This window comes from Theobroma cacao, chromosome 6 (genome assembly GCF_053813885.1).
Source record: "Theobroma cacao isolate CCN51 chromosome 6, ASM5381388v1, whole genome shotgun sequence".
Classification (NCBI taxonomy): Eukaryota; Viridiplantae; Streptophyta; class Magnoliopsida; order Malvales; family Malvaceae; genus Theobroma; species Theobroma cacao.
This window is the reverse complement of record NC_142644.1, coordinates 23889806-24031666: the sequence shown is the minus strand read 5'-3', so window position 1 is coordinate 24031666 and position 141861 is coordinate 23889806. Positions and strand designations below refer to the sequence as shown.

The following is a 141861-nucleotide window of genomic DNA, read 5'->3' as shown; positions in this document are numbered from 1 at the left end:
GTTATTGCCACATAACACTGCACAATAGAAACAAAAAAGCAAATCAAAGTCCTTTGCTGCTGCTGATTTGCTAGATGGTGCATCAGTTTCAACTTAAAAAAGCATTAGAAAAGTCTGATGATGCTGTGTGGTTGATATTTTGATTGATTTGCCATATTGGTTGTTGTTATTATTTGGATTGTTGCATCAATTATTTTTGAAACTAAATGGATATTATAATTCTTTTTGTAACCAAAGTTTATATTTTTGTAAGTAAACGTGATCTTTTTTGTAACTAAAGTGGATATTTTTGTAATTGGTTTGTAAATTTAACCAAATTGTTATATTTTCTTGGTTCCCAAAGTAAATGGGAAGTTAATACAATGATATCATTTCATGATATATTTCTTCTTAGATTGCATAAATAGATCAATAAAACAAAAGATAACCGGATTTCATATTACAAGTAAAATTGCATTTAACTACAATATTTCATATTATAAGCAAAACTTACATTCAACTATACTATTTCAAGATTTCATACACTTCTTACACTATTCTAGCCTATAGGGTAGGCTAACATACCCATATGGAACATGATACGAAAAAGGATAAAAATACCGATGAAGTTGCTAAACTATAGAGTTTTATTCAGTATTTTGTTCAATTTAGTTTTTGTACTATTTTGTTTAATTTAATTCTTTTAATGTGACACAAAAATACTAACATACCAAAAAAAATTATAACACGTTAGTGTTACATCAGCATCATTTGACATGTCAATGTCACGTCAACACCATTAACAGTCAATTTTATTGGAGTTAAGTAAAAGGACTCAATTGCACAACATTTCCAAATGTAAGACTAAATTAACCAATTTTGGGATAGGAGGACTAAATAGATAAAAATTCTAAAAGAAATTGTGAAAAATGTTCAACCTCATATGGTTATTTCAAAAATAGCCTTTTTATATAAAGTTAATTATTTTTACCCAAGTTTTGTCATACCTTGACAAAAATGCCCTTAAATTCATTTTAAATAAATTAAACTATTTATCATAATTTTTCCTCTCACTTTCTCTCTCCAACATCTATCTATTGTGCTCCCAATTTCTCTCTCGCCACCTAGCTCTCTCTAATATTATCGATTTCTCTCTTCCGTATCCGTCTACTATACTCTTGATTTCTCTTTCCTGCCATTTAGCTCTCTCTAAGTTTACCATCATCGTCATCTCTCTCTATCTATTTCTCGTTATATCGTCGTTGATCTACAAACTAAATAGTAGAGATGATATCAATATATGTTTTGGATTTATAGGTGTACATTCATAGAATTCCAAAGTTAATGGGTTGAAGTTAAATAAGTGAAATCTATAAATTAGAATACTGTCCAAAGTTGTCACACGTTATGCCTACATGTAACAACTCTAATGCACTTAGCATGTAGTAAATCTATTGAATATGTCATGGTTTAAACATAGAATGTAGCTTTATCTCTATCTTTGTATTTCATTAGGACAGAAACTCATGAAGTTAAACATCTTAAACATTGCGTGTAACAATATGACATGTAACTTGATTTCTATCTTTATATTTCACTAAGACATAAACACTTAGAGTTAAATACCTTAAACATGACGTATAACAATTTTTTTTTTTAAAAAGGCGTATAATAACTTTTTTTTTTAAATGGCATGTCATAACAATATTTTTTAAATATAACGGGTAACTTGGTCTCTATCTTTGTATTTCACTAGAATATAAACTCTTATAATAAAACACCTTAAACATGACGTGTAACAATTTTTTGTTCAACATAGCGTGTAACTTAGTCTCTATTTTTGTTTTTTCATTAAAACATAAAATCTTAGAATTAAACACGTTAAATATGGTGTCTAACAACATTTTTAATTTTGTTTTTTATTGGAACATAAACTTTTAGAATTAAACACATTAAATTTAGTGCGTAACAATATATTTTTAAATATGACATGTAACAATAATATTTTTTAAATAAAACATGTAACTTGATTTTTATCCTTATATTCACTAGGATATAAACTTTTGGAGTTAAACACCTCAAACATTATGTGCAACAATCTTTCTTTCAACATAACGTGTAATAATATTTTTTTCAATACGTGCTTTTGAATATAAAGAGATTTCATTAAAGATAATTTTATTCAAAAATATTTTTTCTTGATTAAAAATAGTTAAAATTAAAAATAAAGTTATTTTGAAAACATTTTTATCTTTGAATACTAAAAACAATTGTCCCAAAATTCTATGTAATATTTCACTTTAATGCAATTTTATAGCGCACAATGCAAGAAAATGTTAAAAAATCTCTCGTACCAGACGCCCAACAGAGTTCTAGGTTGAGCTTCAATTTGATTTTTGGATCTTGCTCAGGCCCATTTTAGTTGTAGGCCTAGTAAAGGTGGCAGCCCGCTTCTTTTCCCTTGGGCTTCTTGTACGCCGTCATTCCTATTCATCCAGCGTTTTCAACTTGGCGCAGGCTCCATTCAAGCGGCCTCCTCACTCCAACGTCGTATTCCACCAAACTGTTAACCGTTAGATCAGTCAGTCAGGCATTCTTACCTTTCGTGTATATTCTTTTATTTTCTTTACAAGGTTGCTTGACATTGTATCTTCTTAGAATGGTTGGAACATATTAGAATTGGAACTGAAATTATAATTTTTTTGGGTGGGTAGTCGGTGGACGGTTTAGTAGGGGACGTGGACGAGGAAGGGGATATGGAGGAGGTGGCTTTTCTGGGTATTTTAAGCCTGAGCCAGTTGTGCTTTTCCCTCTAAGTATCCTCAACTTGTTGTTTTCTGGGCATGGGCTTAGAGCTCTCTGTAAACTATACATAATGAATGAAGATGAACTTTGGGCGATTCGCAGGATGTTGAATTACCTGATGTAAAAGGTGTGCCAGAAGAGAAGACCTTAGTCATTTGGAATTCAAGGTTGCAAAACTATTGGAAAGCCTCTCCTACTATCTTGAAGAAAATGCTTCCAAGAGTGAGTATTTGAAACTCTCTAAAATCTTTCTAGATTTCAGAATTTAGCTTTTGATTAGTTAGAGTTGGTAGCAAATTTCATAGTTGTAAACACATTGAATATGCTTCAAGTGAATGATCTTGTTGCGTCAAAAGAACTCAACAAAGTTTATCATAAAATTTCAACCTATATATTCTTGTCCAGGCTTAGGAAATTAAGAATATTTGAAAATGTGAGAGGACTACTGTTCAAGGATGCTTCTTAAGATAACAAAGAAGCAGCTTCTTTCAGTTGTGTTCAAGTTAGGAGAACTGTGCTCATTGACTTTCCTTTAGATATCGCTTAATTAAACCCGGGTAGCAGTTTAACTATATGGACACAGTAAACACTTTGCAACCTCTTATTGCCTGTACATTCTATGCCAAATGTCTAGCTGTGTCATTATTATACTATTTCTGCAATGATTTCAGTGCAGTGATTGTCCTGTTTCTCAAACTGCTTGCAGAAATATTGAAAATTGAATGTATATTCAATATTTTGAGGGCAGCCTCAGAAAAACTTTCACATCCCAATGTTTCTAGAGATATTCCCTGAATTTCCACATTTTATATCCCAAAACAACATGAACATCATGTTTTGCCTTTATTATAAATATTAGTTTCACACCATTGCATTCCTCATTATTATGCTTGATTGACGACTTTGAAATCTGATGTTATTTTGTGCCACATATGCCAAATTTGTCAAAGTTGCCAATTTTCTTTGATTTGCAATCTGATATTTTTAGTTCTTGACTTTCCCCATTTTGCCAGCTGCATCAGTTGGCTCTCGGATTCTTGCTTGTATTAATATTGTTTCAATTTTATAGCTCTTATATTTAACTATATTAAAACTATTTTTTCTCCTGAATGTGATTTTAGAAAGCCAGAGCATGGACATAGAAAGATATTCTAACTGGTGGAAGCTGAAGAGCACCTCAAAACACGATAGTCTTAACCAGATTCTAGAACTCCAATCTCATAATTTTCCTAAAGAACTGATTGGAGGTTCACAATTGAAACAACTTATGCAAATATTGACTTGGTATTCAAGACAATATGTGCAATACTTTAGCTTTTACCTTTCGCTTTCTTTGCTGGTTCAGTCTAATTGAATAGTGAATCTCAGATTTAAGGAGAGGTCAGCGAAGCTCCAAAAAGATGCAATGGAATCAAGACTCAGGTTTGACAAGATATCATGTCTATTGCTTACTTGTTTTTGGGTATTTTATATTATATATTTATTGCATGGAGTAATAGACAGCAAATGGATTCCTTTAATGGACATTATTTTTTGAAGTTGCACATTTCAATTTCAGCCTTTTTCATGTTTATATGATACACAGAGCATTACTAATCTTAAATGTGATTCTATAGTCACTAAGCTAGCAGCCACCACACCATTATAGAGCTGTTTAATGGGCTAGGCAACCATTTTTAACTACATTCTTGTAATTTATTTCAGAATATAATATTTTCTTTGCAATGACCCTAGAGTAGGTGGACCATTGTGAGCAAATGATAGTTTCAAGTAGGAAAAATAAATGATTTTGAATGATACGTTCTATCCCATTTGTTTTCGTTTTTTCAATGTGCAAACAGGAGTATATATTTTTTTTATCTTCAACTTGAACCCATAACCTCCAAGTCAGAATGGAGCAACCTAACCTTTGTGCTAACCATCATTGTCAAGTGATTTTCTATTCAACGGCATAAGAAGAGTAGCTACATCTTAACATATTCTGGTTTCCCCTAAGGTTATCAGACTGACTAGCTTTTTTGAGTAAATTCTTGTTTCAATTTCTTTCTGGCAGCATTCAGATTGATGTAGTTCTGATGCCTTTAATTTCTTGGTGAATGCACCAGTCTTAATGGCTGGTCTTCGGAGTCTTTGCTACAAGAAGGAAATAACTTATTTGTCTAGAATTAGATGTTTTCTCTTTGTTCTTTGTAAAACCAAAGGTGCCTTACGAAATGATCCTTTAGTTAAACTGATATACATTTTTCCTTTAACTAATTTACATTTTTCTTATTTGTGCACAGGCTTGGAGAAATTAGATATGTTCGAGAAATTTGAAAAGGGTTTTGAGGTAAATTGTCCAAGCATGTCGTCTCATGTGCGCATATATTTTGGACTTCGGTCGAACGGCTTCTGAACCTGTTGGAACTTGGATCATTTCGTTCTCTACTTTCTTTTTCTCTTGACCTTTTTTGCTAATAAAAAGTTTAGTTTAAAATGTTCTTTTGTGTTTTGTCAAATCTTTCTCATTATGGATGCTTGTTTGTCTCAATAGATTCCTAATGGTAATTGTTTCATCTTCCTACTTGATAGGATCAAGACAAAGAAGGAAAGGAAAAGAAAGGTGATGGAGAAGAAGACAATAGAGAGGAAGAACCAGGAGAACTGTCTGATGAATCATACAGTGATGATGGAGATTATAATGAGTTCAGCATGAAGTTTTCGATGCTAATTCACATGATATCAGCATTTGTTATTCCCTTTTAGTTTTATGTGAAAGGCAATATCCTGGTTGGAGAAAGTTTGAAAGGATCCATTAAACTTTAAATGAAAAGAATAGCTTTTTTTATTGGAATTCAAGCTGACGCTTCTCATAGAGAAACAAAAACAATAGTTGTATGTTGGTTTGGAATTTTTAAAAGCAATGTTGCCAATAATGTTTACAATCTTGCAGAATGAACATTTTGATGATGATGAAGATGATTATAACCAAGAAGATGGCAATGATGGTAGGCATTTTCTTTTTTCTTCTGCTTAGTTTCTGCGACACATCAGATACTTGTGAACTTTTTGATTTCTGCTCTAAGAGGCGGCTAATGGTTTTTTTTTTTGAAAAGTAAAGTACAATGTCCTACATTAGCATATCTAGTAAGTTGTTGGTCGATGGAAAATTACATAGCAAGCTCAATCTATAACACTACATGGTTTTTAAGGCATTTGATAATAGAAGCCTCAAAAAAAGGGGGCTACATTAGTACCAAAGAGGGGCAAAGAATCTGATCAACTAATCTTTTGCATCTATGTAAACTTCTCTATCAAGAACTACATATATGGCTGTCCACTACCACCATAGCTTCCATAGTTAGATGTAGCTGCATTACATGAGGGAGCTGGACCTCTGTCATCTTGAGAATAGTAGTATAATCTTTGATCATTGGCTTGTGGAGGATAAGCAGGTTGGTTTGGGATTTGATAATTGTAGAGTTTAGGACCAGCATGAGGATATCTTTCGGGCATTCCTGCATATGCAGACCTATTGTTGTAAACAGGTGCAGCCTGCCTGCAAGGAGGTCCACGAAATCCTCGAAATCTCACGTTGGGTCTTGACTTCTTTGGCTGCTGATGTTTACCAGAATCTCCTGCTCTCTTCCTATTATCTGATTTTTATTTTTCCAGTTGAGCAAACCTTTCCTGGAGTGGGTCAAGTGGGTAGTCAGCTTCTAGCCCATACTCTTGAACACATCTTATCACTGTTCTCCGGGCTGCAAGTTCTTGTGCATTTACATCAACCTGTGCACCAGCAGATTGCAGATGAACCTATATAGTAGTTGTCCAATGGAGAAAGTTTCAATACCCTTGGGGGATTCGTCTGACAACATGGAAATATTGCTCTTCAATTGGAATGGTGGATTTTTTAAAGTTCATTTAGACATGGTGCCTGCTGGCTGTGAGGATAAACCAACCTTTGATAACTTACACCGTGTAAATTTCACCATAACACATTAGATACATTGAAGAGGGCATGCTGAAAAGCAAATCGGATTTTAACCATATGTTTACCGTGGAGGAACCTATTAGACAAATAATATATTAATTTTTATTTAAATTTGGTTTTCACTCTCCTATTTTGTTCTCTTCAGTTTTAGGTTTTTGTATATAAAAATGTGGAGATGCCATATTCCCTTTGGTAGGTAAAACAATAAATTGTTCTCCGTTGGTGACTAGCCACCCTCTAAGTGGTTAGGTTCTGCTCTACCTATTCCGTTTCTATCTATCTCTCTGCAATTTTTGTCAAAGCATATGAATATGATATGCTTGTGTCTTTCACATTCTCTGTTTCGTTCTTTAAAACTCATCAAATGTTATCAGTTGGAAGCCTAATTCGAGTCCATTGTATCGCCAAAAGAATTTTAGATTCTTAATATATATATACACACATACATATATTGTTAATTAAGTCATCATATTATTAATTATTATATTAAATCAAAACAAGATACGTTGATGGCATTTACATGCATGATCAACAATCAGCACAAGCAATTATTGATAAACTCAACGCCTCTCCCCAATCAAGTGAAACAGAGATCCGTGGATTACCCCCTCATTCTATTACAAACAATTCCAAATACTTCCTCATAATTTCTGCTAAGAAACCAACGCCACACCTCCCATTCTCATCATACAGGTTATCACCCCTATGATTGTATGAACATCTCGTAGCATTTGTTCCTCCCATTATCACCTGCTTTTGGCATTTCTTATTGGAAGCTATGTTACAGTGTTTCGTCAAAAAAAAATGACCCAACCCAACTTTTTTCCAATTCACATAGTTAAAAAGTTTTTGATTTTGAGAAAAAGTTGGGTACCTTGTTTGATAAGTTACTTGGTATAACTAGTTTGGAAGAAGTTGTTCTAAAGCATGGGTTGAAAATGTTTACAGGAGAAAGCAGTGCAGTTTTAGAGCAGCAGTAGAGCAAATTGGAGAAGAATGTTGAATTGGAGATGTTTTCGCAAGGAAAATAATTTATAGTGGAGCAAGTCAAGTTTATATGTTAAAATAAAAACCTTTTGACATTTTTGTTGTCAAGCAGATTATTTATTCTCATCAAAAATATTTAATTCTTGTGTTTTTTCTTTTGTAAAACCCTTAATTTTAAAGTGCTCTACCACTCGAAACTCAAAGCCTTAAATTTGTTGAACGAGCAATGCCCTCGAGGCCTGCAAGTAGATTAAGTCAAGCTACTTTAAAATAGCAAATACAGGCAGCCCAATTTTTTGTTTTCTTTCTTTTTTGGGACATAATTTTATTTTCCATTTGCAATATATTAACAAGAAACTGAGTAAGACCCATTTGGATTTAGCTGGAAGGGTTGAGAATTTTATTTTCCTCATGACCTGAGAATTTGCATATTTTAAATTTTGAAGAGACCTGAAATCACTTGAAAATTTGGATTTTGTTCATCTAACAGTAGACGACTCTTGCCCATCACTTGAAATCAAAATTTAGAAAATTTTCAACAGCCTTTGGTTGTGTTGAAAGGGTTAGGTAATCTCATCAATAATATTATTATAAAATAATTGTTTATTAGAAGCAGATTGCCACATACACATATTTATTATTAACTAAGCCATGCCCATGGCGTGATATTGAAGAACTAGTTTTGTCTAATTTATTAATAACTAGTTTATTAATTAGCTGACTATCAATTTTGCAATTTTTAAATGAAACATGTTTAATTGAATTTATTTTAGTTTATACTTGCTTTTTACTTGTTAATTGAATTTTTAAGTATCAATAGACTATAAATTTATTTTGAAATACTTTGGGGGGAAAACAATTTCATTTATAAAAATGTCATGTATAAATTAATTTACATAGCACCTAAAAATTTGATATAGATGATTAAATGTACATGTAAATTTGTTTTTTTTTTTGTTAGTCATGAATGTCAAAATCTTATTTATTGTTTAATCTTAAAAAATACAATTTTCATATTCAAGTACATGAACTTAGCTTCCTTTTTTCTTTTTTTTTTATTTTACTTTTGGAAAAAAAAATGAACAAGACAAAATATTTAATTGCATCTACATATATATAATAATAAAAAAGAAAATATGTTATAACGTAAATTGATGACAACATGAAGTGTGAGGATGAATGTAGGACAAATTTTTACCTACGAATTTTCGCCTCTATTGTGATTGGGCAATGATCGAAAAAGAAACCGATTGTTGATAACGACGTTTTGCTATGGAAAATATTATGAAAATTATAAAACCTATCAATCTTATCTTAACAGCATTTATATATAAATCACAAAATGTGGTAGAAGTTATTGACTTTGCTTACCAAAACAAAAGTTGACTTTAGGCATTGACATTATGCCCAAAAATAAATACTACATGCTTCTCTTTAATTCTATATTACCGTTTAATTTAATGAAAATAACTGTTCAAAGCATTCAATAGAAATGACAATTAGAAAACATGAGACTTTAAAAATATATTTATATCAAAATTAAATAGACTCTCTTCATACATGTATGTTAAATTTACGTCTACTTTTGATTTGTATGTTTGAGTTTGATAAATCTTAAAATCATGAGATAATTCATAGATAACCATATCTCATTTTATTTAACTATTTGTATCATCTAGCATGAAAAACATGTATATATAAAGATGAAATAAATTAATAGACATATATAACATTACATATATAGTGAAGAAAAAATGAATGATAATTGATAATTAAGTGGAGTTGCACCCGAGCATTTGGTTTATTGATTAGTGTATTATTTCTCTGTTTAAATAGTAGAGTTCAAATTCTCCTATTTAATTATATATAAAAAAAATGAAGTAACATTTTCTTCTGAATTTGATCGAATTGTAAAATAAACCATTTTTGTCAATAGAAATGACTAATACTCTTTTGTCGAACATTTCTTTGTCAGATTGTCTAATCATATGTCATGCGCATGAGCATATATATTGTGGGGAAAAAATAATGTCGTGGCACCAAATAATTGATTCTAGAAAGATTAGTCCTGTGCACACCCAAATAGTGGGTAAAATAACGAATAATTTATCATTATTTTAATAAAAATTAGAAGAAAAAATATAAAAAAATTATAGTTATCTGGAAATATGAAAAAGAGAAAAAAAATTATTGTAAATCCAATTACTTGTAGGACAAGAGAAGCAGATCCTCCCTCGTCCGGGCAGCTCTAAAATCTAAATAACCAGCTTACTTAGCCTACCTCAATAATGACTTAATGCTAAATATGCAGGACTAAAATCAAATGATTAATTAATATAGAAAGAATTATTTATTTTGGATTCATCAATTGTTAAAAGATGTGGGCATTGCCCAAGTTCCTGTCACTGTTTTTTACTGTAATAACAATAATATTATATAAATTACTTACAATGATTTGTTTCATGAACGTATTAAATATAATGAGATTGATTATTATTTTATATGTTATTGACTATATAAATAGTGCAAGGATGATTCATTTAACTTCTATAATCTCTTCAAATCAAATTGTTACTCTTCATTTTCTTAATCGATTTCAAGAATTAGTTTATGAACTCAAGTTGATCTTAAATGTCAACAAACCAAAATATATATGATAACAAATATCTTCCCAAAGTTAAATAGCATATCAATCCAACAGACATGAAAAATTCCAATGGGGGCCCAAAGAGAACATGATGTAGGAGTTGGATGCCTGGCAATTTTGGACATTTGGATTTCGGAGTGATTAATTCATAGAAGTGTGGTCCTCCTCTTCATTTCTTTTATGCATTGCCTCAAATATTAGATGCAATCAACACGATGTGCAAATTGTCAACGCGTGGAGCCCATATTTTGGGAGGCCAGTTCATTTACTACATACCTATTTTTGTCACTACAAATTCCGCAATGTAATAAAAAGTTTAGTTAGTGGTCCAACAATATAAATAGTATAAAAAAAGTCCTCATATATGTATATTTAAAATTTATTTTAATCAATTAGAAAGTCAGCTCTAATTTTTTTTATTATATTGTTTTTATTCTAGCTAAACAAAAAATGATCATTCAAATGCTGGGAGGCTAAGTGTCTATATAAGCAGGGTCTTTGCTACCCGCATTCAGGGCGTTGAACAGTTGGAAATCTTAGGCTCCCTTAGGCAACTGTAACAACAGCCATTGTTTTCCCTGCTAAAACTGGTAAGAAGTAACAACACTTGGCTAAGAATTTCAATTTATTTTTTATCAAAGATTTTGCTTTAGGTTTTTTTTTTTTTTTTTGAGTATTATATATATGCAAGTACTGCGTCGGTGAGTAGATGTGTTGATACAGTGAAAAGGTTTGCATCAAAAGATTGATCCGCCTCTAGTCTGAATCTACTTGCTGCTGTCTGCCTTTATGTTTTTTAAAAAAAAAAATATATATATATATATATATATATATATATATATATATATATATATATATATATATCTCTTTCGATATGTGGGGTGTGTGTTACTTAACTTTTCACGCTTGAATGTCAGTATTATTATATGATTATTATCTTGTTTTAGGTTATCAGGTAAGTAAAAAGCTTTGCATGCCAACTTAACATCTTTTTTCAGCTATAGGTTATCATATTACCTAACCCTTGGATGACAACTTAAATTAAAGTAACAAAACAAAGACACTTTAAATTAATTTACATTCTTCATTATTTTTTTGTTTGATTCTTATTTTTTATTTATATATTATAGTTTTATTTCTATAACTAGTCCATGCAGTTCAAATTATTGCGTATCTATGCATTTTTTTTCTGAATTATTTTCCTCAAAAGCTATGAACCAAGCTATATATATGTGATTCATGAAAACTTTAAAGGGAAAGAAACGAACAAAAACATATATATATATATATATATATATATATATATATATGTCATAGTGAATAACAATAAATTATATTTCCTATAGCCAATATTGTTTTTTATAATTAGTAACAAAAATATAACATTAGATGGATGATAATCATATCTATGTTTTGAAATTAATTAATTTCATCGAATAATTTTTAGAAAAATGTATAGGTAGAGAAAACGTCAGTAATTAAAGCTTTAGTATTATTTTCTTAGCTGAATTCTTCTTTGTAAAACTTAAAGCATGAGAAAATTTACTCTGTCTCTTGACATATTGACAAAAATTATTTTCTCAAATAAACTCAAAGGCTTTGACTTCTTTTCAAATATCATAAATACAATAACATTCAAATACATATCAATAACTTCTTTTTTGTGTTGTATATTAAATAAGGTCAAGGGAGTTGGAATAAAATACTAATAACATCAAATGATAAATCCTAGGGGACAGGTAGCACTACAAGAAAGTCAAAAAATTAATAAATGTACATTTGTATTATACAAGTTATGTGTAAATAGTTCTTGTTCCTATTCTCTGATCATGACATAGATCATACTGGTTGCCCAAGCATTAAAAATTTACAAGAGGTGAATTTCTTGCGGGAGTTGGCCATGCAAAAGGGGCAAAACTTTCAAAGATGCTTAGCTAATCAATTATTTTCCTACTTTATTCAGCAAATCAGAGTTTGAAAATGACACCACCCCCCCAAAAAAAAAAATATAATCAGCAGCTTTGCCACTCAGTACACCTTTTTGGGCTTTCTGATAGAAGACTAATCAATCCATTCTAGCTAGGCTGCGAGCGAGGACCAAGCAAAAACTCAATTTTCATGTGCAAATTGCCATTTGGTCTTGTTTTTCTGGTCGTGAAACATGCATTAGCAAACCAGAAGATGTATATAATTACTGAATATTCTCGCTGAAACCTTAACCTGACAGGTTTAATTGCAGCAGAAGCTCAACCATGGCACCCCAGTCAGCTGTCAGGCTCCCAGTCATAGACCTTTTTGATGAGAATTCCGTGCCTGGAACTGCCTCTTGGGTCTCCAAATGCAAAGATGTTCGACTTGCGCTTGAGGAATATGGCTGCTTCCTAACACCTTATGACAAAGTTTCTTTACAGCTTCAGGATCAAGTCTTTAACTCCGTGCAAGAATTGTTTGCTCTTCCTACAGAAAAGAAGGTCCAAAACACTTCTGATAAACCTTACTTCGGCTACTTTAAACATCCATTGATTCCTCTCTCTGAAAGCATGGGCATTGATGGTCCAACCGTTCTTGAAGGAACTCAAAGTTTCACAGATCTCATGTGGCCTAATGGCAACAAAAGATTCTGGTATCTATATATGATCTTATTCTCACCATTTTTTGAAAAAAAAAAATCTAAACATTATTTTTTAAAATATTTACTATATTTTTTTGACGTTGGTTAGTGAAAGTGTACATACGTACGCAAAGCTAGTATCCCAACTTGATCGAAGGGTGAAATACATGGTGTTTGAAAGTTACGGTGTAGGGAAGTACTTTGATTCTCACATCGATTCCACCAGTTATCTTCTTCGACTCATCAAATATAGACTACCCAAGGAAGAGGAAACTAATAACTGCGGCTTTCCACACACTGACAAGAGCTTCTTAACCATACTTCATGACAATCAAGTTGCCGGCCTGGAGATAAAAACTAAAGATGGCAGGTGGATTGGTGTTGAGCCCTCAGGTTCAATGTTCATAGTCATGGCCGGTGATGCATTCTTGGTCAGTTTTTTTTCTTTCTTTTTTTATAATCAAGAAACCCCACTATGCACTTAAAACAATTCCCATTTCACCTACACAACTTTAGTTCTAGCAGCAACTTAAATAACTGTTTGTTTAGGTTGAATTCCCTTCAATTGGTCGTTTGAGCTCAAGCATTTCCCACATCTTGATAATTATATAAGAAAGAAATTAAACACATGGAGAGAATTGACTCTAGTTGGGAATCAGAATTTGGCATCTCCCTAGCTAGCTAATACCCTTAAAAATTAATTTTCCGACCTTGTGTCCTGCACCTGCATTACCATGTCAAATCCTCAATTACTTTTCTAATTTTATGCCTCGTGGAGCATGCAAAACAGGTGATTTTTGATGCACAACTAGGCTAGCAGAATATGGAAAGAATTCCTATTTGATATGCAATCATTGGGCTGACATTCGTTTGATCTGTTTTGGATATGTGATAGGCATGGAGTAATGGAAGAGTACACTCCGCACTTCATCGTGTGGTTACGAATGGCAAGAAGGAAAGATATTCCCTTGGGTTTTTTTCGTTCAGCGGTGAGACCATACGAACGCCAGAGGAGCTGATCGATGAGGCTCATCCTTTGCTCTTTAAGCCCTTTGAAAATATTGACTTACTCCGGCTCTATTCCCTTGATGATGTTCGGAAATATTCTCAAAAGTTTAACGACGAGGCCATGTGTGGTGCATAATTAAGTACTCAAGACTTCTTAATATATATTAAATGACATAAATAAATCTTACATTTCAACTTTCTTTTCCATACTAAAAAGAGAATGTTGGAAGAGATTTGAGCTTAACTACACTGGCACTTCTATATCATTTTTATAGCTGATTACTTGATAAATATTGTACCCTTTTCCTTTTCTAGTATGGAATTTGCTCATGAGCATGAAATTTGTAGTTCAATATATATTATCAATAATGTAAATTTTCTCTTCTAAAATGTCCAAACATGAACCTACAGTGGTTTGCAGAGAATAAAATTTTCAGAGAAAAAGTATTATTAAAGAGAAGAATTAAAGCACATATATCAAATCTATGTATTCCTAGTTATGTTGTAAAGAATCATTGACTAAATAAATATGGTGAAATGCCCCAATCTCTAAACTTGTTTTATCAATCACAAAGGGCCTTTGATGGTTATAGCCCATACAATGAAGCTCTGTACCAGTTTCCATTCCCACTCCACACTTGAATCAAATTCAGAAACCATCCTGAGTTCGATGTCATGGCAAAGTCAAAGCAGTCATCGCCCTCCTGGCTGCGTCCTGCCTTCTATTGTGCATCAAATTGAAAATGAAAAGATTAACAAAAGCTTCTTGGACTTTTTTATTAATTGTCACATTATTTTTAGGGTAAAATTTACATAAGATTCTTTGATTAAGTAATTCATCAATTTTTTTCATTCAGAACAAAAATCAAAATCAAATTCGATAATTAATAGTCTTTTTAAATGGATTAGTTAAGTGTATAATCCTTACGGCATGCTTTCAGAATTGCTTCATATATGAAGGAGTTTTTTTTTTTTAATTGAGAGAGGGAGGATTCGAACTTTCCTCTTCAAAAAAGAGAATCATATACTAACTAATGAGTCAAATATTCGTGTGCAAGAAGTCAATTGAGTATAAAGAAAGGTTTCCCTACTGATGCCCCAAACTTGCTATATCGTCTTTATCCCACTCACATTTATTAATTTAGTTATTATGTAATATAAAAGGATACACAAACTTTAACAATTTTTTTCTATTAAAAAATAATTCTACCCTCAAGTTGTAACTTTGAAAAAATTAATAAGTTGAATATCAATTGTGTGTTTATTTAATGAAATAATTAAATAAAATTTTGCCATTTTACTGAAAGACAATGAAGATTTTATTTAATTAATCGTATAAAAAACAATTTTAACAGAACCGAGGGATCATATTTTTTTTATTTCTTACTTTCGAATTCATTTTTGAAATGATATTCAGGCTTTAAATTGACCTCAAAATTTTAAATTTTCAGCCTCAATTGGAACGTAAATACAGCTAACAAACTTGCCCTCTCCTCTCTTTATTTTTTAATTATTTTTTCAATAGAAAATTGTTCTTAAGACCGTGTGGGTTCAGCGGATAATTAAAGGGCGGCTGCGCGGTCGAATTTTAAGGTTGACTTGTTCTTCATTCCTTAACTTGCGAAGCTTGGCTTTGATTATTTATATCTTGTTTCTTTTATTACAAAAAAAGAAAAAAATCGAGTGTAATTAATTTTTTGTTGGAACAAAACAAGTGTAATTATTTATTTTATGGGACGGTGCCTGCTAGCTGCTAGTTGCAATACAGCTACTTGGAATCAAGTCTAGATTAAATGAAATATTCATCAGTTGTTATCTTAAAATTTCAGGGTAATCTAATTATTAATAGTTTTTTTATTTTTAATTTATTAGATATATATATATATATAATATTGTCATTATTAAAATTCTTATATGGTGTTATTTTGTTATACCAAAGTCTGATCGTAAGAAATGCATCAATATTCTCTTTTCCTTATTTTTCTTTAAAGATTTTTTTATCCTTTTTCCTTGCCAGTTTGTTAGCAAAAGCATTTTACAGCTTCTATGTGTATATGTATGTTTAGATATTTGAGGAAGCTGAAATTTAAAAATCAAATATTTCATCTAAATTTAGATTTACTTGATTGCACCTAAAATTTCCTATTGTTAGACAATATTATCTCAATGAAGACATTAATTTCATACAAGTTTTCTCTCTTTGGTACCTTATGAAGTAGAGTAAATATATGTTGATATGTTGTTTATCCAATGAGTTAAATATTATTTCACACTAGTCTCCATATATAGTACGATATATAAATAGAATTGCTCAAATTAAGGTGATAGTCTATGATGGACGTCAGCAATTTGAGTTAAAAATACCAACTTGAGAACTTATAACAAGGGAAATTAAAGTATATATTTTATACAATTTTTCCGATTCAACTATGGAATCTAGACATTTTTCATTTGATAAAGTAGCAACTTGTATGACATATATGGTCAAAAATAGGTACGTTGTTGAAAAATTAAAAGGTATACGTAGTGTCAAACTGTTGTTGATTCTTTAATATCTAGTAAACATTATAATAGTATACTAATTATAAATAAGGTTCAATTATCAAGTGTCTATAGACACTTGGTTAAATTGCTATTTTAGAAAATAACTTTTCATTAAATATATATATTTATCTCAAATATTCTTATCTTATATATACATTTCCTTCTATAAATATTCTCTTCCTCCCTTTTTTCTACCATTAATGTAGACTTGAAGCATAAGAAATTATGTGTAGCAAAAACTTGGATGATAAGAGAGATAGATATGGGTTTAAATGGAAATTTAGATGGATTTGGTTAATTTGAATTGTAAACATATATTGAGTTTTATTTGTGCGAAATTTTTTTCGAGATTCAGGTTCTTTATTAATAAAATATAAATTCAAATTCGATTTATACTATAAAAGTTGGTTAAGTGCTTGTTGATGAAATCTAGTTTAATCAGTGGAAAGTCAGCTATATTTCTTTAATCTTACGCATTGCTTAATTGTAGATTCGTTGAGCGATCGGCGGGAAAAGCAGCCAAAATATATACAAGGGGCGGCAGAGGACATGAACAAAGTATATCTAATCCAAGTCAAACGAATAATTAGTTAATTTATGTTAACAAACTGCAAGACTTGGCCCCTAGCTAGGTGTCTATTTAAAGAAAGATTTGTTCAGTTGGAAATCGTGTCTTGGGGCATGCAACTGTAACTACGACAGGAGCCAATACTCCAAGCTTAGCAACTATTCTCAGCAGAAAAGCTCAAAAAACTATATGATCATGGCAACTCAGTCAGCTATCAAGCTACCCGTCATTGATCTTTTTGATGACGAGTCCGAGCCTGGTACTGACTCTTGGATCTCCAAATGCGAAGAGGTCCAGCGAGCGTTTGAAGAATATGGATGCTTCTTAGCAACATATGACAAAGTTTCCTTACAGCTTCAGGATGAAGTCTTCGACTCTGTACGAGAATTGTTCCACCTTCCAACAGAAAAGAAGGTTCTGAACACTTCTGATAAACCTTACTTTGGTTACTTCAAGCATCCATCGATTCCTCTTAGTGAAAGCATGGGCATTGATAACCCAACGATTCTTGAAGGAACTCAAAGTTTCACAAACCTCATGTGGCCTAATGGGAACCAAATTTTCTGGTATATATGATCTCTATCTTGTTCACGCCCCATATACTATGCATAATTAAGTAACATTTCCTAATATTTCTCTTTTACATTGTTAGTGAAAGCATATATGCATACGCGAAGCTGGTGTCAGAATTGGACCGAATGGTGAAAACCATGGTGTTTGAAAGCTACGGTGTAAGGAAGTACTACGATTCCCACATCCAATCTACTAACTATCTTCTTCGACTCATCAAATATAGGGTACCCAGGGAGGATGAAAACGACTTTGATGGATGTCCTCACACAGACAAGAGCTTCATGACCATACTTCATGACAATCACATTGCAGGTCTACAGATAAAAGCAAAGGATGGCAACTGGATCGGCGTTGAGCCCTCCGGTTCAATGTTCGTGGTCATGGCTGGCGATGCATTCTTGGTTAGTTAATACTAATACATTTCTATGAAGGTGTTTTCTGTTTTGCGCACGATTAGGTCGCTATATTTACGCTATATTTACCTTTTAGACTTACTCTGATGTTGTTGTTAGGCATGGAGTAATGGAAGAACACAGTCTCCAACCCATCGTGTGATCATGAAAGCTAAAAAGGAAAGATATTGCCTTGCTTTGTTCTCATTTAGCGGAGAGACTATACGAACGCCGGAGGAGCTTGTGGATGAGGCTCATCCATTGCTGTTTAAGCCCTTTGATAATATGGATTTACTCCGCCTCTTTTCCCTTGATGATGTTCACCAACATGCCAGGTCTTTTTCCCAGCCCAAATGCGGAGCCTGACCACGTCCTATTCTTTTTATATACATACTAGTTTCTTTTCCTCAAATAAATGTAAGGGGCAGGCTTGACCAAGTTTTAATTTTTTTTTTTGAAAAGCAACTAAGTTTAATCTTAAAATCTTATGTTTAATTGTTAATGTCTTCACATTATCAGTTACTACTATTTATTTCAGTTTTTAAATGGATTTTTTTCGGTACTATGTAATCTTTTGATTTGTAAATTGTTAATAATTCTTGCCCAAAAAAATTTATTCATAAAGCTATTGATTCATCATATTAAAAAAATAGCAAACAACAATTATAAAAATTATTTTAAATATTTATTAATATAAAAATAAAAAACTAAAAATTAATAGAAAATAAAATATCAATCTAACGAAATATAAATTAAAAAAATTAATGTATAAAAAATAAATGCTCAAATCTCACAAATTACTATTTATGGATCATTATTAATAATGAAAAGCCCCAATCGAAATGGGTTTGTCAATGACAAAAGCCTTTGATAGTTATGGCCCATTACTACCAACTACATTGGGCCTATTTCCTTTCACTTCACTCTTCGAACAAATCTCAAATCGTAATCCCGCATAATGACGTGGCGAAAATCCGGTGTAACCACGTCATCGTGTTCGCTCTGTCTTCCCTCTTTATTTCCTTTTCCCTTGAAGGAAAAGCGAACGTGAACAGCACTCATTCAATCACGTTAATGAAATCGTACGGTCCAGATAAGATCACAGGGCACTCATCATTATGGGTCCCACTTTTCCACGTTCCTTTGAAACCAATACTCCCTCCGATTTATACTCCTCCTCGTTTCAAACTTTTTTTCTCGAACCAGCAAAAAACTATTTTCGTCCTTCATTTTGAAGAAAACCAGAAAAACAGAATCGACGTTAAAGAAAATAAAAGAGCAACTAAAATCAACAGTGATTGATTGATCAGAGAAAAATGTCGTGGCAAACTTACGTTGATGATCACCTGATGTGCGAAATTGACAGCGGTCATCATTTGTCCGCCGCTGCTATCATCGGCCACGATGGCAGTGTTTGGGCCCAGAGCACCTCTTTCCCTCAGGTATTACTGCCTTTCCTTTTTTAAGAATGCTTTACTTTTGTTTGGATCTGTTTGTTTTGGATCAATGATTTAGTTAATTAATCACGTGGATCTGGTTGTTTGTTGTTGATTAATCTATTTTAATACACACATGATTCATCTTATTTGGTTGATTAGATAATGTGATTATACATTGGAAGTTATAAATGAAAAAGTTGGATCTATACTGCTTATGAATTATATATATTATGATGGATTTGATTATTCAATGGTCTGCATTTTTGTTTGATTTCATTTATAAAGAATGTTTATAATCTAAGAAAGTGACGAAAACTTTTTGCTCCATTTCTTTCGTTCGGACGTAAGTTTGTGGAAGTTAGCCCAGAATCTTGACGTGGCATTATCATAATTACGAGTTTTTAGTATATTGAATGACTACTTTGCAAAATTAATATCAACGTAGATTATTTAAATGTATTCTCATGGGATCATAACTTTTGTAATTAATTTGGGATATTTTCATTTTTTGGGGGGGTTTATTTGCAGTTTAAGCCTGAAGAGATTATTGCCATTATGAAAGATTTTGATGAACCTGGGTCTCTTGCACCAAGTGGGCTGCACCTCGGTGGCACTAAGTATATGGTAATCCAGGGAGAGCCTGGAGCCGTGATTCGTGGGAAGAAGGTGAATTATTGCCCTTTTTTTTAACCTTGGTTATCACTGGTTGTTCTATTGAATTGATCTGGATTTAATGTGCATTAAGCTTATATGGTTCTGGTGATTTATCATATGTTATAAGTTTACCTGCAATTCGGAGAATAGAGTGAGCATGCCTCTTTAAACAGTATATACTTACCTTTCTTTGGGATACAGGGAAATGTTTGATACTATTTTAGTTGCTTGCTTGATACACACAATATGAGATCTTTCTCCCTTTCCTCCTTTTTAATAATCAATAAACGCGTTGCTATGGACCTTAGAATATGGCATGCAATAATGATAGAGCTTCACGGGTCTTATCTGTGGGGCCTTGTTCACCATTCAACCATATTCTCCAGCTTTGATTTGGTAGTCCCTTTCAATATTAGTCTCAAGCTCGCTAAACAGCCCAAACACTTGGATGACCAACTGCCTTTAGCTTTACTTTATAGAAAGTTTTATTCCTAAAGCATTTTCACTTATCAATAGATGATCATGCGGGCATTTATCATTATCCTTTATGAGTACATAACAGATAGCTATCTATGCTATGATTGTGTTTTATTAAGTCTAATCCAAAGTGTCCTATCTAATTAGGTTTCATCATGCATCAGGACATCCATCATTTTCTTGTTTGAGTGCACAGAAATGCTCAACTAGCTGTTACTGCTTTTTTAAATGCCTTCTTTTATTAGAATTGCTGAGTACAAGCAAGATGACAGGGACGCGTTGATGAGAAGTTATCTCTAAGTTGCCATTAGTGCCTGCTAATGGCATTGAACTTTTTCAAGTTACAGTTTTTCTGATACTGGTGAGAGCTAAAGAAATTCCTGTTCCTAATTGTTGTCATTGATTTTGCAGGGCGCTGGTGGGATAACTGTGAAGAAAACAGGCCAAGCTCTGATTTTTGGCTTGTATGATGAACCAGTGACCCCAGGACAGTGTAACATGGTTGTTGAGAGGTTGGGGGATTACCTTGTTGATCAGGGTCTGTAGGCCTCAACCCCAGCTTGTTAGTTTCCTATTTTACATTTGGTTTTGGGCTTGCATCTTTCTTCCATGGCCATGGAGTGGCATTGAAGTTTTTGGAGTTGGTGATGATAATAATCATTTGAAGACAAAATGAATTTTTTGGGTTGATAGGTTTTTTTTTCGTTTCATTCCCTTTGTTCCCGTAATTTATGTGTATTCATTCTCCCTGCTGTTTTGACTCCAGTGGGGCTGCTTATTTTGAAGCATTTCTATTACATAATGATATGGTGGAATCTATTGTTTTGAGTTGTTAAAGTTATCATGTTTCACGTTTTGATGATGGAGGATTTCAGGACTGTTACGGGTAAAACTAGAGTTCCTTTCATGATGTCGCCAGCTACCAGTGGCGATTCTTCAATAATTATGCATGTCATGTCACTTGTATAATCTCCGGATTGTTTGTAGCAAAATAAATAAAAGACTCTATCTCACTCAAATTTATCTTTTATTGTAGAAATCGAAGCATCAAATGACTGAATGAATGAAAAATGTTCAACTAGAGATGTTTATAATTGGTATATGATCTTTTTATTTAAAAAGTAAAGTTCGAATTTTTTTTCTCTCAATTATAAAAAAAAAAAAACTAAAGATGTTCTATCCGCTCAAGACGAGTTTGGTTTAATTAAATTATTAATATTAGTATATTATAATTTTTTATTTATTTTTTAAATTTTAAATAATCTTTAAAGAATAAAAACAAAATTTTATTATTTTAATAATAAATAAATGTTTTGTTTTTAAAAACTAAGATTCATTATAAACGTTTTTATGCTCAACTTAAGAAGTTTCTTTTAAAATGTAGTACAAGGTTTTTTTTTTTTGGGCAATACATTAGGAGTATTTTCAAGTTTTATGTAGAGTTAAATTTTTTTTTCAGTTGATCATCTACATAAAATTGGTTTATTCAAGATTTTAGTTTCATAGTATTTTTTCACAAGAACAAAATTATGAGTTTTTAATTTTTAAATCCTATAAAATTTTTTAAGAAAAAAAATTCTCAATCCCTTTTAAGTTGTTACTATAAAAAGAATTCGAATTCTACTCTTTAAAAAAGAAATTCATATACCAATTAGTAAGTTAAATGTTTAAGTGCAAATATATTTAATTTAAACATCTTTTTGTTTTGAATTTATTCTTGTACAAATATAAATTTATGAATGATGAGAATCAATTCCATTATAGACCGACCCGACCCACGGCCACGACCAGGAACTTGGATTGAATATCTATTAGTTTAAAAGGGGCATCATGGTAATTACAGATCAGGGTTTTGCAACTGAAACCCTAATTGGCCTTCTATAAATAAACAGGCAACCTTTGCAGGTAGCCGCTGAGCGTCTGTCATGTTTATGTTCTTCTCTGCTTCTTTTTTTTTGGCTTTTTGCCTTGAGGATTTCATGTAAGGTAGTGGAGTGGGCAGGGATAGTGTGTATCGACGTAGTGCAAAGACGAGTGCACTCTGTTCGAAAGAGTTCCCTGCAAAATTGATATCAAAAGGGGAAGATGGGCAGTTGTGCTTCAATCCACCGTTGAATCTTTCAACAATCATCTTCCCCACATTTCATTACTTCTGTTTTCTCTTTATTCCCTGCTCTCTCTTCTTTCTGCGTTTTCGCAGTAACTTTCTTCACTTTTTTCTTAATGTTCCCATTTTAAAAATTTAGAGATTTTTAAAAATCATAATAAATCATTAATATCTGGAATTAACTTGTCCAACGGATTGCAATGCAAATCCAACACACTTTTAATTGGGCTTTCTAAGGAGTTTTTAGCCCAAGCGCCGTGTAGCTCAACAATGAATTACTTTACTTTATTAAATTAATAAATAATAGTAATAGGAAATTTTTAATTAATTCAAATCATTTTAAAATATTTAAAGTTTGTGCTTATGGATGACTCATCCCATGTCCAAATTAGACTCGGTCCATAAATGCATCAAACCTTAGAACAAGAACAGAAAGTTATACTTTTCTAACAAAAGAGAACTAGGTCAAATTTGTCGTCGTATCATGGAATTATAATATTTCAATTTTTGTTGAATATTGTTTTGCGAAATATTTTAATTTTGCTACTTTTTATCTAAAAGTCAAAGAAAAAAAAAGAAATTATAATGAAAAATTTAATAAGAAAATTCAATATTGAGTTTTATGTTGGCAAATTTCATTTTAAGATAAAAAATATATATCAAAAATGAAAATAAAATTTAAAACGTAAATAATGAAAAGAAAACGTAATACATGTATTGTTTTTTTTTTAGTTTTTTTTTTATTTTTTGAAAAAAAAAAAGAAAAGAAAAAAATCAAGCAAAGCCAAATTAAGTAATAACTACTAAGTGCTAGAAAAAAAATACATGATTTTTAGTGTAGGGTTTTAGCATTTGGTTTTGCATGTAGATATGTTATTTGACGGATAATATCCATTTGTCTACGTTGTATAACTCAAAAATATTCAAATAGTATGGATAATAATTCAGTATATGTCTAAATAAAAGTGGAAATGTCACTAGATCTAGCAATTTTGAATACGACACGAAAAAAAACACGGGTTAAATAAGTTTTGGATTTAGTTTTAACGTGTTTCATATCTAATCGTGTTTGACACGTTAAAACACAAAAATTTTAATGTCTTAACGTGTTAGAGATGACAAACACGTTTAAAACACATTTAAACACGTTTACTTAATCGTGTTATCGTGTCTAAACGTGTATACGTAACACATTTATTAATCTATTAAAAATTAATAGTTAAAACTTATTTTAATTTAGTAATTTTAAATAATTATTTTAATAAGTTTTTTTTTAATTTTATAAATAGTGTAATGTAATTATACATGCTCAACCCTAATTTTTAACTTTTGGTGATTATTTATTGTTATTATTATTTTTATTTTGTTATAATTATAAATTTTAAATTCAAATAATAAAATTATATTTAATTATAAATATTTTTATTTAATCTTGTTAAATGTGTTATTAATCGTGTTAAATGTGTTATTAATCGTGTCGTGTCATATATTAATATATTTAATTATGTTACACGTGTTTTAAACTTATAAGTATACGTATTTTAAATTTAAAATATGAATATTAAATATATCATATTCGTATTTTATATTTAATCGTATCTGATACGTTAATACAAATTATTAAATCTAAATGTCACGGAATCATCAACTTTGGATTTAGACCCAACAAACGATGTCCAACAACAACGCCTTGCCTTGTTGGACTTTGGTACCATTTCATAATTACGTGTTTCTTTCCATAAAATTCAACCTGTCTCTAATTACGTGGGAATGGATAAGAAGCTGAAATTGAAAGGTTTGGTGGTGGACATCAACATTCAACAACATGCCCCCCCAAGTTCCACCACACGATTTTTCTTTTCTTTTTGGGTATTATCATGTATAATTCATAGCCTTATGCTAATGGATCACCCTCTAACTTGTTCAATCAGCTGCTCATCACCTTCCTCGTAGCTACCTCCCTGCCTATCTTAGCTACTACCCCTTCTCTTTAAGTTTTCAACTTCAACTTACTGAAGAAGAAATGTATTCTTACCCTTTCAATTTATCATATTTTATTGGTCCTTAAGAATTGATAATAGACTAGGTTCCCCAACTAAATAGATTGACCATGCATGCAGCCTTAACAGCTTTACTTTGTTGTGTTTTTTCTCCATTACCATGCATTTACCAATAAAACCTTCCTAATTACCTTTCAAAATTTATCAAGAAAAAAAATGGGGGTTTGAGATATATTTTACATCTTCAGCTAAAATCATATATATAATAATGTCGAATATGATCTCACAAGTTAATAGCCAAAATTAAGAATGTGTGGTAAATACTAGTGTTGTTTTTCCTGCCAAGGGCCATGGAGTTTGAAATTAATTTATTTGAGTCAACATTTGATAAGAATGCTACACCGTATGACATTGAAAGATTAAATAAATAAAAAAATTATAGGAAACTAGTTACAACCATGCACGAAACATGCCATATTAAAAATGAAAAACTGTTGACGAGGAACACAATTGATTCTCTCCAGAAGAAAGGGTTGTTAGGATCTTCGTGCATCATGTGGTTCATAATTTGCTTATACAATTCAGTTTTGACCAATTAATCTCTATGTTCCCTGTTAGGGGACTTTGAAAATTCATATACACTTAATGTGTATCCAATTCTGTCCTTTTGAGATTGACATCAATCGATGGTGCTGTATTATGCCAATTATTCTCAATTAATATTATATACTTTAATTAATTAAATATATCGGTGTCTATATATAGGCAGAGGCCCACCTCCCAAAATTACAAAAATTTATATTTTTTTTTATTTTAAAATTTTATTTTTATTTTTTAAAAATTTTATAATTTCATTCTCTTAAATATTAAATTTTTTATTTTCACCCTTTCAAACTTAAAATCTTGACTCCGTCAAGGTTTATAGTAATGATATTCTATCTACTTTTTGTAAAAGTAGTAACCTCTCTGAAAACATAACATATGACAAAAGCCATAGAAACATTAAAATGAAGAAAAACTATCAATGGAAGGAATTTAAGTGTTTGCTAAATACTCCAATTGATTGGTTTATATATATTATTTAGTATTATTTCTGTTATGCCAAAATTTAGTTCATCCCGTAATTAAAAAGACATAAATCATGTGAGATTTATGTTAATATAATGGATAAGGGATAGCATCTAAATCAATCAAGAATAGAACAATTCCTCATCAATTTAGAAGAAATTGATATAAATAGATAAGGTAAAATTTGATAACCAGATAATTAATGTGTAAGAATTTAAAATAAATTTTTAAATAAAATAAAATAAAATAAAAATATCAAGCGGAGGACGAGAATTACTATTATTCAATTGTTGTATTACTTTAATTATTTAATTTTTTTTATGACAATTAAGGTAGGTGATCCATGTATAATTTTATGTTAATTTAGAATATATAAATCTCAACCCACAAAAATAATGCCTATTATAGGGCCGGCTAATTAATCTAGAAGAACAACAATATAATTGACTAGAGAAACTGCAATAATGTTAAAGAAAAAAAATGGTCTGTGGTCATCAGACGGTGAGTCAGTGAGGATTGGGCATTGAAAGGCAACAAGCTTATCCTCTTATTCCAGTACAAATTCTAGGTCAAGGCATTTAAACCAGAGGAGAAGATAATGTCGAATCTATGGATAAGGTAATCAAAAAAAAAAACACGATGGCAGCATTACTAATGACAAGGACCTATCTAAGCCAACTAGCAAGTGGATGCAATTTTCATTCACCCTACGCCAAGAAACAACATGTGTCTCTTCATCTCCATGGATGAGAATATTAATATAGTGGATCCAAACGTAGGCTAGGATACACGTGTCATATATATGATGGAGATCCCATGTTCCATGCACGGTTTTATTTCCTTAAAAATGACGGAAATTGTGTGCATTTGCTGTCATGGAGACAATATCCTGAAAAAGTAACCAACCTAATCCATGTATCCTTTAATGCATATCAGCATGTGAAGGTTTATTTCTTTGTATATATAAATCTAAATCTTCTTCAGGTTTCAAGTCCTCATGGTTGTATCAAGGACATGCGTTTTCGTGCTTTGTTTCTGAAACTTTCATTTACATTTAGTTGGGAAACTTGTTGTTAATTTTGCCTCCTTCTTTTGTTTCTGCACTTCTCCAAAGAATTTTGATGATGTCAAAAATGGCTCAAGCTGATCTAAAAGGAATGTTTCAAGCTCCGGGTTTTGTTGAGAAGAAGGATAAGCATGACGAGAAACATGGAGATCATTGCTGGATGAACGTGGAAGATGATGATGATGATGATGATGATGATGTTATTACTACAACTTCTGAATCATCCCTGGGAGAATATTCAAGAACTTCTCAGGGATCAACTTCTTGTTCATCAGACTTGGTAGATGATGCATCTTCATCAACTTCAAATTCTTCCACCATTTGTAATGGACCTTTATATGAAATGTCAGAGCTCATGGCCCAACTTCCCATCAAGTAAGTTTGTACTAACATGAAGGATTAATTAGTTTAAGCACTCATAAAGTTAACAGTCATGTTGTGAAGATAGATCTGACCTTCTTTCTTTCTTTCTTTCTTTTTCCTTTTTTAAGATATTTAGGCTTAATTAGTTATGACAAGTTGCAAACATCAAGTTACGCTCCTTGAAACCGTTTAGGAAGCTTTTCCCGCAGCCTGCCTTCTCTTTGATATATGTATATATATTTCTTCATTTTTCACATTGAATCAAAGATATATAAGTCTGAAAAAGTAGATCAATTCATGCTAAAATGTTTTCCATGTTTGTGTACTGCAGGAGAGGACTTTCCAAGTACTTTCAAGGCAAGTCCCAGTCATTTACATCCCTCTCAAGCGTAAAAAGCCTAGAAGACCTTGCAAAGAAAGAAACTCCTTACAGAAAGAAAATGAAGGCATGTAAAAGCTATGGGGGTGGCTTGGATACGCATAAATTTTACCCTCTTCCCAGGGCCACCATATCAAAGAAAGTCTCGAGAAATTCCCTGTCCTTATCTTTTCCAGGAAGAAGAAGCAGTTTTTTAAGCGGCAGGCCTCCTCCAATTCCTGTACAAAAGAACTTTTCATCTGTATAGGCCTTTATCAAGTTGCATGATTCATTGCAACACGGAATTTTTTTTTCCCCTCCTTGTAGATATTATAAAGAATTTGCGCACATGGTTTGCTCATTATCAAATCTATGGTCAAAACTTTATTATTTTTTTTAATGGAAAGTTAAAAGGCCAAATTTTAATTAATTTGTGGGTTCTAATATAAATCTCATTTTGATCCATTACTAATCCATGAACATGAAGGTTTTATGTACTTATGGTTAATTACTGAATTAATTATATATGTCTTCTTTACAAAATTAATCAGCCTCCTCCACTCCTTTTATTTAAACAGGTAATCATATCTACTATTTAATCCTGCAGGATGCTAATTAAAGAAGTTTACAGCACTATATATAGTGCAGATAAGGGTATAGTAGCTTAATTAATTATTGTAGGTTAATCTTTTGGGCTGAACCAAGAGTATAATATTCTTGTACTCATCTGTAAACCCTATCCATAATTGATCAATCTGTTGGCTCAATGCTTCATTAGCTTGGGTTTCAGTTATGGAATGTGTCAAAATAAGAAATTAAAAAAATAATTAAAGCCTATATAGTAGACATTAATTTCTGCACCTCAATTTACAGTTTGATTCCAGACTTCTTTTCTTGTATGAAATTTGGTGGTTTATTTACAAGATTTCTCTTTGATCCTTAGGTGTAATTGTAATGTGGTGGTGTCTTGATGCTGGTTTCAATGCGGACAACATGTGGTGGCGGGGTGACAGTGGCCACCCCTCAAATTTTAATTTTCCTTCTGTTTTTTTCATCTACTCTGGACATGAAATTTGCAATGCTGGAAAGTGGGAGGTCAGGCATTTATATATGTCATCAAGCAGAATTCCCCAACTTATATGAGCTTGAATCCTCGTGCATGTGCTCGTAGCATTTCTGCATAAAATTACCTCCAATTATTAGTTGGAAGGTAAACCCAGGGTCTTTAGAAGTTTAGCTGCCTAAATCAGCACCATATGTCATCTGCCTGGAAACCATGTTTTGAGTAGCATTCTGACTGGCTCCTTGTTGCCATCATGCTATCTAGGAGACTAGGACTTGTCCTTTTGCTAAGTGTCAACTGTCCTCGTTATGTGGCCAAGGCAATAACCCAACTGTGGCCACCTAAGCTCCAAAAGAAGGTCTCCACTCCACTTAAATACTTATTAGCAAACAAAAGTAGTTCTTTCTAATTATGGATTGAAAATGTCACCGTTCAACTCTTATAATTGCATCCTGCAATAATACTGCAAAATGTACACACTTAATAAGCATATATAGAAACCAAATTATAGGTTAGATTCATTACTTCTTCAGTGTCATGAACACCTGAAATGTTTTTTTTTTCCTTCAAATCATAGCTAAAGGAATATTCTTACATAGTCCCCCGATGATCTTGTCTTTTTTGAAGCATATTAAAGTCCCACACTCAATCTTGAAAAAAAATTAAGATTAGAATCTCCTTTTGCAATATCAAAAGAAGAAAAATCTTTATTTATAGCATTATCAATACAGCATGCCACCACTACACCACTCTTTTCAACATTATCTTCTTCAACTGGAATCCACTTCGAAGTCAGAACTACAACTTATCTTTAACACTACTGCTGCATTGACGCCCAAAGATAAATTATCACAAGAGTATAATATGTAAAACCGTACTATATGTTGATGAAATTAAGAAGGATAAGAAACATAAAGATGATAACGATGGCAAAGCGATTGTTAAAACAAAAAAGCAACCGATAATTAGTATTACAATGATCAGTTCCTAGAGATTAGAATACAACGGATCTACAGTGAGAAGGCACTAGAGATCACATCCAAATTCTACAATAGTTTCTTTGGAAAGGGCCTGCAACATGAAACAACAGAGATGCTGTTTGTGATATCAAGATCAAAAATATCATGGAGATGCAACTAAACGATTGCGGATTCTGGCTGATCGCCTCAGTGGAGTTGTGACCACGTTCCTCCCTTCTCCATCCGGTCCTGCCTGCTGCAACACAAACATAACAAAGTTCCAAAAAGCTTAAACGAAGGTGTTTTCATAAAATAGTCCCTCAATGCATGTTATGCACATATAATTGCTTCTAAAGGACAATACAAGATAGTATAAGCAATCAGCAACTGCGTCCTAAATGCTGCAACACAAACATAACAAAGTTCCAAAAAGCTTAAACGAAGGTGTTTTCATAAAATAGTCCCTAAATGCATGTTAAGCACATATAATTGCTTCTAAAGGACAATACAAGATAGTATAAGCAATCAGCAACTGCGGTCCTAAATGGCTAAATGAGTGTCTCGCAGTGGTAAGATAATCATGCACTTTGTAAACATGGAATTATCTGTCAGAGCCTAACTAAAATAAATCTGAAACCGAATCTAATATACGAATTAGACAAAAGGTGATTCTGGTTTCAAACTATGATCATCCATGATAAGGAAAACAGTCTCAGAGATAAGAATGCTAAATATAGTTGAATGAAAATAGAGGAAAAAGCTTACCATGTCATTGTTTGCGAACTCTTTCCTCAAAATTTTCTTCTTGACAGCCAATCTTTCAGATAAAATGGAATTCACGGTAGAGAAATCTGAGAAATCTTGTTGATCCTGAACCGGAGCTGAATAAGCCTTGCTCCCAAAACCCTTTTCCAGAAAATCAGAATAGTTGCTCACTTCATCTTTCATTGTGCTTTTTATTGCACGACTCTTAAGAGAGCTGCTAATTGATCCCACGTCAAATTCACCAAGCAACTCAACTGAAGGTGCTCGGCTTTGGCAAGATTCTTTAATATCTTTGTCCGTGGAGTTAATCGAAGGCATGGTACTCATAAAAGAGTCGAAATGCCTTTTATGCTCCTCTCTCTCAGCAGAAAGCACCGAACTTGGTTTCTCCTTCACAACAGGTTTGCTAGAATGCTTATCCACCAGAGAAGAATGCTTTGATGCAATTCCCTTTCTCCTAATATTAGATCCCAATACCAAAGATGCAACGATCGCAGCACATGTTAAAACCCCAAACATAACCTTGAGAAGTACTTCAGTTCCAATCTGCTGGCACCCCTTCAGTGGGTTGACTTCTTCAAAATTGAGACTCCAAAAAGCACTAGATTTGCCCGACCTCTCTAGCATAGTAACTTCGCTTTGTAAAATATTGCCTTGAACCATATCGTCATCTCTGGCTTCATTGTGAATTTCTTCACTTACCTCCTTTGCAGCCACCCTTTCTTTCTCAGAAGAGTCTGTTGTATGAGATGCAGGTTCCTGGTGATCAGTCCCTTCAGACAAGAAACCTTGTATGGATTGAATCTCCCCAGCAGTTTCTTGTCCCAGCAGTTTAATATCCCCAACCATCTTATCAGAAACTTCTCCTGTTTCCACCAATTCCTCTTCAATTACGTCTTCACTTTCTCCATTTTCTTTTACACTTTCAACCTTCTCTACATCTTCAATCTGTTCCCCAGTTTCTTCTGTCTCCTGCAACTCAATATTCTCAACAACCTGGTCAGAAACTTCTTTTGTTTCCGCCAATTCATCTTCAATTTTATTTTCACTTTCTCCATTTTTCTTCAAATATTCAACCTTCTCTACATCTTTAATCAATTTGTCCTGAACAAACTGGTCAGAAACATCTGCTCCTTTAACGAATTCTTCTTCACATGCATGTTCACTTTTCCCATCTTTCTTTACTTCTTCAACCATCTCTACATATTCAACATAATTTCCATCCTCTAGCTCCAAGCTAACTATTTCTCCCAAGTTAACATTTTCGACCATCTCTTTCTGAATCCCTTCATCTACAATAGCTTGGTTTAAGCCCAATAAACCCAATTGGTCTTGTTTTCCATCCAAGAACTTATGTCCAACCTCAACACTCTCAACAATTCCATACGAGTGATTATGGATCTTCTTATTACAAAGTGGAAGGCCCTCAAAAGCTTGTGAAGGGGTTGGAGAATTCATGGAAGAAATATATGATGTAGTTAGTAGTAATACAACCAACAAAAGCATATATTTCAACGCCCCTCTCAAACTCCATCCTAATTCTTCCTCTGACTCTTCATCACTTTCAATATCAAACTCTTCATCTTCTTGCTCTGAAAGACTCCCGTCACTAGAAACACTATCAGCTTTATCACCGGAATCTTTCTTGGAACCAAAAGAAGAAGTGCTGCTGACACTCAACTCATCATCTTCTTTGTCCTCCATTCTCAGGCGTAAAAAGATCTCATTTCGCCTAGTAGGATTATACCTTAGGAATTGAGGCCTTGGAGAAAGGTAATTGGTTAATGGATCATAAGGCCTTGGTGAAGGTGTCTCATCCCTGGAACTGTATGATAACGGTGTCTTCTGAGAGGAAGTTTCCTTGGAATTAGCTTTAGGATCAAGATTTGGGGAATTCTTCTGTGACGCTTTTGGAATGGTCTTAGGTGAGGCTTTTGAATCAAGATTTGGGGTTTTTGAAAGATAAGTACTAGAGAAATTTGATCCTGGGGATTCATTTCTTTCAGCTAAGATTTTCCTTCTTGGAAAAGTGGCCTTTGAAGCTGCAGAAACGGTAGGTGACATGAAATTCTTCACGGTTTCTTTCTTCGGGTTTTGCAGATTCAAACCCAATTCCTGATTGCTTCTATCATTCTCATCTGAACCTATTAAAAACCCCAACATAAAAATTAAAACAATAAACCAAATACGAAGTCAAAGATTCTAACTTCCTGAGCCTGAGGGTAAAGAAAAAAACAAGAAGCAGATAAAGAAGTAGAAAGAAAGGGGAAAGTTTACCTTTGGGAGATGCAGACGATTTGATGGGAGGAGTTGAAAATGAGACTTTTTTGTCAGACCCTTTCATTTGTGTAACCTTTTTCTTTTCTTTTTCTCTTTACGTTTTGATCGAAAACGTTTTTCTTCGAACTTTTTCTCTTTTGCTGTGACTCTGAAGAAAGAAGAAAACTGAAATCAGGTGACCGTTGGGAAGTAAATGTATTATTTTGTATTTAATTATGTATTTGAAAATTTGAAATCCCAGTGTCCATTTAACGGTTGAAAGAGCTGTCCGTTTCATAACTATTTAATAGAGGTCCACGTTTTAGCTTTCAAACAAAAATTAGTGTTCTGGATCCTGACCCATCTTAATTGCGCTTGATTTTCAGGGCCCATCATAATTGGGCTTAACAATGACTTTAATCATGGGATATTGTTAATAATTTCTTATTATTTCTTTAAAAGCTATCATATGGGCTGTTAACAAGTAAGTTGTGTAGCTCAAAATAAAAAAAAAAAAAGAAGAAGCAAAGTTGAAGAAAAGCATTGTTATGTTTGGTAATGGTGATATACGAGGACCTTAATTTAGTTCATATTCAATACCCCATTGAAAAAAAAAATCAAGCTTATTTTATTTCAAATAAAAAGAGAATGTAGCTTATTGTAAGACCAATCCAATAAATTTCAGATGTCATGCAAATTTTTTTTATGTAAACCTTGGAAGTGAAATATATAATGTAAGATGGTTATTATTGGTTTGGAAAGATTTGTCTGGAAAACACAAGGGAAGAGAAAAGAAGGATGTCAACAAATCCAGTAAGCTGAGACGAAGACCCTTTAGTCTGACAAAATCCAAAAACTGGCCCATGCAGGTCTCGAACCTGCGACCTTCGCGTTATTAGCACGACGCTCTAACCAACTGAGCTAATAGGCCTCAATGTTTGGTGTAATATGTTTGAAGCCTTTGCATTTTATATATTCCACCAATCTTTTTGAAGTTTTAATATGAGAAATTCTCTTAAAGAGAAAAGGCTTGTATGGGATGAGTGAAAATTTAAATAAAATTTTACATTTTTTTGGAAAACTCTTTTTTCGATAAGCATTTCCTCTCTCTCTCACACACACACACACACATATATATATATATATATGATGTAATGGGGTTTGTTGCCCAAAAATGAATGGGAAAAGTTCAATTTTGTATTAAATTTACACTAATTACAAGTAAAGCTTCCCTGATGTTTTGTTGTAGCCAATGTTCTATACGCATTTACAATCTTTGTATCATGTAAAACTTCACTTGAACCAAAAATCCAATTAAAGACTCTTCTCTTGTTTTAATGATATTATGAGATTAAATTGACTAATAAATTGAAAAAAATTCAAACCCAAAACCTTTGACAAAACAAAAGAAACTTAACATCTTAACAAAATGCCAAAGTAAGATGGTTATAATAACAACTAAGTTTCGAAATAGTGCTTGCCACATGATTAGAGGGAACCAACCATAAGCTGTAAACCATAATTTAGCCCATCAACTAATGTTATTGCCTTTAACACCCTAATGGAAATGCCCAAAACCACATTCCGAGACAGTCAATGAAGAACTTTTTTGTTTTTGTGTTAGATTTGTTTGAATTTTTAAATCCAAAGACCCAATAATCACATCGAAATGGTACCAAATGGATAGCTAGGAATTCGTACGAATTAAATGCCAAAAATAAAAATAAAATAGAGCAAACAGCTTTCAAATTTGGTGTTAAACTAATCACCCCCAAACCCTTTTTCAAAATCCAAAGCTTTCAAACTACGAAGCAGTGGGAAATTATCTTATATAATTAATTAGCATTAGTTAATCAGAAATTGTGCTAATCAATGCATTAAGAACTGGGTTTCAGAAATATTGAACATTCTTTATGTTTGATAAGAGACTAAGATGACGAAAGCAGTAGCCGCTTAACCAAACACATTCCAGCTACATGTTCTCGTACGAAGAGCTCCCAATAAAACAAGTCTGTAAAGACCTGAAATTTTTTCAGTGCTTGAATCAGACGAGACATACTTGTTAATTAAGCTTTAATCTTGTTAATTAATCTAGTCATTGGCAACGTCTTTTTCTTCCTTTCAAACATAAAAAGGGCGGTTTTTGTCATTTCCAGCTGTGTTCTTAATGATCAATTCAATTCAATTCAATTCGAACTTTTCTTAACAATTTTGGTTTCAGAATTAAGAGATATTTTATTCTTAATTTTTGAAATTTCTATTGTAATTTCTGTCTTTAAATTCAGAATATTAAACCCATTTCATATTTTTTTAATTTATCAACGAACAAGGTAATCGTTAGTTTTAAAATAAAGTAATACAAATGGTGTATATAGAAGACGGCCATCAACGTAAATTAAGGATCCGTGAGGCTATTAATTATGTTGCCGTTGTAGCCAAGAGAGGCGTGTTTCTTTTTCTTGCTGATGCCAAAACATTTGGGATACACAAGTGGCTCCATTTAAAAGCAAAACATTACCTTTTGTGACAACTTTGCTTTTAATTATGTTGTCTGTCTCTTGTAAGTTGTAACACCGTATAATAATAATAGCATGTAGGAAAAAAGATGTAACAATTTCTGGCAAGCTGTTCTGTCACTTGTTGGACGTTTCATTATATGTGTCAAATAGAAGAGTTGAGCTAACAATAAATGCACAAATTTAATACAATGTAGAGTCTAAGAGACGGTATCGCTTTCAATTATGGGATGCACAAAAGCCTATCTCTATATACCTATTTATTATATGCAATTTTTGAAAGGGAAATGATTAACAAAAACCTATCTCTATAGTAGTTTGAATAATTAATTCAAATAAAATGTATATAAAAAAACTTTATTCTTAAAGTTTATACTTTTTATTTGGGTCAAAATCGAAGCTTGATCCCATTCTATATCAGACTTAGTTTCTTTATCATAATTTCGGTAAATTTAATTCTGATATTTCTATCAAATGGTAGATTGAGAATAATAGTTAATGATTCACATATTTAACCGTTAATTCTGATACTTCGCATAATACATGTGAACTTTTTTGCTAATTAGTTGCATATTTTGGACGTTCTAAAACATCAAACTTTTTTTCTTTCAATAAATTACATATTTTGAATTAATTTTTATTTATAAATTATTATAATTATGATCAATCAAGAGAAGTCAAAATAGTTAGTGATCAACAAATTTAGTCGAATATTTACACTTTCAACAATTAATGAAAATTATCAAAATTAAATTCATTGAAATTATGATATAGAAACAAAACCTTTAATTCTTCAAATTTTAAACCATTTAACACAATGGTTTCAGAAGTACAATGGAGCCATTTGATTTCAAGTTTCATGACGAAGTATATTAATGGGAAGAGCTGAAGGGGAGTGTAAAGAACAGAGAACGTACCCTGTGGGATCATAATTATCATTGAGGACAGAAACTGAAGACCTCATCCAGTTATCCTTGCGCTACACGACGATATGTCCCAACTCAACAGATTACTACTTTTAATTTTACGTATGGCAGGACGCAGGAGGGAAGACAATGATGTAGTCCAGAGACAAATTCAACCTACTGGAGTTGCCCTCTCTAGCCTTTTTACTAGGAGGAGCAGGAGCATGTGAAGCAAAATCATAGGATGATGCAAGCCTCCCAGTTCCAACCCACGAATTTTAAAGACAAAGAAAGGTATGAAATTCTCTCCACAAGTTCCAACTCCCAACCACATCAAACAAACACACCATCAAAATCCAACTCTAATCAGAAAATTTTTTGATCCGCGGTCAGTGCTCGTGAAAGAAACATGATTACTGACCAATGGGTACTCATTCTTTGATTAAACATGGTGTTTTGAATTTAATAGGCCATATATTTGATATTATATTGCACTTGCGTTGTTGAACAAGAGAAAGATTATCATGGAGCTAAAGCATGAGAATAAACATGAAAAGTTATAGTAAACCTGTAGAATATTTCAGCTGGTGCAGGGCAGGGCGCAGGTTGTATGTTAGTATATATATTAGTACTATATATGATAGGGCTTGCCATAAGAGATTGATATTTGAGACTGAATATCAATATGGGACCAATTTGAAATTCTCGAGTTTCATGTTCCAACTAGTTCAAGGTGTAATAACTTTAATTGGAGCGATGCTATTTTATCTTGACTTTCCACCATCAAACTATTCACATATATGATAAAATTTTAATAAATAACAATTTCATTAAGTAGTTGTTTTTTGTGAGTTTACTTAAATATTTTCTATCATTATAAGTCATACGTCATAATATATTAATAGTCTCATGGATTCAACGAAAAGGTATTAATCTCACATTATAAAAGAAGTCATGAGTCTTATATTAAAAAAAATATCATAAATCTCACATGATTAATATATTAAAATAAAATTAAATCTTTAAAATTTATATTATTTTCAACTTATGAAATGCTTTTCTTAAGATAATAAACCCAACAAGTTAAAACGGTTAATACCTAACACATTGGTTGAAAGCTAATAGTAGGATTCAAAGCCAACGCAAACACGCAGGCAGGCAAGGCTTGCCCTACCTTATCTTTCTTTCAACTCATTGAGCAGAGCTTTAAAAATTGTCCTGCTCATAATGACAGCAGTGCAGTTCATCGCCTACCTAAACCGGGCTCCCGTAAGTCCAACTGTGAATGCCAAATTTAGAACCATCGAGGAAGCTTTAAATCTTTTCTTAAGTAATACTATAATTCAAAATATTAATAGTGTTATCAATTCTGGCTTTATTTCAGCTACTTTTTGACCTTTCATTTTCTCCATTCCATCTAAACATGGTTCCCCAGATTTTGGCAGTTTACAAAGAAATTTCCAACTGTCATCTAGATTCTAGAATAAGGCATGATTGAATAAAAACTCTTTGAAAGAATTTACACAAGCGCTCTGTTCTATCCTATGGCTTGTTCATAACAAAGTGGAAAACACTAGAGAAGTTGTATTGGTTCAACTTCTACAGTTCTCTATCCAAATCCTCCTAATTTTCTTAGCAAACAAATTAAGAGGACATATGAAACTTGAACACTACTCAAAAATCTAAAGCTTCTTCAACTTGGTAACATGACTTGTTCATTCTAACTCCACTCATGCTGTTCCTTGCAGCCATTATTTCATTGAGCGAAAGCCTCTTCTTTACTCCTGGCTCTGGCCTTTGCTTTGGGGCACTGTGAGATCTTAACTTGGCCTTGAAGGATTGTGTGTTTGCCATATAGTTAGGGAAGTTGGAATAAGGCCTAAAATACCCGTCTCCACACACGCTTTTAGCCGGTGTAGTAGGAGCATTGGACATTGCAGTATTAGCAAAACGAGGAGTGCTATGAGCAGTAGAGAACCTACATTCATCCCCAGTGAAGCACCATTCAAAATCATGAAGATTTTGGCAATTGGGTACCGATGCTCGAGCTGGAACTGGACATGGAAGAGGTGATGAGATTATCTGGTAAGGCAAGTCATCCCCACAATCTGATAACGCAGTATTGTGCCGGCGGGACCTTGACCTGGTCTTGAATGTATCAATTTCAACTATTTTGGGGCTTTCGTCGTAAGCACTGATTTCAATTGATGCAGATAGTCTTTTGCTGTGAATTGCGCTTCTTGGATCATCAAATCTTTCCTGAAAATGAGAGATAAAAACATCAATGAAATCAGCTGATTAATTAGGAAAGTTGCATAATATACTGTAGATTAGAGAATGTGCTGGCAACGGGACTTACAATGGATTTCCGGGGCCTGTTTTCAGGATAATACCTATTCTCCTTGTTGAAGGAGCGACGTAATCGCTGAGATCGAACTGCTGCTTGTGCTCTAATAAGAGCTTGCATGCTACGCAGAGTTGCGGTAGCCCTCTTTCTTACAAGATAGCCTCTAACAAGAGCCTGTAACCTAACCAGTCCTTTCAGAGCTCTAAGTGCTTTCCTGGCCTGAAAGTATAACCAAATTAGTTTCAACAAAGGCTTCAAGAGGGAAAACGATTGCAGCTCTTTCTTTTTCATTTTCTTTTTTTTATTTATTTAGATTTTTGGAAAAGTCAAATAATTGGCCAAAGGGCCCCCAAAAGTCAGCAACTTTAATGTGGCGCTTGCAGAACCAAAAACAGGCAAAAACCAAAATTCAACGCCTGGCTTAGACAAACGATACCCAGTTCTTCAACAAAAAAACAAAGCTTTTAAAATTCAAAAATTCAAATCCATGGAAAAAGAAAAGATTTTTGGGCCATAGTCAAAAAGAGAGTTGGAAAACATAGGTAGCACAAGTACCGTTACATTGAGCAAAGAAAACACACCTACTGTTTCATTAGCTTTGAGTCTTAATACTGTCTTCAGCTTTTGAGCAGCAGATTACATTGAGCAAAGAAAACACACCTACTGTTTCATTAGCTTTGAGTCTTAATTCTGTCTTCAGCTTTTGAGCAGCAGACATAAAAGTAATCCAATACACCAAGCTTGGGTAGTGTTAAGAAAAGAACTATAGGTACAAATTAATGCTGATTGATTCCCATGTCCCAACAGGAAAACAAAAATGTACTGTTTCCATTACCGTTTGAATCTACCTTCCCAAAACTTTTTAGAGCAGACAGACAAACAAGTAAGAAACAAGAAAGACAACTCCATAATACGGACCGAAAAGTAGATAAATCAATAACCAAAAGAAATGGATAAAACCAATGTCAAAATATCCACTTACCAAATAGCCTCTGAAGACCGTTTGAATTTTCACAGCTGCCCACCTCTCCCTCCCTCCACCAAACAATGTACCTCTTCCATTGCTGGTCAGCCTCACCACTGCCACCGCCGCCTGTGCGGCTGCCACGGCTGCATCAGCTGCGGCTGCTGTAGCAGCAGCCACTGCAATTGCATGCTTCTTCTGCTCCTTCTCACTCTCCGCAATGTAGGATCTGAGCCAAGCAGCATCGTTCGCCGGAATACTCCTTGTAATACTCAATGGAATCTGAGAAATTGCATTAGCATCCTTCCCCGACTTGGCAAAACTCCATCTTTTCTTTTCTTTCTTGTCACATAAAACTGAATTTGAATGCCCTATCTGGTCTCTGTCTTTGTCTTTCTCTTTTTTCATGCCCAACAGCCCCTTCAGCCACCTTGTAGCCCTCCCCATCTCTTGAGGATCGAAACCAAGGAAGGGAAAAGTAGTTGTAGTAGTAGTAACAACAAAAGTAATCCTAAATAGAGAAACAAAACAAGCGGAGTTTGTTAGAAAAAGGACCGCAAAAGAAGCTTCGTTTTACTCCTTTCTCTCTCGCACTTTCCCTGGAATTTGAAGTAACAAAACAAGAGAGAATAACAAGTAGCTAGCCAGGAAATCTTTATAGAGAGAAACACAAATGTCAAAGCACTGAATCGAAGACCCCTTCCAACCCCAATGGTTTTTAGCAATAAAAAGTATAGCAGTAACAAAGCTTTCAAAAAGAGAAAGTGGAATCCGAGAAAAACTAGAGAGAGAAACAAAGTGGGGATTGAGTTTATTGAGAGAACAAAAAAAAAGGGTGTCTGCAAGATCTCTAGAATCTTTACAGGTTGCAAGTAGAGAAGTGATGAGAACAGAGTGGAGGAAAAACATTAACTAAAAAAAGGGCATCAAAATATATGGATAAAGCTTGGATTTTCTTTGGTGTGTTCTTTTGAAAAGAAAATCTGACACAACCTCGTGAAGAACTGCATTACAAGACAAACAACGATGTCACAGAAAGATACAGATAACATGATTATGTTATTACGAAAACTATATGTTTCAAATAAAACTCAGTATGCCAAAACAAAGAATTACAGACAAATCATAAAAAGGTAAAAAGCTGTAGTAATAATAATCACACAGAGAAGAAGAAACTCACCCCTCACCTTCTCAAAATTCAAAAGAAGCGCCGGTTTCTGTCTCTCTCTCAAGTCTCAAACTTTTTCCAAGGCTTTCTCTCTCCCACTTTGTGGAGCTATGTGTACCAATCGTGTACAAAATGAAAGCTACACCCCGTGAAAACAAATACTAACAATATTTTATAGCAATCTTATACCCTTTATTTTATGAAACCGAAGGAAGAAAATCTGATTGCCATTTTTGCACAAAACCACACAAAGGGTACAACTTTTCTTGCCACTGATCAGGATCAGGGCAATAAAGCAAAAGGGTTGGTTTTTGCAGCTACTACTACTCTTTTGTCTATAAAGAGTCCAAAAAGAAAAAAGGGAAATGAAGGCTGAAACTTCTTCTCTTTTTGCTTGTTTAGGTTGAGAAGAAAGATATTTCAGTTTCCGTATCTTCTTTTCTGTAATGATTTGTGGCTCAGTATCTCTCTGCCATCGATTCTGCAGAAGATCTCTCTTTTCTCTCAGTTTGAAAAGGGTGTTTTAGCAAATGAGGGTGTAGTGGTGCAGATTTTGAATCTGTTTTTGGTAAATTATGGCAGTGAGGCCAATAAATAAGAAAGAGAGAGAGAGAGAGAGAGGAGGATATCTCTTTAGTTATAAACAATTACTTGAATGTTATTATTTTATTTAATTTTCCATGATTCTTTGGGATACAAATGAATACTTCACCAATTATGTAGGAGGATAAAAATGGTATCCTTTTATTAGCTAGGTATTCACACTTGACAGTGGTGAATTAAAATCAAAAATAAGTTTTTTTAAACTGTTGGATTTTTAAATTTTGAATGGAGATCTAAATCTGAGCTTCTGCTGCCAATTTAATTGAAAATTACAGGGGTGAATATCATTTTCAAAGCGACTTGGCCTGGATGTTTTGACTAGTATGTTGAGCAACTCTCTGGGATGATGTTGATAGAAGGAAAGTCTCTAAGTACCATAATAATAATAATAATAGCATTAATTCTTGCAGTCTGGACCCATTTTCAATTTTCATGGACTCAAAGTAGGAATCTGAAGAAGAAAAGAAAAACATTGTTGATATTTTTTGAACTAGTCATGAGTATCTGAACCAAGGTCATGCGTTCATGATCAAGTTTTAGCAGACATATAGATTCATGGAAATGATTTGGAAAATGGGCCTCCCAAGCATTCTTTCATATAAGCCTATTCTCTTGATTTGTGCACATGTGATCTGAATTCAAACACTATTTGCTTTCATAAAATGGTATAATTACCCAAATTTTATTTTTTCGCAGGTAAGGTTCCTTGTAATAAATTTAAAAAAAAATAAAAAGGAGAGGATGGAGGTAATCTTTTTTTTTTTTGGGTACATTTTCTCCAGGTAATCTGACCACTGCAAATGCCAAAAGTTTAAGGACACCATGCTATTACTTTTTATGAAGCTTATGATAAGAAGTTTTTTAATTTGGACCACCATTGCACTTTAGTATTAAATTATATTAACCCTCTTTAAGCAGCATTGATGTCCCCCATAGTGAAGCAACTTTTGTTTATCTTCTCTAGAACTACTATATAGTGCTTTAAGAAGCAGTAATTTGCTTCATTTTTATATATAGCAAAATTTGAATAGTTTTTAATTGTTGGGGTCATTTTAATAGTACTTGCCTTTGGCAACTTAATATTCAATGAAAATCTTTTGAAACATTCTTGTTTAGTAATATTATTAATTCAATAAAATGGGGGAGGTCATAGTACACTTACAGAGTAAAAAAGAAAACAGAAATTCCAGTCCTCTTGACTAGACATGGATGGATATTCTTCTTCTTGCAATCATTTAAGTTGCTGTCACAAATTACATAGTTAGAGGGTTTTGGTCAGAGGAGTGGATCATGGATGTATACAAATAACTAGTTTGGAATCTTTTCTTCCTTTTGCTTCCCCCATACCTCTGTTTCTCGGAAGCCATTAAAATCAAACCCTATTCCCTGTACCTATTATGCAAGCCTTGAATCTCTTTACCAACATTTTAAGGCAATGGCATGGACCATTTGCATTGATTTGGGCAACAAACTTTTGGGGCTGCTTTTGCTTGTGTTATTGTTCAAGTGTGCATCATCAAAACTAAGCAGGCATCAAAATGGTCCCCATCTCCTATTATTTACAAATCTGTCTCACCTAAATTAACCGAAGAAAAAGAGACTGGTCTAGGCTTATTCCTGGCAGCAGGTAGGAGAGAGGAGTCATAAGAAGGATCTGAACAGGATGGACAGCCCAGTCCGGCCCCTTGCTTGTTTCAATACAATGAGCTTAGCCCCCGGCTCCGGTTTGGTTGGAAGAGTCAAAAGGGCCTTACTTTATGGTTCCATTATTGTTGGTTTTTTGCATTTTAAAATAATGTGATTCTTCATTCTTTAATTGCCCAGAGGCATTCCAAATTAAGTAGTGTTAGTACTTTTTACTATGCGCACACGTTTCACATGTTAATTGATTTAGAATCGTACTAAATGGGTCCGAAATTGAAGTGAAAAAGAAAAAGAATAATAATAATAATAATAATAATAATAAATTTAATATAAAAATTTTATACCTCTTCTTCAGAAATGCTAGGCAAAATGCAATCACAACGCCTGGCCCCTGAGGGACATTCACCTCACCTGCTGAGTTTGCCTTTCTTGCCTAGCATGAATATAATACGCGTGAGTGCATTCAGGTAAACCCAAAAACCAAACCGGTCCAGTTAATTTGGGCCACGTTGGGTATTGCCAGGGAGCCCATTCTCATCCCAAGTCTCAATGTTCTCAGGTCGGGTTGGCTCTCCGTCACTCTTTTTTCATTTGGATTTAAAGCATATTGGCATCCCATCCACTCATCTAAATGGGTTGGACTCTCAACCATTGTACCTTTTAAAGTTGCTTGCCAGTATTTATGCATTATCACTGTTATATAAGTTGATAATGTAGCTTTATATTCAAATTTTTACATGTTAACTGTTAAGATAATTATACAAGTTATCTAGTTAGAGTTATTATACAATACTATTATCTAGTTAGACTATAATATTTATTTATAATTATATTAGTCAGTTATTTTTAGATTATAAATATAATTAACTTTATATATATATGACTAGCATCATTATAATATAATTCTAACTACATATTATAGTCTAGCTAAGTAATAGTATCATATAATAGCTCTAACTAGATAATTTGTATAATTATTTTATTAGTAACAATTTAATTTTGTGCTTATTGTGTAGTCTTTTTAATAAGTAAATTATATTAGTATTAAAGATTTTTGATATAATACTTTAATTGGATTGGATTTGTTTCATTTCTCTGTATCACTCAAATCTCGATAGAAGACTAAATAATATTAAATGTTTTTTTTGTTAAGACAACTCTAAATTTAAGTTTAGTTCAATCAATTTTATCATGTTTTTGTTAATAAAAATATATAATAATTGTCCATTTCCTATTAGCATAATATATGGAAAGCTCAAAACTTACTCATTTTTAAGGACAAGAAGATAGAACCAAGCGAGGTCTTGACTATATGATGGCAATATAGGGAGGCCAATTGTTCTGCCCATTATACGCAACATATATATGTTGAGTTGTGGACACCTTGGAGTAGACCACATGGTCTAAAGTTGAACTTAGATGCTGCTTAATTTATAAGGGATGGTCAAAGCCAGCCCTTGGGTGAAGCCAGCCAAGCAAGGGCTTTAGGCCCTCAATTTGGGAAGGATTTATAATTTTATAATAATTATAATATAATTAATTATATTAAAATATATATATAAGTAAAAAATAATTAATAAAATTATTTGTTCTTTCACTTTTCTAATTATATGCCTAATAAATCTCAATTTTCTATCACTTTCTTATTTCTAAAATGCTATTAATTCTCAACTATATTTTTTTATTTTCAATCAACTAACAGTCATATGTATTTAATCATCTCAAAAAGTTATTTTTTTCTCACTTATTTCTCTTATTTTCAATCAACTCATTTAATGATTTTCAACAACTATTTTTTTCCTATATATAAAACTAATTATTTTTTTGGTTTTTAATATAGTAGTAAAAAGTTGAAGTCATTAGATGATAATGGTTTGAAAGAATATTGTCTTAATCTGGAATGTTCCTTAAAATATAATAACTATTCTGATATTAATGGTTTAAATTTATTTTCAGAATTAAAAATTTAAAAGAAATTATATAGGAAGAAAACAATCCAATTGATATACTTAATCATATAAGAAAACTCGATTCTTTTCTAAATGCATATATTACTTTTAAAATAATGTTAACAATTCCAGTAAGTGTTGCTTAAAAAGAAAGAAGTTTTTCAAACTAAAATTAATAAAATCTTATTTAAAATCAATAATGTCTCAAGAAAGATTAAATTGATTGACTATATTATCAATTGAAAAAAAAAATATTAGAAGAACTTGATTATAAAAGTTTAATTAAAAATTTTGCATCTCAAAAAGCTAGAAGAATAAAATTTTAATAATTTTTTTTAATTTTAAAAAAATATCATTTGAATATTTCGTTTTAGGCCTTTGAACTTATTGAGCCTCCTCTGGGCATGGTGAAGTCATGATGGTTGCGGATTTTATAGTTAGAAACTCTATTGGTGGCGTGGTACTCATGGGTGCAAAAAGGATGTTACACAACTCGTGTTTCTGATGCAGAATTGAGGGATGATACATGGGCGATGATGATGTGTCTAGAAAGTAATATTATGCTTGATGAGATACAAGTCAACAACCTTTTAGTGGCTAGATGGATTTCAAGTAAAAATTTCAAGGGGACTTTAGGTTTATTAGTAGAGAATTGTGCTATTTTTTTGGAAGAGATGGCAACACAGATTGTGAAGCATGTGCTTAGGATAAGCAACATGATGGCTTAAATGGTAACAAAGTTTGCCAAAGATATGCCAATAGATCAATTTATATGGAGGGATGCTTCTCTCATACCAAACCTACTTATAGATTATGTAATTAAAGATGCCTTGTTGATCAATTGATTAAAAGGTGTGTGGGTTTAAATTTGGTTATTTGTAATGCATGATTAGCCTATGAATTCTTTTTTCCTTATCATGGTCCTTTTCCCACTGGGATTTTCCATGATAAAATTTTTAATGAGGCTCATCTTTCATGCTTTATATAATATTGTGAGTGATAATTGTTGTATATTATGTAAAGTCGCTCATATTATATTGAAGTTAATGAGGTAATGAAGTATTCATCTTTCTTTTAAAAAAATCTTTTGAGATGATTGGTTACCTTATTTAACATAATATCAAAATTCTTGAATTCAAATTTCAAAAAAGATTTTACCCTTTTTCAATATTTTTGTTACTTAAATTTTTATTTTTTGTTATGTTTAATTAATTTTTTATATTTTTGTTTTAACTCAAGAGAATAAAAATCTTTTGCCCCACTTCTTGTCTTTTTTTATGCCCAACTTTTATAAAGTGAAATGTGTCCTCTCATTAATACTAGTATTAAAATTAGTTTGGTTTCAATTTAAAAAAAAAAAATCATTGAATTTTAGTAATTGTAGGGTAAAATCGTTCCTCTATATGAGGAGGAGAGTTCTTTTCTTCCATATTTGGGATGTTGTAGATAGGGTGAGCTATTAACACCATAGAACATTCATCTTTATAACCCCACCCCATTCCCATACAAGTCCTTAATCATTAGAGAAGAAAGAAGACATTCCTCAAACAACCTTGCAAAGCCAAAATCTTAAAATAGAAAAAATAGTCTTGTCTCTCCTTGTCTAGCAAATCAAGTCCCTAAAGACCAATTTATAACAGACTCTTTCATAGAAACATAAGCCCACACCAAAAAACAAACAAAAAAGGCACATAAGAGAAAATATCTATAAGGAACAAATTGAAATAATCTTTAAATGAAAACCACAATATTGAAAAGAAAACTTATTCTTTCTTATTCAAACTAGAGAACAAAAATTAAAGATGAGAAACGAAAAGATTATGAAAAAAGAAAGGGGAAAAACAAGTTAGGCCATTCAATCTGAACATCCCAAAGACTCCTTAAAGCTAATCTCAACTATGTCAAAATCAATTGCAGCATTTCAATTTCAAGTATCCCACGGACCCTCTAATAATGTACTATATCTCTATAGATACCATCACATCGTTTCTTTTGCCAACGCCAACCAAGATACAGCCTAACTTCTAATATTGAGGAAAAGCACGATCCCTTGTCTTGACTTTCAGATTTAAGAGAAGGACATAGGCATCAAGATGCTGAGTTCACCACACTTGCAGTGCCCAAACCTCTCAACCTTTACCAAAACCACTAATTTTTTCCCTAATTTCTTCATTCCTTTCTTTTACTTATTGTTCTAGTATTAGATTTTCTATCTCCCTAATATGCAGTAGCCTGAGATCTCTTTTTTTCTTCTCATACCCCACATTTCTCTAAATTTAGGTTTGGTTTTAGATTTAGGATTTTATATGAGTTTTTTTTGTTCAATGTAAACTATTCCAAAATTTTGAATATTTCTTCATAAAAAATGTTTCAGAATCTTTCTTTTGTTTTAAGAATTTCATTTTTTACTAAACAGCTCCTATCATTTGTAGTAATAAAAAGACACATGTCATGTTATAAAAGCTGAGGCATAAAAAAAGGCAGGAAGTGGGGGCAAGAGATTGTTGTTCTAACTAAGAACAATGTTTATAATTAATTTTTATTTGTGAAATATTTTTGTCATTTTATATTATATGTTATGTGAACATGTCAAATAATGATGTGACGTTATAACATGGATATATAGTAATTTTATTCTTCATATCAATACCACTAAAAGGACAACAATGGTTAGATAGAGAGAGAGAGAGAGAGAGGGAGAAAGAGAAAGAACAGTAGGGTTAGAGAGAGAAGTAGGAATAGGGAGCGAAACGTTTAGTAGGATCGACGAATCACTATTAGTAAGGGAAAAGAGGACCCGTGGGGGGTCAAGAAGTGGAAGAGCAGGCTTTTCTCAACTTTTGTGGGAAACTTAAGCATATACGTGGATTAGGGTTTCTTAAAGCAAGTTTTTAATGAGTATGGAGTCGTGGTTGATGTCTTTTTCCCAAGAACAAAAGTCAAAGTGGAAGCTAAATATGCTTTTGTAAGATTCAGGGAAATCAATGAGCTAAAAAGAGCTATCAAAAAGGGAAATGACAGGTGGATTTATGGAAGAAGAATTTGGGTATCTAAGGCGAAAATGCTTAGAGACAGCAAAGAGGTTCGTAATGTGAACAGTGTGAGAGAATTCACAAATGAGACGATAAATCAAAGGATGAACTTTAAAGAGGCTCTAACTAGAAACATCAATGAAAGAGAAGTGAGGACGCAGGGAAAAGTGGAAATGAATAAAGCTAATGTGAGTCGAGGGAAGGAAACCAAAAACATTGATGATTGTGCGAAGGAGGTCAAAACGATTCTTATTGAAAAAGATGAACTTAATTGGTTAGAATGTAGTGCACATGGTCAATTGAGACGACTTGTGTGTTGCAAATCTATCCAGAATTCTTTGTTTTGTTAAGCGGTCAACATCGGTGTTCGCCCAATCGGGGGTCAGTTTGTTTTAGTCTCGTTTTGGAACAAAGATGAGATCGAGACGCTTCTAAATCAATATTAGGACATCTTTGAACCATGGGTCATTTCCCTCTCTCCTTATAGTGCTGGGGAGAAGGTAAGAACATACAAAGTGCGGGTTAAAATTGAAGAAATCCCTCTTCACATATGGCATGAGGATGGCTTCAAGGCAATCGAGAATGTGTAGGGCAAGTTTATTCAAGCTGATCAGGATACTTTGGATAGATGGAGACTAGACTATGCTACCATTCTTATGGAGGTTAGATCCCTTCAAGATATTTTGCTTTTGCATCGATAGAGGTAAATGTGAAAGGTTTTCAAGTTAAAGCATTAATAAAGGAAGTATTGAGCTACGAGGCGATTTCGAGATGTGATGAACTATCTAGCGAACCATCTGGTGAGAGTGACCAAGGTTCGAAAAAAAACAAAGTGGGGATGGACAGAATGACAGAGTGTGTTAGAGAAAGGGTTCAAAGGTTGAGACAAAAAAGATTGAGAAAGGAAAAGTGGGTAAAGGGAGGGTAAAATCATATTTTCAAGTTGAAAAAGCTCCTAAGGGAGGCTTTTCAAATTCAAATTTTAAAAGGGGGATTATGGAAGAACAAAAGGGAATAACAATAAAGAGTATAGAGATCCAAGACCAACTGGTAAAGGACGAAGGTATGGAGAGTGTCAAATCAAATATAGAGGGAAGAGAACAGTTGGGCCTATTAAATAAAACAAGCCCAATCATAAAAATGGTAGCAAAAAAAGTAAGAGCCCAAATCGTAAAACCGTGTGGATCAAATGTTTGCAATCAAACTCATGGATCAGATGAGGAAGAGGGAACATATCAAAATGAGTTAAAAAATGAGACAAGGGGCCAAAAGTGGTAGAATGGAATACGACAAAAGATAGGGGTAAGGCTAGACCAAGAGAAAAATCTGATGAACGGTTTGCAGTGGAGAAAATAATAAAGATGCTGAGGGAGAAAAAGAGGGACAACTTAAGCAAACAAAAGTCACATTCAAGGAAAGAAGAGAACAAGATCAATCGATGCTTTCAATTAAATAAATTGAGGCTTCTCAGGTTGCTAGAAAAATGGCTTCTATCGAAGAACCAGGATTTAGAGTTAGAAGGAACAAAGGAGTCTTTGCAAAGCATTGATGGAAGAAAAACAAAAAAGAAAGCTTGTGGGAAAATCAACAAAGCAATTGAGGGGAAAAGTAAATGCAAAGTAAAATCAAAACTCAAAAAAATGGAATGGTTATTCAGAGGCAAGAAATGTGGGCACAAACTTTATGCGGAGGATGATAAAGAGGAAATGGGGCTCTTGGGAAATTAGATGCTAGGCACTAGTAGTACCATATTGAGACAGAGAACAAAATCAAAAAATGAAAAAGGTCAAATAATAAGATTGAAAAAAACACAAAAGGGCAAAATAGGATGAAAATGAGCATCTCGAATGACGTTGGCAAAGATGTTAGTGTGGTTGTGTCAAAAATTTCAGAGAGTGATGAGGATGCAGAGGTGGGCGAAGTGGATAACGACAATGAAACTGGACTAATTTTTGAAATGAGTAGATTAATGGGGTTCGAGTTCATTAAAAGAAAAGAGGAAGTTCTGAACTATTTTGCAGACATGGAGAAATATAGGGCCAAAGGGGCACCCAATATGTAAGTGTGTTGTTTGCTGCTAGTTTTGTATGGCATTTTTATAAAATGATTATAATCTCATGGAATGTTAGGGGATTAGGTAGAACTGAAAAAAATAGGCGGTGAACAATGTTGTGAATAGCCAGAGGCCGGATATGATTTTAATTCAGGAGTCGAAGTTGCAAAGAATTGAATGGAATTTTTATGAGAAATTGTGGGGAACCAGAGGGGACAAGATCAGTGGAAGTTTTATGGCTTCAATGGGAAAAGCAAAGGGTTTAATTAGTATATGGCATGATGATTTCTTTCAAGTGTGCGAACAGATCCATAATCGACATTTCCTTGTGGTTATTGGGAAAGTAACGGAGGTGGAAAAATGCTATGGCTTTATCAATATCTATTACCTGAATGAAGAGAGTCTGAAACAAAATCTGTGTGAAGAACTAGAGCAATTGATGAGAAGCAAAAACATTTTATGGTGTTTGGGGGAAGATTTCAACATCATAAGAAACGAGCAAGAAAGGTTGGGAAAAGAAGGAATTAGGAGACTTGAAGAGAAGTTTAATGAGTTTATTAATAATCTTGCACTAGTTGATTAAGAATTGACAAGAGATAGGTACAAATGGTGCGATTTTAGAGATGGTTGGGCTTTTAGTAGACTCAGTAGGTTTTTATTAGAGATTGATTGGCTTCATATTGAACAAGGACTGATTCAAAGTTGTCTTTCGAGTTCACTTTCAGATCACAATCCCATTGTTCTAAGGATAACTTCCTTCCGATAGGGGCTTAGGCCTTTCAAAATGTTTAATTATTGCCCTGATCAGAAGAGCTTTCAACAGATCGTTACTCAACATTGGAATAGGAACAAAACAAAGAATGGGGAATAAGCTAAGCTATGGGATAAACTGAGAGACTTAAAGTCAGTAATTAAGGAGTGGCAAACAAAGAAAATAGGATATGCAAGAAAGCTCATTCAAAAAATTGAAGAAGAATTAAAATCTTTGTTGACTGACAGTTAAGAAAAATTTATCCAGGATGATACAAAGCGGGAAATTGTGCAAAAGAAGGTTGAGCTATGGAGGTTGTACAGAACGGATAAAGTTGAATGGAGGTAGAGATCGAGGTGCAAATGGGTTCAAGAAGAAGATTGCAACGCAAAGTATTTCCATGCCATCACTTCAGTTGGAAGAAGGACTAATTTAATTGAAAAAATCAAGTGGGGGGATGAAGTTTATGATAAACCGTAGGAAGTTAAAGAAGTAATTGTTAATCATTTTGAAAACCATTTTGCTGAGTGAGAAGTGCTTGATCTAAGAGAAATGGGATGTCAATTTAAAACCTTAAAAATGGAATTAATGAGGTTGCTTGAAAGTCCCTTCTCAAATAAGGAAGTTTGGGATACAATTCTAAGCTGTGATGGTGAGAAAGTGCCAAGATCAGACGGTTATAACATGAAATTCTTTAAGAAATAATGGTGTGCAGTTAGGAAAGATGTGATCAATTACATGACAAAGTTTTATAAGAACAGAAGATTAGGCAAAGGAGTTAATTCTTCTTTCATCACTTTGATCCTAATGGTTCAAAGTCTAACAGGTTTGAATGAATACCGACCAATAAGCTTGGTTGGATGTGTGTACAAAATTGTGACTAAACCATTGGCTAACAGAGTGAGAGGTGTGCTATAAGAAATCATTGGTAGAAAATAGTTTGCTTTCTTGCGAGGTCCATAGATTATGGATTTCTCTCTTCTTGCGAATGAGGTAGTTGATGCACTCAAAAAAGGAAACAGGGGATTGGTGTTCATGATTGATTTTGAAAAAGCGTATGATTGTGTTAATTGGAGTTTTCTTGATTTGATAATGAGGAAAATGGCTTTCCGTGATCGATGGAGGCTATGGGTTAAATAATGTATTAGCTCAGCTATGGTATAGATCCTTGTGAATGGATCTTCAACGAAACAATTTAAAATGAAAAAAGGTCTTCGTTAAGGATGCCCCATTTCTCCTTTCTTATTTATTATCATTGTGGAGGTGCTAAGTTGTATGCTCAATAGGGCTAAAACAAAGGGAATATGTAATGGTGTGGAAATCGAGAAACAAGGTCTTATTATATCTCACCTTCAATTTGCAGATGACACACTCTTTTTTTGTAACAAAGAGTTGGAAAAGTTGATGGCTATGAAAAGAATTTTGAAATGCTTCCAGAGTGTATCAGGACTTAAAATAAATTATCAAAAGAGCCAGCTATTGGGCATTGGTATAAATGAACAGTTGGTCAATAAGTGGGCGAAAATTATGAATTGTAGAATGGGAAAGCTCCCATCTACCTATCTTGGGTTACCACTAGGTGTTAATCACAACTCAATGATTTTCTGGAACCCAGTTATCGAAAAGGTCGGAAGCATACTTTTTGGTTGAAAGGCAAAATCCTTGTCCCTAAGAGGTTGTATAACTTTACTAAAATCAGTCTTGGCAAAACTCCCCAATTACTATATGTCTTGTTTTTATCTGGCAAGAGGTGTGAAGAATAAAATTGAACAATTGTAGCAAAAGTTCCTTTAGGGTGACACTAAGGAAAAAAAAAGAGTGCATTATATCAAGTGGGAGGTGGTTAACAACCACAAGGATTATAGAGGGATCAGAATCGGAGATTTGGGTATTTGGAACAAAGCCATTCTCAACAAATGGATTTGGACGTATGGAAACGAAAGAGGGAGCTTATGGAGGGAATTAATTGTAGACAATACTAGTAGTGATTCATCCATTCTCATGCCAAACACGAGAGTTAATAAAAACTTTTCTTGCCATTGAAAGAAAATTATTAGTCCTCTGCTTATGTTTAACAAATTTTTCTTGCAGGTCATTTCTAATCATGGTTTTGCAATAGGTAATAGAGAAAACATAATGTTTGGACTGACGAATGGATCGAAGGTTGCATTATTGGTGAAAAGTTTCTTAGGATTTTTTCACTATCGATAAATAAAACTGGTAAAGTGGTTGATTTTGGAAAATGGTCCAGAAATGTATGGATATGAGACATTTCTCTGCGTAGGTGTCTATTTGATTGGGAGAAGAGTCAATGGTACGCCCTTGGAGACACTTTGAAAGAGGTTCAACTTAGCAAGAAAATGATGGATGTTCTTGTTTGGAAATGTGAAGTTAGTGGTAGGTACTTACCTAAATCGTTCTGTCAAATTCTTACCAACTTTGACAAAGATGAAAGGAAAATATGGAAAGATGTATGGTCTGGTACGGCACCTCACCGAACAGAAGCTTTTGTCTGGCAACTTCTTTATGAAAAGATTGGTGTCAAAGCGGAACTAACAACCAGAGGGATGTTTCATGAATCCTCTGATTATGTGTTTTGTGTAACTTAGAAAAAGAAACTTGTTGTCACTTTTTCACCATATGCAACAAAACTTGGAAGATATGGGGAATGTGGTGTAAACTGTTCAACATCAGTTGGATAACCCTAGGGTCAATTATAGCTTTCTTTGAGGCTTGGAATAATTGTTATGTTGGATAGTACAATATTAGATTGTGGAAACTTGCTTATTTTGCAATTGTTTAGATAATTTGGAAGAGCAGAAACAAGGTAGTTTTTAAAAGGAAAAAGTGGGATAATAAGGAATGTTAGGAGCTGATGCAGTTCAGAATCGCCTCACGGGCCAATGCAAAATGGCCAAAGGATTACGAGTCTATCTCTGATATTTTCATCAATCCCTCGGCAGAAAGCTATGCAAAAATGAAACAAAAACAAGTAAGGAAAAGAATTAAATGGGCTGCTCTAAAACAAGGATTTATAAAATTCAATGTTGACGGCTCTACAAAAGGATGTCTTGGACTAGTTGGAATTGGAGGAATCTTGACGAATGAGTTCGGAGAGGTGAAGATCAGTTTCTCCAAATCGATAGGTATTACTGACTCCTCCCAAGTTGAAATTATGGCTGTGAAAGAAGCGATTATGAGTTTTTCTACTTCGAAATGGAAAGATAGTCATCATCCGATTGTTGAAAGTGATGCGATTAATATCGTTAACTAGGTTCAAAAACGAGGTTTGGTGCCTTGGAGGCTACACAAATGGGTGATTCTAATAGAAAGAATCGGGGAACAATTAGGGCCTTAGGAGATAAGACACATTTTACAGGAAGCAAACCAGGAGGTTAACAGGCTTGCCAAGAATGCAGCAAACCTCAGTTCTTCAACATTATGTATGTACTAAAATGATGGTAGGGCTCGTTGCTAAGAAGGGAGATTTGTTTGATGATGTACAAGGTATAATTGACGACTCTGTGTTCTTCACCCCTTCCCCCTCTGCAGGGGGCTTGGTGTTTGGGAATATTTTCTTGGGCTTTTGTGTCTTGTTTTAAGAGGAGGTTTGTGTTCAATTTGTGATTGCCCACCCCTTTTTCTTTCTCTAAGAGTTTGGTGTTCTTTTGTTTATTGAAGGTTTTTTAGATGGTTAAGGGCATGAGTTTTGATTAGGGCACTTTGAAAAATAGGGATATACCAGTCAAATCTTTGTTTGTCTTGTTACGTTTGGTGTTTGGTTCTTCTTTCAGGGTAGTGATCATTTTTCACACCCATTTAATGATACTCGATATTATTAAAAAAAAATCAATAAGACTAAAAATGAGTATTAATAAGTTTTGATTACGAAGGAAACCCTAGCAAAATCGATAGAGCAACATAAAAAACCATTCAAATCGAAATTGACCAATTTGGTCAATTTCGATCAATTATAAGTGTTATAATCCAACAACCCAAGATGATGTTTGAATGGCCATTAATTAGAAAATATCCATTCGACATTTACTTAGGCTTTGAATATTTACTCATGCTATTGAATGGCCAACAAACTAAGATACCAGGTAGTAAATGTTTGAATGGTCATCAATTAGCAAATGCCCTTTCAGCATTCACTCATGCTTTGAATATTTACTCATTGATCATCCCTTATCAATACTTTATCTTGGTTTTGAGACTGGCGGTGGCCAACTAGGAATGCTCAAACGGCTCGCGAGGAGGCGATTTGAGCTTGATTAACTGGTGCCTAAACTAGGACTGATTAACTGACCAAATTTGGGCCAACGATTAGTAATGGCAGTTAGTCATGTGATTATAATCTATCATTGCATAGTCTTAAGTTTTAAATATTATGTGGATATAAAATAATTAATAGTATTTTGACTAATAACAGTTTGTCAATCATTAATCATAAAAGTGTGTTTAATATAAAATAAAAACATGAAAGTTTAATTAAACTAGAATAACAAAATTTTTTTAAAATTTTTTAAAATAATTATTTTTTTAAATATTACATTTTTAAGTTATTTTTCACTCGTAAGTTACTACATCTCTTTTATATTTGAGTTCGTATGCAAGCTTATTAATTATTTACTCGATTTACACATCCAAAATGCGTTAAAATTTACATTAAAATATTTAGACTCTTTTAAGTTTTAATCAAAATTTTTCATGAATTTATTAGTTTTCAGATAGACAATGAAATCCAAAAATATAAATATCGTTAATAAAAAATATAAAAAAATTAAAATATTTTTTTTCCCAAACAGTGTGACCGATCATTGCATTTCTATTAATCAGTCGACTACCCCATGGCATGTGCTTCCTAAGGGAGGGGAGTGCCCTTTGGAGCACTAGATCTAAGGAGCTCTGATCAGTGCTCCCTCTCCTCTCCTAGCTTGAATTTTTTTTAAAAAAAATTATATAATAATAATTTTTAAAATTAATAAAAAATTAAATTATTCTTTTAATATTATCAATACTAATGAAATTATTAATAGTTGATTAACTGTTAGATTTATGTATTTAGTAAAAAATATTATTTTAAAACTTAATAAATTTGCATAAAATTTCGACTAAAATTTCATAAATTTTAGATATTTTACCTTAAAATTTAAGTGATGTTAGAAGCGAAATGTTGTGGTTAGTCGCCGGTTTTTCTTCTGCGTGTCATTTGCTCTGGAGCTCGTGCTGTGAGTTCGTATGGAGCACGCAATGGTTGACTAGGTGCACGTTTCGAAACAACGACATCTTCTGGGGTCTGGGCAAAGGGATCTTCACCGGAAATATCGTTCTCTTTATTATACAAAATACTTTTATTATTATCTCTCCAACTTTGTAGAAAAATCTCCAATTATTTACATTTAAACCAAGTATAATATACTTAATAGTTTTATTAATTTTTCCTCCATCTAGCGGAAAAGACTTTTAATTTGGCATCTATAGAAATTCAAATATTATTAATTTTGTTGAAGAAAAATAAATGTCCTTACATTTTTCAAGTTACACAAATGATTTCTGATTAGATGCACTACTATTATACATTCGTAGGCTTCTGTCTTTGGTACAAGTGAATATTAGGTACTAACAATTGATAACACATTTGGTTAGTGAAATGAAATAATTATTTTATGAAAATATAACAGAATAGAAATAATTGTTATATAAATGGGTTTATGAAATAAAATGAATAGCAAATAAAGAGTTTTGATTTTAGGTACTTAATAGTTAGAGTGCTGGTGTATCGTGTACGTATATAAGGTTGTCAGGTTTGAATTTGCCGCCTTAGCTGCTGTTGTTGTCCGAAGATGATCTTGAGCATTGTTGTATTAGTTGCCTTAGTGTTTGTGCAATCAGACTTTTGATTTAAAAATTAAAACAAATAAAGAGTCACAAATTAACAAAAGAAGGTTTGCAACTCATACGCATGAATGTTACTAAGAGACGTAGTAACATGTGCATGGCCTGAAATTTGAATCCTCATTTGCAGATTTGGTATTTGGGAGATTTTCCAATTCGGCTTAAACGAAACAGAAAGAGAGAGCCGCCGTGTCAAAAAGGAGAGGAGGCGTTCAATTCTTTATACAATGTTGGTTAACGTGGCATATTCAGAACCCTGGATTTCGACTCGGATGATGATGATGTGGCACCTCATCTATCCGTACACCGGACCTGATCTCCTGTTAGCTTTTAACCTGAGATGAACCCGGTCCATCCCCCCCGAATTCGTAAAACACAATCCAAATCCAATCCGAAATAGGGAATAATATATATATATATAAAACCACGGATTGTGTTCGTCGTTTTCCTTTTTAAAACCCCGGAAAAATCAACCCTTCTCCCGCTACCGCCCCCCTTCTCTCTCTCTCTGAGACCTCTTCTTTAAGGGCTCATTCGCCTCCTCCGTTAAGCTTTCTCTTCTACTTTTGGTTTTTTGTTTTTCCCCTTTCAAAATTTGTCCTTTCCGAATTTTACATCAATTTCCTGTTCTTTGATTTGCTTGATCCAAGAAATTTTCTTTTGTTTTTGGATTTTCGTCCAAAGCTAAAGTTTTCGTTGTTGAGCCGTTCAAGAATCGAAATCGCTTATATTTTTTTCATTTAAAAAAGAGTAGGGGTTGTTTTTTTGGCGGTAAATTGATAGATAGATAGATAGATAGCGAGATGGTGAGTTCAGAGGGATTGAGTGGTTCGACACCGCCGGTGGCAGCGCCAGTGAAGCAGTACGGTGTAACAAAGCCGATATCAATGGCAGGTCCCTCCGAAGCCGATATACAAAGAAGTCGTGAATTGGAAAAGGTATGCACCTGGAAATATTAGATTTTGTTTTGGGATATTTTTAATTTATTTGTTGTCTTGTGTTTATTTGGGTGCAAAATTGTTGACAGTTTTTGGTGGAAGCTGGGCTTTATGAGAGCGAAGAAGAAACTGCAAAGAGAGAAGAAGTTCTTGGTCGAATTCAAGAGGTAATTGCATGTTCTCTTTTTTTTTTTTTTGGAGAAAATTATGTTTTTGTGAAATTCTCAAAGTTGCATCATGCGAGTGTTACTTAGAATGCTATGTTAAGAAAATGTTGATTTTTCTTTCGACTATTTCTGTGAATGCAGCATAGTTGATTTAACAAATTAGGTCAAAAAATAAAGTATGAAATAAATGAATCTGAAAGTTTTAGTGTTGGGTTCTTGTATTTGGGATCTGATGTCGCAGCAGTGCATGCTTGTTTGGTTCATAAGATATGATTGTATGGGATAACTTCTTATTTAATGCTATAGTTGCCAGTATTTCGTCTCTAGTCTTTAGATAGAAGATTGGGAAGTAACCTAGTTAAGATATTCTATATTGTTAGGTTTGTGTAATCGTGTTAAGCATATGTTTAAACTTTAAGTATGACGTGAACCTCAGGGTTCTCGTCAGTGAGCTCTCTGTGAGTAACTACTGAAAAATATTTAGTGAGCCTGATTGAAACAGTTTGAATTCAGGTGTCTCTATTGATATTTCTCACTGACCTGTTGGAGTATATGTTATTCATGTTTATCTAGAATGCATTATGCCTAGAGGGCTTAACTTCAGCAGGTTCTGGGATGGTGCTCGTAAATTTCAGTTATTATGGTTAGTGAGCATAGTTAATTAACCGTGAGATTTTTTATAACCAAACCTGATAGTCAAATTATAAATGGATAAATAATGTGGAACACACTCACAAGAACTTCAAATATGACCTATATTCATCCTTCCCGTATACATACTGCTAGCTAGAGCTGTTTATTTTGCGGGCTAGTAATTTATACTACTCTAAGCACTATGATAATGATGTCTGTATTTTGATTAAGCGTAATGGGTGTCCTGAGATAGATTCAATGTTATTTTATCAGTTGGAATGTTATAGTAAAAATGAATCAGATATTTATGATTTTTCATTCATGTTTGCCTTAGAAAGCCTGTTGAATAACCTACTCTGTGGTTTCAACAGTTATCTACCTGACATGGATAAGTTGAAAATATAGAAAAGAAAAAGAAGAAAAGGGTAAATGCACATGTGGAGTTATTAAATGGTTGCTTTCTGATATAGTAATCATCTTTGAAATGGTGTGTTTGGATATTTCAACTCTTATCTCAAGTCTAAATTTTCGCTGTGTTTGAGTTCGTTGCTTTCCATTAACTGGTTGTTTGGGCTGATGCCCCATCTATTTATCAGACATTAGGAGGTGGTGTAACTCTCTAAGTTCATTTTCTTTAAAAATTTTGCCTCCTAAAAACCATTTTTACTAGCACTTGATGGTTTTATCTCTCTTTAGTTTCTGCTAAAAAGAATTCTACAATTTTCTACTGTAGGCAGCTATCTAGATTATTTCCCCTCTAAATTAAATCTAAACCATATTTTCCAGTTACAAAGCTCTGAAACAAGGGTGAATGACCTACCTCAAAACGCATTTTTGATGTTTTTCTGCTATCCTGCGTGCACTAGTTTAACCTGTGTTTGACGTGTCTGTGCTGGTTTGTATTGTTGCTATGACATTTTCACAGTTTTGGTAACATCTCTTTTTATTATGTTTAGATTGTAACAGATTGGGTGAAGCAACTTACTCGGTTGAGGGGTTACACAGGTCAGATGGTTGAAGATGCAAAAGCAGTCATTTTAACTTTTGGTTCTTATCGACTTGGGGTGAGTGTCTTATCTTTTTCTTTCTCTTTTACACTGCATACCGTATTCAGACTTCATTAACTATATTTCATTGGAATCTTGTCTTTAGCATCACGTTGTTGTTGTCTGATTGGCTTACAGCATACTGATTTACTAGGAACATGTCTGCTATTTTTAGTAAAGCATTATCATTTAATCTGTAATTTACATGTTCGATATACAGTACATTGCTTAAGCTCTGTAATTTACTTGTTTTGTATACAGATATATTGCTTAAGTTTATTGTTTTGATAGGTTCATGGACCTGGCTCTGACGTAGACACTTTATGTGTGGGACCATCCTATGTGAACCGAGAGGTAAGTACGAATTTGTTCATGGCTGTATTGATTGATTTATGAATTCTAAAATAATTTTATTCACGTATCTAGACATTTTGCTGTCTTAACCAGGAAGATTTCTTCTTTGTATTGCACAACATCCTGGCAGAAAGGGAAGAAGTTACTGAGCTACAACCTGTTCCAGATGCTCATGTCCCTGTAATGAAATTTAAGTTTGATGGAATATCAATTGACCTTCTTTATGCAAGCATCTCTCTTTTGGTTGTGCCTCAAGTAAGTCTAAATCACCTTTTATTTCCTTAGTTAAAAATTCTATTAGAGGTATCTGTTTCTGTACAAATGTAAAGCAACTTTTAGCGCCTTGTTTTTCGATATCTCTGCTCAAGCAATTTTAAGAATTGTATTTGTGGAAGATTTAAAAGTGCTGCTCCTCTTTCCACCTCTCACTTTCATCTTGTGTGTGAGCTTTTAGTGTTTTGCTTTTCTGTCTGTGCATCTGTTTGTCTCTCTCCCTCTCTGGTTGATTCTTTTAAGCAACATATTAATGACTTCATATGAACGCTTTTTATGTCTTTTTGGTGCATTTTTCTTGGTTAGTTTCCTCCATGACGTAACATGTTGGGGAGGTTTTACTACAGTTTTATACTAGGCATGTTTAATTTGTTTTAAATGTAGCACATTTTTTTTTATTTAGATCTTTTTTGTTTGATTTTGTTTCTCCCAGGTGAAGACTATTCTGATTTTTATCTAGTTTATGTATTTGATGAAAGCTTGCTGTGGACAGGATCTTGACATCTCTGATGTGTCGGTATTGTACAATGTTGATGAGCCTACCGTTCGAAGTCTTAATGGCTGCCGGGTTGCAGATCAAATTCTGAAACTAGTTCCAAATGCTGAGGTGAAGGGTGCCTTATTACATACCTGATTTTTACATTTTAAAGGTTTGGTTTGTTTTCCTGCCTTTTAGGTAATAGTTGCTTGTTTGACTCTTTTGCTAAGCTGCATACACTTTTAAATGTTTAGCATTTTCGCACAACACTCCGATGTCTGAAGTTCTGGGCTAAAAGGCGTGGTGTTTATTCTAATGTTAGTCCTCTTCCCTTAATACTTTTCGAATTATCATCATTTCTTCATTCTCTATTTATTTTAACATATATCTCCATTTTCAGGTGACTGGATTTCTTGGTGGTGTTAATTGGGCTCTTCTTGTAGCTCGAGTTTGCCAGCTTTATCCCAATGCAGTTCCTATTATGCTTGTTTCACGATTTTTTAGGGTCTTTACTCAGTGGCGTTGGCCAAACCCAGTTACGCTTTGTGCAATTGAAGAAGATGAACTTGGATTTTCTGTATGGGATCCTCGTAAAAATCCTCGTGATAGGACTCATCTTATGCCAATAATTACACCTGCCTATCCATGCATGAATTCTAGCTATAATGTATCTGCAAGCACCCTTCGAGTCATGACGGAGCAGTTAAAATATGGTAACAACATTTGTGAGGTAAGAGAATGGATATCAATTTCTCTATTTTAGTCTATAGCTAGATACTGCTCCTTACCCTATCTCTTCTAAATCCAGGAGATTCAGCTGAATAGAGTAAAGTGGAGTGCTCTGTTTGAGCCTTATTTGTTCTTCGAAAGCTACAAAAACTATCTTCAGGTTGATGTTGTTGCAGCTGATGCCAATGACTTGCGTGCTTGGAAAGGCTGGGTGGAATCCCGGCTAAGGCAGCTTACTTTGATGGTATATTTATCCCTTTATGGCATGGCATTTAAACTTTTTAAGTTTTGATTAATTGTGATTCTTCATGAAATGAAGACATTAGAGGTTTTTCTCTTTCTATCTCATCTGTGTTATAAATATATTATTTACAGATTGAGCGAGTCACTTATGGAAAGTTGCAGTGCCATCCTTATCCTCATGAGTATGTAGATGCATCTAAGCCATGTGCCTGTTGTGCCTTCTTTATGGGTTTACAAAGGAAACAGGGGGAAATAGTTCAGGAAGGTCAGCAATTTGATATACGAGGATCAGTTGATGAATTCCGGCATTCGGTAAGCATGTACATGTATTGGAAACCTGGGATGGAAATCCATGTATCGCATATTCGTAGAAAGCAGCTTCCGGCTTATGTTTTGCCAGATGGCTACAAACATCCTTGGAATCCACGGGTTACTCCCCACCATCAGTCTGATAAACTGTCCCATAACAATCATATTGCATGTACTGAATCTGGTGGGAAATGCCTTAAAAGGAAAAAGGATCCTGAAGGAGAAAATAATGAGCATAGTAAGCCGGAGAAACGGCTGAATCTTGATGGTAGTGAATCTGTTTCTCCTGAGATTATTAGTTGTGAGCTTAGCAGAATGTCTTCAGGTTGTTCTACATCTGATTTAGATGAAATGAATGGAGTTGCTGAAGGGAATGCATCATCTAATTCCAGCACTATCAGCTCTTGCTCAAATGAGGATATTGGGAATGAATCCAGTGAAGGGAGCAATGGAGGTGATAATGGGAGCATAGAAGGGATTACTATCCCAGCATCTTCTCAGAGTGATTCATGTGATGCAGATTCAAAATCTTCTTTGGAGGATGAACATGCTGATCACAACAGAGTATTTGAAGATGGATTACAGAAAGAGTTAGAGGTTTAGGATATAAGTTCCCTAACTTTTCCCCTAACTTTTGCTGATTTAATTGATCATTTTCTGTTTGGTTATCATTTCATTTTCCGTTGATATTTGAAGTCATTTTTTTTCTCAATAGGTTGCCTTAGAGTTCCTGAATTTAATCATTTCATTATCTGGTGGTTTTCTGCTCCATAATTGTTATGCTTGTTGTCACACTGCTTGTTTTTTCTGTCTGACTCATAGATCATGTAACCAAACAAGACGTGGAGAAACTGTGGACAGAGTAGTTGAAATCTTTTTGCCCTTGAAGAGATTATTTAATATGTTCTGACTGGTTTATGTACTGCAAGTTGGGCCGTGTTGTGATTCATAGATGAAAGGCTCACTAATTTAGGCTTGACTGGACAGTTTCTTTCTCTTGAATATTTTCCTCTGCTAAGTCATCACCTTTACCTAATCTATTTGCTTTTGTTCGTTGATTTTCTGATGTGAAGCCTAATGCCGCTGTTGGTGTGGTTCTCAAGTCCATGAATGAAGCTGACTCAGAAACTGTGCAGAATACCGTGATAAGGCATGATTTTGAAATTTTAAATGAGTTTGTCTTTTTGTGATCTATATGCAATGTTTTTCTTTATACCCGCTTCTTTTGGTGTTTTTTTGTTGTGTTTCAATAGCAGGTTGAATTTGACGTCAACAGCATGAGAGATAAGTTTATGAAACTGTTGTTGCGCAGAGGAAAGACATGGAAAGCCAGCAGTTCGGGTAAGTGTAATTTTAGTTGCTGGCTTTCATTATTTCTCTTTTTCAGGCACCTGTTCCTTGGTTCTATGTTTCTGGGCAAGAACCAGTTGGCAGAATCTAAACATCATCTGGGGTGTGGCTTTAGCTTGCTTCTCTGTGCAGTTTTTCGCTTATGTTGCCTGCTGTTCTGTTCTCTAGAGGGGAAAAAAGGGGAAAAGAACAAGAAAATGTCAAAAAAAGGTAAAAAACCAAAGAGAGAGAGAGAGAGTACCTGTTTTGGACAGGCAATGAAGTCTTGCATTATCTTGAGTGTGCTTGGCACAAACTCAGTGGAAAGGTATGGGATATAGGTGAAGAATTTTTCCAGGTTGTAGTGTGTTAGGGTGTCTCTAGGAGGGTTCTTTTATATGGAAGGAATGGTTGAGATGTGATGTGTAATGGTATTCAAGGCCTAACTCTATGCAACTTTTAAGTAGTCTCTGCTACCCGCCATGTCATGTATTGCAATAAAATTATATGGAACATCTCTCTTTTCTCTCATTCTTGGCAGAAGCGTGTTTTTAGTTACTAGAATTTCTTTGAATGCCACTGTAAAGCTGGCTTTGGTGGTTTTTCCTACCATTCTCATTGCCTGGTGAATGGGGCTTTTGCTTTGATTCTTGGTCTAAAATGACAACAATTAATTCTTGCCCAACTCAAATCCCAATTTATTTATTTATTCTAGCTTCTAACGTAGCAGATAGATCTACGAGCAATTCGTGTTCACGTTTAGCACCACAGCCGGACATGTCGAGGATTGACTCCTCGTAGAAGCTTTTATATTATATCTCTTCCATGAAATTCTGATTCTCTATTGTCAATAATAATAATAATAATAAAAGGATAACAACAAGGATTCAACTTTTAAATATTTGTTTAATCTAATAAGCGAATGCAAGATGTTTATCCTAATCAAATATGAGATAACCAAAGTGCAGATAAATAAATATCAAAAGGAAATTTTAATTAAGTTTTTTGTTTGAATTTTTGGGTAAACAACAAGGAAAGGTAAAATATTAAACAACTCTCTGCACGTAAACATGGAAGAAAAGCATCAAAAGAAAAACCGAAGTACCGAAGCAAAGTCCTGTGGTAAAATCTTCTAGAAAGTCAATGCTAAACTTCACCTTTTTTCCTCTTTCTTTCTTTTTTTTTTTTTTTTTTTTAAAATACCTACGGTGTAGTTACCAAATAGACACGTGTACTCATGACCCCTTGGGTTAAATTTACAGTCTCCTCACTTGGATGAACCACCATAGCTCTCTGACAGAAAAGCTATAAAAACCAAAAAATAAAAATAAACCTTTACGAACAAAACAAACCCAAAAACACTTGCCAAAATTGACACCATTTTCCTGGCCTCTCTCTCTATTTCTCCCTCCATTCTCTAGGCGAACGCAAGATCTTTGCTTTTTGTTTACTTTTGATTTCATTTGTTCTTTAATCACACAAATTCTAATCTAGATTCAACAACCATTCACTGATATAAATCACATAAATGCAAATTCCCATTTGTGATTAAATAAAAAAAAAAGGGTTTCTTTTATTTTGCAAGATCTTTTCTTTTTCCAGTTTTTTTTTTATTATAAACAGAAAGAAATTCCATTTTTTTGGGGTGGGAAAATGGGCAAGGTGGCCGTTGGGGTGGCGGTGGTGTGTGGGGTCGCGGTGGCAGCGGCAGCAGCGGTGGTGGTTCATCGAAAAATGAAGAAGTCAGGGAGGTGGGTAAAAGCAATGGAGATAGTTAAAGAGTTTGAAGAAAAGTGTGGGACCCCGATTTGGAAGCTGAGACAAGTGGCTGATGCCATGACTGTAGAGATGCATGCTGGCCTTGCCTCTGAAGGTGGCAGCAAACTTAAGATGCTCATCAGCTATGTTGACAATTTGCCTACCGGGTATTTCAATTTCTTTCCTTTGTTTTTAAAAATGTATAATTATGTGTTTACTTGATCTCTTTTGATTGGATTTTATGTGGGTGTTTGTCACTTATATCTAACGTGCATTAAAGATCAATGTTCAGTCATATATTGCTAATATATACGTCTATGTATGTATGCCCGAATATTTTGGCTCAGCTACAGCTAAGTCTTTGGTGGACCTTTTGTCAAACATATATTGGTATCAGTCAATATGAGGATGGCTGTTATTTGAGATTGCCTATGCGGGATCAAGTTCATGGCACTTGCTACATGTGGGACTCTCTACATATGTGCACATCTAGGAATTTATATTCTATCTGATCCACTTTGAAGATTCTTCTCTACATGGCTGGGGTGGATGAATGACATGTTAATATAACTATTTTTGTGTGTCTACTATTGATTCTCATATATTTAGGTGCTCCATTAGAGATTTAGTTGATTAGATTGTAATGTTTTTTCGTTTCCTGAATTAGGAATGAGAAGGGATTATTTTATGCATTGGACCTTGGTGGAACTAACTTCCGTGTGTTACGAGTGCAATTGGGAGGGAAGGGTAGTGGTATTGTCAATCAACAGTTTAAGGAGGTGTCTATTCCTCCAAGTTTGATGACAGGGACTTCAGATGTAAGTACTTCTGCTGTTAAAGAAATGACTGGAAACTAGTTCAGGCATAAGGTATCTAATGTCTGACAGGTGATCTTGATTGCAGGCACTATTTGACTATATTGCAGTAGAACTTGCAAAATTTGTAGCTCAAGAAGGCACAGATTTTCAACTAACTCCTGGTAGACAAAGGGAGCTTGGTTTTACCTTCTCATTCCCTGTGATGCAAACATCCATTTCTTCTGGAAGCCTTCTTAGGTGGACAAAAGGCTTCTCTATAGATGACACAGTCAGTACTAATTGCTCAGACTTATTTTCATACTTATTGTGCATTAATCTTTTTTCAAATTTTAAAGGTTGTAGAAGTTTTCCCAAAAAATTTGCCCATATATTTTGTCCCCTAGAAGTTAGTTTAACTAGGGTAATAATATATCAAAAAGGAATTTTAGAAGTATTTGATTTTTAAGAATTCATATATACTACTTCAAGGCATATCACTGTGCTTTGATTGCTTTATATAATTGATTAATGCAACTTCTCATACCATTTGCTCTTTTAATCCCAAGGTTATATTTCTTTTCTGTTCTTGGCTGCTGAATTAACAGGTTGGCCAAGATGTGGTAGCAGAATTAACCAAAGCCATGGAAAGGCAAGGCCTTGACATGCGTGTTTCAGCTCTGGTAGGTTTATGTTAAGGATTTTCTCTTTCAATGTTTATAGGTCCTTCTCATACTTTAATTTGATCAGTGAACCTGAAACAGAACAATTGTCTTGCTTTCATTATTATTATTTTTCTTTTCCCTAGGCCCTAGTGTCTTATTGCAACCATTTTGACTTTAGGTGAATGACACCGTTGGAACACTTGCTGGAGGTAGGTATACCAACAGTGATGTTGCTGCAGCTGTGATCCTTGGTACTGGATCAAATGCAGCATATGTGGAACGTGCACATGCAATACCAAAATGGCATGGTCTACTACCCAAATCAGAAGAGATGGTTAGCTTTTCTTTAATTGCTACTAGTAACTTTGTATGGCTTTGAGACTGTTCCTTTTTCTTTCTTGATGTCACAATTAAAAATCAATGAGAGATCCATGTAAGTTTGAAGAAGAACTGTTTAATTAGGTATGGGATGAATATTGAAGTTGCTGTTGATATTTGGCTGAAGGTTATCAATATGGAGTGGGGTAACTTTAGGTCATCACATCTTCCATTAACAGAGTATGACCATGCACTAGATGCTGAGAGTTTAAACCCTGGTGAACAGGTAACTGCATAATTTTGTGCTGTTCTGACTCCTTCGTCTTTGGCCTTCTCTTTAACATAATTTGTTTATCTTACGTTCGTTTGATTTGTCACAGATTTATGAGAAGATAATATCTGGTATGTATTTGGGAGAAATTGTTCGCAGAGTTCTGCTTAGGATGGCTGAGGAAGCTGCATTTTTTGGTGACATTGTTCCACCAAAACTTAAAGTGCCATTTGTATTGAGGTAATTTCCTCAACTGAGCTGTTTAGTTATTGAGCTGCATTTTTTCTATTTATTGAGCTGTTTCTTTTCAAAATTTTTCTTTGCTCTGGATATTGTATTTCCTTTTGTTTGATTCCAGTTAATATTCATCAACTGTACTCTACTTCTGTAGACTGGTTAACATTTTTTCTGTAGTGCTGTATGCAAATGTCTTTCACTATGTTTGCAATGAGAAAACTGTTATCAAACATATTGTTTGTCCTTGCAAAGAAAGGTCATTCCTAGAAAACATTTTTTCAGTGAGATTATGAGAATAATTAATTTGAACTTTGAAGGGATCTAGCTAGGTCGGTTCTTTCTATATTTGAAGAACAATATTAAATTTGAGTCAGTATATGTGAGGCTTTGCATAACCATCATCAAATGAAGTTGTATACCTTCGTAAGAGATGACATTTCTTTCACTGATTCTATGCTTATTTCTTTGAATCCATATATACGCAAATTACATTTCTTTTTAAAGCTACTCCCCCTATTCCCTTTTCTCAGCCACTGCATCTCAGTGGAACTGCTGGTAAAGCAGAAAGCAGACCGTCTAACCATACAATCAACATATGACCACCTCTTTAACCACCTTTGCATTGGATACTTCAACATCAACAATTAACTTTATTCATTATTTACACAAAAATGAACAATGACTTAGCTTGAAATACTTATGATGGGAAAATTTCCAATCACAAGGTCTACCGTTCAAACTTTTTTGAAAATAGATAATTGATGTTTTTTGTGTTTGACGCAAAAAGAGAGCACTATAGCTCAAATTTAGGATTGCCAATCCCCACTGCCTTTTAGCCCAAATGGCACATATGATTTCCTTTTATGCTATTAATAGAAAAAATTGCAAATGGAAATAATTTGTGGAAGATGGTTCCTACGGTAATTTTGTGTAAAGAAATCAAAAGGAGCAGGATAATGGTTTAAGTTTTTTCCCTTTCTGAAATGTGTTTAAATATGAAAATTCTCTCCTGTGAGTGAAGGGCAATTCTTTATTTATTGAAAATGTTGAATTGACGCAAACTATAGAAGTCAAAGGTTCAGAATGATGGATGAACCATCATTAGAAGTCTGCTATTTGGCATGATAGTAACAGTGGATGCTTTGTATTATCATTTCCACTGTATATGTTGTTGAGATTAAGTGTAATTTATCCTTATAGCTTGTAAATAGTCTGTGGAACAATTTCTTTGTCATCAGTGCTATGCTCTCCTTTCTCCATTTACTACCTTCACCGCGAAGCTAATAACTGGGTCTAAGGATGCTCTTCTAATCATCTAAACTTAAACATATTAGTCAACATTTTTCATCAGTGATTTTCAAAAGGTTATTTTTACTGTGCGATTTTGTAGTTGTTAAATTATATTTTGGTTAATGTATGCAAAAAGCCTACTTTGTGGCCAGCTGTTACCTTGGCTCCAGCCATCATGGTCTTCTTATGAAGTGTTTCTTATGTATTGTATCAAATGTCATTTGTAGTATGATTATTGCTGCATATAGCATTTAATAACTGCCACTGGTTGTTTACTCTTTTGTTACTTTATTTGGCAGCGTGGATGACTGTCTGACCTAATTTCGTTTTACTTATATACTTTGGAACTGCCACTGGTTGTTTACACTTTTGTTACTTTATTTGGCAGTGTGGTAACCATTGTCTGACCTAATTTCGTTTTACTTACATAATTTGGAATGATTTTGGAAGTGGTAAAGAAATGTTTTCTTTCACTAACCTTGGATTACTGTTCATGGCATGGGACACATTCACTTCTTCCTGTTATGTTTTGGACATTTTATCAGATATTATGGCCTTTTCTACACTGAAAGATGCACTTTTGTAATGTGTTCAAGATCTGCAGAATAGTAATATTTGAGTTTTGTTAACTTGCAGGACACCTGTCATGTCAGCAATGCACCAGGACACTTCCCCTGACCTCAAAGTGGTAGCGAATAAATTGAAAGATACTCTTGAGGTATATTTTAATCTTGTAAAATTCTCCAGATGTTACACTTGATCATCAAAACTTGTTTATTTCACATTTATTTTTGCCTGAATTTCTTGTTTGTTCATCATATCTCTTATGGAACTTTTTCGATTCTCTTCGAGAATTTCTTGGTCATGCATAATGTTGGTTGCACCCAATATGCAAGATCACATTTGCAACTTCCTCATGATTAAAATCGCTTCAGAGTTGATTTAGAGGACCTTTTGATTCTATGAACAGCTTCCTTAACATCATTAGCTTAACTTATCCTTGAAAAAAAAAAAATCACTGGCTTGAAGCTATTTTAGTAGAGAAGTGCAGAGAATATGTTTTACTTTCAACTTTGAAAGCTGATTAACACTCTGGGGTGGTTGTGATTAGAATTGAATTATTTGTTGTCTGTATTATCTTGTCTTGTGTCCTAAAGCAATAGATGGTGATATTTATGGCAAGTAGACTACTAGCAGCTGAACTGCTAGTCATTTTTTTATTTTTTGCTTAGCCAAAAGTGGAATTTTATATATATATCACTGATAAATACAGTGTTGTGGTAGCATTGAAGCTTCCCTGAAAGCATAACACCTGGATACACCTTGTGACATATGCAAATGTTAAGCCACTACATATATTGTGTTGTGTGTTTTAAGCCTGCTTGTATCTTTTCTGTTTCCAGATATCAAATACGTCTGTGAAGATGAGAAAAGTAATTGTTGAGCTTTGCAACATTGTTGCCACCCGTGGGGCACGTCTTTCAGCTGCTGGTATACTAGGCATTCTGAAGAAAACGGGAAGAGACACAGTCAAGGTAGGGGAGAAACAAAGAACAGTTATAGCTATGGATGGTGGACTATATGAGCACTATGCAGAATTCCGCAAGTGTTTGGAGAACACCCTAAGCGAATTGCTTGGAGAAGAGGTGTCTGAAAGCATTGTGGTTGAGCATTCAAATGATGGTTCTGGCATTGGAGCTGCTCTTCTTGCCGCTTCCCACTCACAGTATGTGGAAATGGAGGAGTCCTGAGAGCAGTAAGAACTGGTTCAGCCATTCTTTTTAAGTTATTTGTGAGAAATCTTACCAAACTTTTATCCTACAAAATTCTTTTAACCGGGAGATTAGCATTTTATTCCTTTCTCGATTAATTACTTTTGGGGCATTTATCGTAAAATCTTAAATAATTGCTTGCAAAGCTTGCGATGAGGTGAATTGAATGTATAAACGCAGGACCAGGAAGCGTGACCTCTTCCGCATCGGCCTGTGATTCTCTACATCTGTGTTTTTTAATTTCTTGCTTGTAGTCACCAAAGCTCACTGCTTAGGCATGAAAATAATTGTTAACCCTTTTGTCCTTTTTACACCTTGGGGTCAAAGATAATTTGATTGTCGACAATTGTTTATCATCCAACGTGAAACCATGCCTAGATCTCTGCCTTTTCAAACACCATTCATGGAGTATATTCTTCGCTTAAATTCGAGGTACAACTTGTCTAGTTGCTTGATGATTCAGCACATGCCTAGTGGTCGTGATTACATGTGAAATATGCCCGCCAAGGATAAACTTGTTTTCTTGGAGAAAATATATGGTCTATGAAGAAAATGTAAGATACTAAAGAATTATTCCTCATCTTAATGCTTACTTAAAGGGTTGAGTTTCTGGATCCAAGTTTTAGTTCATAGTAAGGCATGGAAATTATACATTCAGCTAATAGTGGGAACGGCTTAATAAGACTAAAAGTCAAGGTGGGAGGTTCACAATTCAACTAAGAATTAAACATGCATGAGTAGTGTCACCCTGCTTGGGAGAATTTTACAACAGCAAATTTCTTTGACATGGTGAAATTTTTATCATTGCATTTCACAAAATTCTCGTTGTAGAATTATAACTCGAATGTACTTAGAGTGGAGGAGACTTTTGTGACAGTAAACGACACGGCCGTGTCTTGGATTGTCCTTGGTGATGTTCGTATTGCCAGAAAATGACACCGGTTCGTCCGACAAAGATAGAATAAGAAGCAACCTTGGAATCATATGTATTTGAAAATTAAACAATAAAAGCAACATTTCATATTGTCAACACTTTTATTGCTCTTCAAATCAATGGCTTGGATGTCTTAATATGCTTCTCGTCTAATTCCCCACTTGCTTCATTTTTTCTTCTCTTATTGAATTTCTTTGATCTCTCTATATACTTCTTTATCAATGTTTGCTCTAATCTTCTATTAAATGGAAAAATTATTGTAAAAATATTCTAATTATTATCAAGAAAAACCATCCTAATAGATACATATATGACGTTTTAAAAATGAACATATAGAAGCATAACTTTGTTGGTAGTTGCATTTCTTCTTCAAATATATATATATATATATATATATATATATATATATATATATATATATATAAAGTAAAACATAATCAAATTTATTTGAATGATTTTTTTTTTATTTCTATGTATGAAAAATATAAAGGGAATAACACGTCATGCAGAAAAGGATATATACAAGAGGATGGAGGGCTTGACATATTGATTATGTTTTGACCAACGTATGGCGTTCCCAATAGAATATGTGAGTGGAGGGTGCCCATGTATTGTTGCCTTCCCCCTTCAAATAACCCTTTTATATGTTCAGTCCAAAGGGTAATGAATTCCCAAGTTGAATTTCTGTGAAAGGTTTTTCCCTGTCATCCCCACTCAGAATTGGAGGTTTGAAAGTTTTCTACTTCCAAGTCTACACGCCATGACTAACCTCAACCAAATACCCTTACCAGCCACCAAATTTCATCAATATTACCATTTTCACAATCAAAACTAAACTCTTAATACAGTTGAAGCTAATTAAATTGCAAATACGAAATGACTAAGTTAATTAAATAACATACTCAAGCTTTTGCTCGCAATTAATTTTCGAGCTTCTATATATTGTCCAAAGAGAGGACAAGTGCTGCAAAATTTCCAAAGCAAAACCAACCACCCATTTCGTTAATGTGCAAAGTGAATCCAAATACAAGGACCACTGGGAATGGTCGACCAACTTTTTTCATGTCTGGGCTAAACTGACTTTGTCCTGTGAAAAGTGCTATGGTTTCAATCAAACCAAATGGAGAAAACCTAACAGTCGGTTTTGTTAGCACAATTTTGCTTTACTATATGACATGCATGTGTTTTTTCGCTTTAGGTAGGTTTAAGGATATTCTTAAAACCAAAAATAATGTTAATTTGGTCATTTAGCACACTAAACCCTTTTTCCTCCTTGTAATCTAACAATAATTAGGTTCCAATGAGAAGATCAATGTCCAAGGGCATTCTTGCAGTTTTCACCTAAGAGAGAAACCTAATTTCCCAAAACCCCACCATTACGTAAAAGTTTTTCTCTCCCATGAAACAAGAGCGGGAAAACCACTGTATTAAACAGTGAGGCTATATAAAGAAGACAAACCCCGTATAAAAGAAGCTCATTTATAGCTTGGAAACCAATCTTTCAATGGCAACTCATGAGGCCTTTCTTTCCCCAAATCCCTGCCGATGCTGGCGCCACCGACGCCGGGTTCAATGGAGAATACCGTGAAAAAGTACAGCTTATGTCTTGTAGCTTTTCATTCTATACTGCTTTACATACATGGCACGCAGGGTGAAGCCAGGCACAAAAAGAAACCAAAAAAAAAAAAAGGAACAAAGAGGTATATTTGTTATAAGCTTAAATATATGTTCTAAAATGTGTGTATTTTTTTGTCCCTATTTTCATCTCTTGCTTTATTATTGCAATATCAAGAGAAATTAAAAAAACACATATGGGAACTAGCTATTTGGATTCTGTCTCTGTAATTCTGATATATTTGCTTTCTTGTTCTCTTGGAGTGGGGGAACTTCAATGACTTTGATTATGCTTATAATGGGTGTTAATTATATCAAATGATTTGTGTTTGGTAGGGTTTGGATGGGTTATATTTCCTTTGTAGGCTGGATGATATGTGATTTTGATATCAATATTGCTTAGTGTTTCTGAATATATGCTGGACTTTTTAGAAATTTTGCTGATTATATCCTAAATTAGGTTCAACCAATTTTGATATTTATGGACTGTTAGGACATAAATTTTCAGCAGGCTTTGCATTTTAATTTCGAAACAAAATAAAGAAAATTCAATAAATATCGATTTTTTTATTTATTATTGTTCAAGTTAAGGGATTTGTTGAAATAATAAAAAAAAAAACTAAATGACCTGATATTTTATTAGTATAAGAATTTTACTTGGAAGTTTTGATGGATAATTTTTCTTTTGTCAAAAATAAGAGTATTCAAAAATGTAAAAAAATGAATAAAAAGACAAATAGAAAAAAACAAAAAAGTTTATCAGATAAGAGAAACATAATACTTTCAACTGTACAAGTCAAGGCTCAATACAGCTCTGTAGGTCTTATAATTGATAATTTAATTAAAGAGGTTTAGGGTAAATCTATTTTCATGTATCTTTTCTGAATAACATTTTTTTGTCTAACCATATTGTAAGAGAAAAAATCAGCATTAAAATATGAGAGGCAAATACATATTAAGATGCAAAAAAAAAAAATTCTACTTAACTTTCCTTTGCTATTTAATTATCTAAATAAAGTTTGTTCAATTAATTATTACAATAACAAAAAAGGGTAAAGATATAGACTATTAATTGAAAAGTACTATTTATGTATTATCTTAAAAAATTCATTTATATTGCATAAGTTTATTACTTTTGTCCCCATGTATTGATCGAAACGGTGCCGAAGATTAACTAGTTTATAAGAGGTTGGAAAATTGATCCAAATCTAAAATACTCATTCGTATCATTTAATTCTGGCTTAATTCGATTTGATGAGAAATTAGAAGTCAATCTAAAGTCATCTAACTTGAATTGGAAACGATCTAAACTTAGATTAATGATCCGAACCCGAATAACCCAAAATGATTAATCCAATAACTTAAACTTGAATAATTCAAAACAACACTTGATCGAAAATGATCCGATCCGAACTCGTTAATAGGCAACTCTAAGTTTATTCAACAAATTAAAATTACCATTGAAACTCAAAATGTAGTTTGTGGCCTTTTTCACTTGGAAAAAAGCATAAAAGATGCTCGCAGTGAATAGTGTTTTCATTTCCATTCCACATAATCCGAAAGTCTTACAAGTGAACCATCCACGAACTCGTCACCGGTCGTCTTCGGAGTTCCTCTCCACAAGATGTAAAACATTTTGGATATAAAATATTGAATTATAAACAAGCAAAAGATACCATTTCTATCTGATGATCAGATTGGATTACAACCAACTTAATATGCTTCTTGCAAAGCCTGGAAAGAGTGTTATATCCACAAAGCTGTTGAGTACTTGTAACCTGACTAATTTCTGGCATTTGCCTTTGGGTGCACAATTTTTCCTTTTCAAATAAGGTTTGATTCGAAATCAGAGATGGGAAACGAAGCCAATGCTCTTTCCCATGTCTTGGATTTGATGAATAAGCTTTGATCCATGGCATCTTTATCCCTCATCGCAACTCTCTTTTGTTATTGCCTTCTTCCATCAAGTATTTCATGATCTTTTGAACAAGTCTTCTACTATATATATATATACACATACATATATACACATACTGTAATACCATTCATATAAATTAAAGATTATTACTAATTAAGAAATAAAAGGTGATAAACAAACTATAGAAATTACTAATTCATTTTTAATAGGAGTTTTTGGCTTTCATCGTACTATTATTATCATTCTTTCAAATGGTTTGGATAATAAATTTTTGGGTAAAATACTCCTACCCCCTAACTTTTAGACATAATTTCACATAAATCCATTAGCATTAGAAATAGGCAATCTGCCCCAAATAATTTTCTTCTGCTAGACAAAGAAATCTTGTCGTCAGTCTTACTGTCAACCTTCATTTATTTGATAAAATTTATGACAATTTTGCCCCTCTTTCATTGTTCTTGCCAAAACTAAGAAGTCCCTCAAACCAAAACGTAAAAAACCAAATTTTTTTGTGAAATGCTGTAGATTTTTTGCTAATTTTTGGCACTCCACAAAAGAAGAAATGATGAAACTAATCAAGGAAAAAGATTATTTCAAGAACCATAGAGGATAAGCTAAAAATCCAAATTTGTTGGTGAAATGCTCAAGATTTTTTGCTGATTTTTAGCACTCCACAAAGAAGAAGTGAAAAAAGTAATGGAGGAAAAAAAGCAAGAACTAAAGATAGATTCTACCCTTAAAGCTTTTGTTGTCTGCAGTCTGGCTGGAGAACTTTCATTTCAAAAACCACGGATGAATGTTATGGAAGAGTTCATGGGTATGATTGCTTAAAAAAACAAAAGCTACAAAATGATCTCTAACTCTTCCATGACATCCATCTGCGGTTCTTAAATTGATTCTCTTGAAATGATTCATAATAATTCAAAGTAGAAGCGAAACCTAGGAAGAGAGGAAAATAAAATGAAGGTTAAAAGGAAGAGAAAATGAAAGTTGAAGGGCTTCCTACATGGTGTTTGATAAAATGCCCCAAAGAGATGAGATGGGTAGAAAAAATAAGAAGAGTCTAAGGCTTTTAAATGTCATTTTGTTTGATAAAAGTTGTTGGAAGTTATTGAAATATTGAATCCAAAAGTTGTTGTAATATTAAATGCAAAATTATTGAAATATTAAATGGATATAAAAACAGCCAAGCATTTTAATATCTTAAGTTTTTTGTCTTCCCAATTATCTTGAATTAATCATAATAGACTTGAACATAACAAGTGTTATAAGAGTTAATTCAAAGGGTTTTTTTGAAAACAAGTAAACTAATCTTTGCATTGATTTTCAATATGCCCTATACAATAATTCCGCCAAATCTCTTGTGCACATAAGGAGCACTATTTTCCCTAAACCTTTGTGTACTTGAGGACCACAAGCTTTACAAAATAAAGCTTACAAAAAATATCTAGACCACTATCGATGAGCCAATATCAAAGTCAAGCATCTATTCTTAATTCTCAGATAATGGCGAACAAAAAAAGATAAAAAGTTACAAAACATCCATTCTTAATTTACCTTCCTCCATCCATCCAAACACCACAAAAAAACCTTAGAACATTGTATATATTAACATTCACATATCAACAACATGAGAGACACTTGTTTGTGTCCCTCTAGTATCATCAGAATTCATTACTGAGGTAGAGGCAGCAAGTCTAGAAAATGGAGGCCTCCTTGCACCACCATGAGCAGGGACAGATCTAGCACCACCAAGAACACCACGACCAAGTCCTAAAGCAGTAACAACAACAGGTCTTCTTTGCACACTAGCATATCTTTTTAAAGTTTTTTGATGCAGCAACTCTAGATGAAGACCCAGTAACAGCTTTTGATGAAGAACTAGCAGCTGTTGATGAAGACCCAAGCAAGGTATTTTGTTACAATTTAAAACATAAAAAATGTATTAGATGCATTAAATTGCATATGTAATGTAAAATACTAAATTGCATAATCAATTTAGATTACCTTTCTATTAAGTTGCACAGGAACCCTAGGACAATTCCTTCTATTATGACCAAGTGTGGAGCATAAGATGCACCTAACAGTGTTACTCCTCCTAGCATTTCCATGTCCAACTAGCCTTTCCTCGAGTTCCCTTCTTCTATTCTTCTATTCTTCTTGGGCTTGCCAAGCATACGACGGAGCAGTGGAGGCTCCACTGAATCTACTTTCCCTTTAAACTCAACCATGGTGATGTTAAGTATAGCATGAATGTACTCAATGTATGCTTGCATGAACTTCTTCTTAGAATAGTAGTTGTCACAATATTGCTCTAAATCACCCCTAATGTGACTTATGCAAGCTGTTGCATGCTTGAAAAGAATACCTAAAATGCAACCAAACACAAGCTAGTAAACCTTGAAATATGCAACCAATCAATGTATACATGAAATATGTTGAGACAACTTTACTTGAAATATTCCAAACACCACATGGACAAGTTACCCTACTCACCCCTAAGTTGACAGCATACGTTTTGCCACCTTTAAACATATTAAACTTAGAATCGGAGGCAGTCACAACCTTACAAAACTTGCCACTGTACTTAGCAAAAACCAACTTCTTCTTAATTTTGGGTGTCACATGCCCTTCCCATATGCATACCTTCTCACACCAATCAAAAAACCTTTTCATTATTTTGACTCTAAGTTCTTCAAACAAAACCAAAATGGGTTTACTCCTCACAAGACCAATCTAATGGTTGAAACTCTAAGCCATGTTGTTGGTCACATGGTCACTCTTCACACTTAGGTTAAAGGTATGTCTTGCCTACAGTGTGAGTGGTTTTTCCATCAACCAGTTGTATGCCTCTACACTTTCAGCTTCAATCTTCATCATGGCTTCATTCCAATCCCACTGGTTGTATGCTTTTATAATTTTCCAGAAGTTCACCTTCATGTCCAACCCTAAAAACCTTTGCCTAAAATTGCTATAAAAGTGCCTAGCACACCTTCTTTAAGTGGCATAGGACATTATCTCTGTAATTATATCATCTAGGCCTTGCCATATAAGAATAAGTAGCAATTAATAACTACTTAAAATTAATTAATTAAATGTAAAATAGTAGGTGTTTAGGGTTTACCTTTTACCCATTAGAGATAACTACCAATGGTTTGTTAAAGTCCCCAATGGCAGTATTAACCAAGTTCAAAAACCAAGACCATGAGTCTCCATTCTCCAACTCCACCACAGCAATAGCAATAGGATACAGACCACAATTCTCATCAATGACAATAGTAGATAGTCATCAAACCCAATGAAAGGCCTACACCTTTTATTGAAACCTTTCCTTAAAGCATCAAAAGAAGGGAAAAACCTTTTGAAAGATGGGTACATGCTCAACTCAAGCCTCTCTAACTACATGATAGCTATGCTCTCAAGATTTGTATCTGTCACCATCTGGGCATACAAGTGCATGTAAGAATAAGACCTCTCATGAGTCCTTTCAAACTCCTCTCAGGCCCTTTTCTTTGCCCTATACAGCTTTTTAGAATGAACACTCACTCCATACTTCTCTTGTAATTCACGTTGCATCAAATTGTATGATATATTTGGGTCATACTACAGCTGAGCAGCAAGCTTGTTAGCAATCCAAGCACTTATAGTAACAGGATTATTGTTAGTAATCCTAATGTAAGAGTGTTCATTCCCTATCTTCTTGATCTTAAACGCTTTCCTATCTAAACATACATTTGCTTGAACCATCAACTCATAGCATTTTCCTTTGCAGAAAGCATTGAACTTACTTTTCTCATTTTTTACTCTATAAAAGTCTATTCCTTCTTGGATCATATAATCAGTCATCACCTCCTTAAAGTGCTACACACTTGTCAACATCATGTTCTTTGCTAATACAATATTCCCATTCTCATTAAGAGAATAAAGTATGCCCCTAAAGGAATTATCTATTGCTTGACTATCCTTGTCAGATTCATCACTATCCTAGTTCCCTTTCTCTACATCAGTGCTAATATCAGAAAAAAACATCATTCTCTCCATCTTCTTCAACCTCAATATTCTTTGCATCACAACCCTGGTTGATTTAAGATTCCTCACTTTATGTATCATGCTTTTAGTCTACATCTTCACTGAATGCATCCTCTCCATCAACTGAATCACTACTTTCCTTATCAATATTTTCTTCATCACTAATACAAACAATAACATAAGGTAGTTCACCACCTCTGCCTTCACCAACTTTATCTCTACCTCCAACCCTAAACCCTTTACCTCTACTTGAACCTAAACTACCTCTACTTGAAAGTTTCTCTACTTCAACTCTGCCTTCATTATCTTTGCCTAAAACAAATTCATCAAGCACAATACAACTAGACTCGCCAATCCTGCATCTGCTAGCACCTAAATTAGCATTTACAAGTCTAGCAAAGGCACATGCACTAACATTTTTGGCAACAGAAAACTTACCGGATCCATTTGTCTATAGTGGAATAGTAGGAATCAAGTCCAAGTGTAGATGAATTTCCTTGGTTCCTTTATAGACTTTAAATAGTTTCAACACATCACCATCACTCTTCAAATTCATAACCTCATTTAATTTAGGATGCTTTGTAATAATGGAGGCACCCATTCCAACTCCAGGATTGCAATTGTCCACCAACACTTCAAAGACATCATTTGTCAGCTCTACGTAGGAATATTTGTTTGGATTGACATCTTTGATGGTCATTACCTCTCCCTTATGGTGCACCACTAAGTCATACAGCATCTCCGCCATGTCCAGACCTAAAAAACCCAATTAAAATAAGTTAGTAACTCTAAAATATTGAACAATAACCTTGAAACCAAACGATAACCCTAAACCCCAACCAAATTAAAACATACTTTGAAAACCCTAAATTCAAATATAAAAATCCCAATTTCCAAAACCCTAAACCCTAATTTCTTAATTTATTGATTTAAGATTAGGGTTCTAAAATTAGGGATTTAGGGGTAGGTTACTTGAACCCAAACAACATCCTTAAATCCCCAATTTCATAACCTTATCTTAAAGCCCTAAATTGGGGAATCAAAGCTCTAAAACCTTGAAAATTTGGACTTGAACTTGAACCCAAATAACTAACCCTAAAACCCTAATTTACAGATCCCTAACCCTAATTTCCAAATTTAAAGCTTTAAGGTTCAACTTAAACCTTAATCTGTATCCGAACATTTAGCTCATTAGTTGATGCATAATCCTTCTACCTAAAAAGCAGGGTTCAAATCCCCTCTCCCTCAATTATAAAAAAAAAAAAAACCTAAACTCTAATCTAAACTCATTCTCGAACCCTCACCATATTAGTAGTAGACAAAGAACCCTAAACCATAAAATCCAGTCCTACACATGAAAACCACATCAGCAAAAAACAACCCTAAACGACAAAACTCGTTCCCTCACATGAGGACCACATAAAAAAAAACATCCCTAAACTATAAAACTAGCCCTAACACAACAGCAGAACTTACCAATGCTTGATGATTGATGAACTCTAATCCTACACTTTCTCAATTTGGGTCAAGGTTTAAAGGTATCTTAACAAGGATTTGATTTTGGGTTTTTTTTGTGGGATGAAACTGCTAATCGGAGTAGAAGGCTAAAAAAAACCCTAATTGATTAGTGATGTAGCCACTGATGAAAGAACCAAAAGAGAGAAAAGGAGAATGATGAGGGAAAAGGACTACAGTGATTAGCAAACATTAACACGTGATTAAGATATATTTATATGTGGGGAATTTCAACATTTCATACTTCTCATTAATGGCGTTTAGAGTTTTTGGGTGGACTGTCCATTTCTAATATTAATAGACTTACGTGGAATTATACCTAAAAGTTAGGGGGTAAAGATATTTTCCTTAAATTTTTGGGTTATTTTTTGCTTTAGACAATTTTAAACCAATGCTCAATTTTGAGTCTAGTTATCACTCATCAACGAGGAATTGGGTTTTAGCTTCGGCTTCGAGTAAATCTAATGTGGGCTTTTTATATTTCATCGAATCTTCCTGCATAGCGGACACCGTCTCTTGCAGTCAGTTTGGACATGCCTAAAACTTTATTTTAGTTTCGATAACGAGTTTTAAGGGCTATTTGGTAACCAAAAATAAATTGTTGGGAAAAAATTTAATATTTTTTGATGTTTTGATAAACCATCGAAAACATTTTTTATCGTTTGAATTATATCATTACTAGTAAAGTTATTTAGGTGTTTAGATGATAAATAGGAGTTGATTACAAAACAATAGTGTCATTAGGTTTTCACTAATTTGATATCAAAATTAAGAATATATATGAAAATAGACAAAATCAAGAGTGATATTTTTCAAAACATTTAACTACATTATAATTAAAGTAAGTTCTAATGTTCAAAAAATTGTATATCTCATTACTTTTTTACTATAACACTATAAAAATATCAATATTTATCAATTGTATAAGTCATCCAAAACCTATTCTTATGTGTATTTATCTAATGAGGATTATTGAAATATTTTTTATTATAATTATTAGTAAGATTTATTCAGTTTATAAATAAAAAATTTAATTGCATTGAATGATTTCATTTAAAAATATTTTCTTTATTTTTATAGTATTGAATAATTTAAATATTAATATTTTAAATTAAAAAAATTAAGTTAAATATTAGTATATTTTTAATATTTTAATATTTTAAATTAAATATTAATATTCATCAAACTTATATTCCTAGGTTTAATATAAAAGCTTTTTTTCATTCTCTGAAAAATGTCTTACACCTCTCAAAGGCGTAGAATAGTTTTTGTGGTCAATGGTTGTTTTTTCAATTGACTTGTAAAATGTTTTATATTTGGAATAAATTTTTCATCTTCCAAATAAATATAAATCTTGAAAATATTTTTGAAAATACATCAAAACAAACAGACCTCTAGTTTTGCTTTGAATTACAAGGTATACAAAATTAATTTTGTGATTAATTTCCATTTTCAGCATGCAAAATCTTTGTCTAAAACATGTGATTGATTCCCTCATAATGTCTTGGTATTAAATAATTGCCAAATTTTCTTTTTTTTTAATTATTTTTGTTTTTCATCATTGGTGACTATTGTTTGCAACAACTAAGGATTTTTGTTTTTCTTTACTTGGTGTTTTGCTTTGAATTACTAAAGCTCCGTTGGATAGATACTTTTGTTATCTATGATTAATTATTTATTTTTTATTTTTATTCATTCTTTTCCATAAAAACAAAAAGAAAAAATATCAACCAATCAGAGTTTAAGAAAAATGCTTAATTAATTTCCATTGTCAATAAAAAGGAAAATCTATGGTTCACTCACTTTATTAAGCCTTGTCCATATTAAAGGATCACCAGCACATACTTTTAATTTCGTTTTTATTTGCTTCTATTACTGTTCTCATTATTTGCAACCACCTAGGGTTTGTTTTTAATTGTTGCTTTTGTTTTAAATGGTTAAAATTCTGTTTGATATTTTTTTATTCATTATAGCATATTTTTTGCTTTTTATTAATTTTTTTATAAAAAAAAATAAAAACTGAAAGTATCAATTCAGAAGAACCTACCTAAATCAATCTTTTTTGTAATGTTTTTCATGTTAGATAAATTTTCAATATATTCATTCCTTAAACGTGTTAATATTAAAGAATTATGGAAGAATTCTTCTGATTTTGTTTCAAGTCTAAATTATTACTAAAGCAACCTATTACGTAATGTTTGTCCCCAACTGATCTAAGCTTTCAACATGTTTACAACTGGCTGCATACATCATTAGGATAATCGTGGTAGAGTTATTTGACGTTTTTCAAGGGTTCGAAAGTATAAAAGTGTAAGAAACGAAACTAACCCGAATGATTTGTCAAACACACAACAGGAAAAGATGTAAATAATTAAATAATTAATTAATTATTATAAAAATAAATAAAATAAACCTTCTTAAAGTATTGAGCGTATCAATGGGTACAAGTATTAGAGTGACAAATATACTTATATAATAGCTGGTAGTAATGCAGATGTGTAAGAGAGTCAGAGGGCTAAGCTTACAAGACATGTCCATCCTTTTGGTCAACAAGCACACGTGTTACCCTTCACCAAACTCTGGAATGTAAGGCTAAGCAAGGCTGAAGGCCCGGATAAGTGCCGGCAACTGCGCACGTGTGTTTGACACTCTCTCCCATCCCACACGTGACACGTCTCCAAGGAATTAGACCGGTCGTATTTTTGGGCCCAGCCCCAAAGTTAGGCAGCTCCCAATGATAATGACCCTTCCATCCTGCCCCAAAACTCCTTGTCCCCTTTTGTCTTTTTTTTTTTTTTTTCCTTAAATTTCAAAGTCATCCAAACCAAACAATCTAACCATGTCTGGTTGACAAGCGTTAAACAAAAACGCTTGGGTGATGGATGAATGGTCAAAATCAGTGGGAAGTAACTCATGCCTCAACGGGACCAAAAGGAATAGGATGAGCTCTTGGTCTGTCCTTTCGAACAAAAAGGGTAGAATTTCCTTTACTTTCTCCTTACCCAAAGCCTAAAAGGACAATTTGAATAGAGTGCTACTCGGTTGCTGTGAGGCTTCAATGTTCAATGGAACCAAGCAAAAAGAGAAAAGCGTATCGGCTTTACAACCCCGCCATGTTTCATTCTTGATTAAGCTTATTTATTTCACTCTTTGCAAGCCAAAAAGGGTTTCATTAACTTGGGTCTCTCACTATTCCCAAACGGGTGTTGATTCGAGTAGAAAACACAAAAGTTACACATCAAACTCAAGATATCGCTATTTGAGCATCGTTCCAAATGGCAATAACGTAGAAAGGAGCATGTTAAACAAAGGGAAAGATGTCAAAAATTACATATAAAACTACTTATACATATATATATATATATATATATATACTGTGAGTACAAGAAGTTCCATGAAAAAGGAGGGGACCAAAATGTCAAAACGTGAACATAATTCCAAGTCCTTTTCTTCAAACTTTGGTTGGAGAATCTTCAGCGGAAAACTCTTATGTTTTCAGACGCATAGTCAAGCAGGCATCTTTCCCTGCTTACTGCTTCCGACTGTCAAACAATCACCACCAATTTCTAATTAGAGCATGGAAAAACAAACAACAGAACTAGTAATTAATAACCATTAATCATTAGTTTTTCATAATAAACCAACACTCACGGCTAAGCGCAGATAGTTCGGAGCTCTTCAACACGCGCAGCCTCTTCACTGTTGATACAAACATGCTGCAAATCCAAATCAAAATCAAGATTACAAATATATAAACAAACTAGTTTCTGTCGTATTTTGGTGATACATGCATAAACAAAGAATATGTCCCACGCTAAAGAAAAACCGAATGATAGTCAAGATATTAGGAATCTAATGCTGTTTTTCAAGATTAAAAAAAAAAAAAAACTAAAGGACAAAAATACAAGAAAAGGGTATTCAGCTACAGGCTCAACCAGTAGCCGTGGGAATATAATATGGTATAGTATTATCTCAAAGTGCATCAGAGCCACAGTGATAAGATGCTTACTGCCATGGGACATCCCCAACAAGCATCCTGTCTCCTTCGTTATCCTCATAAACAAGTGTATATTCCCCACTTCCGTCCAATACGCCTGTAATCACTTTCTCTTCCTCCTGCTTGCTCACTATTCCACCAGCACAGGAATCTCTTTGAGCTACATAGAGAAGCAAAAGACAAACAGATAAGATAAAACCATATCTGTCAATTAGGATCATATTAACATAAGCTAGGAGTTTAATTGCAATAAGAACAAGCAAATGAATCCAAAACTTGGCCCTTGAAATTCGCAATTTGAAATAAGATTTACTCCATAATGCTTCCCTCCCCCACTTCCATCACCTAAACAGTTGAAAACTAACACTGATGTGAACTGATTGGTCATATAATAAACAGATGCAATAAAAAAATTTCTAATACACTGAACAAATGGCGGGGCTGTCAAACACAAGACGTGTTGATGACGTAGACACATTAATCTATGAATGAAACAAACTTCCCTTATGGACATGACTATCAAATCAAATTTAGCTAAACCATGTCAAAATGATTGCCAAGGCTTAATTACAATTTTATTGCTTTACCCCAGTTATATATTAATTCAATTGAAACTAATAGTACCATAAATCTACCTGCAAGGAGGCCTCTGAAGAGTTCATCAACAGCAGTTGACAGTTTTTCATAGCTGTCATAGGCTCTGAGATCCACTTTCCTTCCGATGGGAACTCCATCCATGTTGATTTTCACAAATAGGCCTTTACCAGTAGGTTCAGTTGCTGCTTTTTCATTAGCAACCTTGTGAGGGACCACACTTGGTGATTCAGAAGCTAGTTTTGAAGAGCTGCTGCTTGCAAGATTTTTCCTAAAAGAGCGAATTGGAGGCCAACCCACAACTGGACCAGGGGCAGTTCTGTTTTCCGAGATCATAACCACAGTATTAGACAAGAAAAAGATCAAAATTAATTCAAGTTAAGGTTAAATAGTAGAGATCAATATGTAGAATGCCTATTGAGTCTTAGAGAGGGAACACATCAACCTAAAAAATCATTTAAAAAGAAAAAAATAGAAAGGCCATGCTAAATAGTACTAATAGAAAAACATAAGGGATAGGATCAATACAATAGTAGCATGGGAACAGATAATATTAGTAAATCTTACACCTAAAAAGAAAGATAAGGGATTAAGCATTTGCTACCAGAGCAGGCTAAGAGCTCTTCATGAATTAACAAATCAGTAAATCACGAAGAAATAAAAAACAAATTTTTAAAACATCCGCAGGAGAAAAGTAAATTTTGCCCAGAACTTCAAAGCATACGAGTAAATATGAAAGATAAATTGCGAGCCAGATAACATGAGAAACAGAGAGAAATGAAACAACTAACAAGCATGCATGGACCGCACGACATCAAGTAAGGTAAACTTGAGACTTGTGAGTGAATATCCTCCGTCAAAAAAATATTTAAAAAAGTAAAAATTTATTAGAGAGAGAGAAAGAAAGGGGGGGGGGGGGGGGGGGTGTAAAAAGCTGGAGCACCTTTTCTGAGAACTGTTGGGAGGCACAGATGTATTTGCAGGAGGCAGTGAGAATGCTGTTTTCTCTGCATTATGCAAATCTACCGCTTTAGTGCAACAGGGCTGTGACGATTCCTTTGCTATAACAGGCAAGGTCTGTGGGGCTGTTGATGAGAACTGAAGAAATGAAGGAGGCTTTGTCTGCTGTTGATGGTTATGCTGCTGGGTATTTGCCCATGGAGAGGATAAAACAGACCCAACCGGGTGGTCCTCTGGAGTTGGAAATGTATGCGTCTGTTTTGCATTGCTGTTCATTGAAGGGAAGTACCCGAGTGAGAGCAAAGACTCATCTCTTTCTTTGTTGTTGCTTTTGGTGGCGTCTATTTTGATGGACCAGTTATCTTCACCTGGGGGTCCAAGCCTCAGTTCCAGCTTCTTCTCCTCTGAGGATCCATGCCTTCTCTCATCTTCTCTCTTCATATGCCACCGTCGTTGTTGAGGAATCAAATCAAGAAGTTGAGGGCATGCTTCAACATTCTTCGAGCAACCGCTCTCCATCTCCTTAACCGGATGGAATAGATACCCTGCTAACCCAAAAAGATCACCTTTTTCTCTGTAAATTTGAGGACCAAGAACTGAAAAAATAAAAAAGTGTTACTGGTTAGAAGCTTTTAAGTATCAGAAAACAAACTAGAGAACAAATGAAAAAGACATAAAATAAAACCATGCAAATGGATAAACATGTATGACTAATGAAATCCAAAGATAGAAACTCGCCACATACCTTAAAAGGAATCACTCAACCAGAGCTCAAAACAATGAAGACCCACATCTAGAAATCCGCAAACTTTCTGGCTATGAAAAACCCCGTAAGGAAGAAGTGATAGAACTCTCAAAATGTTAGCTACCAACGCAAAGAGGTGGTCCAGCTTTAGAGAGTCTCAACCATTAAATTCCCTAAAACCAACTCCTTTAAACTGAAAAAGCCTCACCAAAAAACGCAATATAAAAAACACTCCTTTAAAATAGAAACCCCACCAAGAGAAGGGAAACCCCGAAAAGAACAAAGTGTTTTTAACAACTCAAAGGGCAAAAGTATAGAGAGAGCTATGATAAGAGGGTGGGTTCTTATCTAGCTTTTCCTTTGGTTTTTTGCACGCTTAGTGGGTTCTTCTTGCTTTCCCTTTCTCTTTCTATTTCTTGTCTAGGACTTGATATAGGAAGGCGATTTTTTAGATGTGGAGAATAAAGAGGGGAGCATAAAAAGAGAAAAGAGATGAAAAAACCAGGAGAGATTCCCTTTTACTCAAGACCCCAAAAACAGGAAACATGAATTAGAACATAACTCACGCAACCAGAGCTCCCTAAATAACGTTAGGTTGTTCAGTTCAGGAAGCAAAGCGTGCTGTTGCTGACCTCCTAAAGATACTCCTGTAAACACTTTCCTTTCCTCTCTCTTATCTCTACAAGTGTACACAGCTGCACTCACAAACAAACTTTAGCCTCATTAGTCATTAGCACAATGCCCTAAACATCCGGCCTTTATTAGAGTCTTGTCCTAGGGAGATAATGCTACTAGTAAAAGGTAAAGAAACCAACAAAATAACACCCATACATACGCTTAAAATGGAAGCCACTTGTGACAAATTAAGTTCATTTTCTTACTTTAAAGCTCATTTAGTTACAAACTCAAGAAAATGATGTACTTACTTTATGCTTTTATTAGAGGACTAGGGGACCTTACAATCAAAGTTTTAGTTAGCTAACAAAGACAAATCATGTTCACTTTTTCCTTAGAAAGTTCACTACTAGTATTAGAGAGAGTTAATTTAATGAAGACCCTTATTAGTTAATTGCATGTTAACTAAGTTGAATTGGTTAAAAGATAGACTTTAGGCTTAATTCAAAACTGGAGTTGCTTTTGAGGAGGTCAAGAAAATGATGGATGGGATGTGATTTGTTGCTAGCTAGTATTTTAACTTTATTTCTTTCTTTTTTCTTTACAAGAGGAAAAAGAAAGAAAGAGAAAAACAGAGGATTTTGCATGATCCATTGATTTGCAGGGGGCTTGGTGCATTAAAAACATGCAGATCCCATGATCTTGTCTGGTCTCTCTCCCTCCTCAGTTTCTCTTACCACCGTCCACATATCCCCATATGGGGTTTTAAGAAAGAAATGGCAAGGATTACACAAAAATATTGACCAATAAGAGAAGAACCGTTTGATTCTAGCTTAATATTACTCTAGCTATCTTGAGATTTGTGTAGGGACACAAACAGAATCTGACACAATTCTTGAGCTAAAACTCTGATCATAGCCAGGCTTAAAGGAGGCACTCTTGTGTTGCTTTTTGCATTTGGGATTTTCATTTTTCCCCAAAAAAAAGTCTGTCCGTACAATGGTTAACCCATTCTTAAATAATCGTGACCAAAAAACTCGTCCTCATCGCCAAGTTGCCAAGCATTCTTAGCGGCTCACCAAACCAACCAAACTTTTACTGCATGACTATAATGTCCTTGCGTGTTATATTTAAAGACGACATTTTTTCGCACTAGCATTAATTTTTTTCAAAAAATAAAGTAAACTTAAGAAAATGAAAAAAAGAAAATACTACCTTTTTTTTATTTTGCACAAGTAATTAAAATATTTATCAGATAGCATAACAACTTATAAAATACTTGATAAATCAATCATTGGGTATATTTAGATTGACTATCCTTATAGATGATTTATTTGTTTTATAAATGTATTTTTTTATTATCCATGTTTTTTCCTTTTATGTTGTATTCATTTATTTAATGTCCTTGCTTGTTAAATTTAGAACAGTTTTTGTAAATATATTCAAATAAAATAATTGAAAAGAAAGAAATTGCAAACTTTCTTCTTTGCACAAGCAATTGTAATATTTGTAAATATTAGAAGAACTTATGAAATACTTCTTAAATCAATCATGGGGATACCTAGATTGACTATTTTGCAATTCAATATGAGAAATGGTTTTGTATTTAATGTACTTTTTTATTGTCCATTTTTTCCCTTTTATGTAATTAAAATTCTATTTTAATAGATATCACGTCTTTTCACAAGTCATAAGTAGAAAATTTGAAATTGAAACTTAAAATCAATAAATCATTGAATATGTATTGTTTCAAAAGAAAAAACAATAATGCTTAATCAAGAATTTACAAATAGTGAAGAATTATGTTAAAGTGTTAAATATTGAATTTTTTTTACTTATATATGGGGAGTTGTGGACAATAAATGTCCTTTTTCTTAATAAATAATAATAAAAAAAGTATACAAGTGAAAATGACATTTAATGTAAGTAGCGTAATCAAACAAAGAGAAATTCACTTAAATATACTATTTTTGAGATAAAATTTCTTTCTCTATTATTATATAAAACAAAATTTTCATTGTTTTTCTCACAAGCCGCAATTTTGAATACTGCAAGTGGTCGGTGTGAAAAATTGATATCTTTGGTTCATAAGACAAATTGAGTTTTTGATAATATTCTTCAATCTCTTCTAATTTAAAAATTAAAATTATATTTCTTAACAAAAATTATAAAACATGTAATTATTTTTTATAAACATGAACTTGAAGAGCATGTAAATTAATTAATTAATTAAAATAATTTCAAAATGCAATTTTCTTTTATTATTTGAAACTAACATAAAGCATCAAAAAAGTTAACCAATATTTGGAAAAGGGTAATGTGGTCATTAAAATAAAAGACAAATGATTTTTGTCACCTAAGAACATAACTCGGCGACTTTATCTTTTACTATAAAGAGACAACCTTAACCCCAGCAGACTGCTACATCGGTTAAACCAACCAAAGCACGTGGTTCGGTTAAACCTCGAACATGTGAGTAGGGGCGGGTTGAACCCTGGTCGGATACTGGTCTGGGCTTGGGCACTGGGAAACGAAACCTAACGTGGAATTTAGAGGGGTTTTAAAAAAGGGCAAGGGGGGACTAACGTTAGATTGGAGTGACACTTGTCAGATGAATAAAGTATCATTTCTTGGGGCCCACCGAGTCACTGTCCCTCCACTCTTGCAACCATAGGGAGAGGGGCTCTTGATGCTTTTGGCCTCCGACCACCCAACATTTTCGACATTTAACGGCTCATCCTCTTTGCTAGTCGGCGGTGTTATTACGTACAGCCCCATAATATAAGTATTTTTTAATAAAACTTTTTTATCAGAAATTAGTGTTGGGAAACTCAAAACATACTTGAAGACAGAACGCGTTAAACGAGTATCGTAAGCTCTCTTTTTTTTTTTAAATTACGGAATTTACAAAACTGATCTTAATTCGAAAAAAATCATTTGATTCATCCTAGATTTAATTTGATTTGAAAAAAAAAATCAATAATTTGAATTTGAATTTATCTTATTTTAAATTTAAAATCAACAATTTGAACTCAAAATAATTTAAACTTGTGAATTAAATAATTTGAGTATTTACTCTAGACAATTAGAATTTGAAATAATTCAAATACAAAGTCATCCGAATATAAAATGATCCAAACTCAAAATTATTCGAACATCTAAATTTTATTTTATTTTAATTTAAAAAATCAACAATTTAAGTTTGAAATAATTTAAACTTAAATGACAATAATTTAATTCAAATAGTCTAAATGTCTAATCCATATAGTGTGATTTTGAAATAATCTAAATACAAAATTATTTGTACATAAAAATGATCCAAACCTGAAACTATTCGAACATAAAATAATCCAAATCTAAAATTAAAAAAAAAACTTGTAGGCGATGTACTTAATTCTATATTTTACTTTCATTGGCAATGGTCCATTATTAGCAATATTTACTTCCTTTATGTTTTTTCTTTCAAACTGTAGAATGCTATGCTCATGGGTCAGTCACACAACCTTGACAGGTGTTAATCATTTACCATACAAAAAGGGTGTTTTGGTAAGTTAATTATTTCCAATCAAGTTATAAAAGTCGATAAAATTGTTACAGAAACAAAAGTGAGAAGGTAACTGCCCAGGGAGGCGCGTGACGGGGGAATCTGGAATTTTAGCTTTTATTTTGTTTGTTGCAATCAGGTAGTACACTATTAAATGTTCCCACCATTATCAAACGCACGATATGACCGTGCATTACCAATATATTTCATGATCTGTGCACAATCTTCAACAGAAAGATCCCATTCAAGCCGCAGATTAAAGATCAGCAGCTGTTGATTCCACAATCAACGGTGATGATGAAGGGTACAGTGTTTAAACAAGGAAACAGCTCGTGAAGTAAACGTCATGTCAAAAAGAGTTGAGCTTTTTTGATGAGAGAGAGAGAGGATTTGGTCAGTGGTGGTAATGATAGTTTGTCCAATAAAATTAATTGGAAATTAGATAAGGCGCACTAAAGGTGCCAGTCTAATCATGGACTCTGTTTGATGGGGCAATCCTGACCGTCTGATTAAGGATGCTAATTTTCTGGCCATGATTTGTGATAGGAGCTGGGACCAAGCCAGCAAGGCAAGTGGGCATCAAGATTTCTTCTTTTTCTTTTCTTTATTATCTTTTGGTTTGGTTTGGATGGCTGGCAAAATTTAAGTTTGATTGGTGATGATTTTTGGTCGGAGTATCGGTGATAATCTCTCAATAATGTTAAGGTTGAATGACACCATTTTTATTGAATATGGTATTTGTTGCTTAATTTGTTAGATTGAACATCTTATCTTACACCATCCGATTTTATTCAAAAAATATTACTATATTTTCATTCTCTATATCATTTCTCTTCAACAGTTGTTGATAAATCTGTATTGCAATCTACATTTTCAATTCAAAAATATATATTTTTTATATAAAAAAAATTTATTTATAAATTTAAAATCAAGTTCAGTAACATGTACATTAATAATATGCTTGTATGTTGTGAGTTGTGAAAAGTAGGAACATAATCCAAAAAAGAAAATAAAATTATTTTTAGAAATTTAGTCAAAAAGATAAAAAATCTAGGGTGTACGTTGGTGAAGGAAGCCTAGTCAAGCAAGCATGTCTATAACTTGTAGATTTCTCTTTTTGACACAAAATGATTAATGTGTGTACTTAGGAAACAAGAAAAGATAGGTGTAAGCGTATACATATGTTCTCATATTAATTTGGGAATCAATAATTGATACAGATCTTAAAGCTTATTAAGCATTAGTTGATACAATCTCTTTTTTTTTCCCCCTAATTTCACTCTCAAATCTTTTCCCCTTCTCTCTTTCACATAGTTTCTCCTTTAATTTTTTTCTTCTATAATTGAATTTCTATATAGTAGGGTGTATACTAACAATTGTGAGTTGTGAAAAGTTGGAACACATAGAAAAACAAACATAAACTTTCTTTGGGAAAAATTTAGTCAAAATGTTAAATCTATGAAGGAAACACGTTTATAACCTTTTTCCTTCTCTTATATCTTATTGACAAAAATGGCTTAAGTGTGTAACAAGGAAACAGAGAAAAAAAAAAAAGATAGGTACAGCAGAAAATAGATTTTTCTCTCAAATAAACTTGGAAATGATTGATAGGTTTCTTGAACCATAATGAGAGAAAGTAACCATTTTAATTAAGAAAAGAAAATTCGAATTATATTTTTTAAATAAAAAAATCATATATCAATTAATGAATCAAAAACTCGAATGTAAAATAATTATTTTTTTTTCATATGTGCCAATATATGTTGAATGTCTAAATTTTCACAAAAAAAAAAAAAAACAAATCCTTAGCCTCTCAATTGCACATATCTTTGCGAATTATATAGAGTAAAATTCATGAATGAATCTCCTTTTGTGTTTTGGTTTTGATGGTAGGTTTTTTTTTTTTTTTTTTACATTTGTTGGACCTGTGCTGTCTTGTTAACGCTGCTAAGCATTTGTTTTATTAATAATATCTTGCGCTATTTAAAAAAAAAAAAAAAGTTATGAAAGAAGCTCCCTAATTAAATGTGGCTTATATCATAGTCAGAAATACATTTTGTTTTCCCTCACCAGAAAAGCTAAGTTGTGCCATGAAAGATTTTACTAAAAAAGAGTACTATCACAGATAGAATTCAATGACAAAATTTGTCCTATCCATCAATAATTCCACTACAGATGAACATCCCATGTGCCCCATAATTGAAAAAATATATATATATATATATATAATTAGAAAGCAACATCAATCCAAACATTCCTCTCCCAACTTCAGGAAGGATCATTTCACTTGTAATTTTTTTTCTAATGATCTTACAACTATTTAATTATATAATAAAAAATTATGTAGAGATATACTACTTATAAGCCTGGATTCCATAAAATATTGTGATAAATTTTTTACGTAGTTTTAAATTATTGATATTTATAATATAATAATGGTAGAAAATATGCTCTCATCCCAGGTGACGCAACAGAAGGGAATCCGTGCTGATGTGGTGGGAATACCTCTGTGCTCTCCACATCAAAACCACCACCCTATTCTTCCCCTAATAGGCCACCCCTCTGTCTCTCATGCATTTGGCAATTCCTCAAAGGAAGTTGCTTGGTTGGTTTTGGGCAGTGGCATTTGCGTGTGCCGCTGCTGCTGCTACAATGCGCTGCCTCGTCCCTTTGGGTTGGTTTTATTTATTTATTTTAATTTTATAATTTAATAAAAACACGTTTCAAAACGTGGAACAACCATAAAAACAGCAGACTACAACCATATCTTTCTTGCTTCAACTTTGCTTGCTTTATAGGCAGAGACCCCACCAAAAGTCTCCTCCTTTATGTAAATGTGCGTTGCTCGCACTTTCACTTTGGATTCATTCCCTTACATCTCCTCTCTCCCCTTTGCCAAAATTATTTTCTTCACTTCATTCATTGGCCCATCACTGTCTTTTTAATGGCTTTTCTTTTCTGTCTTCTCTTTGTTTCCCTTTGCATATTATTTTCCATGCGCCGCTATTGTACCATGTACAATATCCCTTCTTGGACCCACTTCCGGATTCCTCCCCTTTCCTCTTTGAATTTATTAAAATCAACATTGTTTTTGCAAGATTACTAGTATTATTGCTTTTTTTTTTTTTTACAATACAAGGACCCTATATACAGATTACTCAAACAAAATAGAAGAATTACTTCTATTATATATATACTAGGATGATGTCCGTAGCTATGCTATGAAAAAGATCATAAAAAATATTAATTATGTTAAAGTTGATTTTAATTTGATACTTTTAAAAGAATTTGTAGAGAAAGTAATATTATATTAGTCAACTGCATGAATATCCGATTTTTACTGATAGAGAAAAAAATAAATTAGTATTAATTGAAAATAATTATTTGCTCTAATTTTTATTACGGAAAACTTGCACCTACATATATGATTATAAAACAGTAAAATATTAAGAAATGAGATAGTATATAACATGTACTATTGACATATTAAAATAAACAGTTGTATAATATAAGACAACCGTATAATATAAAGATCCTATCAATATAAAATAGTTACTAATTTATAATAATATATCTTTTATATATAAAATGAATGACTAAAAAATGTCTAAATACTATGGATTCAGGTTCATGCAGAATAAGAGGATATAAACAAAAAATAATATTAAATTGCAATTGATAAATATTAAATGAATCTATATTCTAAATATTAAAAATTAAAAATTATTATTTTCAAGTATTTTTTTACTGAAATAAATAAAAATAAAAAACCTTTCAAATGTAAAAAAATAATGCAACTTTGATATAAGGTGTAAAAAAAAATTAATTAAATTGAGAATAACAATCAATTGACCCAATTAGTTATCCTATTTAAAACATAATTTATCCAAAAAAGACGATAATTCTATCAAAAATTATTAAATGTATAATAAACTATTAAGAAATGAGAAAGTATATAACCTATACTATTAATAGATTAAAATAAACAGTTGTAGAATATAAGACAACAGTATAATATAAAGATCCTATTAATATAAAATAGTTAGTAATTTCTAGTATTATATATTTTTTATATATAAAATGAATGGCTAAAAGTTATCAAATTCAATTGATATATTTATTCAATGATGACTGTGTGCTACGTATATTGAAAAATGAGTAGATCTTTTTGACTTTTTTATTTTGTTCAATGAATTGAATGGATGTTTATTATAATTTAAACATTCATGTACAAAAAATATGTCTATATACTATAGATTCAGGTTGATGCAGAATAAGAGAATATAGACGAAAAATAATATTAAATTGTAATTGATAAATATTAAATGAATCTATCTTATAAACATTAAAAGTTAGAAATTATTGTTTTCAAATATTTTTTACTAAAATAAATAAAAGTAAGAAAGAAAAAAAACCCTTCAAATGTCAAAAGCAATGCAGTTTTGACATAAGGTGTAAAAAAAATTAATTTAATTAAGAATGACAAATGTCAATTAATTAACCCAATCAATTACCTTACTTTTGTATAATGAATTGGATGGATATTTATTAAAATTTAAACATTTAAGTATAAAAGAGATATCTATATATTATAGATTCAGATTCATGCAGAATAAGAGAATATAAAAAAAATAATATTAAATTGTAATTGATAAATATTAAATGAATCTATCTTCTAAACATTAAAAGTTAGAAATTATTATTTTAAGTATTTTTTATTAAAATAAATAAAAGTAAAAAAAAAACCCTTCAAATGTCAAAAATAATTTATTTTTGACATAAGGTGTAAAAAAAATTAATTCAATAGAAAACAAAAGGTTAAAAAAATAAAAAAAAAATTCTAATTGAATGACACTTGTCATTCAATTGAAGACTCAATTGAAAAAAAATAAAAGAAATTGAAACATCCTACTTTTATATATATTATAGATATATATAAATATATATATATATATATATATATATATATATATATATAGAGAGAGAGAGAGAGAGAGAGAGAGAGAGAGAGAGAGAGTGAAGAGGAAGTATTTCGACTCGAATTTAATTTTTTATTCAAATTTCACCTCATCTTTATCAATTAAGTGAAGTCTGATTATGATGAATATTGTTAAGTCATAATTTACAAATAACGCTATAATTAGTTGTAACTTGCTTGTAGATGAGTTACAAAAAAAATACTAATTTTAAATGAGTAAAGTACATAATGGAATTTACCTTCGAAAATTTAGCATTTTAAGCAATTTCTTGGAAAATGCAGCATCATGAGATAGATGGAAAATTGGAAGAGATCTTCTATAACAATCCTAATACTGTTTTAGTATGATGAAAATAAGTAGATGATGTCTTGATGGACTACCCTCTCCATGTATAATACCAAGAGGGTTAAAGCAAACTTCGAAAAGTCTACAGAAATGAATGATAAGGTCTAAATTTGGGCGGCAAGAAACCACGACAAAATGGGTTATGATTGTTTAATTGGGGGGAGTATGATTGTGATAATTAGAAGCATGGAGTTGCTAGCTAAAAAGCAAGATGTTGATAACAACCACCATTCAAAAGCCTCTTTTGTTCGCTATTATTGGTTGAAGGAATAAACTATTTTGTATTCATGATGCAATGCATACATAGGGTTTATCTTCTAGAAGAACGTACCTCTTCTCCGCAAAGGGAGTTCCTTATTTTATTCTCAAACCAATTACATTAGTTAAGAATCCTTTTCAATTAGGGATTGGGAGTCTACTTACTTTGAATTTAATGATGATCTCTTTATATGAGTCATCTTGATTCTGGATTAAATCAAGATTATACAAACTAAAAGAATTAAGCGTTATTTTTTTTCACACGCATGCGCATAGATACTCCAATAATTAAATAATAGTTATGAGATCCTGTAACGCATTTATGTGGCATTTCATTCGTTAACATTCACATAAAAATTCTTTAAGCAAATCTTACAAAACGAAGAATTAAGCAGTCAAGAATATTTTCTATCAAATGATAAACTCTTCATTCTGAGTTGAATTCTAAACCACTGCTTTGGTGGTGCTAATTGCTATGTTGAAAAGTTTTAAGGATCTGATTTTTAATAAAAGCATGCATATTCCTCCTTGAGAAGTTGCCTTATTTCTTATTAAGAACATGATTAATTCATTGCCCACCAACTGCACAGGGAGCACTACTTGGCCAACACTTGCACAATTACATTCTGCAGATAAGGAGCACATCAATCATATATAGATGTTGATACTTGGCAGTGACTAATAATTAATACGACCAATCAGATGTCGCCATTAATATTACGAGTTTAGGTAATTGGATAAAGCAAAGCCATAGGACAATTACTTTATGGTACAAACTCACCATTGAGTTCAATAAATGCAAAACAAAAGGGCAAATACTCATTTTCCTTCTAATAAAACTACAATCCGTTTATTAATTGTAGTTAGGGTTGGGCTGAGGTAGATGTTATCCCTTCTCCTCCCCACCCACACTACCTTTATGTCGCATTCCCTCTTGATTCCATATCATACTTTATTTTTCTCAATCCATTTTTTTTTCATATAAAAACAAAAGTCTTAATTGATGTGAGAATAGAAAAATGAGGCATGTAGATGTAGTCACCCCTATAATCAAAGCGATGGGATCAGCATTTCCTTTTAAAGATTAAGTTTATGATCTCTTAAGAATCCACATATATGCATGCTACATAAACCAATCATTTTACAAAAGACTATGCCAAGTATTTGAGATTTGTCTATATTCTATAATGCGTATGTGATGTTACGAAAGGCACCCAACATTTGTAATTTCCAAACTCGAATTTGGGATAAGAAGATAAAATTTTATATAACAAAAGAGAATTACTTTTTATAATCTAATATTCAATCATATGCATTAAAAAAAATATGCATGTTTCACAAATTTATAACTCATATAGCATTTTTTTAAAAATTTAATTCATATAGCATTTCAAGTGTTTCATTTCTAACCCATGTATCAAAAGTTGTGATTATTGCTCTATCCACACACATCAAAAGGAAACAAAATCACTATTGCAAGGACTATACAATGAGCACAAAAATGATGCAAAACCCCAAATTTGACATGAAAACCTTGCATAAAATATTCTTAGAACAAGGTACAAGGACAGTGGCATCTCTCGATTATCAAAGTGCTTTTCTTGTCACGTATCTACCATATAGCATATTGCCTTTACCAATCGAGAAAAAGCCCATATGCTCGGAAATGATAAGTGTGAACGCATTATTCGCCGTTAAATTATATTTGTTCTATTATATTATGTTATTTCATAATAGGGGAAAAAATATGCCATGGTACAATGATCTCAAGCCTTTTGTTCCTTACCATCAGAATTCTTGTCCTTTATCATTTCATGTCCTTTAAACATTTGTACACGAAGCCCATTGCTTTGACATTTGGATGCTGATGACAGAAAGAAGGAAAAGACGTGACAAAAGAGATAAACTTTCAAAAAGAATGTTCTCAATAGGTGTACACAAATCTCCTCTTAAATTAATACACCAAGAAAAACACACTTTTGTGCTTTTATGTTAAGAGGTATACTTTGTCTCCTTTTATACACACATTTAAACAAGTTAAGGATAAGTTTATTGCATGCAGTAAGTATTATTTAAGGAAACAATTAAGATGCAAAAATATGAAGCTCTTTTAGTTTTAATTTGTTTATATTTTCTTTATTCTTTTCTGAAAAAAAAGGTACTATAAACTTTGAATTCTTTATTCTTCTTGAATTTCTCATATGTTACAAGTAATTTATTCGTTAAAAACATTGGTGCTTCTGCGGAATTTACCTACTACGCAATAAGCACTTGCCGCAATATCAATTTAAACTTTGTCATATGTAGTACATAATCTATTCACCAATTTTTATTTTTTTTAGAACAATACTCTAAGAGTAAAAACATTGGTGTCTATGTGGAAATTACCTACCACGAACTTTGCTGCAACATCAAAAATTTTCAAGTATTGATGACGGCATATGCTACAAAGCAATAGGGTTTCACTAAATCATGACCAATTATTCAAAAAAAATGTGTTCTTATTATTATTTAATTCATAAAGTTAGAGTTACATTGACATTTACTTTGCTAAAAAAGAAATCTAAAGAAGAAAGAGATGGATCATAAAAAGGTATATAATTTGAACCAAAAAAAAAAAACGTGGATAAATTTAATTTGGACAACATGGAAAAGTTGGTTTGGCACAGTTTCATATGGTCTGCAGATGAGGATCAAAGCACAAATTATGTATATTGCCGTCCCAACTCCCAACTACCCATATATCCTAAAAATGCAAACTAGTAAGGCTGCGAAAACATGTCGTCCTCCCTTGATGCATTCAGATTTGGTTTTAACCCATTGAAGCTTTGAGCTTTAAGGGAAGTTGAACCAAATTTCAACACTTTTTTAGCAATTAACCTGCTTTAAAAAGTTAGAAAATTTGTCTGACAATGGAAAGTCTTGGCCTAGGCTTGACTTCAACTCATTCAGGGAACAAGTTAGAGCAATGTTTTGAGCAAGTTGTGAACTACTTGACTGATAAGGTTGTAACCCTCGCCCTAGATTGGTATCAACATGATAATTCTATACCTCAAACTTTAGCAAGGGTCATCTCAAGGAACAAGTTGGAGCAATGTTTTGAGTGAGTTGTGAACTACTTGACTGATATGGTTGTAACCCTCGCCCTACATTAGTATCAACATGATAATTCTATCCCTCAAACTTTAGCAAGGGTCATCTCAAGGAACAAGTTGGAGCAATGTTTTGAGTGAGTTGTGAACTACTTGACTGATATGTTTGTAACCCTCGCCCTACATCAGTATCAACATGATAATTCTATCCCTCAAACTTTAGCAAGGGTCATCTCAAGGAACAAGTTGGAGCAATGTTTTGAGTGAGTTGTGAACTACTTGACTGATATGGTTGTAACCCTCCCCCTACATTAGTATCAACATGATAATTCTATCCCTCAGACTTTAGCAAGGGTCATCTCAAGGACCCTCTTGCAATATATATATATATATATATGTTAATTTGTTGATGATTTGAACATTCAAGAAGATGTTGATTTGTTGAAGACTAGTGCATCTTTGTTGGCTTGCTAGCACCAAGGTGGCTTTAAAAGTCAATAGCAAGGGGGCAAGGGCTACCTCATTTTAACTGTCACTTTGCTTGTTATGTTTACAACTTTAGGGCTTTGGATCTTTTCTTTTACTGGAAAGTTTTACCTTTTGAGTTTTGCTTTCTATTGAGACAATCACATACCTGTCTTCCACTTTTGCTTAATCCAAGTAGTGATAATTAACCATGTCATTTCAAAGCAAAAGATGGAAAGTGCCCACCACCCCATCACTTTCACCCACCCGATACAAGTATATATAAATAAATGAAGATTTTTCTTTTTTTTCTTTTTTGAAAAATCTGTTTACTAGCATTAATTTATCGGCAATCTATGGGGTGCAATGCAAGGAGATAAGGTTTTCAAAGGACAAAGCCCATGAATTTAAGGCTTGCAAATTGCAATCCGAACAAGGCCCTTTGAAAGGTCTGGACTTTGGAGTCCAAATATTAAAATGTTAGAAAGTGTCAATGGCTAAATAGTCCAATTCATACTCTTGCAATTCAAAGAACAGGCCCTGATCTTTTGCAAATAATGACTTGATCTGATGCTAATCCATTTAGTTCAAGACGGCCCAGTCATCTGGGTTTCAGCAAAAACTTTAGGACTCGTTACTGAAAATGTAGGAAGTGTATACGAATTCCTCCATAACATCCATTGCCCCTAGGAAATGATGCATAAACTGAGGAAAGACCAAACTTAACAACCTTTTTCGAGCAAAGGATAAAATGAAAATGGAGTGGCTAAGTGCATTCAGATGAAAGTTTGTTGGTAATTATGGACATTGGAACAATACCCTCAAATCAAACCATCATCAAGCGTAACATTGATTTTAAAAAAGTTATTACAACTTTCTGACCAAGTTGTCTGTTAACCCTAAACCCTCCTCAGGCAAGCAAAGGTCATTACTCCTACACTTCATTTGCCTTGTGGCCACATGTTTGCCAAGAACAGGGGCCGCTCCAGCCTCGCATGCAAAACATAAAAGCCTCAAGACAAGATCCAAGGTTTGTGGGGCCCCCCCCTCCCCCCTCGAGCAGAGAAACACCAAAATCACACACTAGGATTTGCAGCTGCAGATAATAAATAATAATAATCCTCCTCCACCTCCTCCTCCTCAGCATATTCTTTAACGCTACAAATCCAGTCTGGATTTTTTACTTTTACTTACTACAACGACCTTTAGGGCAAATGATTAATCTTTGTTCAACTAATTGTCTCAGGTTTGGTTCATAATTCCATTAACCCAAAAAACAGTCCATAGACAAAAATGATATCATATGGGAAAAGTTACAAAACTCTTAGGTCACAGGAAACAAATTTCCAGCTAAAAGCACATGCAATGATGCACATGATGTGGACAACGGGACCCACAGTTTCCTGTGGTTCCATTTTTAAAACGAGGCTGTTGAGTAGGTTTTCTTGTTTCAAGGCTGTCTATCCTCATTTTCTTTAAGACCTAGTACAGGAAACTGATCTTACTTGCTGCACATTTCTTAAATACAAGACAACAACGCCCTTCAAAATGCTGCAATCTGTGCTTTCCAAGTTTGGTGTGGATGGTGGTTGTCAGTATTAGAGAATCTGATAGTTAATATGTATCATTGCATCATATTAAATTTGTTTGCATCGAGTAGTTTGTGTGATATGAAGACATTTCTCTCCCTCTCACACAACCATCAATTTTTTCCTTTATTGTTTAAGATGAATTCTGGTATCCCACTAAAAGCTTTACCATAAGGATTCATTCACAATTTTCATTATAATTAAATGAGTTAACTATTGTGATTAACCCTACTTTCCCCATTTTATGTTGTGGGAAATCCGACCAAAAGATAGCAAAAAGAAGACAAAGAAATGAAATCTTACTTTAATAAATATGACTTAATCTCTTGGATATCTTGGGCTTGGGTTGGGTATCTTTTGGCGTATGCTCCAGGTTCTCCTTAGCTTGTAATGCCCTTTTTTTACTCTCTAAAAGCATTTTTTTTATTTTACAGTTGTCGTTTGTCCACGTGCCTGCCTACCGAGTCAAACCTCAGTCCCCGATTTTTCTAACCTTCTCAAAAAATCGGCATGCTTTTCAGTTAGAATCCAGTGCATTTGCATACTTCAAGGTAATTTACACCAATGTTTGCCGCCGAATCAAATGTTAACAAGAATATGCCGAAATCGTCGCAATATGTCCATATAATTTCTAAGGTCAAAGTATCTAAATAATCCTTATATCCATGCATTTTTATCAATTTAGTTCATATATTTAAAATTTAGTTAATTTAATTTTTTAATTTTAAAAATTAAAACAATCTAATTCTTTCCTTTATTACCATCCAATTTACTGTTAGAGGTGACAATATCAAAGTTGACATGGTAGATTTTCGACTTGATGACATGGTTTTGTTACATTATTTTGGCATGCTGACGTGATAGTGTTATATGCGTTGAATGATGACATGGCACTATTACGTGGTAATGTTAACGTAACAAATCGAAAAAAAATATTAAAAAAAATTATGTTATATCATAAAAATTAAATTGAATAAAAATATTTAGTATAGAGATTAAGAGTTTGTTTGGTTTAACTTTTTTTTTAACTTAAAAACTATTATAAAGCTCTTCTAAAAAAATAATAACTTTTAAAATTTAAAGTTATTTAGTAAGTCGTTTGACAAAATAAATTATATGAGCTTTAATTTTGATTAAAATTACCATAAAAAGTATTTATAACATCTTTAATTACTTAATAAATTAAAAGGAAACAAGTTTACTTCGAGCTTATATACAATATACGATTTCAAATATTAAAATCATAGAAATTCATATAAAAACAAAACAGCTTTCAAACTTTGTATAGTAATAATAATATTAGAGTTTTATTGATATAGCAAGCAATCACACCATGATGCTTCAATTCCCCAAGAAAGAAAAGAAAAGAGAAAACGATGTACTTGACATTAAATTCCTTTTTGGTGAAGAAGAAAGAAAACCTTCAAATAGTACTTGAATGCAGTTTTGAATTTTGAGTATTTTTTTTCTTAATCTCTATAAAAATAAAAAAAAAAATCAAATTTTGTTATGTTGTTGTCGAGTCTTTTTTTTCTAGTAATCTTTGTCAACAGAGGTGGAGGAGACGAAAATCGCGATTTGCGTTAGAGAATGATGATTTACAAAAAGAGAAAACGAGAAGGTGATCAATTGAGAGAAGGATATTTCTTAAAAGGTTAGCATGTTTTCTAAAAGAAAAGAAGAGAAAGCTCCTCTCTAGAGCCTTTTTTTTAAGTTTTTTTTTTTAATTTTTGTTTTTTAAAAAAAGTTGTTGAAAATCTTGTTTAGCTTGACTTATACTTTTAAGAGATAAAAAATTTTTTAAAAAAATCAACCTAAATAGGTTTTAAATTAAACAAAATTGAGGTGTTTAGAAACTAAATTGAACAAAAAAATATTTAAAAATATAAATCTTTGAATAGATAATGCATATACTTAAGTGTAAAAGATTTATAGTGTTAATAAATATAAATATTTTCTTACTTTATTATTTAATTCTGTAATAGTTACATTACTTTATCTTCTTTGCAAAAGTAAAATTTAAATTTCCCTTCTATAAAAAAAACTCTAATATTTTATAAAGTTATTTTTATCAATACATGATTAAAATCATTATCAATTAAAATTTTCTTTTTTTTTATTAAACTTGATATTATTTTTAATGAGATTATTTCGTAATCCATATATTCGACATTCTGTTTTTGATTTTTTTAATAAATGGCTTATGAAATATTTTCATTAAAAATAATATCAAGTTCAATAAAAAAAATTTAAGTGATAATGATTTTAATCATGATATTTATAAAAAAAAACTTTATAAAATATTGAATAAAAGTTCTCTAGCCCTATTTGTGCCACCATTGGTGCCTCCTTTCTATTTTCTTCCCACTTGTCCTATTACTTACTAACATTATTAACGGTGTTACCCAAACGGCACTAGGTTTTCGGTCTTATTTATATCTCACATTATCTTTGACAAATATAAAGTGAAAGTTGCAGCTTATAAGCTATTTAAGGAAAGAAGAAGAAGAAGAAAGTTGTAGCTTGTAGTGCAACTCTTTATCTTTTTATCTCCAGCAGCTTTCAAAATAAATTTGCTGCTGTTTTGCAAGGGGACTTGACAGGTGGAATAGAAATCTTTTGCCCAAAAGCCAAAACCTCAACTGTTTTTGAATAATATAAAAAGTAGTTTATCATCGTGTAATTAATAAATCCAATCTAAATATGTTCTTCTTGTAGGCATCAATTGATGGAATAGAGTAATTGTAAATATATATTTTTTATCAATTAAGAACTATTATTAGAAAAATATATTTAAACTTTGAGAGTTAAAGTGAGAGAAGACAAATTGGTAAACTTTTGAATGTTATACAACCAGTAAATCTGAAATTTTAGATTTATTCATAATTTTTATTTAATTTCGTTTGTTCTTTCAACGTATTTAACAAGTTAAGTTAAACGAAACAGATATGTTTCAAATTTCATATCATTAAATTTTGTTTTCCTTCATGAATATCTCGTTTGCTATTTGATTTCATTTGTCATTATTGTGCATTAGACTTTGCACATCTAATTATCAACTATGTGCCAAATGGGATTAAAATGATAACATGATTGCCAAGTGTGTTACATCCTGTTGTAAACTTTTATGTAACATGGGAACCTAACAAGATCTTGCACCCAAATTCTAATCCACTAAGGTTTGAAGAGTGATTCTAAGAGCAGATGAATCCACTAAGGTTTGAAACCTTCAATCTTTCCAAACCTCTTTTAGACACCACCATATTTCTCCTCCAAAGCCAAACCCTTGACTTTTGAATTTGTAACCTACTACTTGAGAATGGGTGAATGGGAGATATGGAAAATGATTAAAAATGTAGAATACACCTAGGTTATGATTGGTTCACTGGAAAGAATAGAATTCTCTTAGAATGACCATTCCAAGAGAATAAAATAGAGGAAGAATAACTATTATGTAAATTGGTTCACGAGAATGAAATAGGATAGAAATTGCTATTATTACTTATTCCATTATTTGGTTGGTAGGAATAATTTTAAGAATAGTTAAGGAATAATGGGTAAATGATAAAAATACCCTTTATTAAAATTTAAAGATTTTTTAATTAAAAAACAAAAAAACTATGATGAGAAATAAATACTCTTTATTAAAATTAAAGAATTTATTTTGTTAAAAGATAAAAATATTCTGAGCAATAAAATCAAAATAACTTTTACTATAATTAAATAATATTTTCACCAAAATACAAATATATTTTTATTATAATTTAATAATATTTTTGTATTAGAAGATAATTAAACCTTTTATTATAATTATATAATATTTAATATTCAAAGATAAAATATATTCTTCATTAAATTTAAATAATACTAAATAATATTCTTTATTACATTTATTATATTCAAATAATAATATTAAGTAATATGCTTTATAATATTTATTATAGTGAAATAATATTAATATATTAAATAATATTTATATATTTTCATTTCCTTTTTTTGAAAATGAAGTAAAAAATTTTGTGTCTTTTATGCTTTAGAGAGAGAAGGAGTGAGGAAGAGAGAGAAAAAATAGGTTTAGTTTATTTTTATAAGGTAATTTTTTAAATTGTAAAAATGTATATTTGTCTAATCAACTTTTTTTCTTATTCTCAACAATTTGGAATAGTTATTACCAAGGGAGTTTTGGTAATGACTATTCAGGCTTTTCTTGAAATGGTTATTCTGAAGAATAGTCATTCCATTGAATCAAATGCATTATAGTTATTCTATTTATATTATTTAATTATTATGTGAAATCTTGTATATCGTATTTATATATTTATGCATTATAATTTTATAGTTAGTATTTTAAGTTTAAATATAAATAAAATTAGAATATTAAATGTTAACTGTATTAGTTTTTTTAAGGTTGGATTACAATATGGATGATAAGTTTCTGATAGATAATTTAGTTGTTTATATTGAAAAGACATTATTAATTTTTTCAGTACAAAGTCAATAATGGATTAATTTAAATCTATGAAATATCTTTGAACATAATTTTCCTAAAAGACTAATGTAAGTCTTTCTTTTTTTATTTCTTTTGACTTACATGTTATATAAAATTATCCTTTGACTGTTGATTAAATTCGACGTATTAGTTTAAAAAAATTTTAATCTTTATTCTTTTTCATTTTTGATCTCCCAACAAAAGTTGGTTAGCTCCATCCTTACACTACCTTAATAGTAGAATCGTATGGCACCATTCCTTAGCTTCACGATTCTATCAAAATCGAAGTCTGTGGCTTCCTGATTGAGGAATGTAGAAGATTTTTTTTTTTGAAGAGTTGTGTTTTAGCACTTAAATTGGAAACGGTCCTATAGTTTTGTATATTAAATAGCTTATAAGTTGCAGCTTTTACGTTGTATTTGTCAAAGATGACGTGGAAGATAAAGAGGTTGAAAATCTAGTGTTGTTTAGGGTAACACTCTTAGCAATGTTCATAAGTTATAAGATAAGTGGCAAGAAAATAAAGAAGACGTCCTAATGGGGGCACAAATAAGAGGAAGAGGATTTCTATTCTAAAATATTGGAATATTTTTTATTTTATAGAAGGGAATTCAAATTTAAATTTTACAAAGAAGATAAAGAATTGTATTTATTATAGATCAAATAATCCAGTAAAAAATATTTATATTTATATTTTAATATTATAAATCTTTCACACTTAAATATTTGACTTATAATAAATATATGTATCATCTACTTAAAAAATTTATATTTTTTAAATTTTTTATTCAATTTAGTCCCTATACACTTCAATTTTGTTCAAATTACCCCCTATATTATACAATTTTGTTCAATTTTATCTATATGATATGGCGTAATTATTTTTTGAATTTTTTCTTGATTTGCCATGTCAGCATTGTCACACCATCATGTCAAAGTGAGCAAAACTTACCACATTAACGCTGCCGTTATCACATTTAATGGCAAATTAAATTTCGTTAGAGAGAGATTAAATTGTTTCGATTTTCAAAATTGAGGGACTAAATTGACTAAATTCTAAGTACAAGGATTATATTGATGAAAATGCATGGGTACAGGGCTTTTTGAGTACTTTAACCAATTTCTAATGATGCTGATGCTATAGTACCTAGAAAAAAAAATCCATTTATATAATTCATTTGGTTTTAAATTTAATAAATTTTATGGCTCATTTCATTGATTTTTTAATAAAAATGAAAAAAAAAATTAAAATAAAAATATCAATAAAATAAAAGGTAAACTTCACATAAACCCCTTGTGGTATGGTCTTTTTTCACATAGCACCTCGAGGTTATTTTTTTTTTTCATATAAAGCATTGTGTTTTCCTTCTTTTCCCAAATGTAGTAACGATATTAAATTGTAAATTAACTTTTTATAAAAGACAATAACAATTGTGTTGTATAAAAAAAACAACCTTTGTATTTTAATCTTTTTGGTTCTTTTGTTTAATTAAAAAAATTTAACTTTGTTTGGGTTTCTCTCTTTTCTATCTGTTCTCTCCCTTTCTCTCATCACATTCTCGCTATCCAAACAAGAAACATAGAGAAAATTCTAGCCAGATTTTATTAAAATAATACTAATAACAAAAAGCATTGAACTTGGGCTACACCGGTAGAGGAAGATCTAAAGCCGATTTTATTATCAGCATATTTAAAGAAGAAAAAGTCTAATCAGATTCGGACCATTAATCATCGTATACCAACATCTTGACGTTAGATGCAGAACCTTTTTAATCTTGAAGAAACGTGAAAGCTTTTCAATGAATGACTTTATTTGCAAAATGAGTATTCACTTGGGCATTAAAATACACTTCCCTGTACTGATCTCCTGCTCTGAACAAATGACTTGCTTAAGTACTAAGATACACTTTGTTATAGTGATCTGTTGCTCTAGACAATGACTCATCGTGCCGCAAATATGGAAGGAGTTCACATACTCAGCATACTTAGAAGTTTTCTTTAAGCTTGCTAGCTTTGGACAAGTGAGATATTTGGCTATTGACGTTGGAATGGTAAGGCCAGATATATATGCACCTAAGAATTCTGATGAAAGTGATGGCTAAATTCATTTTCTTAGAGAATTTTTTTAGTTCCGGATTCTTTGGATCAAGCGTTAAATTTTTTTAATTAAATAAACAAAAAAATAAAATTAAAAAACAAAAGTTTTTTTTAATAAAAAATTAATTAATAATTTAACATTATTACTATCTTTAAAAAAAAGTAAAACACAAAATTTTATTATAAAAAAATAACCTTAAAATGCTACCCGAGAAAATATCATATTACAAAAAATTTAAATCAAATTTACTTAAAATAAAATCTGAAAAAAACACACGCATATAAAAGGTAAATTACTAATAAATAAATAGTTATCATTTTTACACCTAAATATTTAATTTATTAATTAATGCATAATTTTTTGTTTAAAAAACAAATTCAATCCCTTCCACCAATTGCAAAAAAAAAAAAGTCAATCACTTCTGATGTTCATCAACGAAGCTAAATCCAGTCCTATTTTCCCTTTTAATGCTGTAAAAGCACCTAACCCTTGCCTCTAGTTCGTGTAGGCGTCGGTAACTCGAGTCAAATGGCATATGGGTCAACTAAATTTCACTATTTGATGTGCAAAGCGTGCCGTTTGGTTGACAACTGATCGGCGATCGTATATAAAATTGGCGCGTAATTGGGGGGCCCCAACCAACTGTCATTCTCAATTCCAGCTCTTCGCAACTTGTGCCAATCCTTTTCCCAACACCCAACCTGTGAATTTTATTTCCCAATTTAGCCTTACTCTTATCTGGAAATTTATTCCATGCCTTTATTTTTTCATCTTTTAATCAGTGAGAGGAATCGTTACAATCATAGAAAAATAAAAATTGGCTTTTTTTGTATTTATTTATTTATAAAAGAAGTAAAATAGTTAAATTATAATAAGATAATGCATGAAAATAAAATTTTCATAATATTTTTTTCATTTAAAACAAGAAAACATTATCTCATTTAATGGTATTTTTTTTTGCTCAGTCCCATTTAATGGTATTAATTAAGATGATATTTAAAATAAGCTATGTAAATTTTAAAAAGAGAGAAAAAGAATATTAAAGAACATAATTTACACATTTTTAAATATATCTTTTCTTACACTTTTTTTCCCATAATATTGTCTTATGTACATTATTTTTAATAATTTCATAGTAATATCATTTTTAAAAGAGTAAAAGAAAAAACATTTTAAATTTCTCTTATTACCCTTAACTATAATTGCTTTTATTTTGTCAAGTCAAGGGCTGAAAAGAAAAATTATAATCAATAAAATAAATATTCAAATATAAAAATTGTAACTTCATGCAAATTATAGACTTAATTAGAATATATATATATATATATATATATATATATATATATATATATATATATATATATAAAAATGAAGATCAACAAGCTTCGTATTGGAGTAGAGTGTGCTTTTGGCCCCAGTAAAACGGGGTTGAAATTAAAATAACGATAAAAGGGTAGTTTAGTCAAACAAAAGGGTGCCCAACCAAATATCTGCAGGTGGATGGCGCTTCCTAACAATTTCTTGTCTCCTTGGAAGTCCCTTTCTCTTTTTACAGTGAAGGACTGAATAGCAGTTACCAGAAGAGAGAGAACAAAACAGAACAAAACAAAACATGCTCTGTTTAGGGTCACTTCATTCCTTCCGACCTCTGCCCTTCAAACCACCTTAAGTACCACTTTCACTTCTTCCGCTTCTCTCTTTCCCACCGTTCAGGCTCCCAGGTTTCTCACATTCTTGCAAAAATCGTCCTGTCTTGTTCCCTCAAGTCTTTCGTTTTCTTCATTCTTTTTACTTCCATCTATCTAAATCTACCATTTCCTTTGACCCCTTCAAAAAAAAAGAAAAAAAGAAAAAGAAAGTAAAAGCAAGGATTTTTCTGAACTTAGCTATAGTTTCTTCACTGACCCTTTACGTTTATTGGTCAGAATTTTTTTGTTATAGCTTCAAATTGACACTTCTCGCTCTCCTTTTTTTTAAAGAAAGAGCTGAACCTTGCTCAAAGTTTGTTGAGTCTAATTTATGTTGAACCTTGTTCTTCTCCATCAAGTCTCAAATTTTCTTGTACTGGCTTTTTTTAGACATAGTTGCTTGATTAAAATCTAAAATTTTGACTCCCTTTTGAAACTTAATTTTAGCTCAAAGTTTCAATCTTTTTGAAACAAGAAACAATGAATTTTATAGGTTCTCACTTGTTGATTCTTCTGACATTAATCTTTCTTGTTCGTGTTCAAACCCTCCATGCCTTAGATTCCTCCCCAACAACACCCATGAATTGTACGGATACATCAAGATTATGCACATCTTTTTTGGCTTTTAAGCCACAAGACAACCAAACACTAGCAGTGATCCAGAGCATGTTTGATGTGTTGCCACAAGACATAACAGTTGAAGAAGGGGACAGCCATGGCTACATGTTCATCAAGAAGAACTGTTCGTGCTTAACAACAACCAAGAATTATGCCACAAACACAACTTTTACAGTGAGATCAAATGGCGCGTATGTTTATGACATGATTTTAGAGGCTTATGATGGGCTTGCGATGGTTCCAAATGTTACCAGGCCGGCAAGGGTTGGAGCTGTGGTGTCTTTGAGGCTGTTTTGTGGGTGTTCAAGTGGGTTGTGGAACTACTTGATGAGTTATGTGATGAAAGATGGGGATAGTGTGCAATCTTTAGCCAGTAGATTTGGGGTTAGCATGGATAGTATTGAGGAAGTCAATGGGATTGTAAATCCTGATAATGTCACTGTTGGTGCTCTGTACTATATTCCATTGAATTCAGGTTTGTCTTAAAATCATTAATCTTTTTTTTTTCCCCATTTTTGGATTCTTAATTTTTGATTGGAGAGGTTTCAAAGTTATAGGATTTTTGCATATGGAGGGCTTATTGTTTGGAGATATGTTTATTTAGGTTGTTTTTGAGAGATGGATTTTTTCTGATGTTGTTTCGCAGGATGATATTGACATAGTTTTTCAGAACTCTTATGTTTTGCAAATAGATTATGGTTAATCATGTTAATAAAATAAGATTTTATGGCCATCGTTTGTGTTAGTCTATACCTAGGTATATTAATTGGGGTCTTAAACTTGCTTAACACTACTTTAAGCTTTGGCTTGGTGTGGTTGAAAGTTTAACATTGCAGGTCAGATTTGGTTGTCCAAGCAATTGCAAATGTATTGAAGATCCGTGAAGCAGGCTTGGGATAGTGATAGGATAATTAGATGCCAATTGGTGATGAATTCAGTTCACTTTTTAGAGTCTGTAACCTACTTGCTTTATAAGTGAAGTCAGAATGTGAACTTTGAGGAAGATGCTAGTGCGAAAAGCATTTCATATATACAAACCATATCTATAATGAAAGCAATAATGAATTCATACACTGTGTGTAATATCTATGATTAGCATTAATGAGAATTTTTGCTTCATTATTCAGTTCCTTGAATTACAAGGCTATTAGTTGGTTTTGCATTATGCCTAGTGCCTGTGTGCAACTTGCAATGCAAACTGGGAGTAGTTCCCTTTTCTTGGTCATTTTGTTGGATTTCGCATACTTTTTAATTCTCTTACAAATTCTCTTCTTGTAACAGAATTTTTTAGATTTTTAGACTAGCTTGTTTATTTGTATTGCAGTTCCTGGTGAACCATATCATGTGGAGAATGACATTACCCCTGCACCTGTTCCAGCACCATCTGCTGACACAATATCAGGTCTGGATTGATAAATCTAAGTGAAGGAATTAAACTGAAGTGGGAATGATGAATAGGTTGTGATGTATTAATGCTATGTCATTGACTAGGTCTGTTTTTTAATGATGTCAACTAACAGCTGGCAAACATTAATAAAAAATGCTGTAAAATGTGTTTCAAAATTGAAATTTGCAAGTTTTACATAGCAATAGATGGTTACATGGCTTGCTGTCCAGATATGTGTATTCAAGCTCCTGTTTAAAGTGTATGTGCTGCTCATTCTTTCTGCCAAAAGTGTTTGCCAGTTCCTTTTTTTCTGTTACAATTGTGAGCTACTTCTGTTTTGTTTGATTGCATGAGTTACAGATGCATTTCTGGTAAACACTCAGTGAAAGGAGCAGCCTGTGATAAGTAGCTGTTTGCTTAATTTTTCTTCTGTTGGCAGCTTCCATAGTCGATTTATGTTGGAGCATCTAAGCCATGCAGTAAGCAGGCAGCAATTGTTTATCTTTAAACCTTTTGACCATTTGACATTGTTTTATTTGCTTTAGCGAGCTGTAAATACAATTCTGTAAGGGTTGAAAGTTACAGGCTTGGTTTTGTGAGATCCATAGTTTCAAATTGTGCAATTTTTGGCTTGCTTTAGCTTTTCTTGGAATTTCTAATTTTCTGAAGGTTATCTCTATTAAGCCTAAATAAAGGTGTCATTTTATTTGAGAAATATAATGTTATATCTTCTTTTTATTTTTGCAGAAATTCAAGTAAATCATAAGGCTCATGTGCCATATGGATGGATCATTGGGGGTTTTGGTGTTGGGCTTGCCCTCATTATATTAAGCATAGTTGTTTGTATTTCCTTGAGGTCATCAAGCTGCTTTGCTGAATCTCATGGAAGTCTTGCCAAAGATCCTGATGGCAAGAGTTCTCATAAATTTCACATTCTTCGGAAGCCAAGTTTCTGTTGTGGTTCAGGAAGATACATTTGTGGCAAATCTGGGAATTGGAACCAAACTAATGGTGAACCTAGTAACCACCAGATTACTATTCCAAAAGGTTATTACATTCTCGTATGTTTAATTAGTTTCTATTTTATTTGTTGCTAGCTGAAATACTGGCAAGGAAGTATATAATCATGCTAAACAAGATAGATTAATTAATCAAAACAAATAATAGCAAAACTTATAAGCCCTAGACCTAACAATCAGATCTAACATCGTACCAATCATTTTATGCATGCCAAGAATGTCGGGACTCATTATATCCAGGAAATGAAAGGCTTAGCTTAGTTTTCCTTTTGGTGTTGCACAAATCTGATTGCTGTATTCTTGGGCTTGCCAATCATTAATTCTCATATGCATCATTTTTCTTTTCCTTGTTCTTCTCTTTCCCTTTGGAGGTTGGGGCAGGGTGGATTCTTCTCATACACCAGTATAAAACATGGGACCGTATTTGGGTGTGACATGTTTCTTTTATCTATTGTTGTATTACTTATTTTATTCAGCAAAAGGTATATTTCTGTATGCATGCCCATATTTTACCGCTTCATTTGATTAATGGACTGTTTGATCAAGAAACCAAGAGTGCGGTAATAATCACTGTATAGTAATTGCAGCTTGTATTCTGTTCTAAGCCTGAAAATCATTATATCCACTAGCAATCTTTTCTTTCATATTATGGTAAAGACATGGATGCCTTCCATTCTCAATTTCTCATGTTGTAAAACCATTGTATCATTTCACTTTTGGCAAAGTTTGCTTGATACTGAACTGTTAAGGGAAAGCCTTCAAAGATAATGTGTTCATGTCTTAATTAAAGAAAGATCAGTCATGTCAAACTATAGCTCTTCAACTAGCATGTTCAATTATGACATCTTGCTTGGACAAAATAAATAACAATGAGCAATGAAAAATGAACAAGGTCTGGATTTTGAGATGCAACTACAAGTGACACCATCATCATCAAATGAGTCAATTCATGGTTGAGCTTCAGAGAATGGGCTCTGAACCTTTATTCCATGAAATATTTCCTCTTTTTGTTTATGAGACATTGCCAAGCACATGAAGAGAGGTTGCTTTGACTTGTAAAGTATTTGGGATTCCCTTTATTGTTCATCAAATCTGTTTGAAATAGTTGCTTTGTAGTCATGTTGTCTAAAATTTCTGAATTAAGTGGAAATTCATTTTGTCTTCCAGAAAATAGGCTTAACTTTAACAAGCAGGATAGAGTTGTTTTTATGATAACTCAGCTTGCTGCCCCTGACCGATCTCAAACATGGGAAGTCTAGTCTAACTTTGTTTACTTGTCCTCTCTGACAGCTCTAGGAACTGATGTACTTGATGTTGAAAAGCCTGTGATTTTCACTTATGAAGAAATTCTTTTTTCGACCGATGGATTCTCTGAGTCCAATCTTCTTGGTCATGGAACCTATGGTTCTGTGTATTACGGTCTCCTTCGTGACCAGGTTTGTTCATTTCTACCTGAGAATTTAGATAACATAACCTGAATAGTGAAGACATACTAGTAAGGTTTTTATTTGATTCTTTTAGGAAGTTGCTATCAAAAGAATGACTGCCACAAAGACGAAGGAATTTATGGCGGAGATGAAAGTTTTGTGCAAGGTTCACCATGCAAATCTGGTACTGCTGTCTGTATGATAAGCAATTGTTTAAATTGTGAAGGCTTGCCGCTCTTCAATTGTTCACTAACATTGACTCCCTTTTTTGTTTAATATTGTCAAAGGTAGAGTTGATTGGCTATGCTGCAAGTGATAATGAGCTCTTCCTTATTTATGAATATGCTCAAAAGGGTTCTCTTAGAAGCCATTTACATGATCCCCAGAACAAAGGTAAGATTATACCAGTGCTTTCTTGAGTTTTTATAATTTGTTTCATTTTTTAAAAATGAGTTATCAAGACTTCACTAGGTTGAAGGTTTGATCTCTGTAAAATTTGATAATTACTGTTTGTGAATTTGAAGCCAATATATTAATGCTTTTAACTAGTTGTGACGGAGCATATGTTCTTGATATACGGTTATAAAACTGCATAAGTAGTAGTGCTAAATTAGAATGATTATTGTCAATTATGGTGCCAATGTTGAAACATTGCTGATTGTATACTACCATGATGAATAAGAAACTAAAATAATCTAGTATGCTTGACCAATTTTCAAAATGAGGGGAAGCTATTCTCATCATCCCGAGGCTTCATGGGTTATACCAAATATTATCTAGTGGTAGCAACCTGAAGCTTGGGAATTGCAATGACCAAGCACATCCTATTCGTAAACAGGTAATTCCATAGGTTTGAGTCCTATTGTCTCAGCTAGTCCAATATATTGGCTCTTTCACGGGCTTGGCTTAGGCTATGAGCATTAATCATTGCTATTCCTGATTGCTTGGTTACTACTGAGTTTAAATTGAATTGTAAGCACAATGGTAAATTTTCAGTGTTGAAGCACTATAGAAGGTCCTGCTTTGTGCTTGGCTGGACAAAGAGGAGCCTAAATGCCACCTGCAGCTCCCTTAGAAATAGGATGCAGTTAGCTCCTATGCTTAACTTTTTGGCTAGAATATGAATTGCAACTTTAGTGTTCATGATAATTTTATTCAGCTCTTTTCTAGTTAGAATATGTTATTATCCCTCTTTTCTCCTTTTTTAAAACCTTTGAATGACATTCTATGAGGTATGCACTCTGGATGTGGGATCTTCTGATGTGCTGTATTATGTCTTGTACTGAGTCTTGACATTCATATTATTTATTTGAAGGTCATACACCACTATCTTGGATAATGAGGGTTCAGATTGCACTTGATGCTGCTAGAGGCCTGGAGTACATCCATGAGCATACTAAAACTCATTATGTTCATCGAGATATCAAGTCGAGCAACATCTTGCTTGATGGTTCTTTTAGGGCAAAGGTTCTAACACATTATATCCTGTTGGTTTTGTTTTGTTATTTAAGTGTGCATGAGCACATCTCACTGACTTCACTTTTACTCTAATTAGATTTCAGATTTTGGGTTGTCAAAGCTTGTTGGAAAAACAAGTGATGAAGAAGCAACAGCAACAAAAGTTGTTGGTACATTTGGTTATTTGGCACCAGAGTAAGTGATAATATTGTTAGTTGGCTACTGTCTTTCTCTGAGAGTTATTCAAAATTCTTAACTGTTCTGCTATCGGTATATTGTAGATATTTGAGTGATGGACTAGCCTCATCAAAAAGTGATGTGTATGCATTTGGTGTTGTTCTGTTTGAGACTATATCTGGAAAGGAGGCAATCATAAGAATGGAAGGCACCACAGTGAAAAATTCTGAAAGACGTTCACTGGCATCTATTGTGAGTAACATTTTAGCACATTCTAAGATGCATATTTTATTCCAATTCATAGACAGCATAGTGGTCTGTGAGAAATAATATCTTTCCTGAAACTAATATATAACATAAATTATAAATTCAGAGCATAATTTAGCCTTGCACATAGTTCTGAAGCTGAAGAATGAGAATCGCCAATAGACTAACTTGAGCACTGACAAATGATTTGGTTTCCTATTTTTTGGATGAAACTGCATTCTCCTCTGAAAAATGATATTCTTGTTGAATGTGAGACGGGTAGCTTATAGGTCTCCTCTTTTTTGCTTCCCTTTCATCTTCTAAGCATTAAAAAGTGATTCAATTGAGGTAGACACTGCTCTCATATCTAATGGTCCGGCATAAAAATGTATCTTGGACAAAATGAAATAAACATGGAGGAATGTGGCATACAGAAGAAGTTAGATATGGCATTTTTGTGTTCTGTAAAATTCTGTCTGGCTGATTGTTGAACTCATAGGGATGCTCAGGGCAGTTGTTACTTATAATAAAATTGACTAATCGAAAGCAAAATGAAAGGACACAAGCCATGAATTTTGATCTATTCCTACCTTTGTGTAACTATATCAGGATTGGTATCTGTGAAGCAGAAGCCTTGGATAGCTGAAGCTTATACTGTTCAATTTTGATGTATAGAGAGATGATGTAGCAGTTGAATAGTCTATTTCTGTTTGATGTATAGAAGTTTGAACAGTGAGATCATTTTAATTTGCCTTGTTGCTAACTGGGATGGAATGGAGGGGGTTTCTCTAGTGGTGTGAAATATAAATTGATATGTCAGAAGTTGATAGACTAATCTACGGAAGGAACATCTTTTTGCTTCTTTTCCCAAGTATGCAATGTTAGATGCTCCTTTATCGTGGCTTTCTCCAAATTATAGTATCTGTTAAATTGCAAAATTGCAGATGTTGGCAGCTCTTCGGAACACACCAGACTCAATGAGCATGTCAAACATGAAAGATTATATTGATCCAAATATGTTGAATCTATATCCCCATGATTGTGTCTTCAAGGTATATTTCTGACCTTGTTTCTTTTTATCATCTTTTCCTTTTTGACCTGGTATATGAAATGTGAAGCTTGCTGCTTTCTTGAGAAAAAGGCTAAACTATTATTGGACCTCTTCAAATACAAGGAAATGTTCAGGAAAAAAAATATTATCCATTTTTCTGGAAAGAATTGTAATGTAGATTGCGTTGATAAGTTAGCAAATTCTGATCATGCTTCCTCTTAATGCATTTCATGCATGAAGAGGAAGCATAATGTGTACAACAAACTGGACAGATTAATAATGGTCTAATGAACATTCTTGATTGCAAATCCCTTGTCATCATTTCCACATCTAGGCTAGATGACCATTTTTGTTAATGCTTTAAAGTATGAAGTTACATCGTCGACATTCGTAAAGCTGCAACATAAGCAGTTATGAGATTTTGGGATCCCTTATCCAAAAAAAAAAAATAAAGAAAAGAAGAAGAGATTCTGTTATTGCAATCACATATGCTTACTCACCCTCTAACTTTTTTCCTGTGATTTAATTAGATGGCTATGCTGGCAAAGCAATGCGTTGATGAGGATCCTATTGTTCGCCCTGACATGAAACAAGTTGTGATCAACTTGTCACAGATCCTTTTGTCCTCTGTGGAGTGGGAAGCAACTCTTGCTGGGAACAGCCAAGTATTTAGTGGTTTGGTACAAGGAAGATAGTTATGGAGCAGACATCCCCTCTCTATATACTTTTATTCTGTTGCTCCACTTTGTGCCCCCTTTCATCTTTATACTTATGTGTGCATAGTAGCAATTGATGTTCCAGAAAAGCAGTAATATGGTAGTAGTATTTATATAGCATTTTTTTTCATTTCTTTTCTCACTTTTCCCCTGTTCTATATGTTATATTCTTTGAAAGCTCAATTTGTGTGAAAAAATTTTGATGTAAAATGCCACGATGCAGTAAAAGAGTCGGCTGCTTTATAAACAAGCTATTTGAGTAGCTAGTTTGATGTCAATTTCTTCTTTTTATGACCTGGATTCTCATCTACTTCAGTTCTTTAAACTATTGCTTTATTATTATTATTATTATTATTATTATGAATACTAGAAACACACTCAACTCTTTGAAATACAAGCTGAGACTTGTGTGAGCAATGCAGGCTATGAATGTTTTGTGCCCACGTTATCTGTGTTAGTGAGCCTAGGAGCATATACCCATGTGAAGGTTTTTTCTCCATTCATGTCAGCAATACAAAATAAGAAGAGCTTATCTCGAAGCAGTTAGCAGGAATCATATTAAGTTCAACTCTTGACCTTTTTCATTATATCTATATGTATAATCCGTTGCCGTACAGCGTACCGCTCTCTGATGATTTTCATGAAACGTAAAACGGCTTCACAAAAAAAAGAGCCTCGGGCTTCGTTGCGAAGCATATTTTTTTATTTGAAAGTTAAACATAGATTCATTTCATATCAAAAGGGTTGATCCCAATTACACAAAAGGAGAAGGAACCTGACAAAGAAGCAGCCTAGAATCCGACTCAATAGTTGGCTTACAAAAAATTGGCCAGCAGCGACTTAATCTGTACAAAGAAATTGACAAGCAAATGTACATAGAACAATGCAAGAGACCACATTCAGCCCTGGAACAAAAAGAAGGCCGGGGAAAAGTAAGAAGAGAAAACATAACCGTTGTGGATGTTTCTTTCTGCAAATCAGTCTGAGTCATTCCTTATGACGGTCCATGCCTTATCATGAAGAAAGACGTTCAGCATGTATTCTCAACCGTTGAGGAGCCTCATCAAGAACACAGTAATAGAAAACAACAGGAAAAGAGGAGGCCACCACAGCCGAATCACACTCAAACAGCCACTGTAATAGTTAGGGGTAAAGACGTAAAAGATCATGAGTTCTGTCAACTCCTGATTTGGCAAGACTATCAGCAGTCTCGTTACCTGAAATATGCCTGATCAGCCAACCACCTGCAACTCTGTTTTTAAATGAATGAATTTGGAAGGCAAGTTGTCGCAGCTACCACGGGGCTTTACTAGGATTGGACGCTTCGAAGAATTATGTACAATATTTTGAGTACCATGGTGATTGGTGCACAAACTGGTGCAATTTCTGCTAATCAATTATTGATCTTATTGTTTTCATTAGTAGCACATCCCAAAACGGTTAAAGAGTTGCAAGATACAGAATAGGGCGTATTATACAAGGGGTAAGCTAGTAGAGCATCTAGTTCCCATTGCAGGCACAAAGTGGACATCTGCCACAGGGAGAAACAAGTAATATAGGGGCTTCCCCAATCCTATTTGCAGAGTGAGGCTAGTACACGTCGAGGTGGATCAAATGGTCTTCGAGAATGAAGGACAGCCCAATTATCTATCAGTAGAACATCTCCTTTCTTCCAAGGAATGGCAACACATTCCTCCTCAAGGATTTTCAGGCAGTCATAAATGATATCAGCCGGCAACGGTTTCCCATCCCCAAAAGTAACTGCCTTCACAGGATCATTCCTCTCATCTTCCCAGCCTGTGTAAGCAGCCACCATGCTATTGAACCAAATTTTGCGTTGCCTTGACTTGTCATATTTAACAGCTGGTATTGGACCCATTATCGTTTTCACTCCATCTCCAATCCATTCCAACTTCATGCCTAGCTTGGCAGCCCTACAACAAGTTTTTGTAAACAATTGTTAATCTCTAGTTTCCAAATTAAGCAACAAAAGCTTTGTTTAAGTACGAGTAAAAGTCATTTCATCCATTGGGAAAAATGATCAAATCCCCTAACCTTTCCTCGGCCACGCTCTTGTCTGTTGTCAGGAATGTGGATTTCCACCCACGACCAATGGGAGATGAGGGATCATCACCCTCGCCTAGTACCCTCGTATATATTAGTCCATGCTCCTCCAACCGCCAGACAAATTCTGGGTACTTGTCTTTCATTCTCTCATAGATAATGTGGCTTAGAACTATGGGAGTTTCTCCCCCACTTCCTGGCTCTACCTCACAAAAGAAGAACAATTTGGATGGGAATTCAGGAACCTGTCATCAAATAATTTGCGACAAAGCATGTCAAGACAGTTAAACAAGTTCAATTGACATCCAATCAACCATAATTTCCCATAAAGTTGAATACAAGTAGCAGAAAGGGACTTACCTGAGCCATCTCATGATGAAAAGGAATCTTTTGGTCGGCTGGTGATTCATTAGCAGTAAAAACACGACCAACAACGTTAGTCCGAGGAGCAGCCCCACCTACGTACGGTAACTCCTCGAAGCCAAAAGCCTCCACGACGTCGTTGAAGTCCTTGGCTGTCTCTACAGGGAACCCCCTGAAGAGTAGAGCTCCAGCTTTGAGCAACAAAGAGTCCAGAAACAGCTTCTGGGACTTGATGGCTTTGGTGAAAAGAGAGAGTGAAGAAGGGGTTGATTGTGGGTTTGGAGACAGAAGTGAAGGGAAAGTGAAGGAATTGTAGTGTTTTTGGTGATTCGGAAGCTGGGTTTCCATGAAGTATTGAACTTGGTCCGCCATGGTTAAAAGGCCACTTGGGAGGTTTTTTTTTTAGTGATACAGGTTTTTCCTGTAAAAAGAAAGAGCGTGGCGGGGACGCACCATACAAGGCCGTCGTATTGGTTTTGAACACTGTAGGGATGAATTGGACGGGTTTTGCGTCTAGGTTCAAGGTGGGCCGTGGTTAAGCTCTTTTCTGGATTATAGGTTAAAGACTTTAGGCCCGTTTCTTAATCCCGAGTCCAGACCCAAACCCAATTGAGTAACAAAGTATGGCCTCGGTTGAGAACATTTACAATTTACAAGGCCTTAGCTTATCTAATTGCCTTCAAAATTCCGAAAAAAGGAAAAAAAAAAAAAAACTATAGATGATAATTTATCAAAAATAATAGGAGTATCCAATTAATAGTAATAGAGAGAAGCTGTAGTATCATTACTCATTACCCAACCCAATCTCATCAGCATCTGTAAAAAGTCGCAACATGTTTATCATTTCTACTTGAAGCCAGATTTCTTCACTGATAACATCTCTTTTTAATCTAACCATTTTTCTAATATTGAATTATCTTGAGTAGCAGTACAGTGTGGGAAACTTCTTTTTCAATGTTATTATTGGTGCTTGCGTCACCCTGATTAGGTGTCACATAATGTAAGTGTGTGTTAATATGATTTTTACAAAATTTAAAAGATCTTACATGCAATCTTATTATTATTTTTTTTCTTATTTGTTTAATTAATTTTTAGTAAAATGTTTTTTTTTTCATTTTATAACACTTTAATTAGTTCTTCTAGATATTTGTTGGTATTGGGCCATTCAAGGCCGACTTTAGGTAAAGTCACCAAAACAGGGGTTTTAAGTTCCAAATTTTTATAGATCTCACAATTTTAGAATAATAATATAATATAATTATATTAAAAATATATAAAAATTAAGATAATAAATAAAATTTTTAATTATTCTCTCATACCTAATAAATATCTGTTTTCTCTCGCTTCCACATCTCTATTAATTCTCAACTATTTATCTCATTTTTCATTAAAAATAACTATTTATCTCACTTCCCATTAAAAATCAAAATAATTAACAAAATGACATATTTTCTCACTTTCTTAATTATGTGCATAATAAATATTAATTTTTTTTATCACTTCTCAATTCCCAATATGCTATTATTTCTCAACTGTCTCCTTTTTCCAATCAAAATAATATGATTCTAGTAATCTCCAATCGCTATATCTTTTTGTCTATATATAAAATCAATTATTATTGTAACATCCCACCCTTGAATGATAATTTAATAAAAATTATTTTGTTTATTAAGGTGAATTATGGGTGTTCGTATGTAAGAAGATATGCGAAATTGAAAGTGGTGACATGGGAAGTAAAATAGTATTTTAATAATAAATAATAAAACAAATAATATTAATTTTTATGTCAAGTGACAAAATACGACGTAATGTTGGAAGATAATTTTGAAGAGTTAGGTTTGATCAAAGTGGGGGAGAAAAAAATTTAAAGAAATAAAGTATTGGTGAGGCCCATGTGTTTTTACTAAATAGAGTATAAAATAGTATGTATATATTTAAATATTATTGTGATTTTTTGGTGGAATGCAAATTGGATATTTTACCTGTGCATGAGTAAAGGAAGAGTAACAGAAGATAATTGGAGTCCAAGAATGGTTGAAGGATTTAATTGCAAAGAAATAAAAAGTTGATTGGTAGAATTGTGATTAGTAAAAGTTAGGGGACTAATGAGCAGTTAAACCTAACTAGTATTTATTTATTTATCTATTTAATTATTTACTATTCTTTTATACTAAAGCCATAGAGTTTGGCAAAATATACATGCAATTCAAAGAAGGAACAAACATGGGCTGCCCTATGTAAAGGAAAATTATGCATGTAAAAACATGGCCACATGGCTTTGTTAGAAGGGACAAATAAATAAATAAATAAATAAATATTGCAAACCAATGCATGTATAAGGCAATTTAATCGAAGGATTCAGGAATGGATAAGAAATTTAAAATGCAAACCACCAAACTTTGGGCAATCTGCCAAACAATGGGGAGAAATGAAGCAAACAAAGTTGAAAAGGCATTCCACATAGGGGAATCTGCCCATTTGCAACACTAAGAGAGCTAGTCTTTCATGAGCATTGGACTTTCAAATTTTCATAATTGAAGCTGGAGACTTGAAGGAAGAAGAATAAAGGAAACTGGTGATGAAGTTGGAAGCTTAGTTCTTGGTCAAGAGGAAAAAAGCTTTGCATGGTTAATTTGTGCACCAGCTTAAGCCTATATACAGTTTTCTTCTGAAAGTTTAAGGTTTTCCAAATCAAAGCTTAAGGTTGAAAATTTCATGTTGGGTAAGGAATTCTTCATTGAGCCTCAAAGAATTTAAGTTCAAGAAAAATTAATAGTGCTTAATCTTATTGTGACAAATTTAATACGTTGGGCTAATCAAGTGTTAGAATTGTTGGAAAAGTAGCGTATTTCATAAGATTCAAACATCTTATATTGCTAAGGTACATAAAGGTGTGAGTGCTTTAAATAAGCAAACATACTATAAGCTTGTTGCAAAGAAGAAAAAGAAGTGAGCTCACGTGCACACGAGATCGGGATAGGCTTTGAGAAAATTCATATTTCCTCCTCTGCACGCGTGTATACAAGTGGGCTAGACCCAATTGAATTTTTTGTTCCTTGGCTTTAATTTTTCTTTGAAGTTTTCGTAGCCTTTGGTTGAATCAAGCTCAAACTCTACATGCTGATGACTCTCCAACATCTATCTGACAAAGCACTCTACCATGCTGATAACTTTCTTGATTTTGCTACAACGTATACTTGACATGTTAACCAAGTTTCTCTCAACTCCTTGATTTGATGCAACATTAATCTCATTTGGTGCAACATTTACTTCATTCCCTACCTATAAATACAGCCTCCCTACTTCACTCATAACACACAAAAGTCTCTCATATTCTCTTAAGTCTTCTTTGCTTATTTTCTGGTTCTTTTCCTTCCTAATTAGGTTCTTTCTTTCTACTGTTCCTGTCATCCCTTACTTGTTTATGCAATTTATAAGGAAGGGTTTATTGAATCTTGGAGGATAACCGCTACAGTCTTTTTGTATCGAGTTTTATACTTCGAATGGGCTAAAATTATCCTTAAGGACAGTGATACCACGCCTCAAACTTCCTAGTGTTCTTACTTGCTTCATTTTATTTTCATTTGTTTCCCAATTTTTATAATAATCTTAAGGATAATGGATTCCCAAGTTGATAATGCTGCTGCCACTATTCGTACTGCTGCCTCTGTCCCTACTGCCACCACCACCGTTAATGGTTCCACCATGGCTCCCATTTTGTTGACCATTCCTCTTATGCCTTTGGTTTCATATGCCAAACCATTTCCAAATATTTCCAAAATAGAAGTCTTTGATGGCAAAAACTTCAAAAGATGGCAAGAAAGAATTTTTTCAATCCTTGATGTTCATGGGGTGGCTTTTGTGCTAATTGATTCCAAGCCAAATGATGTTAAGATGTTGGAACCATGGATGCACGCAAATAAGATATATAGGTATACAATCATTAGCACACTTTCTAATAAGTTGTTTGATGTATACAGTTCCTATAAAGAAGCAAAGCAAATATGGGAGTCAATGATTGCAAAATATATTGCTGGAGATGTTGGGAAACAGAAGTTCGTTATTGGCAACTTCTATCGTTGGAAGATGACAGATGATAAAGACATCAAGAGTCAGATCAATGAATACCACAAGCTGGTAGATGACTTGAAGGTTGAAAAAATCAACTTGCAAAAAGAGTTCTTTGCTGGGTTGTTGATTGAAAAGCTGCCAGAATCATGGAATGGCTACAAGCAACAATTGAAACACAAGGAAAAACAGTTGTCACTTGCAGACTTGATTGTGCACATCATCATTGAAGACACAACTTGAGGGAGATTAAGGCTTCCAAAGTAAAGGAAGTTGCAACTAAAGCCAATTTGATTCAAGGTAGAACCTAGTGTCAACAAAGGTATCCTTATAAACTTGACAATAAACCCAAAGCTTCTCATCCCACATTTAAAAAGAAGGATAGTTGTTTTATTTGTGGAAAGCCATGACATCATGCCGCACAATGCAAGAATAGAGCAAAGGGAAATGTCAAACTTACTAATCCAAGAGTCAAGTTGGTCAAAGCAGATGAATCCGATGATGTAATTGCTACGGTCATTTCACAAGCCAATATGGTGGCCAGTGTGAAGGAATGGGTGGTAGACTTAAGTGCTACCAAGTATATTTGTGCAAACAATAATGTCTTTACCTCCTATACTCCAGTAAGAGGAGGAGAAAAGATAATATACCTTGATGATTCTCGAACTGCTCAAGTTCTTGGTAAAAGGAAAGTCCTTCTCAAGCTCACATCTGGCAATACCTTAGCTCTAAATGATGTTCTTCATGTTCCTAATATAAGGGCAAACCTGGTGTATATGACCTTATTAGGTAAGGTTGGGGTAAAAGTGTTATTCTAATATAACAATATCGTAATGACTCTTTGTACTTAACATTTTCAATGTTCTGAATGAAAATGATAGTTCTCCTGCTTACATGATTAACTCTATTGATTTATGGCATGGTAGACTATGACATATTAGCATTCTTTATATTAAGAAAATGCAATCATTTGGTTTAATTTCTAGTATTAAAAATGGATGCTTTAATAAATGTGAGATATGTGCTGAAATGAAATCACCTAAGAAAACTTGTATTTAAGTAAATAGAGAATTTGAATTAGTAAGTTTAATTTGACTAACAAAATCCACAAGTGGTTATATATTCACCTTTGATGGGGGTGCTATAACTTGGAAATAAGCCAAACAAACAATAATTGCTAAATCTATAATGGAGTCAGAATTTATAGCTTTAGAGTTGGCTGGCAACGAGGCTGAGTGGTTAAAAAATCTCTTAGCAGATATTTCGTTGGAAATGAAACCAACATCTTTTGTGTCTATGCATTGTGATTGCCAAGAAGCAATAGCCATTGCAAAGAACAAAATTTTCAATGGTAAAAATAGACACATTCATTTGAGACATGATGTAGTAAAGCAAATGTTTAGAGATAGAATTATATACATTAATTATGTAAAGTCAAAGCTGAATTTGGTTGATCCTTTGACTAAACATTTGGGAAGAAAATTAATTAATACTACATCGAGGGGAATGAGACTTAAGCCAATTGAAGAAATCAACAAATAATAGTAACCCAACCTATGTGGTTAGTGATCTCATGAATTAGGTTCATATAGGTAATAACAAGTTATTTATTGATACATTAATACATTATTAAAATTATTGTCCCTCCTATGGTGTATGAAAAATGCAAGACTACAATGCAAGATAGATTGAGTTAAACTCTTAATGAATTTCATATCTCTTATGGGTAGTGTATTAAACTACAATAAACACTTGATGGAATCACCTATATAAGTGTGAGGTGGGGCCACTCCTATAAAAATCATGATAAAATCTTTATAACACTTATGAATAACTAGGCACGCGCATGGCCTATTCACATAAACCGGGTTTAACAGTAGAAATTATGGGGGTATAATGTGATTGATGAAAACTATATTTCACATAAAGAATTTTGGTTCATTTAAGGTACAAACTTCACCAAAATTCTGTGACTTATGTTTTATTCTTTCTAGGGGCGATTCATAACTTAAAAAGCACCAGTCACGATGCATTACATTTAAATGAAATTTGACCCAATAAAGACTTCCTATAAAAACTTATGAAATATATGGGGGATTGTTGGAAAACTAGTGTATTTCATAAGATTCAAGCATCCCACATTGCTAAGGTACATAAAAGTGCCAGTGCTTTAAATAAGCGAACACATTATAGATTTCTTGTAAAGAAGAAAAAGAAGTGGGCTCGCGTGCACATGAGATTGAGATATGTCACGACCCGGTACTCTCCTCGAGCCTGTGACAACCGTCGCGATGTTCCGATAGACATTCATTACCCAGCATGCCAACTGAAACCCCGCAAGGCTTTAATATCAGTCTTCTTATCTCCCCTACGAGCAACAGTTGATAATATCATATTTTGAAAGATTATAAGCTATTTTCAAACCCAAACAATAAAGAAAATAATTTTCGTCTCACAGGGGTATTTTGATCATTTTTTCTGAAAATTTCAAAATCCATATAAAAATATAGTATACGAGTGAAAGATACATATTTCATAATTAAAAATAAGTTTAGATGTCTAAAACATTCATTTAAGGTGAAATTATGACTATTTGAATATAATAAAAATATTCAAAAAAATATTTCATTTTCTTATAAAATAATTTTTATAGAGTTATCTGTAAGAAATTTTTGTTGCGTAAAAGCGAAATAAATTCATACACTGTAATATAGATAGTCAAGGTATGTAATTTAATTTACAATGACACGTGGGCCCCCAAATGACAAAGGTGAACGAAGGCTGTGAACCTACGATTTTTGAGGAAGTAAAGCCAATTATAGCCCTTAACGAAATGAGCTATCTACCGACTATCTTGAGCCTGAAATAGGTGGAAAGGAGGGTGGTGAGATTATATAATCCCAGTGAGTAAACAAATATCATCTAAAATATCTAAAGCCGAGTAAATGGAGATAGATAAAATAGATTAGCATAAAAATGATTCACAGCATTTCGAACTCGTTTTAATAAGATAAAATAGATTCATTTCACCCAAATAAACAACAAGGCTTATGATTTCCTGAAAAGTTTGGCTCGTGCCAAAATCATTCTCATACTCAGTTGTTAGGGATACCTTGACCGGGGGCTATCCCAACCGAGTCCGCCAAGGCTGTTAAAAAGTAATGTACGCATAAATCATGTTTTTATTTTGAAAACATAACCATTCCTTGGCGTTGGCTGAGTTCACCCTCATGTGGTGGTTTGGCGTGAAGTGAACTCTAAAGTTTTACCTCGGGAGTTACCCTATGCGCCTCTCTGACCGAGGTACGTATATAACAGGATTCCGTGTCCCTCTAATAGGTTGGTTCACAAAACTCGCCCACTGCAGAAGCTAAACCCATCATACAATAAAATTTGCCATAGCATGACATGGTAATTATTTTATTTTACAGCCTCTCAAGGCAAATCAACAGTTCATACATTTTCAGCACATTTACGAATTCAACCATTCATGCCAATATTGTCATAAGCCATTCAATTCAAACCATGATTTATAACACAGCAATTAGTCTCTAATTACTCAATTTTCAAAACCATCATTCAATTTCAAGATAATTTTATAAAATCATTTAATTTAATCACATTTTTGCTTATAAAACATAAAGATTTACCATTTAAATTCATTTTCCATAAAATCACAAAAATGAATTAAAATTCACTTTAGATAATCAAGATGATGATAAGGTTACTCACTATTTCGGGTGTCGAATTTTTTTAGAGTACTCTGACTATCGATCATCGGGTACAATTTTTTTACCCTTATTGGAGGATTGACCACCTAGACATAATGCACAATCAAGCAATTTACCACATTGGTGCTAAACCGTTATAAAACTATATGGATGCATGAAATGGAATGCAAATTGTTCGGATTATCATCTAAACACGGTGTTCTACACAAATTCAATTGTGTACCTAAATAAAACGGTATTGACCTAATTCGATCTATCACCCGATTAATTAGCCAATACGTCCAATTCAATTCCAAACAATTCCATTTCTCTTCCAATTCTCCAAATCATTAAACACAATTTAAATAACTTGAAATGTGGCAAAATCATCCTCACATTTTCTCTTGGAAATTTCGGTCATGGTGGGTGCATCAACACTATGATTTTTCCTACTTGATTTTCTTACCGTAATTCATCATTTCCTAACCAATTCACTTGAAATAAAATCAAATCCACCATCCACACTCTACATGGACGATTCGGCCAATGATGGGTGATGGGAGGAAGTGAATTTTTCCTGTTGGCTTTTCATGCTACACATTACTAACTAATTAAAAACACTAAAATACATTAAAATCTAACCAAATCAAGCATCAAAACCTCCCTCTAAGTATTCGGTTAGCAAGGGATTCATCATGATTTCATGTGATTCAACCATGAAAAATAAGACAAAAGGCTTAAGATAGAGAGATCTCAAGCTTAAATTGAAAAATCTTACCTTTTTTTCACTTGTTTCCTTGAATTTTCACATTTTTCCCTTGAATTTTTCCACCTAGGGTTTTGTTCTTCCTTTTTCTTGCTTCTCCTTGGTGACGCCGACCATAATGAAGAGAAATGGGCTGGTTTTGTGCTAATTTATAAGGAAAATAATAAAGAAATAAAAGCTTGACACTTGTCACCTTACCATTGGTCCATTTTTAAATTCTTAACTATTAATCTTTCTTTCTCCACCACATAAAATCCTTCAATTATCCATGATAATAATGGGTGAAATTCATGTGCTGGACAAGTGTTGGGTGGTGTAAAATTACAATTTTACCCTTGGGATGGCAAAATTACTATTTTACCCTTATCTTGGAAAAAACGTCAAAATTAAAATTCTTCACTTCTCAAACTCAAATTATACTCCAAATGATCAATCTTAGTCAAAAATTTCATCCAACACTCACATCTTAACCTCGGGTGGCAAAATGACCATTTTGCCCCTAAGTCATGAAAATTCCAATTTAACTCCAAATCGATCCTCGAACTCCGAATCATCATTTTAAGTCATTCTGGGGTTTTAAAATTCTAAATTTCATCTTAAAATCTCTATTTGGACTAGTTCGAGGCTTAATTCAACTTAATTGTACCATTTGGTACATTGTCGTCCTTTAATAATTTTCGAGGTACCCAAGTAAGCAAACATACATTCTTATGTAAGAATGGCATAATAAACATATTGTAGAGCCGGGCTTGATAGATAAGCCTAGAGAAAATTCAAATTTCCCCTCCCCTACGCACGAGTATACATGTGGGCTAGGCCCAAGTGAAATTTTTGTGCCTTGGCTTTAATTTTGTTTATAAGTTTTTTGTCACAGCCCAAATTTCGAGCTATGATCGCCGCATGGGCCCAATGGGCATAGCCCACCAAGCCTAAGTAAGCCTATTTATACAATCCTGATCATTAATCCCAACCATCATTTCTAAAATCACATACTGTAATTCTCAACAAAAAATATTTCAGTAACATTCTATAGTGACCCAATACTCACCATTTTATTTTGTCAAAATAATGTCACCCGTTTGCCAACTCATAGTGGCATCAGTAATCAAATTTACATATTTGACTTATAACATGGATTCTAGCGGATTATATTACATATACGTGAACATACTCTTGACCGTCAGCGGAGTGATCGTGGGTAAAGGTACAGCTACTGAGATGCCATAGTACCTACCGAGAGGATGAGCATACGTGGACACTCAATCTAGGTCCCACCTATCTTCGAATATGAAAACATTAAGTTTAAAAACGTAAGTATTAAGATCAGTGAGTGAACATAAGAAGGGAACAAACAATCGATAGGAAGAATTTAGAAATCATGATGCACTTGTTTCAAAAATAATGCAATTGATTTAATTTCTTACTAAAAACCCCTCATTTCAAACTTTGATTAATAACCTTATAGTGTTGCAAAAACCCATGATCAATCCATGAAGTTAAATGGGTGAAAAATATGTCAAAATCAAGCATGGCAGCAAGTTTCTAGCTGCAGCGAGAAACAGTCTTAGTTTGCATATGTTTCATTTTTTCTTGCATATCTCCCACTATAGAAGTTCAATTGACCTAATTTTTAGACCATTAAAAATATGGGAAGAAGGGCTACAACTTTAATGTTTACCACTTTGCCCAGTTCTAATTGGAAGGTGGTCAAAATTGTTGTCAAAATGGAAGCAGTGCACCAGAATTTTGGATATACCCGAGAGTTTCTCGCTGCAGCGAGAATTCTTTTTTGTTGTAGTGAGAAACAGGGCTGGTTTGTGCCCCCACCACTCGACAGTTTCTCGCTACAGTGAGAATGCAGCAAGATTCAGGGCAGATGACAAATTAAGGGATTTTCACATGCCACAAAATCCATTCCTTCCATATTGCACATCAAAGTGAACACATTGACAATAATCAGTTTCTCAGTATTCATTTCAATCACTTATTATAATCATAAACTTTCTTTCACATATACATATATAAACATACATAAACACGTACATCACCCCACTTCATTCATCGTCATAGCCGAGTCATAATCATCGGCTTATGCGCACTCCTTACTTACACATAATCGGGTCATCATCGGCTTATGCGCACTCCTTACTCGCACATAGTCGGGTCATCATTGGCTTATACGCACTCCCTACTCGCACATAGCCGGGTCATCATCAGCTCATGTGCATTCTCACATCGCACATAGCTGGGTCATCATTATCAAACAACATTATTCTTCAATGCACAACAAATATTCATATATATACATACCAACATAATATAAGAGCACATGGATTTATCTTTTTACATATTTCACATTTTCACAACATCAAAACATTTTATCAAGGGCTTGTTCCCATGCATAATTTAATGAAAACCAAGTAAAATCATTTAAATGCTTCATCCCAACACATACGTATTTTCCAATAACACTTTGATGCAAGTTCACTCATCGGTCTTGTTGATTATTTTGCTTGACTCTAGCCTCAACTAATGCTCCAAATGGACATGTGAGGCCTTGTTGGAACGTATACACACACAATATCACCACCAACCCAAATTGGCATTAATATAATTCCAAAAGCTCTTTCCTAAATCAAGTTCTACTAGTTATTCCTAACTAGTTTCCAATTGCCATTAAGTGGCTAGTTATTTACACCACTCTAGTCACCCTAAGAGTGAATAAACAACCTCAACAATAAAACACTCACAAACCCCATTGTTAGCCATTATCGACAACTAAAGAAATTTAACCCTAACTTATACTCACCCTGATAGTCCTTGAAGTTGAATTCTCATTCAAAATTCTTCAACCTAATAAGGAAAATCACTCACTCTTTCTCTATATGTTCAGTTAGTGAGAGGAAGATATAAGTAAGACTTTTTAAGGGTTTTAAGGTGAGAAAGTGAAAGAGCATAACAGGTTTTATGAAAAAGTGCTCAAAAGCACGAAAATTGAAGTTAATTGAGAGAGCTATGAAAGCTTTGTGGGAGGCTCCCATGGAGATGAAGAAACGTGAGATGGGAAGGGAAGAAGAAATGGTTGGAAGCTACTGGAAATTGCTGGAGCTTTAGATATTTGTATCTAAAGTTTATCCCATTTTTCATGTAATTTACCAAAATGCCCTTAACATGGTGGCTTGTCTTCCTCCAATCCTTTATGCAATTTTTTTACTTTTTTTTGTGCGAGATAAAGTCCATAATGGTTTTGAAGTACTCAAGTTCACAAAAACTTAAAAATTTAGACCCGAGATGCAAAATGACCATTTTGCCCTTACCTTGGAAATCATCATTATTTTTATTTCCTTCGTCATCTTATCCTTATTTTCATCATTCATTTGTGCCTTAGGCCTACTTAAGCCTTAATAATGTTTGGAAGCATACTTCTAGGGGCTCACTAAAGAAAATGATGAAATTACCCCTAGTCCATTTTATCACGTTTACTTCTAGTTACGTGTCTATAAAGGTCGAGGTTTCACAAGTTCACTTCTGAATTACTCCTTTTTCTTGGTAATCAACCTCAATTAGCAACCAATAAGCATTATTAGCCACCACCTCAAAGTATGAGGTACTACATTTTCTTAGCCTTTGATTGAATCGAATTCAAACTCTACATGTTGATGACTCTCCAATGTCTATTTGACCAAGTACTCTAACATGCTGATGACTCTCCTGATTTTGGTACAACCTACACCTGACTAAGTATACATGCTGACCAAGTTTCTCTCAACTCCATGATTTGATGCAACGTTCACCTTATTTGATGCAACGTTCACTTCATTTCTTGTCCATAAATACAACCTCCCTACTTCACTTACAACACACAAAAGCCTCTTATCTTCTTTTAAGTCTTCTCTGATTTATTTCCTTCCTAGCTAGGTTCTTTCTTTCTGCTGTTCTTGCCATCCCTTACTAGTTTGTGCAAACTATAAGGAAGGGTTTGTTGAATCTAGGAGGATAACCGCTACAGTCCTTTTGCACCATGTTTTATACTTCGAAGGGGCTAAAATTATTCTTAAGAACAGTGATACCACGCCTTAGACTTCTTAATGTTCTTACTTGCATTATTTTATTTTCATTTGTTTCCCAATTTTTATGACAAGAACTATGCCTTGGATGAATTAAGCTGCCCATGAGGTAAGTTGAAGAGGGTTTATTACTTGGCTACTTATGATAATTAGCTATAGGTTGCAAGGAAATGCTAAGCTTGTGTAATTAATTTAATGTACTTTATTGCAATGGGTTAAAGGAAAAGAGATTGTTGAAAATCATTTAGTGGAATTAAATAAAACTACAAAGGGATTATTAGTAATATTGGTAAAAAATCCCACCAATTGAGGTAAATAGGCGTTAAATTTTAAAACTATATTCCTAGAAATATATATATATATGTTATACTTGATGGTTGAACGAAATTGTGGTAAGTATGAGCTGATAGAAAACCCTAAGTTGTTTGTGATTATGACAAGGATTTTAATCCGTTTTCTATATATTATATATATGTATACAATTACATGTTTTTGAATACGAGGAAACAAACCTTTGATGAGCTTTTCATTTCAAAATCATGCCTTGCAAGCTTGTGTGGTGTTTAGGCCAATGGTCTTCACTTGATTCATGGATTTAATGTTAAATTGTCGATTTTCACTTAGAATGCTGATTTGATAGTTACGCCATGCCTTGAGATAAATTATGCATAACATTTGATTTATGATTACACTATTTTTGATCTATCATGTTTTGCAAATATAGTAAATTGGGACAATTTTTATTTTAACATGATTGAGACACTCGGAGGTAGGACCTATTACCACGCAAGGTTAAGTGTGGTCTTTATGGACAAAGTAGTGATTATTGATTATAGATACTATCGTAACGTGCGGGTCCGGGAACCCGTCCGCTAGACGTGGGTGAAAATCTAAATATCTTGGAGTCGCCACCAATCTGTTTTTATTTAGGTGTGATTGGTCACCTATTAACCCGATATTAATCAACGAAGTCCTAAATTGATTTTAGGTCTGTCAAAAGAACAAGAGCTGATCTACATTTTTTAGAGTTGGGTTCGGGAGTGCAGTTACGCACGGAGAAGGGTTAGCACCTCCGTGGCGCCCGTTCCACGAACGGTACCATTTAATCTTAAGTTATCCTATTGCAGCCTACCCTTGATTTTATTTTTATGTTTCCTTAATCCTTAGTTATTAATTAATTTTTTATTATGTCAGTTGATTGAGTCTTTTATTTAGTTTCACGAATGCACGTGATGCAATCGTAAAAATGATGTCATGATTTATTCAATTTTAAATAATGATAGTGACAATCTTTTATTGGAAAATCATCCGTAAACCATCTCAACTCTTTGGTGAAGTCTCAAAGTTTTCCTCACCTAGGGATGTCCTCAAAAGAACTTGTTTCTACGAGCTCTTCGAGGGAATCCCATCATCGGAATTCTCACTGTAACAACAAAATAAATGTGGTATGCTGTGACAGGATAAAAAGATGATATCTATATGAATGCATTTATTAATTTAGTTGGTTCATTACTCACACAATAATATGTTTAATAATTTAAGGTGATTTATTACTTTATTTATATATTTATTATTATTTATGATTTTTTTAATGTATATTATTTTTTACAATGATTATTTGAGTTAATGGGTATTAGAGTATAGAATTCGAATTCATCTCGACGCTTCGGTGAGAATTCATCTCGAACTTCATGTAAATTTATTTTTAAAATATATATTATTTTTTAACAACGATTATTTAAGTTAATGAATATTGGAGTATGGAGTTTGGACTTATCCCAACATTTCGGTAAAAATTTGTCTCGAACTCCGCACTTAAGAAAATTCACTCGAAAGAGGCAACTCTTTACCCTTTTATGTAAAATTCTATCATCGGATTACTCAAAAGAATCATTTCATTTTTATAATAATTATATTTACATCATGTATTTTTTATTTATTATATAATTAATTTATTCTTATTAGATATATTTTCTCTTCTATTTATTTAATTCCTTCCTATGTGGTTATATGTTTTATTATTATTATCTTACTTGGTCTATTTTTTATGACTCATAATATTTCAAAGTTCTATCTTGTGCTTATAACACATATGTGTAAATATATTAATAAAATGGAAAATATTGCATAATTTCTAAACAAAGGGAAAAATCATAAACATGCAAATCAAAAATTGCCAAGCCCAAGAATAAGTCCAATCAACATTTAAGGAAAAGGTCCATTACCTAACGGGCCAAAACAAGCCCAAAGACCTTTAGTTTGATGGGCTCCAACCAAATGTCCAAAAGCTGATTTTTCAAGTAAGCTCCAAGGGGGCAGCACCGGTCTGCTCCACTTCCAGGTGCCTAAGCCTCGTGAAACGCATTATATGGTGCAATGAAGGTAAGTCTGCTCTTGCTGCACCGCTTGGGAGAAAAGAAAAAGCCCTCTCCAACCAATGTGACGTCGTTTGAAAGCTCTCATTCTAATTATATAAACTGATTTTTTTTTTTAACTTTTCTTCTTCCTCTTTCCCTTCTAAAACCAACCCCCATTTCTCTAAAAAGCTTCCACTTTTCTACTTCTTCTTCGGCTCTCTCTCACCATAGTTTTAGGTTCCAAACTCTACTCATTCTCCCACTCTCCCTTTTTACCGATCTCTCTCTCTCTTTTGCACCGGTAGCAAACACCTATCATTTCTCTCATTTCAACTACCCAAAAAGCCTTCCCTTTTCTCCCCACTATCGGCCTCCTTTTAAGAGCTGGATTGTCCAAAAATTTCGACAATCCAGTGATAAAATTATGCTCTTCTAAGCATGATTTCACAAGGCTCGAGCATAAATGGGGCTAATTGCCGAAGGTAACTATTCCCCAAAATTCGGCTACTTTTCAGGGGATTTAAGTGCCCGTAATGACTTACCGGAGAGGGGGGCTGAGTACACACTCAATCTTCCCCCTGTTTTCTTCTCTTTCCTTTTTTTTATTATTTATATTTTTGATTGATTTTGAATGGGTGTCTACAGATACTTGATTAAAGAGGGGACCCTAAAGCCTCGATTTATATTTGGTGATATGGGTAGTTTCTATGAGTAGGTGATTGATGTTATTGACATGAAAGAGTAAGACTAAGGGTTGTACTAAACCTATCCGATGTTTATGCTCACTTATGAATTTTTATTAAACAAAGCATGGCATTAATTCTTGAATTTAGTTTTCAAATGGCAAGTGAAATTTACGTATTCATTGACAACTGGTTATTTTGTATTTTATGTTTAAGATTTCTCATTTTATACTTGCCATTAGATTTACTGTTGGAAGGATATTGAAGTTAAAAGATTTTCTAGCATGCTAATTATAACCATTACCATATGTGCTTTTACTTATGAATTGATATTTTTTAAGACTTGTAAGGCATAAAAATCTCACAGTTAATTGATTATATTTCCACCACTTATTCCTAGATTTAAAAATATTCCACCTTTATGTTTGTTTCCCCTCCTTGCCTATTCACGGAGCCAATGATCACTGAATTTGTTAAAGTCACCCATGTTATTTAATGTGCAGATAAATAAATAGTTGGAGACATCGTTTGCGAGGAATCCTTTTTCAACTAGGTAGGTAATGGCATCTCCTAGTTTTCTTTGTGTCACTCCGTTGTCCAGTTGTCGAGTCGTTTTTAAATTGTAAGAAGTAATGTGTTTGAAACTATTTTGAGACTAAGACCTTTAAATATTATAAATTAAAAATGTGGAGTTGTGTTTATCGAAACACTTTGAACTATTACTTGGTTATCATTATTTCGATGTGGATTATGGATGAGACAATGATTTTGATGGTTGACAAAATTAATTGGAGTAGTAATGACAATGTGAGGAGAAGAAAATATAGGTGAAATAAAATGCTTAGAAGGCTAGTTGGTTGTGTAGGCTTGTTTATATGACTTGTGTATCGATAACAGTCGTGTGAGTGGGTCATTACAATTATTTTTTAATTTATAATATCTACTTATGAATTTTCTTTTCTTATTTGTTCTTTTTTCTTTAACTTTAATATAAAAAGACCTCACTGTTTTAATTTTAATAAAAAATTAACTCTTTTAAATATTTAACTTTAAACATTTAAAGTTATTCAACTGTTGTTAGAGATCATTCATCCTTTTATTAACTATGGAAGGGATAATGCCTTGTAATTCAGTTTTTTATCGAGTCACTTGGTTGAAAATTAAACTCACCTTAAGACCTTTATGGCCTGTTTGGTTAGAGGAATGGCTTAAAAAATTTTGTCTCCTATTTGGTTTGTTTTTGGAGGAAGAAATATTCATTCTAAAGCTTGGCAAAATCTTGGAATAACTAATACTACTTCCCTCAGGTCGTGTTTGGTTAGCCATTCCCCCTCTATTCCTTACAAAATTTTATCTCCTTATTTGGTTTGCTTTTGTGGAACGAATGGCTATTCAAAATTTGGCAAAAGCTTGGAATAGCAAATACCACCTTCTCCCATGGTATTAGGTATTCCACACCCATGGGAATAAAATTCAAACATTTTGAACTAAAATGTCCTTATTTATTTTTAAAAATTACACACTTAAATTTATAAAATTAATACTTTAAATTAAAATTTAAAAATTATTAATATTTTCAAATTTTAATTAAAATATATTTAAATTATAAATAAAAATTTAATATTTTAAAATATTAATTTTTAAAATTTTAAGTGAAATTTAAATTAAAAAATGAAAAATGCAAAGAGAGAAAAATAAATCTTATTATAATAAAAAGGTTAAGTTATTAATTATATATTATAAAATATTTTGAATTAAAAATTAATTAAAAGTATTAATATTTTAATCATAATAATATTTAAATTATAAATTAAATTACCAATTATTAATATTTTAAATCAATTATAAATTATTAATATTTAAAAAATAAAATAAAAAATCATAATAACATTTAAATTATAAATAAAATAGTAGTATTTTATAATACTAATGATTAAATTATAAATAAAATATTAATACTTAAATAATCAATTATTAATATTTAAAAGAATATAAATTATTAATATTTAAAAGATAATATTAAATAAAAATAAATAATCATAATAAAATTTAATTTATAAATAAAATATAAATATTTAAAAAATTAATAATTAATTTATAAATAAAATATTAATATTTAAATGATAAATTATTAATATTATAAATAAAAAATAAATTATTAACATTTGAAAAATAAAATAAATTAAAAATAAATAATCATAATAACATTTAATATTAATGATTAAAGTATAAATAAAATATTAATATTTAAACTATCAAATTTTAATATTTTAAATAAATTATGCTTTATTAATGTTTAAAAATAAAATAATTTAAAAATAAATAATCATAATAACATTTAAATTATAAATAAAATATTAACATTTTATAACGTTAATGATTATTATAAATAAAATATTAATATTTAAAAATAAAATAAAATAAAATAATCATTATATATACTAAAGGGTAATTTTATTTTTTTATTTTTTTATTGCTTTCTTATTCTAAAGTTATTGTTACCAACCAAGTACTTCCATTCGTCATACCAAACTACCTAATACCTATTATATTCTATTCTCATGTAATAACTATTCTATTCCATGAACTAAACGTGCCATCATGTTATTAGCTATTTCATACCAATGGAAATAGAATCCATACATTTTGGATTAAAATGTCTTTATTTTTTAAAATTACAAACTTAAACTTATAAAATTAATATTTTAATATTTTTATTATAATATATTTAAATTATAAATAAAATATTAATATTTTAAAAATATTAATTTCTACCTTATTAAGTGAAAATATGAATTAAAAAATGAAAAATGCAAAAAGAGAAAAAATCTTATTATAATAAAAAGTTTATGTTTTTCATTATATATTATAAAATATTTTGAATTAAAAAATTAATTAAAAGCATTAATATTTTAATCATAATAATATTTAAATTATATATAAAATATTTATATTTTAAAATTTTAATGATTAAATTATGAATAAAATATTAATATTTAAACTATAAATTATTAATATTTTAAATCAAATATAAATTATTAATATTTAAAAAAGAAAAAAATAATATATAATAATAAATATTTTTATCTTTTTATTTTCTATTTCTTTCTTATTCTAAAGTTATTTTTACTACCCAAACTATAATAAATTATAATAACTATTACTATTTTATTTCATTATCTACCAAATTATTTAATAATTATTTTATTTTATTTATTTTTGTCTATTTTGTGAATAAGATGTATTGTCATGAGCTAGCCATACATTAACTTCGGTCTGTTTTGTTCTCTTCAACCCGGCCCATCGTCTCAACATTCGGATCCTAAAAAACATAAAAGTAAATAGCCCGCCCTACAGAGAGTCAGATCAAAAATTCAAAAAGCAAACGGCAAAAAATCTAGAGGGAGAAAGAAAGGGGAAAATTCTAGATTGGAAATTACCACAAATAAAAAAAAGAAAAAGGAAAGGATGAGGAGAACGGAATGGAAAGCGAAATCCGTGAGGAAACCGCTGAGAGATGTATCGAATAACAATAGTACAAGGAGTTTCTCCAAATCGGAGATTCCGAAGAAGAAAATGGTCGACGAAGACAAGATTCAAAAGCACGACTCCCTCGATCGCCTCCTTCTCGTTCAATCCGATCTTTCCTCTCTCCTCCGCCAGGTATGACCAAAACTAAAATTTTAAGTTTTTCTTTTCGGTACCCAGTTATGATTCAATGTTGTTGTTTAGGGTTTAGCTTCTGTTTGGTTCCTGAGGAGATATGCTAAAATTACATGTAAAATTATCCGAGTTTATCAAGGTTTTACTTTTTCATTTTATTACTTATTTTATTTAATTTTTTGTATGTGTTAGATGGATTCCTTAGATTTTGCAATCTAATTGCTGCATTATCTTTTTTCCCCTGAGAATACGAGTTGCTTACTTACCTGTTATAAGCTTTTCAATAAATTTGTACCTAAACTGATATACACCAATCTATGTTTTGCAATGGCAGATTGATGAACTTGTTGCGGAAGCTTTTAAGCTTAAGGCAACAAGCGGAAATGGGAGAAAAGAAATCGAATCTTTCACGAATGTCTTGTCCGAGATGCTTTCCTCTTTAAAGGTTAATCTTTTAGTTTAATTTTCTTAAGTATATATCGCTTGAATTTGAATATATATATATATATTTGTTGCAGGAATAACATGGATTTTCGTGTTCTATAATTGCAGCGGTGGGTTCCCAGATTTCAAAAGGTGCTTTCGAGTCCTTCTGCTGGGGACTACAAAGATCAGCCTGGACAACGTTTGGAAAGTGAAACTGTTCCTTTTGTAAATGTAAATGAAAAGGAATGCTTTGATGTTGGGAGTCCAGAAGAAACCACATTGGACTCGTTAATATCTCCTTCTCCCCTTGTTTCTTGGCGTGTTGCTGACTGCAATGTTGAGGGAGGTAGACAGCTGTTTCTGCTTACACCTCTTCCTATGTCAAAAGCTTTGTCTTCCAAGAGGCGTGATTCGTCTAAATCAGTATTTGAAAGGATTGCTTCCAAATCTACTGTTGAGCTGCCATCTTTTCTCAACATTCCTAGGGATGAAAATGACGATTTGCTTGAAGGTGTTGCCGTAAAGCCAACGCCGATTAAGCCTTCTGATCCTTTTGTGGCTGAAACAGAGAAGACATTGAAGTGTGGGTTTGTTTCTTCACCAGTGTTATCAAGAAGAAACCATTCTATGCTTGTCATGACTCCATGCTTAAAAATGTCGCCTCCTAAATCTTGTGTGCTGCTTGAACCGATTCATAAGTCCTCGCATAGAGGCGACTATGGAGTGCGCAAGTCTACCCCGTTTCCTGTTGGAATTAGCAACAGTGCTTTTTCTGAATCCTCTGGCAGTGAAGCTACTGCGGATCTGACTTTGAAGTATCCAGAACTACTGGGCATAAAACAAACTTACAAATCAGAAATTGGGAAGAAAGAGCTGGAATCCTCACCAACGTGGTTGTTCTCACCTCCTAAAAGTTGCATCTTGTTGGAGCCACCAGATGAGAAATCCATGGACAATGTTGCCTCTGATCACCACTTGCATATCCCATGTGCTTTAAATCAACAAACGGAATTGCCTTTGACAAAAGGAAATGATGTTACAGATGGTGTCCAGCAAAACAAAGCGTTTAACGAAGGTACTTTTTGTTATATTTATGATTAATTAAATTAACTCACTGATGTTTTTTCTTCAGCAGTAAATTGAACATCAAATTCTCTTGTTTCTGCAGAAAATACTTGCAACAACTTGGCACTCGTACAAAGTACTCCAATGTGGAAAGAACCTGAGAGCACAATGCAGGCAGGCAAACGTCCTGGTGAGAGTACTCTGAAGAAAGAGTTATGGACAAAGTTTGAAGCAGTGTCAACTTTTGGACTTCGTTATAATGCCTCTGCAGTTCAAAGGACTGCTAGGAAGGGATTTCTTGACATGCTGGATGAGGTCTCATGCGATGATGAAAATCCAATACCAGATGGTTTGAGATGACATACACCTCTTCATATCTGAAAACAGCTCAATGCTGATTTGTAACTGGTGGTGTTTGCTGATATTTGTCCGTAAATTTCTTGGGAGTGTTTTTTTGGTTTTTACCACATAATTACCACCTACAATACATGTGTATTGTGCCTGTTCAATGTTAATAGTATCCATTTTATAATATAACAGCGAGAGCAGCTCTAGAAGCATCATGCATATATATAAACTTCTACTCTTTCTGCAGAATTAGGTGAAAATTTTGAGAACTTTTCAATTAAGAAACACAATTTCTTATAAAACCTTGTCATTATTTTGTCCCTCTCAACCTTTTCTAGTCTTTTGTCATACAAATTAGCAATACCCATAAGAACTAAGCCGCTGAAATAATCTCCAATGATAAGTATGACACTTCATACTTGTATTTTATCCAAGAAAAGCTATAGTTTATAGTAATTGTTAGTTATTTCTTGAATGCAAAAAGCATGGCTACAATCTCTACAATCCCAAACCCAATTTGGTAAAAGAATAATGAACTACCTCTCACAAAGTCGGAAGAAAAAAAACGTTCACATGAGGCAGCTATAAATATCAATTTTGATTAATTATTATTTT

At 32.9% G+C, this 141861-nt stretch overlaps 12 protein-coding genes, 2 non-coding genes and 1 pseudogene across 23 annotated transcripts; 10 read left to right on the top strand and 5 right to left on the bottom strand.

Moving 5' to 3' along the window:
* Window positions 1–1612: 1612 nt before the first annotated feature.
* Window positions 1613–5622, top strand: LOC18596039 (uncharacterized; annotated as a pseudogene). The gene is made up of 8 exons (XR_016027170.1): window positions 1613–1617; window positions 2391–2551; window positions 2694–2790; window positions 2886–3006; window positions 3906–4031; window positions 4153–4206; window positions 5067–5113; window positions 5356–5622. The product of XR_016027170.1 is annotated as an uncharacterized LOC18596039 (transcript).
* Window positions 5623–10856: 5234 nt separating this feature from the next.
* Window positions 10857–14400, top strand: LOC18596037 (putative 2-oxoglutarate-dependent dioxygenase AOP1). 4 transcript variants are annotated; one of them, XM_088807513.1, is made up of 4 exons: window positions 10857–10981; window positions 12634–13014; window positions 13112–13433; window positions 13898–14400. In XM_088807513.1, exons 2-4 carry the CDS (start codon window positions 12644–12646, stop codon window positions 14144–14146), a joined length of 942 nt encoding a protein of 313 aa, XP_088663639.1. In that variant the 5' UTR covers window positions 10857–10981; window positions 12634–12643; the 3' UTR covers window positions 14147–14400. The 4 variants fall into 4 exon arrangements, with proteins under 4 accessions (XP_088663639.1, XP_088663637.1, XP_088663638.1 ...); XM_088807511.1 differs by having other exon boundaries at window positions 10888–10981; window positions 12619–13014; XM_088807512.1 differs by having other exon boundaries at window positions 10916–10981; window positions 12631–13014.
* Window positions 14401–17241: 2841 nt separating this feature from the next.
* LOC108662448 (deoxypodophyllotoxin synthase-like) lies at window positions 17242–18647 on the top strand. Its single transcript, XM_018122821.2, has 3 exons — window positions 17242–17688; window positions 17775–18096; window positions 18208–18647. Exons 1-3 carry the CDS (start codon window positions 17312–17314, stop codon window positions 18451–18453), a joined length of 945 nt encoding a protein of 314 aa, XP_017978310.2. The 5' UTR covers window positions 17242–17311; the 3' UTR covers window positions 18454–18647.
* Window positions 18648–19274: 627 nt separating this feature from the next.
* Window positions 19275–21494, top strand: LOC18596036 (profilin-3). The gene is made up of 3 exons (XM_007024272.3): window positions 19275–19529; window positions 20055–20192; window positions 21069–21494. The coding sequence occupies exons 1-3, from the start codon at window positions 19404–19406 to the stop codon at window positions 21201–21203; spliced, it is 399 nt and encodes a 132-aa protein (XP_007024334.1). The 5' UTR covers window positions 19275–19403; the 3' UTR covers window positions 21204–21494.
* Window positions 21495–22652: 1158 nt separating this feature from the next.
* Window positions 22653–22801, top strand: LOC148762211 (small nucleolar RNA snoR135). Its single transcript, XR_016027254.1, has one exon. It is a non-coding gene; the product is annotated as a small nucleolar RNA snoR135 (small nucleolar RNA).
* A 3929-nt stretch (window positions 22802–26730) lies between these two features.
* Window positions 26731–27988, top strand: LOC18596034 (uncharacterized). The gene is made up of 2 exons (XM_007024270.3): window positions 26731–27273; window positions 27593–27988. The coding sequence occupies exons 1-2, from the start codon at window positions 26954–26956 to the stop codon at window positions 27885–27887; spliced, it is 615 nt and encodes a 204-aa protein (XP_007024332.2). The 5' UTR covers window positions 26731–26953; the 3' UTR covers window positions 27888–27988.
* A 1356-nt stretch (window positions 27989–29344) lies between these two features.
* LOC18596032 (uncharacterized) lies at window positions 29345–32891 on the bottom strand. Of its 2 annotated transcripts, none has more exons than XM_007024266.3 (3): window positions 32684–32891; window positions 30407–32550; window positions 29345–29897 (listed from the first exon to the last, which is right to left on the bottom strand). In XM_007024266.3, the coding sequence occupies exons 1-3, from the start codon at window positions 32748–32750 to the stop codon at window positions 29805–29807; spliced, it is 2304 nt and encodes a 767-aa protein (XP_007024328.3). In that variant the 5' UTR covers window positions 32751–32891; the 3' UTR covers window positions 29345–29804. The 2 variants fall into 2 exon arrangements, with proteins under 2 accessions (XP_007024328.3, XP_007024329.3); XM_007024267.3 differs by having other exon boundaries at window positions 29345–29894.
* Window positions 32892–33522: 631 nt separating this feature from the next.
* Window positions 33523–33596, bottom strand: TRNAI-AAU (transfer RNA isoleucine (anticodon AAU)). Its single transcript has one exon. It is a non-coding gene; the product is annotated as a tRNA-Ile (tRNA).
* Window positions 33597–37562: 3966 nt separating this feature from the next.
* On the bottom strand, window positions 37563–41114 carry LOC18596031 (protein IQ-domain 26-like). 2 transcript variants are annotated; one of them, XM_018122605.2, is made up of 4 exons: window positions 40578–41114; window positions 39416–39908; window positions 38446–38652; window positions 37563–38345 (listed from the first exon to the last, which is right to left on the bottom strand). In XM_018122605.2, exons 2-4 carry the CDS (start codon window positions 39842–39844, stop codon window positions 37761–37763), a joined length of 1221 nt encoding a protein of 406 aa, XP_017978094.1. In that variant the 5' UTR covers window positions 39845–39908; window positions 40578–41114; the 3' UTR covers window positions 37563–37760. The 2 variants fall into 2 exon arrangements, with proteins under 2 accessions (XP_017978094.1, XP_017978093.1); XM_018122604.2 differs by having other exon boundaries at window positions 40585–41114.
* A 15804-nt stretch (window positions 41115–56918) lies between these two features.
* Window positions 56919–63525, top strand: LOC18596029 (nuclear poly(A) polymerase 4-like). Of its 3 annotated transcripts, XM_088807142.1 has the most exons (13): window positions 56919–57433; window positions 57523–57600; window positions 59190–59297; window positions 59571–59633; window positions 59727–59888; window positions 60400–60513; window positions 60639–60701; window positions 60785–61114; window positions 61193–61357; window positions 61489–61933; window positions 62012–62262; window positions 62739–62815; window positions 62919–63525. In XM_088807142.1, exons 1-13 carry the CDS (start codon window positions 57299–57301, stop codon window positions 62944–62946), a joined length of 2019 nt encoding a protein of 672 aa, XP_088663268.1. In that variant the 5' UTR covers window positions 56919–57298; the 3' UTR covers window positions 62947–63525. The 3 variants fall into 3 exon arrangements, with proteins under 3 accessions (XP_088663268.1, XP_007024324.2, XP_007024323.2); XM_007024262.3 differs by having other exon boundaries at window positions 56921–57433; window positions 61489–62262; window positions 62922–63525; XM_007024261.3 differs by having other exon boundaries at window positions 56922–57433; window positions 61489–62262.
* A 743-nt stretch (window positions 63526–64268) lies between these two features.
* On the top strand, window positions 64269–70323 carry LOC18596028 (hexokinase-2-like). The gene is made up of 9 exons (XM_018123410.2): window positions 64269–64919; window positions 65420–65570; window positions 65656–65838; window positions 66155–66229; window positions 66390–66545; window positions 66717–66815; window positions 66910–67040; window positions 68964–69045; window positions 69731–70323. The coding sequence occupies exons 1-9, from the start codon at window positions 64648–64650 to the stop codon at window positions 70076–70078; spliced, it is 1497 nt and encodes a 498-aa protein (XP_017978899.1). The 5' UTR covers window positions 64269–64647; the 3' UTR covers window positions 70079–70323.
* Window positions 70324–83340: 13017 nt separating this feature from the next.
* Window positions 83341–87118, bottom strand: LOC18596026 (auxin-responsive protein IAA26-like). Its single transcript, XM_007024257.3, has 6 exons — window positions 86406–87118; window positions 85644–86256; window positions 84742–85019; window positions 84119–84266; window positions 83761–83825; window positions 83341–83651 (listed from the first exon to the last, which is right to left on the bottom strand). Exons 2-6 carry the CDS (start codon window positions 86177–86179, stop codon window positions 83617–83619), a joined length of 1062 nt encoding a protein of 353 aa, XP_007024319.1. The 5' UTR covers window positions 86180–86256; window positions 86406–87118; the 3' UTR covers window positions 83341–83616.
* A 22327-nt stretch (window positions 87119–109445) lies between these two features.
* LYK3 (protein kinase family protein / peptidoglycan-binding LysM domain-containing protein) lies at window positions 109446–117944 on the top strand. 2 transcript variants are annotated; one of them, XM_007024255.3, is made up of 11 exons: window positions 109446–110660; window positions 111510–111587; window positions 112320–112619; window positions 113882–114027; window positions 114113–114202; window positions 114306–114411; window positions 115334–115485; window positions 115574–115671; window positions 115758–115905; window positions 116844–116951; window positions 117481–117944. In XM_007024255.3, exons 1-11 carry the CDS (start codon window positions 110048–110050, stop codon window positions 117643–117645), a joined length of 2004 nt encoding a protein of 667 aa, XP_007024317.2. In that variant the 5' UTR covers window positions 109446–110047; the 3' UTR covers window positions 117646–117944. The 2 variants fall into 2 exon arrangements, with proteins under 2 accessions (XP_007024317.2, XP_007024318.2); XM_007024256.3 differs by lacking the exon at window positions 111510–111587.
* A 1084-nt stretch (window positions 117945–119028) lies between these two features.
* On the bottom strand, window positions 119029–120544 carry LOC18596024 (2-oxoglutarate (2OG) and Fe(II)-dependent oxygenase superfamily protein). The gene is made up of 3 exons (XM_007024254.3): window positions 120091–120544; window positions 119722–119975; window positions 119029–119600 (listed from the first exon to the last, which is right to left on the bottom strand). Exons 1-3 carry the CDS (start codon window positions 120463–120465, stop codon window positions 119240–119242), a joined length of 990 nt encoding a protein of 329 aa, XP_007024316.2. The 5' UTR covers window positions 120466–120544; the 3' UTR covers window positions 119029–119239.
* An 18523-nt stretch (window positions 120545–139067) lies between these two features.
* On the top strand, window positions 139068–141458 carry LOC18596023 (uncharacterized). The gene is made up of 4 exons (XM_018122687.2): window positions 139068–139407; window positions 139742–139852; window positions 139960–140908; window positions 141002–141458. The coding sequence occupies exons 1-4, from the start codon at window positions 139213–139215 to the stop codon at window positions 141256–141258; spliced, it is 1512 nt and encodes a 503-aa protein (XP_017978176.1). The 5' UTR covers window positions 139068–139212; the 3' UTR covers window positions 141259–141458.
* Window positions 141459–141861: the final 403 nt, after the last annotated feature.

Coding starts and splice junctions, on each gene's coding strand:
- LOC18596037 (XM_088807513.1), top strand. CDS start 12,644: ATGGCACCCCAGTCAGCTGTCAGGCTCCCAGTCATAGACCTTTTTGAT. Junction 13,015..13,111: donor AATGGCAACAAAAGATTCTG/GTATCTATATAT, acceptor GACGTTGGTTAG/TGAAAGTGTACATACGTACG. Junction 13,434..13,897: donor TGGCCGGTGATGCATTCTTG/GTCAGTTTTTTT, acceptor GATATGTGATAG/GCATGGAGTAATGGAAGAGT.
- LOC108662448 (XM_018122821.2), top strand. CDS start 17,312: ATGATCATGGCAACTCAGTCAGCTATCAAGCTACCCGTCATTGATCTT. Junction 17,689..17,774: donor AATGGGAACCAAATTTTCTG/GTATATATGATC, acceptor TTACATTGTTAG/TGAAAGCATATATGCATACG. Junction 18,097..18,207: donor TGGCTGGCGATGCATTCTTG/GTTAGTTAATAC, acceptor TGTTGTTGTTAG/GCATGGAGTAATGGAAGAAC.
- LOC18596036 (XM_007024272.3), top strand. CDS start 19,404: ATGTCGTGGCAAACTTACGTTGATGATCACCTGATGTGCGAAATTGAC. Junction 19,530..20,054: donor AGAGCACCTCTTTCCCTCAG/GTATTACTGCCT, acceptor GTTTATTTGCAG/TTTAAGCCTGAAGAGATTAT. Junction 20,193..21,068: donor CCGTGATTCGTGGGAAGAAG/GTGAATTATTGC, acceptor TTGATTTTGCAG/GGCGCTGGTGGGATAACTGT.
- LOC18596034 (XM_007024270.3), top strand. CDS start 26,954: ATGATGTCAAAAATGGCTCAAGCTGATCTAAAAGGAATGTTTCAAGCT. Junction 27,274..27,592: donor ATGGCCCAACTTCCCATCAA/GTAAGTTTGTAC, acceptor TGTGTACTGCAG/GAGAGGACTTTCCAAGTACT.
- LOC18596032 (XM_007024266.3), bottom strand. CDS start 32,750: ATGAAAGGGTCTGACAAAAAAGTCTCATTTTCAACTCCTCCCATCAAA. Junction 32,551..32,683: donor ATCGTCTGCATCTCCCAAAG/GTAAACTTTCCC, acceptor GGTTTTTAATAG/GTTCAGATGAGAATGATAGA. Junction 29,898..30,406: donor AGTTCGCAAACAATGACATG/GTAAGCTTTTTC, acceptor TTTGTGTTGCAG/CAGGCAGGACCGGATGGAGA.
- LOC18596031 (XM_018122605.2), bottom strand. CDS start 39,844: ATGGGGAGGGCTACAAGGTGGCTGAAGGGGCTGTTGGGCATGAAAAAA. Junction 38,653..39,415: donor CGGTCTTCAGAGGCTATTTG/GTAAGTGGATAT, acceptor TTATACTTTCAG/GCCAGGAAAGCACTTAGAGC. Junction 38,346..38,445: donor ACAGGCCCCGGAAATCCATT/GTAAGTCCCGTT, acceptor TCTCATTTTCAG/GAAAGATTTGATGATCCAAG.
- LOC18596029 (XM_007024261.3), top strand. CDS start 57,299: ATGGTGAGTTCAGAGGGATTGAGTGGTTCGACACCGCCGGTGGCAGCG. Junction 60,702..60,784: donor GGCGTGGTGTTTATTCTAAT/GTTAGTCCTCTT, acceptor CTCCATTTTCAG/GTGACTGGATTTCTTGGTGG. Junction 62,816..62,918: donor GTGCAGAATACCGTGATAAG/GCATGATTTTGA, acceptor GTGTTTCAATAG/CAGGTTGAATTTGACGTCAA.
- LOC18596028 (XM_018123410.2), top strand. CDS start 64,648: ATGGGCAAGGTGGCCGTTGGGGTGGCGGTGGTGTGTGGGGTCGCGGTG. Junction 65,571..65,655: donor TGATGACAGGGACTTCAGAT/GTAAGTACTTCT, acceptor TCTTGATTGCAG/GCACTATTTGACTATATTGC. Junction 65,839..66,154: donor GCTTCTCTATAGATGACACA/GTCAGTACTAAT, acceptor CTGAATTAACAG/GTTGGCCAAGATGTGGTAGC.
- LOC18596026 (XM_007024257.3), bottom strand. CDS start 86,179: ATGGAGAGCGGTTGCTCGAAGAATGTTGAAGCATGCCCTCAACTTCTT. Junction 85,020..85,643: donor CCCAACAGTTCTCAGAAAAG/GTGCTCCAGCTT, acceptor CTCGGAAAACAG/AACTGCCCCTGGTCCAGTTG. Junction 83,826..84,118: donor GTTGGGGATGTCCCATGGCA/GTAAGCATCTTA, acceptor TTGGATTTGCAG/CATGTTTGTATCAACAGTGA.
- LYK3 (XM_007024255.3), top strand. CDS start 110,048: ATGAATTTTATAGGTTCTCACTTGTTGATTCTTCTGACATTAATCTTT. Junction 114,028..114,112: donor ACGGTCTCCTTCGTGACCAG/GTTTGTTCATTT, acceptor TGATTCTTTTAG/GAAGTTGCTATCAAAAGAAT. Junction 116,952..117,480: donor CCCATGATTGTGTCTTCAAG/GTATATTTCTGA, acceptor TGATTTAATTAG/ATGGCTATGCTGGCAAAGCA.
- LOC18596024 (XM_007024254.3), bottom strand. CDS start 120,465: ATGGCGGACCAAGTTCAATACTTCATGGAAACCCAGCTTCCGAATCAC. Junction 119,976..120,090: donor TTCATCATGAGATGGCTCAG/GTAAGTCCCTTT, acceptor ATTTGATGACAG/GTTCCTGAATTCCCATCCAA. Junction 119,601..119,721: donor AAGAGCGTGGCCGAGGAAAG/GTTAGGGGATTT, acceptor AACTTGTTGTAG/GGCTGCCAAGCTAGGCATGA.
- LOC18596023 (XM_018122687.2), top strand. CDS start 139,213: ATGAGGAGAACGGAATGGAAAGCGAAATCCGTGAGGAAACCGCTGAGA. Junction 139,408..139,741: donor TTTCCTCTCTCCTCCGCCAG/GTATGACCAAAA, acceptor TTGCAATGGCAG/ATTGATGAACTTGTTGCGGA. Junction 139,853..139,959: donor AGATGCTTTCCTCTTTAAAG/GTTAATCTTTTA, acceptor CTATAATTGCAG/CGGTGGGTTCCCAGATTTCA.